This window comes from Lissotriton vulgaris, chromosome 3_2 (genome assembly GCF_964263255.1).
Source record: "Lissotriton vulgaris chromosome 3_2, aLisVul1.2, whole genome shotgun sequence".
NCBI lineage: Eukaryota > Metazoa > Chordata > Amphibia > Caudata > Salamandridae > Lissotriton > Lissotriton vulgaris.
Genome location: NC_141690.1, coordinates 292,022,988 through 292,163,969, shown reverse-complemented (window position 1 = coordinate 292,163,969; position 140,982 = coordinate 292,022,988). Strand labels below are relative to the sequence as shown.

At 48.8% G+C, this 140,982-nt stretch overlaps 1 protein-coding gene across 1 annotated transcript; it reads right to left on the bottom strand.

The window, feature by feature from the left end:
• Positions 1-52,502: 52,502 nt before the first annotated feature.
• On the bottom strand, positions 52,503-110,612 carry LOC147725731 (uncharacterized). The gene is made up of 2 exons (XM_086964419.1): positions 110,549-110,612; positions 52,503-58,003 (listed from the first exon to the last, which is right to left on the bottom strand). The coding sequence occupies exon 2, from the start codon at positions 57,522-57,524 to the stop codon at positions 55,830-55,832; it is 1,695 nt and encodes a 564-aa protein (XP_086820545.1). The 5' UTR covers positions 57,525-58,003; positions 110,549-110,612; the 3' UTR covers positions 52,503-55,829.
• Between the last annotated feature and the right edge of the window lie 30,370 nt (positions 110,613-140,982).

Below are 140,982 nucleotides of genomic sequence, written 5' to 3'. Positions count from 1 at the left end.
GGGGGGGGGTATAAAGACCGCTGGCCGAGGGTCCCCGTATACTCTTGGGCTCCGTCACCCTCCTTGGCTGCAGAGGGGGATATAGAGACTGCTGGCCGAGGGTCCCTGTAGTCTCCTAGACTCTGTCACCCTCCTTGGCTGCAGCAGGAGATATAGAGACCGCTGGCTGTGGGTCCCCATAGTCTCTCGGACCCCGTCACCCTCCTTGGCTGCAGCTGGGGATATAGAGACCGCTGGCCATGGGTCCCGTAGTCTCTTAGACTCCGTCACCCTCCTTGGCTGCAGCTGGGGATATAGAGACCGCTGGCCATGGGTCCCCGCAGTCACTTGGACTCCCTCACCCTCCTTGGCTGCAGCAGGGGATATAGAGACCATTTGCCATGGGTCCCCGTAGTCTCTCGGGCTCCGTCACCCTCCTTGGCTGCAGCAGGGGATATAGAGACCGCTGGCCGTGGGTCCCGTAGTCTCTTAGACTCCGTCACCCTCCTTGGCTGCAGCTGGGGATATAGAGACCGCTGGCCATATGTCCCCTTAGTCACTTAGACTCCGTCACCCTCCTTGGCTGCAGCGGGGATTATAGAGACCGTTGGCCATGGGTCCCTGTAGTCTCTCGGGCTCCGTCACCCTCCTTGGATGCAGCAGGGGATATAGAGACCGCTGGCCGTGGGTCCCCGTAGTCTCTCGGACCACGTCACCCTCCTTGGCTGCAGCTGGGTATATAGAGACTGCTGGCCATGGGTCCCGCAGTCACTTGGACTCCATCACCCTCCTTGGCTGCAGCGGGGATTATAGAGACCGTTGGCCATGGGTCCCTGTAGTCTCTCGGGCTCCGTCACCCTCCTTGGATGCAGCAGGGGATATAGAGACCGCTGGCCGTGGGTCCCCGTAGTCTCTCGGACCACGTCACCCTCCTTGGCTGCAGCTGGGTATATAGAGACTGCTGGCCATGGGTCCCCGCAGTCACTTGGACTCCATCACCCTCCTTGGCTGCAGAGGGGGATTTAGAGACCGCTGGCCGAGGGTCCCTGTAGTCTCCTAGACTCCGTCACCCTCCTTGGCTGCAGCAGGGGATATAGAGACCGCTGGCCGTGGGTCCCCGTAGTCTCTTAGACTCTGTCACCCTCCTTGGCTGCAGCTGGGGATATAGAGACCGCTGGCCATATGTCCCCTTAGTCACTTAGACTCCGTCACCCTCCTTGACTGCAGCGGGGATTATAGAGACCGTTGGCCATGGGTCCCCGTAGTCTCTCGGGCTCCGTCACCCTCCTTGGATGCAGCAGGGGATATAGAGACCGCTGGCCGTGGGTCCCCGTAGTCTCTCGGACCACGTTACCCTCCTTGGCTGCAGCTGGGGATATAGAGACTGCTGGCCATGGGTCCCCGCAGTCACTTGGACTCCATCACCCTCCTTGGCTGCAGAGGGGGATATAGAGACCGCTGGCCGAGGGTCCCTGTAGTCTCCTAGACTCCGTCACCCTCCTTGGCTGCAGCAGGGGATATAGAGACCGCTGGCCGTGGGTCCCCGTAGTCTCTCGGACCCAGTCACCCTCCTTGGCTGCAGCTGGGGATATAGAGACCGCTGGCCATGGGTCCCGTAGTCTCTTAGACTCCGTCACCCTCCTTGGCTGCAGATGGGGATATAGAGACCGCTGGCCATGGGTCCCCGCAGTCACTTGGACTCCGTCACCCTGCTTGGCTGCAGCGGGGGATATGGAGACCGTTGGCCATGGGTCCCCGTAGTCTCTCGGGCTCCGTCACCCTCCTTGGCTGCAGAGGGGGATATAGAGACCGCTGGCCGAGGGTCCTGTTGTCTCTCGGACCCGAGCGACTGCAGGGACTCCAACTACCAGGAGTCCCTGCCCGGCCAATAGTGCACACCTGGCCCGCTCTCCCTGCAAGCCCCGCCCCCAGCGCGTCACTCTTCCTATAACTTTAACATCATCTACCGCAGCGCGGGAGCGCGCGGAGCTAAGCCCGGGCAAAGGGCGGGCCATCTAAGGCCGTCCAAGGACGTATAAGGACGGGCCGGGCCCTTTCTCTTTCGTGTTGGACTCAAGGGCCTAGAGTATGTATTTTAGCTATTAGTGTTATTAGGTATTCAATCTACTTTCTTCATGAAGTAAACTGTATATATATTGTAACCCCACATGATGTCCTTACGATCAGGGAAGGGTAGGCAGGTAACGGTAAGGTCAAGTAGTGGTAAAGCCACTGGAACTTTAGATGATTTTATTATACGGGCCACGGGGATACTGGATAAAGAAATTACCCTCACAGAAAGGCGTCTGTCTTTAGACTTAGTTACGGGGAAACGTTCTTCCTTGGGAAGGATTGGCTCTGCAACCATCCCTGAAAAGAGTATAACCTCTGACCTGGAAGCCAGCCCAAACCTAGTAGTAATCCCAGATTCCCAATCAACATCTATGGATGGCGTAGTGGACTGTCCATCAGAAGTTCATGTTTTCACGAATACCACTGGGGATGGTACCCAGCACTGTAACCCGGCCGCATTAGGGTTGGTCCCCTCACAACCCCATGTCCTGGATTCTGACCCGGTAGTTAATAAACCTGGCAAACGTAAGAGAGGGGGGGGTCATACTAAGGGAAGTAGAATTAAACTGGCAAAGACATCTGCTTCAAGAGTCTTCGCTAAACCACCTAAACAAAGGGGAACTTTGTCTGGGGAGTTTGGTCATTGGATTCATTGTTGTCAAAATAATAACAATGAGGAGCTCCTGGTAAATGTAGAGAAGCTGGTAAAAAGCCTCTTGACTCCCCTCATAGAAAGAACACAAATTTTCAACCTAAAATTGGATCAACTAGAGCATCTAATATCAGTTAACACACACTCGCTGGAGACTCTGGCTGAAAATAGTAAACTGCATGAGCCCTAGGGGAATCGTGTTACAACAAAGAAGGGGGCCCAGAAAAATCAAAACCAAATCAAACAAACCCAGCCTACTGTATCTATGGTTTCCCAGGGAACCCCCGTACAAGCAGCTTTGACCAAACCTACATTGGCGGCTATTGTGGGATCCCAGCTAAAGACTGCTACAGCTATAGCATCAACATCAAGCTCAACTGTGTCCGTTCCAGCGGTCGCACTTGGAGGTAATCGAACTCCATTGAGCAGATCATTAGCCCCTAGTAAAACAGCCCCCCTAAGTAAACCAATTTGTGTGAATATACCCCCTGACTCGGCTCCTTATATGGTAATCCTGACAGGTGTTCCGGTAGTTGCAACAAATAAACATGAATCAAGTGAGGACCTATTAAACAAGGTAAAATTTTGGCTCAACAATAATAGGCCACTTCCCCCAGCTACTGCTACAAAAATACTAAGTGTGCGAAGGGTGCCCTGGGTTGGGCCAAGTAAGAAGGACCTAGAGGGGGATTGTATTCTTATCAATTTTAGGGATAATTGGGTCAAAGATATGATTTGTAATAAAGCAAGGTTTGCCAGAATGGGGGATATCCAATGTATAGGCCTAGAATATTTTTACCCCAATTTGTACCATGCTCCCCCTAACTTCTGTCACCCTGAGTCAAGAGTTCAGGGTAACAGCCATTTTGGTTGGACACAGAGTAACGCTGTACCTCGACCTCCCCGAAATCATCCTGGTATGTGGTACCAGGGTGATGGATGCCTTATGGGGCCGCCAAGTATCAGCAATTTTATGCAAGTACCCTATAATCAACCAAGAATAAGATTCCAGGGAGAGGAATATTTAGGGTGGATGCAAAACAAAAATATTCCCCTGAGAAACCGTTTTGACCCATTAGCGGGAATGGAGGGTTTAGACTGACCACCAGCCAGGAATAAGGAAAATGTTCTACTTATGTCATATCTGGCTATGGGGGAAATATGGGGGAAATGCAGAAGGATAACCCAGTGGTAGCTGTCCCTGACCGTGATGCTGAGATTACTAGCCCTCCGAACACTGAGGATGATGGTAACCCAGGATGTGAGACCAATTCATCTTCTCCTGGGCAAGACTGGGTAACTCCAACAGAACCTGTGGGGGACAATCTAGGGGAACCCAGGCTGTGCTTAATTTCGTGGAATATCGCGGGTCTTGCGGGTAGACTGGAGGACGAAGCCTGACTGGATTATGTGGGTGGCCAGGATATTCTGTGCCTACAGGAGACATGGAGCCGGACGGCTCGGGACATTGAGAGTTTTCAATCATTCAATGTTTTGGCGGTTCCATCACCAGCGGGGAGGGCTAGGGGTGGGATAATGACAGCACTATCCATTACATTGCAGAATTTGACAACTTCTAAGATAGTAGATACTCCCTGGTACTAGTTGGTCTTGTTGGAAAACCTGTTCCCTGAGCCTTTGTTGTTGATCAATTGGTACCACAATGTTTTTGATGGGAATGATGTATCGACAATTCAGAGTTTGGAGGAAGCAATATGTAAGGCGCGTAGCGAACAACCTCTACTGTTTGTTATTTGGGTTGGTGACTTCAATTGTTCATTGTGTAGATTTGGCGGTTCAAATGTGTGTGGTTTGGAGGATCTAAACGCACAGCCTTTAATGCATTTTAAACACACGCCCCAGGGGGACGCCTTAAATAATATCATCGTTCTAAATGACTTATGTATGGTGGAACCCTGGGCTGCCCCAATTTCATCACCAATACCAACCTTTCAGGGAACAAGAGGTGTGATGAGCACTATCGATTTTGGAATTGTGTCTAGCAGTTTTCTCCAATATGTTAATAGGCTTGAGGTAGTAGCAAACGCTGTAAGTGACCATAATCCTTTAATGCTGTCTTTGTGCATCCCTGTAAGTGGAAAACTGCCGGTTTGGGAGCACCCCATAAAATATAACAAGAATCAGGGCGTTACCTTGAAGTGGGGGAAAATAGATGCGGTTGGTCTAGAGGCAGAGATCTTTAATACCTGTAAAATTGAAATGTAATCGTGTCTACTCCCAGTATCTGATCCTGAAAAGGTTATTGAGAGTTTTGAAAAACTATGTGGGCATGTGGCTGAGCACCTTAAAAAACCAGCGGGGAAAGAAAGTCCAAAGGGTTTTAGATGGTTCGATTCCGTGTGCTCCGCCTCACATAAATCTCTAAGAGTGGCCCTACAACAAAAACCAAAGAACAGAGAATTGATAAGAACAAGTAGAAGGGCCTATAAGGAGGCTATCGCAAAGAGGAAGCAGGATTTAAAAAACCGTGCCTGGGAAGATCTAGAGAAGGCCTCTGAGTTAAAAGATAGCAGGCTCTTCTGGGAGGTATTAAACCACCCCCTATTTAAGAGTGATGCCAAGGAAACCATAGTGATGCAGGTCACTAGTGAATCATGGGAAACCCATTTTGGTAAAATTTTTAATCCAAAGGCCCTACTAACTTTGGAAATACTGGATAATACAGGAGATCTGGTGATTCCATCCACAGCTTTGGCCCTTAGCTCTTCGCTCACATTGGAAGAGGTTGAGGAGGCTTTAAGGAAAGGCATATCATTAAAAGCACCAGGCCCTGATGCTGTCCCTTTGGACTTTTTTAAGCACAACATTGAGGTATGGGCACCTTTGTTGTTAAATGTGTTTAAGGCTGCTGTTGTTGGTCGTATCCCTGTGTCCTGGAAGGAGGCAGTGGTGGTGCCGATCTTTTCGAAGGGCGATAGGTGTGATCCCCGATGCTATCACCCTATATCTCTAATAGATGCATCGTGCAAAATATTGGGAAGGGTCGTTTTAGCCAGACTAGAGACATGGGCAGATTCTGTTGGCCTAATTGTGAACTCCCAGTATGGTTTCAGGAGAGGAAAGGGCACAGTTGAGCAGTGTCTGAACCTGGCACTAATCATTGGCAAGTACAGGAAGGCAAGGAAGTCTGCAATACACCTTGCCTTCATGGAATTGTCAAGCGCCTTTGACACTGTTTGCAGAAGTAAGCTATGGCAGATGAATGACGACATGGGTTTTGAGGAACCCCTGGTTACACTGCTCCGCAGACAGCATGCAGCCACAACCGTGTCCATAAGGTTCGGACCTGGGGGTGAAATGACAAAATCCATTCCATCAACCGAGGGGGTGCGCCAAGGATGCATTTTGGCACCTTTTTTGTTTTTAGTATACACAAAAGGATTAGAAAAGTATTTGCTGGACCACTGTTGCGATTTTCCAAAGGTAAATGGGAAGAGCATTCCTATGCTCTCTTATGCAGATGATACTGTATTAATGACCCTTACAGGAAATAGTATGCAGGTGTGTTTAGATGCTTTTAATACCTTCATGCTGGACCTTGACCTGAAGGTTAATTTTACAAAATCCTTTGTAATGGGCTGTGGTCCAAAAGGGTCAAAAACCAGGAAATTTGTAGTGAATAACCTTACCATTGAAAAGGTGGACAATTTTAATTACCTTGGAAATCTGTTTAATAACAAACTAAGTTGGGCCCCATTAATGAAGGCCCGAGCTCAGAGTGCCAGCCGGTCCATAGAGGGCCTTTTCCGTTTTTGTAGTAAGCTGGGTCAAAAACCCGTAGCGCATTTTAAAACCCTCTATATATCAAAATGTTTATCTGTGGCCACTTATGGGGCAGGGGTATGGGGGACCGAAAACCCCGCTGTAATACAGGTGATGGAAAATAAATTCCTAAATCGGGTTTTATCAATCCCATCCGGCTCGTCAAATAGCTTCGCCCATAGTGAAATGGGAATGACCAATGTGACTGATATTGTTCGTCTGTCGCCCCCATTACTGTGGGGTAAAATATGGTTATCCGAAGAGCTGCAGCTCTCCAAAGAAATTCTTCAAGACTGTATGACCCTAGATAATGCAAAGCAGATCCCTTGGTTGTCATATGTCAGTAATATGTTGCACAAGATAGGTCTGGGTCATTGTAATTATAGTATGTGTAAAAGGGGGGGTCCCTGCAAGGGAAACGTGTTATGTACACCACACACGAAAAACAGAACTTATTTTTACTTTCTCAACTCTGTAGACAAAAATCAAAACTAATGAGAAAGGTATTGTCATTTATTTTCCAATACCCGGCATCAACCATTTAACAGTACATTCTCAATGCTTTTCAGAAGGCCCCAAAGTGGGGGGAAGGAGGGAGAGTGAAGGGAGGGGGTGTGCTCAGGGCAGTGTAAAGTTAAAGAAGAGTAAACATAATCAAAGTGAAAACAATCGTAAGCAATAATAACATATGAATCAGAGCAAATCTAATACAACAGCCTGAATACTTAAGGCATCCAATGTAGGAATATTACACAGAAGACCTTCAACGGTCACACATGAACCATTAGGAATGATTAAAGGACAAGTGCCGGAGGTCCACGTCAGAGAAAACGAGCCGTCGACGTTTCGACCCCTGGCCGTAGGCTAAGTTAGGTCCTTTAACGGGGTCTTCATCAGGACAGGTGTAGAGGAAGGAAGGGGCAAGGTTGGAAGGGGCGATAATATCTGTGAAATTAAAACAATTGGTCAGATCGCTATTTTTGAATCGTCATCCAATTAGACAAAGTTTAACTGCACTAAATAACAGAAAATTACCATGGGCTTAGGGCCTACTAGGCCTCCAAGTGTAGGAAATATAGAGCGAGACCAACCAAGAGTCTTGGTCAAACTCAAGTGATATAAATTCACTGGTACACAGAGGAAAAGGCTAACAGATTGTCACGCATGAGTGAGACCTCAAGGGATTGAAATTGTTAAAACAAGGTACCACTCACATAAATTATCTACCAATCAGCCGATTGGTGAAGTTCCCTGTTGTCAACCCACCCGGGGGAATGGGGTGCAAAGCAGTCTCCACGAACTGCGGATAAAATGGTAAAATTAGTTCAGGGGTTGTTTGTAATATTGACCTAAGTTTGTGCTCGTCGGGCCATGCAGTTACTTACTTAAAAAAGGGGAGGCAACCTTAAATGTCACTGTAGATCTATTCACTTGAAACTTTCTTCTTCATCAAGCTTTCGAGGTAAGTCGTTGCTAAGGATGAAAAAATGAATGCGAGTTGCAAAGGGCTGCATCACTATAATAAATTAGTGTGGAGGCACATTTGCGGGCATTCTTAACCACGTACGTACCACTAGTGATGGTCTGTCTGTGAGTCACATCAAATTAGCATCAAGGGTCGGGATTACCCAACCGTTCAATCAGTTTCAGAAACGTAGCCACCTTTACGGAGAAATTTAAAGGCGAGGATCACCACTCAAATACCAAACTAGTTTCTTCCTTAACGTATTAGGAAGGGTAGGTTCTAAACAAACTTACACAATGTTTTGAAGGGCGATTACCATCAGTAAAGCATCAGCGCCAAAACCGCATGATCGTTTCGCGGAGTTAGGGCCGGAGCCGTGATTGTCGAATTTCACGGGAAATGAGTCCTACGGAAATGAAAGAATCATCGGGTTTCAAGATCGGGAGAGTTCATGCCATGGTATTACGTGGTTTTAAAAAAAAACGCTCGTTAGGGGAAGACGTATGGTACTTACAGGTACTAGATAATACCGCAGCAATCTATGCTTGTCCAGGGCAAATCCGCAACCCAGCTATGCGGAGTTGGGGCGGAGTCTACTAGTCACTGACTCGTAGGAAATAGAAGAGTTACTTCAAAAACCGCATAATAGGGAGGGTGCAGTTTACAGAGGAAAACCGAGAGATGAAACAAGTCTTTCTTGGCATATGATAAATATGTACACATTGTAGTATTTACAAACGCTCGTGCACCTCTCAAACATGAGGGTGTAGGCGAGCGAAATCAGACTTGATATTGCAAAAACATTGTAATACTAGCTAAAGCACTTCTCTAACATGAGGGTATGGACAAGTTTTTTCGCACATATTCGAATCAGAAGTTAAGTTAGTGCAAAAATACGTAAGACATGATGTGGCAAAAACGTTATAAGACTAACTCATGCACTTCTCAACCATGAGAGTGTAGATGAGTTTGTTTCTACATATTTGGATATTAAACCTTCATCAATCAATAGTTCAACCAAACTACATCAAACATTGTATTGCAAAAACGTTATGAGACTGACTCAAACACTTTTCAACCATAAGAGTGTACATCAATCAATAGTTTAACCAAGTGCTGCCAACTGTGCCAGACTGCTATCCTGTTCATTCAGACCATTTTTTATGGAATCTAAAAGGGACATCCATTTGGATTCTCGTGTGTTGAGAGCTACCTGTAGGTTACCTCCTCTGGTGCCTAGAGATACTTTTTCAACCACCCACCATCTTAAATCAGACACCATATGTCCTGCCTTCTGCCAGTGGTCTACTAAAGGGGCACCTAATACCTTACAACAGAGCCTACTACAGTGGGAAGAAATACGGGATTTTATCTTCTGTTGAGTTTGCCCCACGTATATGTGATCACACGGGCATTTTATAATGTAGATCACACTGCTTGAGTTACAGTTCGTATAATGTCTCAAGGTGTAGGTACGTCTGCCATGGGTGAATAACTTGGTCTGGACAGTGGTTTCACAAGCAGTCCAGGTACCGCATCTAAAATGACCCACCAAAGGAGGTAAGTTCCATAATGTTGTTATTGTTGGATGACTCTCTGGTTCAAGGTAGGAATGAACCACCATGTCACGTATGTTTTTGGCCCTTTTGAATGAATGGAGCGGGAGATTTGTTTGTTTTATTTCATCTGCCACCAGATGCCAATTCTTATTGATAACCTGTTTGACCTCGTTACTCCGTGTAGAGAAGGTTGTGACACAAATTCAGTTGGGGTGGAGGGTTCAGGATTCAATAAGCTTTCGCGTGGATTGTACCAAGCCCTCTTTCTGGCACGTCTGACCATTCGTGTTGGGTACCCACGTGCAATGAGACGGTCGTTTAGGATCTCTGATTCCTTTATATAATTCGCTCGGGTGGAGCAGTTTCTCCTGATCCTCAGGAATTGCCCCACAGGCAAATTGTCTTTTAGACCTCTTGGGTGGTGGCTCCCATACTGTAGCAAGGAATTTCGCTCTGTAGCTTTTCTGAAGAGCGTTGTCTGGAGATGATCCTTATCCACATAAATGGAGATGTCTAGAAAAGGGATGGACTCATTACTGGATTCCATTGTAAATTGGATGTTAGGGTTTCTGGAATTAAGCCAATCATGGAATTCAGCTAATTGTTGTTTACTGCCCTTCCAAATACATAGAACATATCGATGTATCGGACCCAAACGGTCAAACTGGTGTGAAAAGGATTATTAATTGAGAATATCTTCATTTATGTGGATAAGGATCATCTCCAGACGACGCACATGTAAATGAACACTGCTCTCTCTCCATGCAAGATGTTACCATGCTGCCAGCAAGCTGACAAAGCACATAGGCAGAAACCAGCAACCAATGAAAGTGAAATCAAACCATCATTCATCTAAACAAACACTGACTTTTAGTGTCAGCTCACATAACTACGCATGTTAAACAGCATGTTAAAATAAATACTGCCGTCACTATTCAAGATATTAACCCTTTGGCAGCTCAAGCACAATCATTCCCCAATGACAGCAGTACATGGGAAATTCAAGAACTTATCACTCCACGTTTTCAAATAACACACGCGCACATCTTCAAAACATTTTCCCCAAGCATTTGAAAGAGATCCAACTCTCTCCTGCCTAACGCAACAATAACATGCACTGTACAAGCCATATCCACATGGTGCTATTCACAAGCCATATTTACAAGAAAGTCAACAAGTCCAAAAAATGACATGCTCCTCACAAGGAATACATTCACGGCGCAATTCACAAGGAACACAGCAAGTCAAAATGAGAACATGCACCTCACAAGCCATAATTATATGGCGCTATTTACAAGGCATATTTACAAGGAGCTATTTACAAGGAACTCCACAAGTCATATTACATTGAACACATTTCACATTGCACAGCATAAGCAGACGCAGCAAGCAATTTAATGGGCAATTTAAAAGCATTTTTCACACACATTTGTACAATTGGACCATCACAAAGATGTAATTGGCTCCCTCATGTAATGTCACCATTCAAGCCTGACAGTTCAAACACCAAGATGAAAAGCATTTATTCCACCCTGCATAAGTCAAATGCCATGATGTACTGCAATCTCCTTACACTGCAACTGTTCAATCCCATAGGCCAATTTTCGTGCCAAGTGCAAACCATCAAGATAAAAACCAATACAGCGCACACAGGCTTCGTAAGCAGCCGACTACGCCAGATGTAACTGGCGATTAGGGCACTCCCCCACAACTTATGGGAAACTATCCAAACACATGGCCAGGGCACACAGGCTTCGTAAACTGCAAGACTACGCCAGATGTAACTGGCGATTAGGGCACTCCCCCACAACTTATGGGAAACTATCCAAACACATGGCCAGGGCACACAGGCTTCGTAAGCAGCCGACTACGCCAGATGTAACGACTGGGTTCTCAGACTAGATGGGATCAGCTCCTGAGAGCCCCTCCAACCCAGCCGGAACGTAACCACCTCCCTCCTCAGGACCATCTATCCAGGCACCTGGGTACCTACCTGAGGATGGGGAACTCGCAATATACAAGCTCATATCATTAGAAACACCACTAAATCTATAGGGATTACTAGGAATACTCACTGATTACTAAGGACGTCCATGCCCTACACTACACTCATACCTCATAGTCTCGCGACCACATGGGTCCAGACTAATCTACCCTGGGGCAGTTCTGATTATCTACCATTACACACTGATTACCATCAGTGCTCACTCGACACACAATCCGGCGTGCCTTACACACTGAGCTGCAGCCTCAGTGCTCACTCTCTTTATCCGGTCCACAATCCGGCGGACCTAAACACCGTATCCCCCCGGTGCTCACTCACTTACAACATGATCCACAATCCGGCGGATCTACACACTGACCACAATCAGTGCTCTCACTAACGCCACTTACCAATGACAACCACTTTCCTATGAATACCTTTAGCTCTCTCTATGTTGGGAAGTCTCTCTCACTATCCACTAAAGGTTTGCTACTACAATAATATTATGGGATGGCCGAATTACTTAGTATATACTTTATCCCTCAGTTCCAGGGCTCCTCTCTCTCCCTAATTATTCAGTTATCACTTACCTGATCAGGGGTAGCATCTGTTCAAACAGTAATACCTGACTAGGTGACAAGGTTACCTCCACTGTGTGGGGACAAAAGATATACACACTGTATGCTAGAGTTATTCCCTGATTTAAGCGCTCCTACTCCCTTTTGATCCATCAGTTGCTACACAGCATCTGGTTAGAAGAAAGGTTAGCTCTATCTTAAGAACAACACATGCACACTGGTTCACTAAGAACTGGGGTATCTTTATTTCAATAATAGAATGCACATACACAAATCTGCGGGGTCTCTACAACTAACAGGAACTTTAACACACCGCTGAAAGAAAAGGATTAGACATACAGTATGAGGACAAGGTTATCTGCGGGGTCTCTTGATTAACACACCGCTGAAAGAAAAGGATTAGACATACAATAGCCTAGGGAATAAAGACAAGATTACGGTGTAAGTGTAAAGTGGACTAGTTTAGACTACCTCACCTATTAGAAGGAAGATTTCTCTCTGTCTCTGGTGGGATCAGGGCTCTCTCTGTCTCTCCCTCCGTCACCACAGCTCCTCGCCTCTGGCTCAATTGCTCCAGCTGACAGCCTCAGCTCCTCCATCTGCTTTAATGCATTCTGATAGCCTCTCTTCAGCTTCAGCAATCATCTGCCTTCTTTCTCCATTCCAGAAAACCAATAGAACTGCACTGTATTATGCAGCTCCAGCAGACATCCTACTCTCTACTCTTCAAGAACCAAACTGACCACTCCTCCTCTTCTGCAATTCGCTAATATGGATTCCTCTCCCCTCATGGACATTTCCAACAGAGGGCTGCCTCCCACCGAATTCCTGTGCTAGCTCCAGAGCTCTCTGCGCAACCGCAGTGGCCATCTGCATGTTACGTCTGGGCCCAAGAGACAAACACATTCTTCCGATAAGAACCAGTCCTGGCCGGTTTTCCCCTAGCAGTCAACAGCCTTAACTATAAACATTACCTTTCCCCTTGAAGCATCTCATCTCTGCAGGGATACTAAGCAAAATGGAGTCTCTCTAGTTCTGGGCCTTGTAGGCCTGAGAAGGATGAAATAACCCTTAGCTCTGTCAGAGTACCTACATAAACCATACCAATGTGTAATATAAAGTCAGGACCACAGGATCCAACCTCTACTATATGTAAAATAATGAAAGGCAAAGCCAATAGGCAATAGATGGATTAGAGTAAGGGATCTATCATTATATAAAGCAGCTATCCTCTTCTAGGTCTGGAAGAAAGGGCTTAAAAGAGCCAACACAAGCTAGGAATACATATAATAGATGTGAGCAAGTTTAAAGTCTTTATCACTCCGAAATAGAGCCAAAAAGCCTGTCAAGACATTCCACCCTTAGACTTTATCTTGCGAACATCTATAAACAACAACATCCAAGTAAACAAACATCAACATAATCTATCAAGAAAACCAAAAACCAAAAGGCTCTCTAAAATAAATGACAACTTAAGGAAATTCCACCTGAACTTGATGTAGGGAATACAAATCTAACAACTAAGTGAAAACAAATCAAAGCACCCTTGACCTAAATGCTGAAACATATCTAAGATTGATCTGACAACAACAGAAACCAACCAAAGCACCCTCGAACTAAATGTGCTTCAACTTCTAGTGATAACTAATAAAATCTATTGATGTAGGGACATGTTTGTAGAACGAAAACAGCAAGGGGCCTAAATGGGGCCTACCTACTTTGGACAACTTAAGAACTAAATGTTACTCAACTTCTAATGATAACTTAGGAAATCTAGTGGTGTAGGGCCATGTTTGTGGAACGAAAATAACAATGGGCCTAAATGAGGCCTACCAACTTTGGTCAACTTAAGAAAGAATTTGGTGAAATTTGACATATAAACATGACAAACGGTTCTCAAGGTCTGGGCAAACATTAATAATAGATGTAGGACATAACCTGACTAAAAGACACACCTCCCAGGACAAATTAAAGTCTAGGGTAACCACCCTTGGAACTAATCCCACTATTCTAATTAAGAGTTAATGAATCAAAGTGAAAGTGTAATAACAGGAAAATAAGGATAACCCCATTCCTACAAAATAGCTGGTGTAGCACTATGCATATCAAGCAATAAATCAAAGAAAATTATCTAAATGTGGTGTATATATAATCTAACTCAGGAAACAGTTTGTATCTAATCCTTCTGTATCGATCTGTGGAACACATTCGTGCACCACCATGTAAAATATTACAGTTCTTTCATTGGCAAAAAACTGTTTTGCAGAAAACAGGAAAACTATAAAATAGATGAAAGATAAACAAGTGTATCAATAATGAATAGCATAGCATACTAAAGGCAAAATATAGTACAGCATAAACATCAAAACCATGAGAAATGTTCAATTGGGGCCTGTTTGTGAATGTCCATCTGAAATAAAAAATATGGGGAAAAAATGACTTCTTCTGTTGGAAACATAATTATAACCAAATAAAGATGGGTTCTTCAGCATAATTTTTGGGGTTCAAGGCAGTCAATTGTGGCATCAGTGTAGGACACCACCCTTCATCTTCATCTGTATCCGGTGCCAAGGAAGCACTTCCTCCGATCTGGTCATAAATCACCAGCTTCCGCCGTTCATCCGCCACCAATCCGGTCTGGTCTGGTTCCATCTTTCAAAAACAACAAACTAACATAAAAAAATGAAAACAAAAAAGTAAAATAACAAAGGGAGTGGGAGGGGGGTGGGCCGACGCACACACCAAACACCACAACCCAACAACCTGAAACGAAAAAACAAGTATCATTAATCTAGCACAAATAAATTTTCCATGTAAAAAACACCCCAAGTGCTTTTTATTGTCGAAAGAAACCTCCTAATTAAGAAAGGTAAGTCTTCTAAATTCAAGGAATGATTTAAATCATATTCTTTTAAATTTGTTTGGGCAAAATCTAATTTTGCCATACACAGCCAGAAGGGCTGGGGCCTAGCAACTCCCGAATCCTCTGAGAGACAGCCCCTCCCTTCAGAAAGATGTTCGCGCTCAGAGTTTTGAATCCGCCCCAAAAAATAAGCATGAGCCGAGCTACAGTGCGATGTAATTTTGAATCACTGCCAAGTGCTGATCTCATTGTAGGAGTAAGGCTGCTGCCAACCATTCTGTTCAAGCATGTCTAATCTCTAGTCAGGGAAGCTCACCCAGGCCTACTGTATTTATCTAACTCCAAGGGCCAAGCGTCTGCCAATTATTCTGCATGTGCAAGGATCCCTTATCTCAAGTCCATGAAGCTGTCTGCGCCGACAGCAAGGAAGAGCGACTTGACCCCCCCCTTACATAAACATTTCTCTGCGGCTCATCAAGTTTTTTTTTTCCTCTACACTGCCTTCCCCTTCTTCGTGATGTCACCCACAGGGCGGTTCCTCCACCCTTTCAAAACTCTGAGAGATGAGAACAGCTGCCAAGTTACTGAAGAGAGGGTTTGGTCAAATTGCAAGCATCCTTAATCTACATGCAAAGGAAGCCTGAGTCAGTTGGAGGACCGTAGCCCTCCCTTTATACCAACAACCTTTCGCGGAAAAGAATTGGAGAATGGCCAATAATAACAAGACAGGCACTGCTCGGCGCTCCAAGAGGGAAAGGCCCTCCCTTTACAAAACAGCTTTCTCTGGGAGCCAGGCTAACTCAAGGTCGAAAAGCACATTCTTTGGAACTCAAAACATATCTGTTCCCAGGCCAGAGAGCTAACTATTAATCACTAACTAACCGAAGCAAAATTAAAACGTGATGAAAAGCATTCTAAAATCAATAATTAATAAGGACATATTTTTTGCAACTAAGTCACATGCTAGCATTTTAAAAATAAATCTATTAGAAAAACAGCTATTGGCTGAAAGGGAAAAATATTAGAACAACATTGCATTTAATTTTCCATATTGAAAATAACATGAGAAGTAAAACAAGGGATAACATGTAATTTTGCATTGCAGCATAATTTAGTGTGCAAGCTATTGTATTCAACCTATCAAAAAGGGCATTTATTTTTCAAATAGCCATATTTTCAAACTGAGTGGGTCAACTTTCATACGCTATTCTAAGGGGCAGCTTGCATTGGAGAAAAAAATAATAATCATGTATATTTTCTAGAACACATTTTTTTTTAAAAGCACACGGTTGCATTTCACTAATTAAAAGCACATATTACCGTGCACTGTTGGGTATGATTGATTACTCACAACCTGTGATCATTCCAAAACACCGGTTTGCACATTCCTTTCTAGGTGGAAAACCCTCTACGAAATAATTAATTAAAACAGCCCGTAGCGTGCACTCTAACTGGGCCATCTTTTTAATATTTCACTCATTTTAAACCATGCGTTCAAAAATAATTCTCCACACGTCTGTGGATGCATATTAAATAGCACATGTAAATGAACACTGCTCTCTCTCCATGCAAGATGTTACCATGCTGCCAGCAAGCTGACAAAGCACATAGGCAGAAACCAGCAACCAATGAAAGTGAAATCCAACCATCATTCATCTAAACAAACACTGACTTTTAGTGTCAGCTCACATAACTACGCATGTTAAACAGCATGTTAAAATAAATACTGCCATCACTATTCAAGATATTAACCCTTTGGCAGCTCAAGCACAATCATTCCCCAATGACAGCAGTACATGGGAAATTCAAGAACTTATCACTCCACGTTTTCAAATAACACACGCGCACATCTTCAAAACATTTTCCCCAAGCATTTGAAAGAGATCCAGCTCTCTCCTGCCTAACGCAACAATAACATGCACTGTACAAGCCATATCCACATGGCGCTATTCACAAGCCATATTTACAAGAAAGGCAACAAGTCCAAAAAATGACATGCTCCTCACAAGGAATACATTCACGGCGCAATTCACAAGGAACACAGCAAGTCAAAATGAGAACATGCACCTCACAAGCCATAATTATATGGCGCTATTTACAAGGCATATTTACAAGGAGCTATTTACAAGGAACTCCACAAGTCATATTACATTGAACACATTTCACATTGCACAGCATAAGCAGACGCAGCAAGCAATTTAATGGGCAATTTAAAAGCATTTTTCACACACATTTGTACAATTGGACCATCACAAAGATGTAATTGGCTCCCTCATGTAATGTCACCATTCAAGCCTGACAGTTCAAACACCAAGATGAAAAGCATTTTTTTGCTTGCTTTGAGTTTCTGCACCTGCAGTACAGAATGGACCAACTAGTTTCCTGTCTGTGACCAGGATCCTTCCACTGGTCGTCCGCTTCCTAAGAACTGAAACGGACCGCCCATCGAATATATGTTGGGAATCTACCAAATAACATAAAAAAGGATTGTATTCGACGCCTGTTTGCAAAATACTGCCCAAGGGATCTTCAAAGAGTGCAGTGTGGGATGAAGTGCTTTGCTTTCTTGGACCTCGGCGATGCGGAAAATGTACTACTTGCCATCAAGGAACTAAACTACACCATGTATGAAGGCCGGCGCTTGATTGTGAGCGAGATGAAGAGAAATTCTGCATCAAAAGATTTTTCATGCGTACCCGAAGAAATTCAAGGTGAGGAGTCCTCCTTTGACATTGAAAATAACAAAGAAGAGTGTTATTGGGGTCCCTCATCGGCACTTGACATGGATTGTGAAGATGACGCTTCTGATGAGCCGAATGGAAGTCCATGTTTGCAGTGCCAGGGGATTTCACAGAGTGAGGAGGAGGTCTGCCTGAAATCTATCCTCGTGCAGCAGTCGCGCAATCTCCAGCTGGAGGAGAAGAAGCTGCTTCTGGAAATAGAAAAACTGCAACTGGAAATCAAGAAGCTGACTCGGGAAGACTCCTTCTTTACCTGCCGGCATTGAGGGTCATGTCTACGTCTCTTAGCCATGGTCCATGGAAAGCCTGTTCGCGCGTTGCTCCCTAGCTTCACGCTGGCCTTGGGGCTCAGGGCTCTGTTCTCTTAGCCATGGTCCATGGAAAGCCTGTTTATACGTTTCTCCCTAGCTTCACCTGCCGGCCTTGAGGCTTAGGTCTCCGTTCTGTTAGCCATGGTCCATGGAAAGCATGTTCACGAGTTGCTCTCTAGCTTCACCTGCCGGACTTGAGGCTCAGGTCTCCATTCTCTTTGCTATGGTCCATGGAAAGCCTATTCACGAGTTGCTCCCTACCTTCCTCATTTGCTGTCACTAAGTGAGGCACATTTCGTCTCTCTTGTTGTTCTTGTCCTCTCCCAGTGTAAAGCATGTTTGCAGAGCGATGCAGCAGATTCTCAGTACGATGAGTCTTGTTTTAGTTCATCCCTGTACTCTCACACTGTATAGTAGAGCCACAGGTTAATTGCACCTTAAAACTTTTTTGTTTCAGTAACTAGAGCGCTTGTTTTTCATTTAATGGCACTCTTTTAATCTTAGCGCCTGGACGCCTGAGGGCAGCTGTAGCGCTTTACAAATCTTATTTTCATTTTCATTTCATTTCATTTATTCCACCCTGCATAAGTCAAATGCCATGATGTACTGCAATCTCCTTACACTGCAACTGTTCAAGCCCATAGGCCAATTTTCGTGCCAAGTGCAAACCATCAAGATAAAAACCAATACAGCGCACACAGGCTTCGTAAGCAGCCGACTACGCCAGATGTAACTGGCGATTAGGGCACTCCCCCACAACTTATGGGAAACTATCCAAACACATGGCCAGGGCACACAGGCTTCGTAAACTGCAAGACTACGCCAGATGTATCTGGCGATTAGGGCACTCCCCCACAACTTATGGGAAACTATCCAAACACATGGCCAGGGCACACAGGCTTCGTAAGCAGCCGACTACGCCAGATGTAACAACTGGGTTCTCAGACTAGATGGGATCAGCTCCTGAGAGCCCCTCCAACCCAGCCGGAACGTAACCACCTCCCTCCTCAGGACCATCTATCCAGGCACCTGGGTACCTACCTGAGGATGGGGAACTCGCAATATACAAGCTCATATCATTAGAAACACCACTAAATCTATAGGGATTACTAGGAATACTCACTGATTACTAAGGACGTCCATGCCTACACTACACTCATACCTCATAGTCTCGCGACCACATGGGTCCAGACTAATCTACCCTGGGGCAGTTCTGATTATCTACCATTACACACTGATCACCATCAGTGCTCACTCGACACACAATCCGGCGTGCCTTACACACTGAGCTGCAGCCTCAGTGCTCACTCTCTTTATCCGGTCCACAATCCGGCGGACCTAAACACCGTATCCCCCCGGTGCTCACTCACTTACAACATGATCCACAATCCGGCGGATCTACAAACTGACCACAATCAGTGCTCTCACTAACGCCACTTACCAATGACAACCACTTTCCTATGAATACCTTTAGCTCTCTCTATGTTGGGAAGTCTCTCTCACTATCCACTAAAGGTTTGCTACTACAATAATATTATGGGATGGCCGAATTACTTAGTATATACTTTATCCCTCAGTTCCAGGGCTCCTCTCTCTCCCTAATTATTCAGTTATCACTTACCTGATCAGGGGTAGCATCTGTTCAAACAGTAATACCTGACTAGGAGACAAGGTTACCTCCACTGTGTGGGGACAAAAGATATACACACTGTATGCTAAAGTTATTCCCTGATTTAAGCGCTCCTACTCCCTTTTGATCCATCAGTTGCTACACAGCATCTGGTTAGAAGAAAGGTTAGCTCTATCTTAAGAACAACACATGCACACTGGTTCACTAAGAACTGGGGTATCTTTATTACAATAATAGAATGCACATACACAAATCTGCGGGGTCTCTACAACTAACAGGAACTTTAACACACCGCTGAAAGAAAAGGATTAGACATACAGTATGAGGACAAGGTTATCTGCGGGGTCTCTTGATTAACACACCGCTGAAAGAAAAGGATTAGACATACAATAGCCTAGGGAATAAAGACAAGATTAAGGTGTAAGTGTAAAGTGGACTAGTTTAGACTACCTCACCTATTAGAAGGAAGATTTCTCTCTGTCTCTGGTGGGATCAGGGCTCTCTCTGTCTCTCCCTCCGTCACCACAGCTCCACGCCTCTGGCTCAATTGCTCCAGCTGACAGCCTCAGCTCCTCCATCTGCTTTAATGCATTCTGATAGCCTCTCTTCAGCTTCAGCAATCATCTGCCTTCTTTCTCCATTCCAGAAAGCCAATAGAACTGCACTGTATTCTGCAGCTCCAGCAGACATCCTACTCTCCACTCTTCAAGAACCAAACTGACCACGCCTCCTCTTCTGCACTTCGCTGATATGGAATCCTCTCCCCTCATGGAAATTTCCAACAGAGGGCTGCCTCCCACCGAATTCCTGTGCTAGCTCCAGAGCTCTTTGCGCAACCGCAGTGGCCATCTGCATGTTACGTCTGGGCCCAAGAGACAAACACATTCTTCCGATAAGAACCAGTCCTGGCCGGTTTTCCCCTAGCAGTCAACAGCCTTAACTATAAACATTACCTCTCCCCTTGAAGCATCTCATCTCTGCAGGGATAGGAAGCAAAATGGAGTCTCTCTAGTTCTGGGCCTTGTAGGCCTGAGAAGGATGAAATACCCCTTAGCTCTGTCAGAGTACCTACACAAACCATACCAATGTGTAATATAAAGTCAGGACCACAGGATCCACCCTCTACTATAGGCAAAATAATGAAAGGCAAAGCCAATAGGCAATAGATGGATTAGAGTAAGGGAACTATCATCATATAAAGCAGCTATCCTCTTCTAGGTCTGGAAGAAAGGGCTTAAAAGTGCCAACACAAGCTAGGAATACATATAATAGATGTGAGCAAGTTTAAAGTCTTTATCACTCCAAAAAAGAGCCAAAAAGCCTGTCAAGACAGTCATCTTTATGATAACCCTGAAAAAATCCAGGGGAACATAAAAGCCCAAATAAAAGCAAGTTATTGGAAATCTTTAAACTCACCATGCTTGGGAGAAGCAACAGTTTATGTCAAGCTGCACCAGTTCTATCTAACTTTTATAACTAATGCGCAATGGTGGTTTTATCTCACAAGGTTTAGGCTAGATATTGTTCATTTTCTGTTTGCCTTTCCTAAACAAGGGGGTTGGTGTGAGAGGCTGCCCCCTTGTCCTTGCAATAACAGAGCTAACCAAAGTACCATACATGTTGTCCTCTTCTGTTCTCTATATCAGGAGCCAAGGATTAGATTCATTAAGCCCATCCTGAAGGGGCAGCAACCATGTACTTATAAAGAAGGTCATGACTACCTGTTATCGCTATCTTCTGTTGAAGTTTGTTGTGCCATGTTAAACTTCATAAGAGTATCATTTCAGATTAGGAAACGCTATGAATAATTTAGCCATAGACCTGTATTTTGCCATGGGAATTCGTATATATGCTGTATGAATGCCTCCCAATTTACAATTATCATTGTGTGTAAGATTACTTGCTAATATATTGGGGGACAAATGTGGGTCCCACTATCAATTGTTCTCTTATATCCTGACAAATGACAAATGGTTATTTAAAAATAATTTTTAATCCCCTTTTTAAATGTATAATTATAGTGGTTCATTTTAATTGTGTATCATGTTTTTAACTTTGTACTTTTATGATTCGTTGTATGAATCGAATAAAGATTTTGAACCGAACCGAACCGACAATCGCAAGATAGACTTAGCGATAATGAATGAGCGCCAGCTGGCATTCATGGGCGGCGGTGGAGCCTGGAGGAGATTGCGTTAGCTGAAGCTCCCTTGAACAGACACCCTGGGGTTAAGAGTACACTCTAATGCACTGTGGGGAGGAAGATGTGTTTATATTATTGGGGGCTACCTTGAATGCCTACGAAAGGACATAGACTATGGGAGGGGTAAGATGGTGCGTATGTACCAGTTGGGGCTCGGCCACCCTGCCAAAAGTGCAGGGGTGGAGGCCGGCAGACCCGACGCACCCCCTGGGATGATTCCCCTTGTCTGGTTGCAGTTTTTGATTATGGGACAGTTATGGGGGGGTAGGGGGGAATACACAACCTGATTGGGGGGTTGGTGTGGGAGGGGGGAGGGTGGGGTGTGCTGTTCTTGTTTTATGCAATGTTGTTCCAAGACCTGACACATAGACGGAAAAGATATATAGATCACTGTCTGTGCTGCTGTTGGATATGGCCACTTGGAGCTAGCCTGATTGTGCACTGTACAATGCTAAGGGGAAATGTGACGATATGCTTAGAACTGCTGGTAGAATGTTACTCTTCTATACAAGATGTCTAGACCAGGTAACATTGACACACTGACCTGCATTACGTGGAATGTGCGCGGCCTAAATGACCGCAGAAAGACGAGACTAATACACTCCTATCTGACAAGACACAAGGTTGACATTTGTTTCTTGCAGGGGACGCACCTGACTGGCGCAGAGGCGGGGATACTTAAAAGCAGACGATGGGAGGTGGTGGTAGATGCTCGATATTCCAGTTACTCTAGAGGAGTGGCAATACTTATGCGTAGGGGACTGCACAGGCGCACAACTAACACTGTCATTGACAGGGAGGGCAGATACATCATTCTACAAGGGGACCTATGCAATTCACCACTGACCTTAGTCAACACGTATGGCCCGAACACTGACAGCCCGGAGTTCTTCCACCATATCTGGCATGAATTACACAAATTGGGGCACACCGCTATATTGTGGGTGGGGGACTTTAATGTAACACTCTCGACTACACTAGATAGGCAGGGGACCTCACGGGCGCACCACCCAAAAGCAGCAGAAGCAGTTAATGCGATCATAGAGGACCTGTGCCTGATTGAGTCCTGGAGATCCACTCACCCAATGACAAAGGAGGGGACGTGCGTTACATACCATAGAAATGCGTGGTCAAGGCTTGATTTCTGGTTGCGTGGAGAAGTGTGGCTCAATGGTTAGAGCGGCAGACCCTGATGCAGAGGTCTGGCCCAGGACCAGGGTTCAATTCCTGCCTCGGCCGGTCTTGGCGGGGTCTTGAGCTCTAAATTCCTCGGACCTGATTTCTCTCCTCGGTGCCTATTCTAATCATGGGTCCCATGCTGCAACTCTGGGCAATAGCTTGCTTAATCTCCACAACGGCCCCAACAGCGCTGGGATGCCTGGCTTCACCTTGGGGGTGCCCAGGAGTGGACATTTCACAGGGAAAAGCCAGGAAGGGTTCAAGAGCGGTATGAGTACAAGCGTCGGGAGACCCGGTCCGGGTAGCTGTGCGCTATACAAGTACAAAACATTTACATTTACATTTATTTGATTTCTGGTTGCTTTCCAGAGACATACATACATGGTTGATGGATGCCGAGGATGTTGCCCGTACCCTATCAGACCATGCACCCGCCCAGATACGGCTCTGCCTCCCTCCGGAGTATGCACACCCCTTCTCTTGGAAATTTCCATCAGGCGCCTTAAGAGACCAGGTGTTCCAAGAAGAGCTCCGTAACAGAATAGAGGGGTACTTTGCTATAAATGAGGGATCGGTCGATTCGCCAGGTGTTCCAAGGGAAGCCTTCAAGGCGGTAACGAGAGGAGACTGCATAGCAATTAAAACCGGGGTACTTAGGGATCTTCGCAATACGCTGGGCAGGTTAGAGCGCGAAATTGGGGAACTGGAACGACTGCAGATGCGTAATACGTCACCGGACATTGCGGCTGGAATACGATCCAAGCTTACAGAATTTCAGGAAGAGGCTGAGAGGGAGATGGCATATTTGCATAAATATGCGCAGGCGAGACGCTATGGGGAGAGCGGGAGGCCGGGTAAATCATTGGCAGGTCTGCTCCGTGCACCTAGGGGTGCCGCTTATATACCTGAAATTCACACAGAGGATGGAGAGGTGCTTAGAACTCCGCCTGCTATGCTGGAAGAGTTTGCGCAATATTACTCTGACCTGTACACTTCCAAGACTTCCCCCTCGCAGGCGGATATTACGGACTATCTAGACGATATAGGGTTAGCATGGTTAAATGATGGGGCTCGTAGATATATGGAGCTTCCGATAACGGTTGAGGACGTGAACCAAGTAATCAGTGGCATGCCAGGGGAGAAGGCCCCAGGGCAGATGGATTGACGGCAGCCTTCTATAAGGAATATGCAGACATTTTGGCCCCCGATTACTGTCAATGTACCTGGAGGCCATGAAGACGGGGATACTGCCACCCACTCTGCGTGAAGCTACGATCATCACTATTTTAAAGCCGGACAAAAACCCTACCAAGACAGACTCATACCACCCTTTATCGCTGATAAACTTAGATGCTAAGATTTATGCCAAGCTAATAGCGAACAGGCTCCAGCCCATGCTACCACAAATTGTTCTGACAGATCAATCCGGTTTTATACCGGGCCGCTCTACCGCTCATAATTTGCGCACTATATTTGACATATTACACTATTTGGAGCCACAGGTGCAGGCCACGGCTGTTCTACTAGACGCCACGAAGTCGCTCGACTCTTTAGAGTGGACGTTTTTATTTACCCTACTTGCACGACCCGGCCTAAGCCCCGTTTTTATTAGGCAGATACAGGACCTTTACACGAGCCTGATGGCACGAGTTCGGATAAACGGTCAAATCTCCCAACCTTTTAGCATAACTAGGGGCACAAGACAGGGATGCCTGCTGTCCCCCTTGCTATTTGCAGTCACCACGGAGCCGCTAGCAGCGAAACTCCGTCAACACCACAATGATCAAAGCATAGGGTTCCACACGAGGAGAATCCTTGTGTCAATGTATGCGGATGACGTGACGTTCTATCTGACCAACCCCCAAAGATAACTTTGATGTGTTAATGAGGGAATTTATAAGGTATGGGGGCTTAACGGGAATCCAAATCAATTGGAAGAAGTCCATGATGTTACCACTTACTGACGGCACTACACCCTTCACTTCGGGATTCCAAATTCAATGGGCGAGTGGAGAGGTGCGATACTTGGGCATATATATCAGCAGAACGATGCAGGGCCTATGGACCGCAAATTATGGCAGGGCGATAGACTGGCTAGAAGGTAAGGTCGCTAGGTGGAAGACTCTCCCGCTATCCTTAACGGGGCGCATCGCCTGGTAATCCTTCCCAAATTTCTTTTTCTGTTTGTCAACATTCCTATGCCGCTAAATGTACAGTTTTTTGCACGCTCTCGCTCTAATATTATTGAGTTGGTATGGGCGAGCAAACAACCCTGAGTTTCGTGGAAGACATTGACACTGCCTTTTTCACAGGGGGGCTTAGGAGCCCCAGACTTTTAATTGTATGCATATAGCGCGCAGGCGCAATTTCAGCATTACTGGCAACATCCCACGCCATTTCAGCCGCACGTTGCTATAGAAATTGACAGAACAGCGCCGCTCCCACTGAACACGGCTGTGTTCCAAGCCTACAAAAGACCACGACAAGAAATCGATACTCTTGAGACTGTACGTTGGGCCTGGAAAAATATTGCGCAACGAGCTCATCAGGACATCTTATATGCCCCATCTATGCTCTTGGGAGGAAACCCACTGCTTCGGCCCCTGGTAGACAAGGCCATTCCACTCAGGGCACAGGCACATAACTTAGATAAAGGCGTTGATCTATTCCCTGCTGGAGAGTTCCTGTCCATACAGCACATGTGTGGCTCGCAGGACCCTACTGCTTCAGATATGCTGCTCTATTATCAGCTGAGAACGGCATGTAAGTCCGCATATAAGGAGTTTCCTAGTGAGCCTCCTAGCTTACCTGCGTTGGAAAATATACTGTCGAACCCGTCGCCCCGAAAGCTTATCCCCGTATCTATAGTGTCACAGAGAGAGAGTCCCCGCTAATTGCCACTAGATCCAGGGAGGCATGGGAGGTGGAAGCTGCTTTGACTATAACTGAGGAACACTGGGCATTTTGCTGTAAGCAGTTAGAATATCTCTCCCATAACTACCTCCTCAGGCTTATACATTTTCACTATCTACATAGATTGTACTGCACACCGTCACAAATGCATCGGATGGGATTACAGGAGGACCCCAGATGTTGGAGATATAGTTCTCCTGATGCCACATCTACACACATGGCCTGGAGTTGTGAGAGGGCAGCCTGCTACTGGACGGATATATTTGAACACATAAGCCAGATAACCGGGGGAACAGTGACGGAGTCATTGAAGCTTGCTTTATTAGGTTATGTGCAGAGAATCGAGGTGACTCACCACAAACTTGTGGCAATGCTGTTGCTAATGGCGAAAAGACAGGTGGCAATACATTGGAGGAAACGGAGAGCGCCTAGAGTCGCGGACTGGATTAGAGAAGTTGCGTATTGCAGGGACCAGCTGACGATCTTTTGGGAGATGATGCCGGATAGATCTAGGCCATCTGACATATGGGCACCATTCATAGAGTGGCTGTGGGTGGGTGGAGCAGGTTACCAGGCTGACGAGGCTATACATGATTGATAAACTTTTGGATACAATGGTACATTGTAGATGGACTACAAGACAAAAGGTTCATACTTCAGTTTCGGCCACCCCCGCCCAGATATCTGTTAGTTGCAGCGCCATGAAACCGCTGGTGAACGTGCGCTTTATCAATAATTTTAAATTAAAATTCACTTATATGGGAGGGCAAGTCATGCTTGGAACCCACTAGGGAGTTGACGACTGACAGCGAGAAAGCCAGAGCGAGAAAGGCTTCAAACCCGTAAGGGAGACATGGTTCAGAGACTTGGGACAATGGGGGAGGGGGGTGAGGGAGGGGGGTATGAGTGTTGTTTGGGGGGTTTGTTATAATTATACACATTGCGCTTCACTTTTCTATGTGGTCAGAAAGCAAATCCGCTGCCTGCCCCCGAGCTTGTTGGCAATACAGCTGTGTGCAGTGAATTCTGAAAAGTTAGCCGCCGGCCTCCGGGTTGTAGGCAAATGGCAGTGTATATTGTAAATTATGCAATAAACTGTTTAAAACAAAAAAAAAAACTACTGACCGTGGGAATGAGAGTTAGATAGAACAAGCATTGGAAATGCAATAGGTCTCGCATTAGGAAAGTTTGAGCGATTGGTATTGTAAATGACACTTTTTTTATTTATGTGTTGGTTTTGAAAATAGCAAAATTAATAGCTTTGTCAGTTACAATGTCAATAGTTTTAACTTTCGCAAATGTGACACCTATAGCATTTGTAATGCAATGTGTGTTGTATTTACGTGACTTAGATGTATTGATATTACAAATAACAATGGCTTTTAATTTTGTAAATAATTAATACTTAAATAAAAGTTATTGTAATTTATAATGGCAATACCTTAAACGTTTGTAAATAACTTTTGTGAAGATTATGTTCAGTCTATTTTATTGTGATGAAAATCCAAGAACATTGCATTTGCACCTACACACACACACAGCCACACACACACACACACACACACACATATAGGTGTGGTGTTGGTGGATCTGGGGGATATGGTGGTGGTGGATGTGGTGGTGGATGCGGTTGTGGTGATGGATGTGGTGGTGGTGGTGGATGCGGTGGTGGTGGATGCGGTGGTGGTGGATGTGGTGGTGGATGCGGTGGTGGTGGTGGAAGTGGTGGTGGATGTGTTGGATGTGGTGGTGGTGGGTGTGGTGGTGGATGTTGTGGTGGAAGTGGTGGTGGGTGTGGTGGTGGAAGTGGTGGTGGGTGTGGTGGTGGAAGTGGTGGTGGGTGTGGTGGTGGATGTGGTGGTGGATGTGGTGGTGGTGGAAGTGGTGGTGGATGCGGTGGTGGATGTGGTGGTGGATGTAGTGGTGGTGGAAGTGGTGGTGGATGCGGTGGTGGATGTGGTGGTGGATGTAGTGGTGGTGGAAGTGGTGGTGGATGCGGTGGTGGATGTGGTGGTGGATGCGGTGGTGGATGTAGTGGTGGTGGAAGTGGTGGTAGATGCGGAGGTGGATGCGGTGGTGGATGTAGTGGTGGATGCGGTGGTGGATGTAGTGGTGGATGTAGTGGTGGACGTGTTAGATGCGGTGGTGGATGTAGTGGTGGATGTAGTGGTGGATGTAGTGGTGGACGTGTTAGATGTGGTGGTGGATGTGGTGGTGGATGTGGTGGTGGTGGTGGTGGTGGTGGTGGTGGATGTGGCGGTGGATGTGGCGGTGGATGTGGCGGTGGATGTGGCAGTGGATGTCATGGTGGATGTCATGGTGGATGTGGAGGTGATGGTGGATGTGATGGTGGATGTGGTGGTGGATGTGGTAGTGGTGGATGCAGTGGATGTGATGGTGGATGTGGTGGTGGATGTGGTGGTGGTGGATGCAGTGGATGTGGTGGTGGATGCGGTGGTGGTTGTGGATGCAGTGGTGGTGGTGGATGGGGTGGTGGTGGTGGATGGGGTGGTGGATGTAGTGGTGGTGGGTGTGGTGGGTGTGGTGGATGTGGTGGTGGTGGGTGTGGTGAAAGTGGCAGTGGATGTGGTGGTGGATGTGGTGGTGTATTTGGTGGTGGTGGATGCGGTGGTGGATGTGGTGGTGGTGGTGGATCTGGTGGTGGTGGATGCGGTGGTGGTGGTGGATGTGGTGGTGGTGGATGCGGTGGTGGTGGTGGTGGATGCGGTGGTGGTGGAAGTGGTGATGGATGTGTTGGATGTGGTGGTGGATGTGGTGGATGTGGTGGTGGGTGTGGATGTGGTGGTGGGTGTGGATGTGGTGGTGGGTGTGGATGTGGTGGTGGATGTGGTGGTGGAAGTGTTGGATGTGGTGGTGGATGTGGTGGTGGTGGGTGTGGTGGTGGATGTGGTGGTGGATGTGGTGGTGGTGGTGGATGTGGTGGTGGTGGATGCGGTGGATGTGGATGTGGTGGATGTGGTGGTGGCGGATGCGGTGTATGTGGATATGGTGGTGGATGTGGAGGTGGTGGTGGTGATGGTGGATGTGGTGGTGGATGTGGTGGTGGTGGATGTGGTGGTGGTGAATGCGGTGGTGGTGGATGCGGTGGTGGTGGATGCGGTGGATGTGGATGCGGTGGATGTGGATGTGGTGGTGGATGTGGCGGTGGATGTCATGGTAGATGTGCAGGTGATGGTGGATGTGGTGGTGGATGTGGTGGATGTGGTGGTGGTGGATGTGGTGGATGTGGTGGTGGTGGATGCGGTGGTGATGGTGGATGCAGTGGTGGTGGATGGGGTGGTGGTGGTGGTGGATGGGGTGGTGGATGTAGTGGTGGTGGGTGTGGCGGATGTGGTGGTGGTGGTGGGTGTGGTTAAAGTGTTGGTGGATGTGGTGGTGGATGTGGTGGTGTGTGTGGTGGTGTATGTGGTGGTGGTGGATGTGGTGGTGGTGGTGGATGTGGTGTTGGTGGATGCGGTGGTGGTGGTGGATGTGGTGGTGGTGGATGCGGTTGTGGATGTGGTGGTGGTGGAAGTGGTGGTGGATGTGTTAGATGTGGTGGATGTGGATGTGGTGGATGTTATGTTATGTTATGTTATGTTATTTTATTTTGTATAGCGCACAGATGCCGCAGCCAAGAGGCGTCCCGGCGCTTTGGAGATGAAAACACAACACAACAAAAAGACCAGATAGCACTAAGGTTAAGCAGAAGCTAAGCAGAGGAGAATAAATGAGTTTTTAATTGTTTCCTGAACTGAAACAAATCAGGGATGGAACGAAGTGAGGCAGGCAAAGAGTTCCATAATGTAGCCGCCATCACCGAAAATGAGCGGCCGCCCATTCTGGATTTTTAAAAGCGAGGAATGATGGCCAAGTTTGACCCTGCAGACCGAAGGGCTCTTGAGGGGACATAGTGGAGAATGGTCTGGGTGAGAATAGGAGGGGAGGCCAAGTTAAGAATTTTAAAGGTGAGGCACAGAGCCTTGAACTTGATTCTTTGGCCTACTGGGAGCCAGTGGAGGTCATGGATAGTGCTGCGAGCAGAAACAAATTTAGGGAGGCCGACCAGCATCCTGGCCGCCGCATTTTGTATCCTCTGAAGACGGACTAGCTCAGCTTGATTCACACCCAGATGTGGTGGTGGATGTGGCGGTGGATGTGGTGGTGGATGTCGCCCAGTTAGTTAAACTCTGTTTAAAGCCCTATATCCTCGCAAGCTCGATGCGTGCGCATCGAATAGCGAGACCTAAAAACATCATGGCCGCTGCCCTCATTAGCTGCGGTAACTAGAGACAATATTTTCAAAGTGGGTCTGTCTATTTTTGTGCAAGATTAGCAAATTGCTAATCGCAAAAAAGGAATCTGTAGGAATCGCATTTAATTTTGCGATTCCTACATGAATCCCGTTTTACGAGTCTGTAATAGCGATTCCTTATGAATCGCTATTTCAGACTCGCAAAACGGGTCTTTCATGAATCTGGCCGAAAGTCTCTACCAGAAAGAGCGTTACCAAAGGTGAGTATCTTGTTCGTCAACCTCTAGGAGTATGTAGTGGTCCGTAAGCTCACTACATCCTTGCCTTGATGTATTCACAAATGGGAAAGTTTTTCTTCTTTTTAAAAAGAAGCACTGGTTGTCCTAAGGAACATGGGCTGCTTTAAAAATAAGATGTTTTCCATTTGGAAATCCAACCCCAGGGATAGTGGTCTGTTATTTGCAGACCACCATGCCTGTGTTTAGTGGCTAAACACAAGACGATACTAATAGCAGCGTGCTTCATTAATATTAATTTGGCAGGTCATTCTGCAACCCCTTAACACTGGGGATTTTGCAAGGCAGCCTATTATTCAAGAAATTGCATCGCAAATTAAAGACTGACTGTATAAAAGTTGCTGCTCAATTTCCAACCACTTTTTTGTGACCAGTCTTTTCCAACTTCTAGCCCTATGCCACACAGCACCACAAATTTGGCATTTCCTTACGAGAATACGTGAATATCTGAGACTGAAATGATGTATGCATGATTGCAGTAAAAAAAATTGTGTTGAGCAAAGCTTTCGGGAAATACCAACATTGGTGGTGGTGTGTTGTTTCATGTCATGTTATATATAACATAAAATTTGTGTGACAGATAAATTGTCATCTGCGCATGAGTCTTTGTCTTGTTTGAATCTGATTTTAATAAACGGAGGATAGACTTTATAATACTGGAGTCATCTTTAAAAAATGAACAAAGGGGTTTTAAACTAGTTTATGAAGGAAAACATGTTTTTATAAAATATAATAATGTATATGCCCACACTCATCTATCCTAAAATGCGAGATTGAAAAGCGGAAGAAGATGTCTGAATTTTTGTTGAAGTGAGTCATCAACTAACAAAATAGAAAGTGACCTTTCAAATGAAGGTGATGTGTCGGTTTTAATTGCAAGTGGTTGAATCAGCCGTGGCAGTGTATGGAAAATGGGCTGTGGGGCAGTGAGTGAGCAGCACATGTATAACAAGACGGAGGGGGAAGGCGGAGAAGGGGAAGGGGGAGGAGAAATGCGACACGGCGGGCAGGGGAGGGGGCGGAGCGGGGAGAGGAAAGGGTGTGAAAGCAGCAGAGGTCTGGAGTGCGGCTGAGGGAACAGACGGCGATTTGGTGATGTGCACGCGCATTTTAGGTCAATGCGCGTGCGCATTGACCTAAAAGCCACGGGTACAGCACCAAATCGCCCAGTTAGTTTAACTCTGGTTAAAGCCCTATATCCTCGCAAGCTCGATGCGTGCGCATCGAATAGCGAGACCTAATAAAGCAAAGTGAAGAGACTGAGTCAGTCCAGAGGCACTAAAGGTTTTTTTATCTGAACAACGCAAATTCTAATAATGAAGTTTATGCATGTAAGTGACTGAGAAAGAAGGTGTAATTTAGAACATGAGATTCTGTACACAGATGAGTGGATGAAATATTAATATATGTTTATATTGTGATTTTCAGTTATCCCTGACAAAGAGCCAGAGAGGCCCAAAATGCATTGGGTGTCAATAAAGTGCTTTTTATGAACCTGGCTTTGGTACGTGTCCTTGAAGAGCGGTTCGGAGGGCTCATCTTGAACATGAAAAATTTGGGAAATGGCTTTTCCTTGCATGCGGATTTGAACAGTGATAAGTGAGAAAATTGATAATCAAAGGATTAAAAAGGAGCAAACAGAAGTGAAATGAAAAAAAGAGACAACATTAATTGCAAATGCAGTATTGGCTGTGCCATTGGTTTGGGGCCTAAAGTTGTTCCAATTATGATGTGGTTGAGGTAAACACGTGCTGTTTGAGCTGAGCACGTCGCCAGTGAGCACGCAATATTGAACTTTGAAGGACAAAATAAACAGACAAATGACAGGAAAACAGGTGTGCAACCCATACATATATGATGTTTTCAGGACAAAGCTAAGCCACAATAAATCCTCCACAGCGGCAGCAGTCCAGTCGGAATCGTGCTGCGTTCTCATGAAGTATAGCAGCAGGCACTCTCTCCCACAGGCGGCAGCTTGATCAAAAGTTATATATTTAATTGGCACCACTGCACACAACCCAAACGGTGCGAGCGCAACAGGGGAGGAACTTGCACTTGCTTGCTGCTACCATACTGCACATAACTGTACCAACCCGGCCCGCCTTTAAGGGCCCTGTCTCGGCTGTGCAGCAATTGGGCAAATCATGACGTGCACTGTTGATTCAAATCTACAGGTGAATGTATCTGGGCAGCTGAGCCAGCTCCCAAATGGTGAGCAGCGCAAACTGGCACCAACAGCTTTATTCAGAGTGTTATTTATTATACTACCAGCTGTTGGACTTGGCCCTTCTGGCAGGTTCACCCCTAAACTTTTTGCTTTAGTATGTGACTTGAAGGTAGTGATCTTTGGTTTCTGCGCACTTTCACTGTGTCCCAGTGGAAAGTGCGTGCGCACTCTCAGTGCGTGGAGTAAGGTTGGCCTGCCCTCCCTCCCATAGGAATGCATGGGAAATGTCTGTGTTCCTGGTAGTTCCTGATGCGTGAGGTGTGCAGGCTCGAGTTTGGTATGTGCGGACTCCAGTGATTGAATGCTGCGCAATGATATGTGCGGCGTGTATGTGTCTAGTGTGGAAGTGCCACTTCTAGACCTGGCTGTGCGTGTGCTGTAAAGGTGCTGCCATGTGATTGGCTGGAGCTGGCTGGGGTGCCAGGCTCCAAGAGTCATGATGGGTCTGCCTGGTGGTGATGGTTTAGATTAGCATGTGTGATGTGAGGGAGTGGTGCACCTGGGTCCTGAATAGGGCTGGGCTTTCCCCATACAATTCTGGCTCCGCCTCCTGTGGTGCGACTGATGACCCTAGCCCTGCCAGTGAATAGAGTGAGGGGCTGAGCACATCAAGGGTGCTCCAAAACCAGCTGCGACTGGTTTCTCCCCCACCCTGAACCCTGAGACAAAGGATTTTTTAGTATAAGAAGGGGCTGTGTCCCCTGACAAAAGGTTCTTGTTCCTGACTTGAATCTACCAGGGGCGTGCTGCTGGGGCCCAGGGGAAGGCTTGCCTCCCTGGGCCCTGCCCAGCCCCTGGATGCCTGGAGGACCCCTACTTCCTGAACCCTGACAAAGGGGGCTTTGCTGATGGTGGGGCCCAGGAGGGACCGCCGTGGGGGCTGTCTCCCTTCTGGACTGCCCTGTGTGCTGGCCTCTGGGCCCTGCTTTACCCCCCTGACCTCCAGGACCTGTTTCTTGGCTGTTGCCCCAGCCTCAGGACTTGATGCTGCCTGTGGGCACCCTGGGAGCGCGTGGCTTTTCTCCCCTGTTGCCGTGTGTGAGGGAATCCTGAGCGTAGGGATTCCCCCTGTGGCCCCTTTATCGCAGATGCCCACCCTGCATTATGCTCGTTATGGTATTTTTCTATTTATGGGTGCCCACCCCGTTTGTGAGTTCTTTTGCAAGTGCCCACCTCGCTTCTGCCTTTTATTTTAGCACCGAGCGTGCCCACCCCTCATTTGCCGGTCTGAATCACCGCCGCGGCCCTCGGACCTTAAAAAGGAAGCCAGGCACCGGCGTGCCTGACGTTGGGCGGGACTTCCTGTTTGCGAGGGAAGTTCCACCCGCTGCTATGCCGAGATCGGCTGCCCGGCCTGAAGGGAACTGCTGTCCCAGGAGCCACGAAGGCTCCACATCGAGTCCCGGTCCCGAGATTGGGGACCGGGTGAAGAGCGAAGCGGGCGCCTTGTGAAGGTGGGGCTCCCATGAAGAGAGAGAGCCCCATGTGCTACCGCCGCCCGACAAAGTAGAGACGGTGGGGGGGATACGGCCACATGTGTTCCACAAGCACCGGAGTGGTGCCCTTCTTTCCAGCGGCCCCAGATGGCAGCGGGCTGCTCCACAAATGTGTCTTTTGTTGCTACAGGGCCCGTGGGGCCCGTGTGCCCCAAAGCGATGGCGCCCCACCGATGGGGGCAATAATTATCTTCAAAGCCTGCATGGCCCTAGTGTCGGGCCTGATTATTTGCAGAGCCCCATGTGACTCTTAGGGGCCCAGTTCCCGTTGAAGCCCCCATGGGGCAAGTTCCGTTTTGGCCCCCCCCCTTAATACTGGATCCTGTGAGCTCCCCCGCGACCCGTGTCCCCCAGAGCCAGGCGTGGCTCCAACAGTGGTCCCAATGATTCCAAAAGACCCAGTGGGGGGCCAGAGGGGCCCGTGTTCTAGCACCTGAGGGCCCCCATTGTCCCAGAACCTCGAGGGCCCCCCATGTTGGGCGCAGTTTTGCGCCCCTGTGCGCCATTTGTATTCCTAGAGCCTAGAGGGCTCCAACAGGTGGCAGATGTTTTCTTAGAGCCTAGAAGGCTCCCAGTTTGCGCAGTTTTAGATCCTGGGGGGCTAGTGAGAGCCCCTGGCGCAATCTGCTTCCCAGCTGCCCAGCAAGTAGTGGGCAGCTGCACCGTTTAGGTTTCTTTCTTTCAGGGACATGTACTTTGGACTCAGGAGTGAGTCGCACTCCTTCATCCCTACCTTGGCCTTCCCCAGCTGCGCAGCACTTAGTGCCAGCTGCAGCGTTTAGGCCCTGTTCGGTCCCTGTCCTCAGCAGCCCAGTAAGTAGGTTTTGGCGCAGTGGCGCAACCTGGACTTTGGTGTAAGTTCTGTGCTAATGTGATTTATGCGAATTGTTCTTTGCTGCACCTCTGAATGTGTTTTGATGGATCATGTGCCTTGTTCCTTACACCTCTGAATGTATGTTTATGCATCATGTGTGAAGCTTCTGATTGCTAGTTCTACTGAATGCATATTCTTGACAGTGGTGCCTGTGGCCCTGTCCTGTACATAATCCCCTGTAAATTCTGCCCGTGCCTCTGGCACATTGTAAAGTGTGTGTTTACTATCTAATGTGTTTTGTAATACAAAGGCTATTTTTACATATACCTTGTGTGGAGTTCCTTTTGTGGGGGGCCTGGGATGTTGTTGCTGGTGGGGGCGCGTGCAAATACTTAACTTACATTGCCTCCGGGGTAAGCCTTACTGCTCGTGTCACGCTACCAAGGGGGTGAGCAGGGGTTATCTTGGCATGTAACTTCCTTGCCCTGACTAAGGAATGGTGGTCTCTGACTGACTTTGGAGCAAGCCCTGGCCGGCCAGGGATCCCATTTCTAACACCAGCCTTGACAGCTAAGGACAGGAGGCGCTATAATGTGTGATCATTATTTTTAACGCAGGGGCTTGCCTTAAAATGCGATAGGCTAACGCGTGATGCGTGGCACTTGGCAGGACTGCAGTGTTGGGTCTTCGCATTCTCTCTAGCTAAGAGGTTTCCATGGCAACAGAATGCGGGGGAGGGTTCCTTTTCTGAGGCCTAACTGGGCGCCAGGTTGATTACACAAGCCAAGTGCTGCCTATGGAATGCCTCGGTTTTACAATAGTGCATACACATTTGAAATTCTAGGATTCTTACGGATGGTTATAGTATAACGATACTTTGGTAAAATCTACATCACATTGATTGCGCTTCTACTTGAAAAAGTCAGGATTGAGAATTTCGTGTTGGCTGAGTCCTTTCTGGAGGCTGTGTTTTTCCCAAAATAAACCAATTTCAAAAGAAAAGAGGACTGTGTTCTTTGTGGAAACTTATTCATATCTGAAATTATCCATGTCATTTGGGTGAAAGAGCAAAAATTGGTTTTCGGCAACTGAATTGGACGATTTGGGACTCAGGAATATATTGACGTGTGAATAATTAAAACTTACAAGAATGGTATAATGTATTTTGTCTTATTAACCTTTATCCACTACTGTGTTGGGTGATGAGACTCCCTTGGGGAGTGCTTTTTTAGTTCCTTTACGCTTTAAGTTAATAATAAAATATCACTATTTATTTTTCAAGTGACACAGTGACTGGCACGTTTTGCTAAAGAGTCGTATCTACTCTTGTTTCTTTGCTAACTTTCATCAGCAGGTGCATAATACAGCAGTCCTTGGTTCCTCCTCCAGGCTTTTCCCCCAAGTCCAACAACACCTGAACTAGATTGGCAAAAGTAGAAGGAAGCGTTCGAAGCCTACTAGGATGCCCTGGAAGGAGATTCCTTTACCCATAAAACGAAATGTGCGATTCTTTGTCACTGTCTAGGTTCAGAAGGACAACATTTTTTAAATCACATTCCAAATGAAGTATTTCTTTCTCTTGAAGGAGCAGGTGAGGGGATGGAGTTATTGATGAGTATGCATCAGCTATCAAATCCTTGACACTGCGGCCACATCTGAGAAAGTCGAGACACAAAATGCAAAGCAAGGCACAGAGTAGCATGGAAATTCCAGGAGTTCGGACACATCAGGAAGAGGGCAGTGAAGAGCTAAGCACGCGGCCCATTATCCACTCAAATGCAATTCCACATTTACATTATTTCATTAACCACTATACTGCAATCATTTTGCTCATTAAAACGTCCCTGTGAATATGTTTGACACATCCTGTTCTTTCACAAGTAGTGCCACCTTTGTTTACACTGCTTCAGAGGTAGTGGCACTCTTTTCTTCTTGTGCCATTTGTAGGTGTCTTTTTTCATGTTCCATTCGTCGTTAGCCCACTGGTGAACAGCATAGTTAGAAAGTTAAGAAAAATGATGGGGACTAGAAATGTGTGCAGTATGTGTTGACCTCTGCTTAGGGAGGTGTTTATGTGACATTCATTCCTTGCACTCCTGTGTGATACTTCATATCCTTTGGAGGCAGTCAGGGTGCTGAGGGCACACTGCGGGGTCTCATCAAAGGGCGGACACGCTTTCAGATGCTTTTCATGCCTGACTATGCCACCCTGCCAACACTGCGGCCTGTCTGATTGTTTCAATACCCGCCCCTGACTCTTCAGTTCCTCGTAACACTGCCACGTCCCAAGCTAACTTTGACCAGACATCGTTTTATGTTGCCACTTTTTCAACCAACATCTGTGCACTTTTGTTTTGATTTATAATGTACGCATGACTGATGCTCTGCAGCTGTGACAGATTATGACTGTTGTAGTGCTTTGCTTCGTCTACTGTAAACCAATTTCCCTGCTTCATACAGGCCTACTGTTCCCTAATGACCTCTTTCTACTCCTGAAGCTACCTGTACACGTGCTGACATTGTAACTTAGAAATACACTTTTTTTTTAATTCGGAACAGACTTCCTCATATTTTCATTAAATATCACTGAACCCTAGCCTTGTTTGTGGCCATTCACCAGTGGCAGATGAAGCAACGGTGGATGTTGAAGCACCCAGGATAATCTGCTGCATGGTTAATTGCTTAAAAGATCCCAAAAGGCGAGACCTATTGGCTATGCCAATGCTTGTTTTTAAGCCAGCTGTACTTTACAAAGTAACAAATGCTAAAATATGCCCATATAAACAGTGTCTAAAATAGGAACATAAAAACATGATGTGTTAAAAAATTATGTAAATGTTAAAAAGCTAGATAAGTCCTCTAAATAGTAGACAAATTGCCAGGCCAACTGAGCACGCCGAAAGCCGTAGTACTCAGTGAGAGCAAAAGAGGAAAAATACAACAAAAACGATGTTTTCGAATTCCAATTTAGGTTGTTTTAGAAAAAGGATGAATTGTTCCCAGCACATGGAGAGACAGATGTTTATGCGTCCTGTGCGGGAGACGCAGCATCAGTGTTGCTTTCCTTCGCAGACGACGGTCCCCGTAACACCTTGTAGGAAGCTGGCTCTGTATATCCTATACCAAAGTGAGGTATAGTTTGCACAGAGTCCAGTGGAACCCCAAAGGTAGGCAGAGGCAAAAGTAGATAGACCTCACTCTCTAGTTGTGGTAGTGTGGCCGAGCAGTGAGGCTTTATCAGAGGGTAGTGTTAAGCATTTGTTGTACACACTCAGGCAGCAAATGATTGTCACACACTCAAAGACTGAACTCGGACCAATTGGTTTTGTATAAAAATATTCTTTTAGTTATTTTATTTCCTAGAACCAAGCAAACCTGGCACAGGTAAGTGGTTTATAATTTGCAGTAATAATACAGTTTGAATTGCAGTTGTATATATACTTTGGTTTGATTACAGTAGAACTACTAGTAATGCAATGCTTTGTAATATTGTACCCTTACTTTGTATTGGCTTTTCAAAAGAATGTCAAGTAGATTACTTTACAGATTTCTTTTCTTACACAGTGTAGTATACCTGGATACTGCACTGGGAGTTTTCCTGTAAACGGGTAAGTAAAATCATTTTTGTTATTTGGTTACAGTTTAAAGACTTTTATAGATTTTCCAGCTCCACACTTAGAAACTTTTCATAGAAAACAGTCAATGTTATCCTATGGGAGAAAATAGCGTAATCGGTTCAGGTATAAGTACTTTGTTGTGGGAGTAGGTTTCTGGGGTTAAACTTCGGGGACCCCCAGGGTGAAGGATGCAGGGTGCTGAGGCCAATGTTATCTAATCGGGATAGGAGCCTCCGGTTAGTGGCTGCTCACAAGCATGCCACAAGGTTGTGGGAGCAAAGCTCCTGGACTTTAGCTCAGGGCAAATGGGGGTACCAGCCAGCACCAAAGGTTCACCCTCAGCAGCACTAGGGCGGCTGGGTGTAGGATGCTGGTTTGTCGCCGGGGGCCCTGTTACTTTCAATGGGGAGTCTCCGGTTTGCAAACACACTGCAGGCTCGGGGAAGAAGGTCTTCCTGGTGCGACCACCACTTAGAGAGGTAAGTTGGGATACTGGGGGCTGGTTAGACACTGTCGGATGGGCCACCCAAGGCCGTGGGGCGTTGGGTGCAGGGGTGTCTTTTAGGGTCGGATCTGCTTAGCAGCTCCTGGTCGCAGTTGGGGGGACCTTCCAGTTTGAGGCTGCAGGTGTCGGCTGGAGGCTTGAGGCAGGTCAGGGATCACTGGATCTTGGGTCAGGATTGCCAGGGAGACCTCCTCGTGGTGCTGGGCTACTCGAACTCGGGTCATGGGCGTCAGGTGCAGAGTGGTGCGGACTCGCGGATTTCGCCAGAGCTCGAGTCTGTGGGGTAACAAATCTGGTGTTCATGGGAGACAAAGTCTTTTCTTTGGAAGGCAGAGCAAGCCCTCACGGTTCTTGAGGTTGCTGGCTGCAGGACACACCAGACTTTTGCTTCTGCAGGTTCGAGGTGGGGACAGGTCGGTAGGGCTGACGCCAAGTCAGTGGGCGTCCTCCTGTTCTTAGCTTCGGCATGGCTGTTCGGTCCTTCTTCCTCTTTTCTTTTGGTTGTTTCTTATCTGAGGGGGCAAGGTTCAGGGGTGCCCCTAAATACTGGATTCAGGGGTGTTACAGGTAAGTAAAAGGTTGGGACCAATGGGTCCCTTCCTTGGGGTGAGTGCACCCCCTATATCAGAATAAAGAGGGGTGGGCGGAATGTACCAATGTACAGATAGATACAACAGGGATGTTTGAGGATACCCTAGAAAATGTGAAGGAGATCCAAAGTGAGGCAACAATTGAGGAGTTAGTAATATGGCAGGAGAGCATGGCTAATCTGGACGAGGATGGGTGTTGGACGGACAAATGCTACCGGATGCATACCTCCTCCCTGTGGTCACTATGGCACATGGGCCCGCACATATTAACGCAAAGGGAATTTGCAGGCTGTTAGACTCCGTATGGTGAAATGACAATATCCCCAAAGTTGCAGTTCACCTAGTAAAGTACTGCATGGTTTGCTTAATGCATAATCCTGGAAATGGTGCTCCTACTCATGTTGGCAGTTTTGCACCCCCTCCTTCTTTTTCGAGGTTCTCCAGATGGATTACATCGAGATGGAACGGGTCAGCAACTTGAAATATGTATTGGTGGTTGTCTGTGCGTTCAGTAAATGGGTTGAGGCTAACCCTACTAAAGAGAATGCCGCCATGGTGACGGCAAAGGTACTCTTGAAAGAGTTCTTCCCGCGTTTTGGATAGCCCCTTCTGATCTGGAGTGATAACGGCAGCCACTTTAATGCCAAGGTTATCCAGTTGGTGTGTGATGGGTTGCACATTAGGCAGAAGTTCGACTGGGCAAACCACCCCCAGTCAGCAGGTTTAGTTGAGAATTACAACGGTACTCTCAAGATAAAAATGGCCAAGATCAGAGAGAACACAGGATTGAAGTGGCCCGATGCATTGGCCTTAGCATTAATGTCTGTGAGAGTCACAGTCCACTCTAGAACAGGATTGTCCCCTTATGAGGTAATGTTTGGCCGCCCGGCGAATGTCTGGGGCGTCCTACGACCGCATAAGTTTTCAGAGATAGATAACCCCTACTGATCGCTTACCTTTATGAATTGACCAAACATCTGCGTTCTATTCACCAACAGATTGCTGAGACACTGCAGCAGCATCCAGAGGCACCTGGTCACGACATTCGGCCCGGAGATTGGTTGCTGGTCAAGAATTTTCAGAGGAGCAGCTTGAAGCCGCGATGAAAGGGACCTCTTAAGATCCTCCTAGCCACTAGGAATGCAGTGAAAGTCGTCTGTCACAAAAACTGGATACACATCACCCATTGTAAGCGGGTGCCCCTTCCGCTGCCCTATAATCAGTGGGTCGCGGGCGGGATTGGGGACTGTGAGGGAGAGCAAGTACCACGGTTCCTCCCTTTCTCAGACACCAGGTTCACGTGAGCACCAACGGAGGAAGAGAGTATTGCAGTGCCGACTAAAGCGGTGCCACCTGATATTAAGAGCATCCAGGAGCCCCAGCCTGTTGGCCCACCTTTGATTGAGACACGTTCCTTAGAAACTCAATCTGCTAATCCACCGGAGTCTGCTCATTTGCCTTTTGGTTCCCTTGAGCCTAACCCCTTGTTTTTCGACCCTACTGTGCCTGGAGTGTTGAGATACATTTTACGTTCCCGTAAAGGGAACAGTGCACCAGAGGGTGCACTGTTCCCTTGGAGGGTGGAGAAGTGTGGCTCACTGGTTAGAGGAGGCATACGCTGAAGCTGAGGTCAGACCCGGGACCAGGGTTCGATTCCCGACGCAGCAGGGTCCTGAACCCAATTGTCCACGGACTCGATAATTCTTGCTTCGGTGCCCACTCTAAGCACGAGTTCACACTATGCAGCTCTGGGCAACAAGCTTGCTTAATCTCCACAACGGACCCCCACGGCGGGATACCTGGCTTTCACCTTGGGGATGCCCAGCATGGGTGATCTCACAGGGAAAAACCAGGACGGGTTCCCAAGGCAAACGCTGAGATGCCCAAGGGTGACATCGAACACTATATAAGAACACACATACATACATACATACACATACATACATAGGGTCAGTCAGGTTAGTAGGGGTGGACTGCACTGCTGAAGAATAGAGTGCATGTTCCATGCTTGTGGTACCAACACTAGTTTAGGGACAGAGGATTTGGGGCAATACTTGAACAGTCACCGAACAGGGCAAGTGGACAGTGTTTCCGAGTGCAACGTGTGATTCCGATCCAAGCTGGACGAACAGCTCCATCGCCGGTCCTCAAAAGTGCCAACGATTAATCAACAATATACTGCCTTGGTTTCCTTTTAATTTTTTTTTCATTACAGCTTGGCTCGAAGTGTAAGACTTCTGTTGTTTTTGTGTGAATATAGAAAAATACATGTATCCCTATGGGCGCCCCATTCAGGGAGGAGCAGCCCGAGCAAAATGGGTCAGTTTGACCCACTTGCACTGTTAAAAGCAAGGTTGTGTTGGTACTGATTATCTTGATCTCTTTGATACTGGTACTTGGGGTGACATACTACCTTGAGGAGAAATATCCTGCACGTGTTTTGATGGGCACCCGGGCATATCTTTGTTACTGTGACTCCTCAGAAGGAGGAACATAGAAAGTCTTATAAAGATAATGTCTTCTTTCAAACGTTGCATCAGGCGCCTTCTGCTTACAACACAACAAAGTGTTGGGTATGTAGACTACTGCCTTCTGTAACACATAAAAGTGAGAATTTGTTATCCATGCCCTTGTCATATGTTAATAGCTGTGTGGGATGGTTTACTTTACTGAGTATGGTAATTTTTTCCCTAGTCTGACACATTGGAACGAGTACTAGTTCTTATGGCTTGACATAGAATGTGTATTTCCAGCATAGGGTTTCCCCTGGTGCCCCCGCAGGCCGAGAGCCATTTGGCTGGTTGTTTCTGAGCTCTTGCATGCAGGCACACAAGGGAGTGAGAGGAGGGAATTGGTCTCAGGTAGAGAGAGATAATATCCTACAGTTCAATTAGTCGGGATATTACCAGTATTTCCAGGCCTGCAATGTTACTGAGGACAAACCAATACCCTTGTCAGTGGTGGACTTATGGCCCCTTTCTGTGTCCAGGGGGCAGGAGACAAAGAGGTGGGGGAGGGCAGATGCAATGCTACCTATAATTTGAGAGTAAAGAGAAGTCTACCCCTGATCCCGCCGTGTAATGTTTATTTTGTTTGTGTGCACCATGGTTATGTTTGGCTCCCTGAAGGGTGGTCGTGGAGGTGCTATTTTTCTTACCTTCTGCCACCCGTGTTTATAGCTCCTTCCAATTATCATAAGGATCATCGTTTGCCACGAAGAGAGGCCCGTGTACCCCGGATTAAGAGAATGATTAACACAGATGACATTTATCAGATAGACTCCACTTTGCAGCAGTTCAAGGATGAAGGGCATCGTACCCATTTGGGGCCCTATAGCCAATAGTCTAAATACTAGACGGCTTACGAGGGTGGCAGAAGGAGCCATTAATACGACTGCAGGGATACTGACCAACATCACAGTAGAAGTCCAGGCTACGAGACTTGTTGCTCTTCAAAATTGTATGGTTTTAGACGTTATACTGGCTGACTGGGGTGGGGCCTGCCGCGTCATCTGTAGTAGCTGTTGTGTAAACATCCCTGACCATGCCCCACTGTATACACTGCCATACAGAAGCTGCATAATATAGCATCAGAAATACACAAAGATAATGGCTCCTGGTCATTCACAGGATGGTTATGGGGTGGATTTGACACTTGGGGGTGGAAGATCCCTACTTTCCTCATTGCTAAAGCTGGTGTGATTCTGACTTGTTGCCTGTGTATACACTGTCTCCCTACTTGTTGTGCATCACTGTTCAAGCCGCATCCCAAGCCTCCGCGGAGAGATTCTTATGCCAGAGTAATGATGATGCAAGGTATCCAGGATCTATTAAACGTAGATGAAGGGATCTTTCAATACTGATTGCAGGTGTGCATATTATCTATTTCTCTCAGTTCTAGAATTGTTATTCGACTTGTGCTCCGTCACTCTGATTTTTATTTTCCTTTCAGAGTGACGGAGCACAAGTCGAATATTCGCACACACAACATGAAATCATCGATTGCTGCCCATTTCCATGAAGAACATCACAATATATCTCAATTAAAGTTTTGCATACTGGAATGCGTGGACAAGAAAGAAGGAAGAGATAACAATAAGTATCTATTACAACGTGAAAATGTTTGGATCCAAAGACTTTGTTCTAGTAAACCTAATGGTCTTAATGATCGTATTGAACTGGCATGCTATCTTTAATGAGCTATAATGAACTGGTATATATATCCTTGGAATGATTTGTGAATTCTATTACTGTTTATTACTTTGTCTTTATTGTTTCAAAATCATATAGCTTTATCGGTCACTACACACATACGACATTCTTTTTTTACCGTTTATTCACTTTCAATTTTTGGGATGATTTTTTCTATATTCGCTAGCCTAATCTGTATTTGTGGCTTTGAATTTGCTATTTAACACGTTATTTTTGTTACCATTATTCTTTGGACTATGGTGAATAGGGTTTGGTATTCGAGGAGCATCGGTCGGGTTACCGGCACTTAGTCTTTTCTTCCTTGCCATGATGACTCACGGATCACATGATCGGGCTATAAACCAATGACACCCAGTGGGCTAAGTAACACGGAAGCACGAGCGGCTTCCCGTTTTGTTTGGGGAACCTTACGAGTGAATTGAGATTACGGTTTTTGAATGAGAACTCTGGTTGAAAAGCAGGTTAGTCGGAGTAATTCGGAATACTTGGTTGCCGAATTATGCGATATTTGGTTATTCGATCGTTTACCTCTTTTCATTTTTATGTTCAATTCAGAAAAGGTGTTTGTTGGAAGACACCAATGGATTTCATGTAAGTGTTTAGATTGTGGATGTAGATTCACTCAGCATGAGTTCACTGCACTCATAATAACACTGCGCCGATGACATGTTTTTTACACTCCGTACACGTGTGACCAACACTTGGGCATCATGTTTTATTTGAATTATGTACAGTTATTACTATTTTTTGTTTCATAATACACTTCAATTTCTGATTTTCTAGTGCTACTTTCTGAAGAAGGGCCTCATCATGCACGAAATGCATAGGAGTTAACATAGCAATGTTATCAAATTATTGAAAGCGATACTAAGAGCAATGAACTATTGAATGAAACCAATTCATAAAAGAGGAATGAAATAAAGAATGATTGAGTAAAGAGGAAACTGAGTGGAATCCTCATTTTTTCTAAATAGAGGAGACATACTAGTGTGCCCATGGGGATGCAACTAATGGGTCATTAGAAGCACATCTTTATGTTATTACAGACGTCACTGGACGGAGGACGCCACCCAAGGAGCACCTTAAAATATTTGATTTAACTTTTTGGAACTTACTGAAACTTTCATTTGTAATAGGGCTGTGCACCTGAAACTAACTATTTTCAACATTTCAAATCTAACAGACCCTCCTTTTATTTCCATAATACACATGATTAAAATGCCCTATTTGCTATGTTCAAACCCCTATACTCGTAACGTTAGCATGCTTGGTGCCATCTTTATTAACGCCATGTTGTTTTGTAATAGAGACCGAGTGTCTTTCTCATAAATGCTTGCCTCTGCAGAAAGGCTTCCCTGTTACTCCTGCTTGTACTTCTCAAGGTTGAAGCTATGCCATATTAATGAATGTACTATTCATTTTTCCATACCTTTACCGTTAGATACACTCGTTCCCACAGCTTTACATGGTAGAGAGCTGCCGAACAGCCTTGGGACTGAGATAGCTTGTTCCCTGTCCAAGTGGCACTGCCCATCTTATGTGCCTTCTTTGTTCACTGTGGCCTGAGCATGGAAAATTACGGTTTGGGCGGGACCCTGGAGGTGTTAGAATTGTATAATTTGTGTTACCGTGGGGAGGGAGCTCAGGCCCCTTGGCAGTCATCTCAGGAGACTGGTCAGACTGGGCTCCGCTGCAGCATATTAACAAAAAACTAACTGGTTTGTATTCTCTACTGTCTGACCTACTCTTCATTTATTGGGAAGGCATAGAGGTGGTCATAAGTGACCCGAATTGGGCCATTCCTTCATTGGCAAGTCACTTGGATTCACCCTGAACACCAATTTCACCCTCAAGGAATAAACTGTTGAAAAACAATGATGGCCAGGTACCAGCTTTCTCTTCTGAAGTGTGGAAAAACCAACAACCTAGCAGGCATTTAGAACCAATGCACCCAGGATCTTGAACATCCCAGGTAGCAGGCCTTTAGAACCGAAGCACCCAGGATTCTGAACATCACAGGTAGCAGGCCTTGAAAACCGATGCACCAGGATCTTGAACATCCCACACCCATAAAGACTAGCCAAAGCGGCTCCAGTTTAGAAAAGAGTTGAAGACCTGCCTGCCTGTTTAGCTGGTCTTTAACCCTGTACAGTGCTTTGCTGCCTTTTGGCGATGCTCCCACTCTAGAAATACCACATACATGCAGACATACATATCAATAATGTATGTAAGAGACGATCCAGGTTAAGCCAAGAATTCGCCTATGTGAAAATACTGGAAAATTTGACAATTAAATTTGGCTCTAGTGGCCAAAGTGAGGGGAATGTTAGTATTTTGTGAAATATAGAGGACACTTCCAGAAGGAACTGCAAATAATCACAACCATTTGGTTTTGATCTTGGTGGTCGACAACTTCCATATGGTGCTGTCCAATTAACATATCGGTGCTTGTACATGGATAGAATAAGTTGCAACCACCCAGAGCATGGATTAGTGGGAATCAAGAGATCTTCCAAGCTTCCATAAAGTTTTCTTTCATTTTAACTCATTGCAGAATTAGTTTTCTAAAATGCCCCTGATCATCAATCCGCATTAGTAATTAGTATTGCTGATCTGGTTGATAATTATCATCCCTTTTTTTTTATAAAACCAACGGCAAGATATACCAATAGCTGGTCCCAAAATACCAGCTGCAAATCCCAAGCAGTATTTTTTGACCAGTAAATATTTTTAAGAACTGGTCTATTTGCCAATATGTTGGTTCTTAAAAACCCGAATTGTAATGGGTCGCAAACTGAACTGCCTCATGAATATTAAAGAAGTAGATTGCAGATTGCGCCTCGCTACGATTGGAGGCCATCATAGGGATGGTGACTTAGTTGGGTCAGTAGATCACCATATCTGTGATTGCTTTTAAATAAACCGGTTGCATTTAAAAAAAGGTTTGCTTTTTTAAGTTTGTGGATGAGTTGGCAGTGCTCCCTAGCACCACTGGCTATTCTTCTGTAGGGACACCTATAGCATTTCCAACTCCTTAAATGGTATTAGTAGATCTGAAAAACCATCCACAGCTGAGCGCCTGTCGCTGTAAAGATGCTCAGTAGAGCTTTCCCAGGACTCTATGACGCTAGAAGTACAACCGTGACGTGGATCTCGGTACCAAGAGGAATGACCGCTGTATGAACAGCAGCTCATGCCTGCATTGAATAATAGGGCTTTGATACCAGGGTGGAGGTTACAGCCTCTGGCAGCAGCTGTCTAAATCGGATTTGTCTTTAAAAGAAGAAACCTGTATACTGTGGCAAGAGTAAACTCCAGAAGGAGTAAGGCAGGGCTGTGACAGGTTTGCTGTGGAGTGGTAATTAGATGGCTCATCTCGTCAAGGTTGAATGTTTTGGGCAAGGGGCAGATCTTGTGATGCGTCATGGAAAAGGGGAAGAGACATGCAGGAAGAGAGGTGACGCCCATTGGGCTAAGTCCGCGCACATATAAGAACCGGTTCATTCATTCATTCATGATGGTTATAAAGCCCTAGAGAGTCAGGTGTTCGGGAAAGATGGTGGACTGAAGGCATCAAAGTGGGAGGTTACATTTGAGGGTAGAATGGAAGTCCAGCATTGTTCTTCTAGGGTTTGAATGACTTCCAAGACTGGTTATGTCTAAATAAAATATTCTTTAATGTCGACTGATTTCCTTACAGTGTGACAAGGAGTATTGTGAGAGGGTTGCCGCAGTGTTTGACATCTTGGAATAATTTCATGTTAGGTTAAAAGCGGCTTCTAAATTGTAACAGGCGGTGAAGGAAGTAATGTTCTGCCTACAGGTGCTACATGGTATTTTGAAGCGAATCATGGACCACTGCCTACGCCTAAAATATGCTTTTGACAACATCCACAAAGAGGAAGGGTGTATCCTTTGAGCCCTTCCCCGTTTCTAAATCGGTTCCCACCTCCTTTGGGTTGTCGGTAACCGGTCAGATATTTTCCATCCATACAGAGATTGGCCGTCCTTCACTGCTACGAAGACGCGGAGGGAGTCTAAGGTGGGCTGCCTGCTCAGAGTGATCTAAAACCGGTACGAGGTGCAACCGGGCCTTCAACGTACATTTCCATTCAAAAGGTTTTCGAGAGTAACAAATTTTCCATCATTAACATGCACCCGATACCGGACGGAATCGCAAATGGGAGAGGATGCCACAAACACGCCCCTTTCAATTTGCAAATCGTTATCTACTCAGAACCCTAATTTGCAATTTGGTAACATACTACCGAACGACAATTTAGGTTTGTACATACCCAAATGCTATTTTCCAGTCACCAAGGCTCAGATTATGGGAATCGGAGCCTTTGAGACCACACAATAGCTTCATACAGAACGGCCTCTAGTTATGCGTTAGATAGTCAGATGATGCATTTTACAATAAAACTGTGTCTTGTTTAAATTACTATGGAAAATATAGTTGAAATCTGTTTAAATATGTACTTTATAATAGGACTCTGGATCTGGGTGCATGCTTGTATTAAAGGTATTTAAAGTAGTATCAGAGAGTGCACATTCCTAAGTTGTTTGAACTAAAATTATTATATTTTAACTATGTCATTCTTTTAATATGATGTATTCCCTTTTGTTTGCTATCTTAAATATTGTTTCATGAAGGTTTATATGAACTTTTAAGTCTGCATAAATGTACATTTGATTTTGAATTGGTACCGTTCTTAGATTTGTTTTTTAAACAAAGAAAATTAATTGACAAAGTTTCCCACAGCTACAACCCTTCTTCCCTTGCGCCTGAGACATATCGACTTGTGTAAAGAGATAAATGCAAACTTTGTAGACTTGCAATTCCCTCAACTAGATCTTTTGAACCATATCATTTCTTTGTCGGGACAAATGAAGTTTTTAGCACATGCAGAGAAGGGCTCCTGGCTCCAGGGAGGGCCATTTGCTGAAGGACAGGATTAGAAGAATCAGACGTTTCACAGGTGGAAATGGCCTTTATTAGTGTTTCCTACTTCCATTAAGACCATTTCAAGATTCCTCAGTAACCGTTCACATTCACAGAATAAAAATAACTTAAGACAAAGTGGCTACCACAAAAATATTACACAACATACCACAACATTATCAAACAGTACATAGTTTTTGCAAGACAACCTCAATACAAACTAATAGCATGCTTTTTCTTTCTATCTGGTTTCCAAACAAAATGCTTCAACACAACAGGCTTTACTAATCCATCTAGGAAGCACTGTCCCCACTAAAACTAATCTGTTCACTGATCCCTTGACGACAAGGCTCCTGCAGGCGCTGTTCATGAAGAAGCATGTACATCTTTTGTTGATAGGCCTCTTGTCTGGTGTCCGTCTACCTGCCCGATGAAGACCCCAAAGTTGCTGTGCTCCATGCTACAGTCCTATGATCTGGATCTTGCACGTAAATTAGTAATTATGTATGGGATACAGTGTTCAAAGTAAAGATCAAAATATCTGAAGGCACCAAAGTGTTCTGTGACCATGTAGTGTCAACATCGCAGGCTGAATGGGATTACCGGCTGCCAGTTTGCCAGGTCCATGTACACATCACTAGTTCCGACCAGGATTTTACCATGCACACTTGAACTCCTGGTTTTTAAAAAGTAATTGAAAGGACTGCAGTGGGATAAACCTGACAACAAGCCACAGAAAGCACAAAAACCTGGGCAGGAAGAACCACTAACCCATGGACCACCAAAACCTGAGTAGTCTGCACTGCTAGGACTTTCGGCTACCGGGCACTCCTGAGTGGTATAAGGCATGACCGTTGCATGTTGAGGGGCCAGGGTGAGGCAAAGCGAGCTGTTCAAATGGGGCTATTAATTCTCTCCTTGAAGACCTCTCCTTTGAGGAGCCGAGGACTGCACTGTAAACTGTTCGATTCCTGCTTTCTGCTCAAAGCCATGGCCACACCCAAGCGGTGAGAGGCTGAGGATGTCTTCATGGAACTGCCTGTGGCCTGTCACTGTTGCTCACAGTGACTTCTCGGCATTTGTCATCGTTATCTGTACATATTCGGTCCTCTAATCCACGCTGACAGGAAGACTGCAAGCAGCGGAATCAGGTACCACGCCTCACACAAGCAGCAGACTCAGGTGCCACGCCTCACACGAGCAACAGGAATCAGATGCCACGCCTCACACAAGCAGCAGACTCAGGTTCCACGGCTCACACAAGCAGCAGAACCAGGTGCAACGCCTCACACAAGCAGCAGACTCGGGTGCCACGGCTCACAAAAGCTGCAGAACCAGGTGCTACGCCTCACACAGGCAGCAGAATCAGGTGCCATGCCTCACACAGGCAGCAGAATCGGGTGCCACGGCTTACACAAGCAGCAGAACCAGGTACCACGCCTCACACAAGCAGCAGAACCAGGTGCCATGCCTCACACAGGCAGCAGAATCAGGTGCCACGGCTTACACAAGCAGCAGAACCAGGTACCACGCCTCACACAAGCAGCAGAACCAGGTGCCATGCCTCACTCAAGCAGCAGAATCAGGTGCCACGGCTCACACAAGGAGCAGAATCAGGTGCCATGCCTCACACAAGCAGCAGAACCAGGTGCCATGCCTCACACAAGCAGCAGAACCAGGTGCAACGCCTCACACAAGCAGCAGAATCAGGTGCCACGGCTCACAAAAGCAGCAGACTCAGGTTCCACACCTCACACAAGCAGCAGAACCAGGTGCCATGCCTCACTCAAGCAGCAGAATCAGCTGCCACGGCTCACACAAGCAGCAGACTCAGGTTCCACACCTCACACAAGCAGCAGAACCAGGTGCCACACCTCACACAAGCAGCATAATCAGGTGCCACGGCTCACACAAGCACCAGAACCAGGTGCCACGGCTCACACAAGGAGCAGAATCAGGTGCCATGCCTCACACAAGCAGCAGAACCAGGTGCCATGCCTCACACAAGCAGCAGAACCAGGTGCAACGCCTCACACAAGCAGCAGAATCAGGTGCCACGGCTCACACAAGCAGCAGACTCAGGTTCCACACCTCACACAAGCAGCAGAACCAGGTGCCATGCCTCACTCAAGCAGCAGAATCAGGTGCCACGGCTCACACAAGGAGCAGAATCAGGTGCCATGCCTCACACAAGCAGCAGAACCAGGTGCCATGCCTCACTCAAGCAGCAGAATCAGGCGCCACGGCTCACACAAGGAGCAGAATCAGGTGCCATGCCTCACACAAGCAGCAGAATCAGGTGCCACGGCTCACACAAGCAGCAGACTCAGGTTCCACACCTCACACAAGCAGCAGAACCAGGTGCCATGCCTCACTCAAGCAGCAGAATCAGGTGCCACGGCTCACACAAGGAGCAGAATCAGGTGCCATGCCTCACACAAGCAGCAGAATCAGGTGCCACGGCTCACACAAGCAGCAGAACCAGGTGCCACGGCTCACACAAGCAGCAGAACCAGGTGCCATGCCTCACACAAGCAGCAGACTCAGGTTCCACACCTCACACAAGCAGCAGAACCAGGTGCCATGCCTCACTCAAGCAGCAGAATCAGGTGCCACGGCTCACACAAGCAGCAGAACCAGGTGCCATGCCTCACACAAGCAGCATAATCAGGTGCCACACCTCACACAAGCAGCAGAACCCCAGGTGCCATGCCTCACACAAGCAGCAGACTCAGGTTCCACACCTCACACAAGCAGCAGAACCAGGTGCCATGCCTCACTCAAGCAGCAGAATCAGGTGCCACGGCTCACACAAGCAGCAGAACCAGGTGCCATGCCTCACACAAGCAGCATAATCAGGTGCCACACCTCACACAAGCAGCAGAACCCCAGGTGCCATACCTCACACAAGCACCAGAATCAGGTGCCACACCTCACACAAGCAGCAGAACCAGGTGCCACACCTCACACAAGCACCAGAATCAGGTGCCACACCTCACACAAGCAGCAGACTCCGGTGCCACACCTCACACAAGCAGCAGAACCAGGTGCCATGCCTCACTCAAGCAGCAGAATCAGGTGCCACGGCTCACACAAGGAGCAGAATCAGGTGCCACACGTCACACAGTTCCACACTCCCAATACAACATCACTAGTTAGCAGCTAGGCACCTACAGATTCATTTTTCTTATTACAATCACCTTTTGCTGCCAGAAAGGGCTTGTAATATGAAAATAATTGGCAGCTTTTTAAAGACCAATTGTACTTTCCAATGCATTACAAGTGACAACATCTATTACAGACACACCACGAGAACTCTGTCTGTTATGTGCCTAAATAAATGTCTCCCATCATAATGTTATAGGGAAGATGGTCAGTCACCAGAATGCCTGCAGGAGACGGCCATTGGGGATGTTAGGGAGGGCTGGGTACAAGCAGCACCATGAAGGCATGCCTGTTTGGGCGGCACAAAGTGGCCTAAATCCTGGGAACAAACCTGCAGGTTATCTGGAAGAACCAAGCAGGATTAACAATTAAGGACCCTGAACTAAGCTAGTACCTTAGAAGCAAGGCAACCTCTAGCAGAAGTGGCAGAGAACAGAAAATAACGAGCAGCTAATAATGGATGTACTGAGGATTGGGCATTGAATATAGGTCATAAGCAAAGTACAAAACAAAATCAGCATCCAAGAATGAACGAACACAGGGTCAAGTGCAAAAAGGTGCTCTGAATCAAAAAATGAACTTAAGGATGAACCTGGATGAAAAGCCAGACAGACTGACCTGATCTTCAGGCGTAAAATAGAGCTCAGAAGCAAAACAAGAACTACAGATGATAAGGAGAGAACCGAGACTCTGACATGAGATGAGGTAAAGGCTCCAACTTTGAAAAGGAATGGATCAAACTAGACGCCAAGAATGAAGAAACATGGGCTGAGGCAAAAGGAGAGCTTGGAATCAAATGATAAGACGGCAAAAATAAGAGCATCTCGGCTCAGGCAGCACATGGCGCTCTGAAGCACAAGATGAAATTAGACAGTGAAACTAAAATATGACTTTATAATGCGCTTCACATGCAACATTAGAGAAATGCAATGAACCAAAAAAAGGGATCATTAGAGTCCGGATACTAAGAAGCAGTCACTTGGTACAAAAATATGTCTACCGATGAGCAGTGCAGTGTATTTAGAAGATTGCGAGCCTGTCTAATATTTTTCAGGATAGAGCTCCAAAGTCTAGTGGGAAACCACGTTGAGGACGGTGTAAAGTCCGACAGTGGAACATTAAGCAAGTCGGACAAACGGAGGCTGCAAGAATGGGTCAAGGATACTCAGGAGAATGCTCATGAACCTGGGGCCATTGCTGCTGCTTGCTAGCGATTGGCGCAGTCGGTCGCTGATGGGAACGGATCAATCGGTTCTTCCCAACCGGGAGAAAGGGGCTAGAGTGAATGAAGTTTACTATAAAAATGATCACTATTGGACTCCCCAGAGATCCCCAGGACATCAATCCCATTCAAGAGCTACAGATATTCCCCCGCCTAAACATCTACTGACAATGAATATTGTACAAAAGGAACGCATGCGATCACCCACATCCTACTTCAACAGATGGTGTTTGTGACTCCCTAATCCATGGCCTCCGAGCAGAGTGCCGGATCCACATTTACTTTAGATGAAGGAAAGGAATCCCGCTCTCTGATGCCATCATGAAGTGAAGCTCGCCAAATCCCTGGCTAAGGCACAGCTTTACCATTGTCAACTGCGTACATATGGGCTGCACAAATATATCAATGTAGATCTTGTCAGTTAACATTATTCCCTTTTTCCCATTTACCACGTAAGTCGGTCTCAATGCCCTTGATGCAAAGAGAACAACCATAGCCAGCCGAAGAGAGGCCGGCATTCCTAGGGAATGGAACATCCAGAACTAGGATGTAAGGAAGCTTGAAGTGAGGACAATCATATTGGTTCCATGAATAGAAGGTAAAAACCAGAAGGTTCTCACTCATGTCTAGCCAGTTAGACTCTCTACCACTACAACTAGAGGGAACTGAAGGAAAAGGAAGACGCTGTATCAGATCATGTCAGATTAACCCTGTTTCCCATGGTCATCGCGAAATCCCACAAACAAAGAAGGCTCACCATGCATGCAACTCTTATTCACAAATGTCCTCACTTCTCACAACTCTTAGATGTTATGTAGATAGTCAACCAAGAAACACACACACAGTGGCAGGATTCCTAGAATATGTCAGAGCATAAAAGGTAAAGTAGAGTAAACCACCTTGTGCACACCATGGCTTCCTGGACACCTGGGCATCTTGCACTCAAGAGGTGCTGTGCACAGCTCAGTGCCTAGTGACGGGCTCGGGCGAGCAGTAGGATGAGGCTGCAGTGCTGAGGATGCTTGGGCTCAGAAGATCCACAGTTCATGAGGCCTTTCCTCTCGGACGGGACCTTCATAATTGTGAATGTTGAGAAGTTCAGAAAAATGCTGTATGACCTTTTTTTTCATGAAGCTGGCGTCTTACATGTTGTATGTGTGTTGTAGTGTCGACCCCTGTTTTATGGTTTCTCAGGTATTGTGATATACTCTACAATACAGGTGAATTTATTCAGATTTATGTATGCTTCTTCCATGTCTCTGTTCTAACAGAACTGCCTTCTGTTTCAGGATTCTTCTTTTTTGTGTTCAAAGTGCTGAACTGGGGTCTAGCCAGGACGGACAACCCGAGGAAGCTCATCCCACATGTAATGGAAAGACGAGAAGTCTCTCGCTCTGGATTTCTGTTTGCAGTTAGCATTCATTCCTTTGCAAGAGTCATGAATGACATCAACAGTGGACCAAACTGTAGAAATAATGTTCTACAATCCTATTTTCTCAAGTTAATCACATTCTCTCTACACTAACATCATTTAAACAAAGAAAAGTTCTAGTGTGTCTTCTATTTCACATTTGCAAACAGTATATATTGGGGCTGAAAAAGAATCTTCAAATGTTTGTTGCCATTATTTCTACTTGCTGGTCCCACCTTCTCTCATTTTGTTTGTATTACCTTCTTTACACAATTTACTTTCTGCCACTAAGTTGTTGAGATCATTTTCAACAAGTCTGGTTCTCAAAACAGCTGCATTTTTCAATCTTCCCTAGATTTAGTTTTAACTATTCAAGTAGCTGGCAAAGAGGTGTCCCACCTACACAACAATTAATGTACATCTTTACAGCTGTGGCCATTGCACAACATTTCTTTTAGCCAAGCTTTGAAGTGTTTCGTTTCACCCAACAACTCTTACTACATTGTATACAATCTCTCTGCCATGAGTAGTTCATAGCTAATAAAAAGTGCAATAATGTCTAATATCGGCTAATAGACAAAGACATGTTTTTCACATTAACCTTGAAGGACTATAGTGAGCAGTTCATTTTTCAGACATAATTAGACTCTCATAATTACCTTTGTATTATATTTTTCCAACAATATAATCAACCTTGTTCTAGTTGCAATTCATTCCATTGTTAAGGTGAACTCTAATTGTGACTCGTTTTCGTCCCCTCATATTGTTTCTGACGTTTGTATTTCAGTTCATAATGTATGCAGTTTATTTTTAGACGTGAAATGCTCAGGACTGGTGCATTTGCATACAAGGGTACAGTAGGGTTTCCGGTTAGTAATCATCTTCATATTAATTCACATTTGTTTACAGCTTTTTGCATTTATGTAAAATGATAATGGAAGACAACTCCAGCACATCCTTCAGTTCAGACTCTTTCAAGCTGAGGGTCATTTGAGGTTTCCTTTAGATTCCTTAAACGTCAACGTGGGCCGCTCCATCCCCGTGGTACTGGGCATGCTGCGGTTACTGTCATTCCTGATCCAGTCTTCATTACGTCATCCCTTGTGCGCCGTCCCTCGGTGATGATGTCACTCAAACTCAAGTGATGACAGCAGTGGACTTCTTAGCTCGCGGCATGTCTTTGTTGGTGTCTGATCATGATCGTGGACTGGATGAACCCTTTTCCACAAACGCCACATGTGAATGGCTTTTCTCCTGTGTGTATTCGCTTGTGTATACCCAACTGCTGAGACTGGCTGAACTGTTTGCCACAATCACAACATGTGTGCGGCTTCTCACCAGTGTGTTGACGTTTGTGTACATTTAGAGCACCTTTGTCAATAAATCCCTTCCCGCATTCTGGACACGTGTGAGGTTTCTCTCCTGTGTGTATTCGCTTGTGTCTTGCCAGAGCTGACGATACAGTGAAACTCTTCCCACATTCAAGACAAGGATATGGCCTATCTCCAGTGTGTGTTCGCTTGTGTTTGACTAGGGTACCCGCGCGATTAAAGCCCTTCCCACACACATTACATGCATACGGTCTTTCTCCGGTGTGTGTTTTCATGTGCCTCATGAGTATTGATGTCTGAGTGAAAGTCTTTTCACAATAACTACATATGTATGGTTTTTCCCCCGTATGTAAACGTTGATGTAGGACAAGCGACTGTGACAGTCTGAACTTCTTTCCACATTCATCACAAGAAAAGGGTTTCTCACCCGTGTGCAACAGTTGGTGTGAAATAAGGGTTGCTGAATGACTGAACGTTTTCCCACACACACTGCATATATGCAGAATCTTCCCCTTGTGTGATGTTTGATGTTTCATAAATGCAGTTGAATGAATGAAGCCCTTCCCACACTCTAAACATTTGTATGGTTTCTCTCCTGTGTGTAGACGTTCATGTCTCATCAGTGCAGAGGACTGATGAAAACGTTTCCCACACTCGCTGCATGCATAAGGCTTTTCACTAGTATGTTTTCTTTGGTGTATACTTAACCCTTCTGGTTGACTAAACCTCTTTCCACACTCACAACAAATGTATGGTTTCTCCCTGGAGTGTATTTTTTGGTGGGAGAGTAAGGCAGTGGATTTACAGAAACTCTTTCCACATTCACTACATTTAAAAGGTTTCTCTCTTGTGTGTACAATGCGGTGTAGGCGAAGCGTATGTGGTTTACTGCAAATCATCCCACAGTCACTACACATGTATGTTTTGTCTTGCAAATTTAGCTGCTGCTGAGCTATCTCGCTAAAACAATTTACATGGACTTGCAGATGTTTACGGAGATGTGCTGTTCGACCAAATGTTTTCCCACATTCAATGCATACAAATGGTTTTTCTCCAGTGTGAACTGTGCGGTGCTTCATTAAATCCGATGACTGGATGAAACCCTTCCCACAGTCTTCACATTTAAATGGTCGCACGCCTGAGTGTGTGAACTGGTGTCTGAAGAGAGTGGATGTGTGGGTGAAACTCTCTCCACATTCTTCGCATTTATAGGGCCGTTCACCAGTGTGAGTTTGCTGATGCCTGATGAGGTCAGAAGACACGCTGCAACTCTTTCCACATTCATTACATGTGTAAGGTTTATCACCTATGTGCAGTTGTTGGTGCCGGATCAGATGTGCTGAGCGCAGGAAAGACTTGTCACATTCCGAACACTGAAATGGTTTCTCTCTCCTATGCATCTCCTGGTGCTTCAGAAGGGATGCCGAAGAGCTGAAAGAGTCCCCGCATCTGGTGCACACATACATGTTTCCACCTTTGCCTGTCAGCGGTGCCTGAACAGCGTCTAAAGCAGTTTCCTCATTCATTTTGTTAAGTTTATCTGTCCAACATCCACTTTCTTCACTTTGGCAAAAGGATTCCACAATCAAGAAATGTTCATCGTGGGTCTCGGTCTACTTGTTGGTTTGAATTTAGATATCAGATACTTTGTTAAACACACAAGGTGTCAATGTAGTATTGAAGTGCCAGGGACAACAAAGCAGCAAATTCTTCTCACCCTCACCGTTCATCACCAAAGTCCATCTATACTGGCTATATGGAGAGGAGTGAAAGGTTTTTAACCACTCAAGGTCACTGTTACAAACTACCCCTGGGCAGTTTCTTCATTTTTTAAAGCCTTCACCACTGTGCTCCAAATGGTTTTGAGAATTGAGGTTTTCCACTGTGCTTCTCCAAAATATAATTTTTCGTTTTGCTTCCTAAGAAAAACAACCACAATTTTTTTCTTCTTCATGTAGTCCTCAGGATCGGTCATTGTCTTCATATTTCTCCGCAGTTTGTTACACTGAAACACATATCAGATATGTTAATTAGTAAAACAGCTTTAGATCACATTCCTAATTTACCTATTACCAGTGTATTCCCATAACTAATGTCCCGCAATAAATTTCCACACCATGCTCTGATACGCATCACTATTTTCTTTTCAAGAACTCAGCATTGACTCAGACGCACTTCACTTAGGCCACCCCACAAAAAAATCGACTTGCTATTTCCACTCATGTTACATTAAGGAAGCTTTTGTACCAGCTTTTGTTGACGCCAATCTTTTCTCTAGAAGTTATGCAGATATTCTCCTGACCCTGCACTCACTATATTTATCGAAACTCTGCATTCAGTTATATTAGTCACTGTGCACTGACACAAGCACACTGCTCACCCTGCACTGACACAAGCACACTGCTCACCCCGCACGGACACAAGCACAGTGCTCACCCTGCACTGACACAAGAACACTGCTCACCCCGCACGGACACAAGCACACTGCTCACCCTGTACAAGCACACTGCTCACCCTGTACATACACAAGCACACTGCTCACCCTGCACTGACACAAGCACACTGCTCACCCCGCACGGACACAAGCACAGTGCTCACCCTGCACTGACACAAGAACACTGCTCACCGGCACGGACACAAGCACACTGCTCACCCTGTACAAGCACACTGCTCACCCTGTACATACACAAGCACACTGCTCACCCTGCACTGACTCAAGCACACTGCTCATCCTGCATGGACACAAGCATACTGCTCACCCTGCATAGACACAAGCACACTGCTCACCGACACAAGCACACTGCTCACTGGCACTGACACAAGCACACTGCTCACCGGCACTGACACAAGCACACTGCTCACCGGCACTGACACAAGCACACTGCTCACCGGCACTGACACAAGCACACTGCTCACCGGCACTGACACAAGCACACTGCTCACCCTGCACTGACACAAGCACACTGCTCACCGGCACTGACACAAGCACACTGCTCACTGGCACTGACACAAGCACACTGCTCACCCTGCACGGACACAAGAACACTGCTCACCCTGCATGGACACAAGCACACTGCTCACCGTTACTGACACAAGCACCCTGCTCAACCGCACGGACACAAGCACACTGCTCACCAGCACTGACACAAGCACACTGCTCACCGGCACTGACACAAGCACACTGCTCACCCTGCATGGACACAAGCACACTGCTCACCCTGCATGGACACAAGCATACTGCTGACCCTGCATACACACAAGCACACTGCTGACCCTGCACTGACACAAGCACACTGCTCACCCTGCACTGACACAAGCACACTGCTCACCCTGAACTGACACAAGCACACTGTTCACCGGCACTGACACAAGCACACTGCTCACCCTGCATAGACACAAGCACACTACTGACCCTGCACTGACACAAGCACACTGCTCACCGGCACTGACACAAGCACACTGCTCACCCTGCATAGACACAAGCACACTGCTCACCCTGCATAGACACAAGCACACTGCTCACCCTGCACTGACACAAGCACAATGCTCACCGGCACTGACACAAGCACACTGCTCACCGGCACTGACATAAGCACACTGCTCACCCTGCACGGACACAAGAACACTGCTCACCCTGCATGGACACAAGCACACTGCTCACCGTTACTGACACAAGCACACTGCTCAACCGCACTGACACAAGCACACTGCTCACCATGCACTGACACAAGCACACTGCTCACCCTGAACTGACACAAGCACACTGCTCACCGTTACTGACACAAGAACACTGCTCACCCTGCATGGACACAAGCACACTGCTCACCGGCACTGACAGAAGCACACTGCTCACCCTGAAGTGACACAAGCACACTGCTCACCCTGAAGTGACACAAGCACACTGCTCACCCTGCACTGACACAAGCACACTGCTCACCGGCACTGACACAAGCACACTGTCACCGGCACTGACACAAGCACACTGCTCACCCTGAAGTGACACAAGAACACTGCTCACCCTGCATGGACACAAGCACACTGCTCACCAGCACTGCCACAAGCACACTGCTGATCCTGCATGGACACAAGCACACTGCTCACCCTGCATGGACACAAGCACACTGCTCACCGTTACTGACACAAGCACACTGCTCACCCTGCACTGACACAAGCACACTGCTGACCCTGCATGGACACAAGCACACTGCTGACCCTGCATGGACACAAGCACACTGCTGACCCTGCATGGACACAAGCACACTGCTCACCCTGCACTGATACAAGCACACTGCTCACCCTGCACGGACACAAGCACACTGCTCACCCTGCACGGACGCAAGCACACTGCTCACCCTGCACGGACACAAGCACACTGCTAACCCTGCACAGACACAAGCACACTGCTCACCCTGCACAGACACAAGCACACTGCTCACCCTGCACTGACACAAGCACACTGCTCACCCTGCACTGACACAAGCACACTGCTCACCCTGCACTGACACAAGCACACTGCTCACCCTGCATTGACACAAGCACACTGCTCACCCTGCACTGACACAAGCACACTGCTCACCCTGCACTGACACAAGCACACTGCTCACCCTGCACTGACACAATCACACTGTTCACCGGCACTGACACAGGCACACTGATCACCGGCACTGACACAAACACACTGCTCACCGGCACTGACACAAGCACACTGCTCACCCTGCACTGACACAAGCACACTGCTCACCCTGCACTGACACAAGCACACTGCTCACCCTGCACAGACACAAGCACACTGCTGTTAGAGGGGGGAGGTCTCTGGGGGACAGAGGTAAGTACTCCTGGCCACCCTGGGACCGCTCTCCTCTTGGAACGTTACCGAGCACTAGAGTCAGGCCTCCCTGAGGGGAGGATTACACATTTATGGTCATGTACCCAGGGACACCAGCACACTACAAAGGGACACCACACTAATAGATTATAGACAACAAGTTCTTTATATAGGGCTTTGCATCAGGTCAGGAAGTTATACACTGGGGTTAGGAATTAGCTTTCTTTCTTCGATGGTCGGGCCTTTTGGGAGGAATAAGTGGGAGGTTTCGGGGGACCTCTCGAGGTACTCACAGTCTTTCCAGGGCAGTCTTTAACACGGCTCTCAATCCTCTAGCCACGGGGGGATGATGAAAGGTTCGCAGAGGCGGGAGATTGTATGTATGTTTGTATCGCATACTTTTATAGCGCAAGCTGTCACCCAGAGGGTATCCTGGCGCTTTGACTCTACCTGGCTATATGAGGTCACAGAATTTACACCGCCCTTGGGAAGAGATAAGACTTCAACCCTTTCTTGAAGGAGCTAAGTTCATTCAAACTCCTCAGGAACAGGGGAAGAGAGTTCCAGAGTTTTGCAGCAGTAAAACCAAAGGAGCGGCCGCCCATCCGTATCCTCTGAATTCTAGGGACTGCCACCAGACATGCAGAGGAAGACCGTAAAGGTCTAGCTGCCGAGTACCAGGAAAAGAGCTCTTGCAGTAAGACAGGCCCCTGTCCGTGAAGAGCCCTAAACACAATACATGACGCCTTAAAACAGATACCCTGGTGAATTGGTAGCCAGTGCAGATCTTTTAGCGCTAGAGAGGAGGAGGCCGAGTGCATCCGAGAGAGGGCAAGCTTAGCTGCCATATTCTGCAAGCGCTGCAACTTCCTGATCAAAGTGCCTGGGGCACCCAGAAGTGGTGTGTTGAGTAATCAAGCCTGCTAAGAATGATACTGCGCACCACCTCCGGTCTAGCCGGTGTCGGAAGCAAGGGAAGGATCTTACGCAATGTACGTGGTAACATCATACATGTCGCAATCATTTTTATTTACAAAGGCGTCAAGCTGAAGATTTGGGCCAAACATAACGCCCAGATTGCGAGCAGCATCCGCTGCCACAACTGTGCCCAAGAAGGAAACTGGCCAGAAACCCGTCGGCAAAGGGCGAGGGGTACGGTCCGTGGAGCAATACAACACCTCCGTTTTGGATCCATTGAACTGGAGGAATTGTGTTTCAACCAGTCCGCAGTGGCCGTCATGCAGCGATGGAAAGTTTCCTTAGAAATGGCATCTCTGCCTTCAAAGGAAAAAATTAGCTGCGTGTCGTCGGCATAATTGATGACCGAGATGCCAAAGGATTTGATCAGTCTAATCAAAGGATGGAGATATAGATTAAATAAGATGGGGCTGATTGCAGACCCCTGGAGCACCCCTTGTCCTACCCTTCTAGTACCAGATCTAAAAGGCGGCAAGGCCACCACCTGATGCCTGTTATGAAGATAGGAAGTTAGCCAGTCCCGGGCTCGACCAGTCTACTGATCAATGTGGCATGGTTGACCGTGTCGAACACGGCCGACATGTCGAGCAGCACTAAGAAGGCTGCCCGACCAGTGTCGACCCGCGAACGAAGATCGTCCAGGACAACCACCAGCGTGGATTCGGTGCCTTGGGCTGGCCGGAAGCCGAACTGAGCCACATTCAGGCAGGTGTTAGCCTCTATAAAACTGGACAGGGATTTGGTGACAAATTTCTCCATGATCTTAACGGGGAATGGGAGCAACGAAATTGGCCTATAATTCACTGGACAGGTGGGGTCCAATGTGGCCTTCTTCAAGAGGGGGGAGACCACAGCGAGTTTCCAGCTTTCAGGGACAGGGGCAGTGCTAAATGACTGGCAACAGATGGAATACAAAGGGGGAAAGAATTCCTCGCGGAACACTTTTCAGAACTTATGGGGCAGCGGGTCCATCTGAGAGCCTGAGGACACCCCATTGGCCAGAGTACAAAAGTCCTCATAAGAGGGAAAGATAAAACTGTCCAATGGCGAATACTCTCAAGCTTCCCCAGGAGCACCCGAAGTAGACAGACGCTGACTCTATCAGGGACTGAGGACCGGGAGTACAGGAATCCAACTGGGAACAGGGAGTCCCAGCCTCGGACAGGCCACTCAGAATGGTGGCGATCTTGTCCTCAAATGCTGAAGCCAAGGAATCACACAAAATCTGGGAGGCCGGGATGTTATTATTGGTCGCACACACCGGATGGGAAAGATCATTGACGATTTTGAACAAAGTCTGTGATTTATTAGCTGCTTAAACCAGCATATCCTCAAGATACTTGGCTTTAGCACACTTAATCTGAGCTTTAAAGCCTAAAAGTGACTGTTTGAACCGGGCTCTATCTAGCTCTGAGTAATGCTTCCTCCATGTTCTTTCCGCCTGTCTGCACAGCAGTTTCAACTGGAGAAGGTCTTTGGAATACCAAGGAGTAGCGTGCCTAGGCCTATCTTTCGCTTTCCGCAGGGGGACTATCTTATCCAGCGATTCTGTAATTATTTGACAGAGGCTCCGGTACCTCTCCTCTACCCCTTCCCCCAATCTAAACCCACCTGGTAGTAACGCTGGGAGGGTAGAGTTTTTCAGGAGTCTAGATCACTGCCTACTAAATTTAGTAGTACCTAAACCACTATCTTTAGAGGAAACAGCTGGAAGAAGTAGGGAGAAAAGGACGAGGGAGTGATCGGTCCAACCCTGGGTAATTATATCCCGGATCTTAACCGGGGTATCATCCGCAAAGACCAAGTCTAAGGTATGTCCCTTCAGGTGAGTTTGAGAGAGCACCAGTTGCTCGAGATGTATATTGCTGCAGGCCTGACAAAGATCATAATAGGCTGTGTCTGCGGGCCCGTTGGGCCAAAGATTGAAATCGCCCAGAACTATAAGCCTGGCATGGAAATTTGAAAGATTATAAATAAGGTCTATCAAATCAAGAGAGGCTAACACAGCACCACTGGGTGGTCTATAGCATAGCAGACCCGAGTATAAGGCTCCCTTCTGATTTTCTAGAGAGAATCCCATGAGTTCAAACCCCTGAACCTCTTTAACCTCAAGCTGGGATATATCCAGCGTTTCCACGCGTAAGGCTCTCAATCCTCAAGCTGCGCGTGCGTGGATCTCTCCCGGGGGTAATGTCTCAATGTCTGGGCTGCTCTTGTGTCTTAGTAGGGGCTCCGCGGGCCCGACGTGTGTTCCTCACCCCGAAGTTCCGGTAGAAATGCAGAGCCACTTACCCCTGTCTGATGGGCACTCCGGGGCCGGTTCCGCTCCCCCTCTGGTCACTTATGCCGTTTGGCCCCGCAGACGCAAATCGGGCCTTTCGGGCCTCGGTACACACGGGCTCGGCACTCTTTGTACTTTGGTGCGAGTCGCACCCGGAGTTCTGCTGCCTCTTAGCCTGCGCCTCAGTTTGTGTCACACCGCGGGCTCGGTGTGATCCTTCGAGCCGCAGGACACTCGCAATCTGCCCACCACGTACCACGAGGCATACAGTACTGGGTGTGAGGCGTATCCTGGTGCGCGATGGTCCTTCTAGCGCTTCCAGGTACACGGCGTCCAGCTCCAGCGGCGGGGCGCACTTGGGCAGGCGGTGGGTCCTCCGGCACCTCCCAGTACGGGGCGTACAGTGCTGGGTGCGAGGCGTACCCTGAAGCGCGGTGGTCCTTCTAGCGCTTCCAGCTACGCGGCGTCCTGCTCCAGAGGCACCACAAGGCTCGAGCCACGACCCAGTCAGCTGGGCTCGAGTCGGGGGCAACGATGCATCCTCACGGGGGACAAGAGCCGCGACTACGTCTGCAGGGCTCCAAGGGGACCAGTCAGCGTCCCGTAGGGTCCGGAGAGCCGCGACTAGTCAGCTGGGCTCGGTGGGTTCTTGGCGGGAGGGCGACATCCTTGTTGTATCCTTTACCCAGGATAGCTTGAATCCAAAGTGAGCAAGGGACCCACGTCTGTATTGTTTTTGGCATTTGTCACCCCGGGTGGTACGGGTATGCCCAGACGTGGGTCCCTTGCTCTCCAAGCTATCCTGGGTAAACAGAGGTGAAACCCCGAAACCGGTCCTAGGATGCTTGGTTCCAGTCCAGGGAGGACCTGGTTTGGCAGTTTCGGCTGGACTATTCCCATGAGGCACAGGGTCAAGACTGATTTGCATATGGCTGGGTTCAAACTGGAATGTCATGGTGAGCAAAAAAACGATGGATATAGGCCCAGGTCTCTGTACTGGGGTGAATGTATGACAATGTTCTGCATTGTGTCCATCAACTGTTGTTTTTGCGATTTAATAAGCTGGCCTGCACACAGGTGAGCTACTTAGACGTAGCTAGAGAGCTGCAGTAGCTCACAAGCCACTGGTTGGAGATCACTGCTCTACACTGACAAGCACACTGCTGATCCTCAGTTACACAAGCTCACTGCTCACCCTGCACCGACACACGCACTCTGCTCTTCGTCTCGCACCCAGGCACACTGCTCACCCTGCACTGGCACAAGCACATCGTCTCTCACACAGGCACTCTGCCCTCATAGAGATTATTTCCTAATCATGCACACACAATATACAACAAAACTCTACATTAGAGCACATTGCGTATCCTACATTCACAAATCATACCACTCATCCCACACTTACAGGCAGTTTATTCATTCTGCACTCACACACTGCTCAAACTCCATTGTATAACTATATTTTGAGCCCTCGCCAAGTGCTGCTTCGGACCTCAAATAGTACAACCCCAGGGCTCGAAAAATCCAAAAAATGGTTTTAGTCCTGCAGGAGTAGTACCTTAAAAAATGTCCTCGGCCTAACTGCAACCTACTTGACCTCAGTCTCTGCAAGCGGAGCAAATGTGACAAGAAACAAGATTTAAAGACATCTTTATTGCTCATTAACTTTGTTAAAAACAAAAACCATTACACCAATGACATTTATAATAGTACTACTGCATACTTATATAAACACATAAAATCATTAGTAGAATTTTTACACGGCTGGTCTAAAACATACTACTATACATCAATTATTTAAAATTTCGTTTAAAATTGAGATTTGGGGGTTCTTGTCTTCATGACTGTCTATTGCGATCTCCACTGAGTTTTTTTTTCAAAACCAGTTTTATTAGAGGTTCAAGCAAGTGCAGGCACAGCCCTCCACAGTCAGGAGGGGACTGTCATCAATAATCATAACAAAAGCAAAAGTAGGGCTTAGCATCAAACCTCTCCTATGAGGAATTTCTTATCAAAAAAGAAAGGGAACATACAGCCACCCACCACCCCCCAGCACGACCCCCAACTCCCAGCTACATCCCACCCCTTATCCCTCCCTAGCCCTGTGCACGTGATCACTAAGCATCCAGGTCAAAAGATGTACATAGATAGGGCCGGCCACCGGCCTAAGGCGTAGGGTCCACGTCGTGAGGTAATGCATCATCCATGTCCACAGGGGGATCGAGGGGGAGGCCCCTGTAGTCCGCCCACCTTTTCCAAATTTTAAAATGTTTGCGGGGGCATCCCCGAGCCTCGAAAACAGGCTGTTCCAATCCCATGGCAAAATCCAGGCCCGCCTTCCAGGCTCCCAGAGGAGGGGCGCGCTCACTTTACCAGGCCTGCGCCAGGTCCCTCTTTGCCACTACCAGTCCCAGCAGCAGCAGGTGGCGCTTGTAGATGTTGCCCCCAATATTTTCAAGCACATGTAGCAGGCCCAGCCGAGGCGTACGAGGTAGGTCCCATCCCAGCACCTCAGACAAGCAATCCCATACCCCGGCCCAAAACCGAGTCAGCCGCCCACAGGACCACACAGTATGAAAAAGGGTGCCCCTCTCCGAACCACACCGCAGACATTCAGGGTTTGCAATAAGGCCCGCCCGCCACAGTCGCTCCCTCGTAAAGTACGCGCGATGCAGATATTTGAATTGAATAAAGCGGAGGCGTACTGCAATGGCAGTCCCCCTAGGGGATTCCAGGGCTTCGCGCCAATCATCTTCGTCCAAGGGGCCAACATCGGCCTCCCACTGGGCCTTCAGTGCCGAGAGCGAGGGGGAGCAGTGCGTGACTAGGGAGCGGTAGATCTGGGAGACTTTTTTGGCACCCAAGTCGCCCATAAACAACTTCGCTTCTATGGGACTGAAGTCCGGGAGCTGCTCCAGCCCCACCAGGCTAGGAGCAAGGGCATGGCGGAATTGGAGGTATCGGAAGAACTGGGACCTGGGCATGCTGAATTCGGTGCTAAGCTCCTGAAAGGATTTAAGAGTGGTGCCGGAGAGGACCTGCCCTAAGGATGAAACCCCGATGGCGTCCCACCCATCAAAGCCCTGTAGCGACGCCAGCGCCGGCAGCAGGCCATTGCGCCACAGCGGGGTCTCCGCCGTCAGTTTACCCCACCACCCTGTACGGTGAAGGGCCCTCCGCCAAACGGCGAACACTAGCTGGGTAACACGCGGGAGCGCTCGCCTCTTCCTGGCCGAGTAGAGCAGAGTGTGGACGGAGGCGTCACCCATCAAAAGGTGTTCCAGGGCGTAGGCCGGATCACCACGGTCCCCATACCACCACTCATTGAGCACCAGGAGATGGGAGGCCTGATAGTAGGATAGCATGTCCGCGGTAGCCAGGCCGCCGCAGTAGGTAGAGAGGAAGCACGTCCGGAGCGCCACTCGAGAGGCACCTCCCGCCCACAGGAACCTTCCCAGCACCGAATCGACACTGCGGAACCACTGCGGGTCGATCGGATAGGGGTGATTCTGCAGCTGGTAGAGAAGACGGGGCAGAGCCACCATTTTGAAAATGGCCGATCGGCCATAGATGTTAAGGGGCATGCGAGTCCACGTTTTGACGTCCAACTGGACCCGGTCCCAGACCGGCTGGATATTCCGGCCCCATGCCTCCGTAGGTGAGGCGGAGAGGAAGACCCCCAAGTATTTCACACCTGTCACCGCCCTCCGAAGGGACGCTGCCCATGGAAGGTCCACTGCACCACCGCCCAACACCCAAAGAGTCGATTTGCGCGGGTTAAGATAGAGGCCCGACACCCGGCCGAAGCCCTGCATTAGCTCCAGGACCCGGGGGCCCGTGACCCGAAGGTCGGTCATAAAGAACAGCACGTCATCCGCGTATAGAGCAATGCGGTCAGTGTGGGTCGCACTCCAGATGAAGCCTTGATACAGCGCATCAGCGCGGACCCTGGCAGCCAGCGGTTCCATGGCCAGCGCAAACAAGTAGGGAGAAAGCGGACATCCCTGCCGCGTGCCCCGAGTAACCGGGAAGCGCGCCGAGATCGCCCCCGAGATCCGCACCGAGGCAGTGACCTCCGTGTATAACAGGCGGACGTAGGAGACAAAGACCGGGCCTAGGTTCAGCAGTGGTAGAAGCGTGAACAGGAAGGTCCAGCTGACTGAGTCGAAAGCGCTGTCAATGTCGGCCAGCAATAATGCAGCCTGGTCCTCCGACGCCCCGACAGCGTCAATCGCCGCCTGCGCCCGCCGTATGTTGTGCCGTGTCGCCCGGTGCGGCATAAAGCCGGCCTGATCAGGATGGACAAGGGCGGCGATGTGGGGAAGCAAGCGGTTAGCGAGTGCTTTGGCCAAGAGCTTGGCCTCAAAATTGATAAGAGAAATGGGGCGGTAGGAGTCGTGCCGGTCCGGAGGCCTCCCCGGCTTCTGGAACACAACGATCTCGGCATGTCGCCAATCCGGTGGGAGGCGGCCCTGCCCACGCGCCATCTCCAACGCACGCAAGTAATGTGGCCCGAGCTGTAGGTGGAACTTTCTATAGAACTCACTGGGGAAGCCGCTTGGTCCAGGGGCTTTGCCCACATTCAATTGACCCAGCGCGTCTCCAAGCTCCTCTGCCGTCAGGGGGAGGTCAAGAGCATCACGCACCTCATCAGACACTGTAGCCGGGGGGACCGAGGCAAGATATTCAGCGATGGCAGCGGGAGCGACCGCCTCCTGGGAGGCGTACTGACCCCTATAGTAACGCGCAAAGCTGGCTGCCAGCGTAGCCGGGTCCGTGATGGCAACACCCGCATCGTCCACCAGGCCTGGGAGCGTAAGGGGCTGCAGGGTTTGCTGACACAGCCGGTGAAGCATGGTACAAGACTTGTCGCCCCACTGATAAACCCGGCTACGGGTGGCCAGCCACGCTTGTCGAGCCTCGTTCAGTAGAACCGAGGAGTACGTCTGTTGCGCCTGCAGGAGTTGCCTCAGTGTGAGGTCATCCGCCAGAGTTCTGTGGCGGGCCTCCAAATCCTCCACCCGATCCGCCGCTGCGGCAATACCCTCCAACCGTGCCCGCCGAGCCGATGCGCACCAAGCCAGGTCGACCCCTCGCAGTGTGGGTTTCATGGCCTCCCAGACTGTCACCGCATCCACCCCCACCCCCAAGTTATCCTGCCAGTACTGGGCGATAGCGCCGCGAATATGCTGGGAGTAGTCAGGCCGCTGCAGATGCCACGTGGACATCCGCCAGCGGAATGGTTGGCGCGGTTGATGCAGGTCTATCCGGACTGCGACTGGGGAATGGTCGGAAAGCCCGCGAGGCCGTATAACCGCCCCCTTCACCCTGGCAAGGTAGGCCCGTGGAACGAAGATGTAGTCTAGGCGCGAAAGGGAGCCATGAACCGCCGATACGAATGTGTACTCGCGGCGCTCCGCATGCAAATGCCTCCACACATCAGTCCAGCTCAGCGCATCCAACATAGCGCCCAGCCGCGTAGGATGGGGGGCAGGCACCACCCCTTGCCTCCGCTGCCGGTCCATAGCCACATTCACAACATCATTCCAATCGCCGCCAATCACCGCCAAGGAGTCAGGGAGGTCAGCCCATAGAGCGAGTATACGTTCAGCTAATGCCCATTGCAGAGGGGGGGGAGCATACACACACCCAAACACCACCGGTTCCACACCCACTCTCCCTTGGATGAATACAAAGCGCCCCTGAGGGTCAAGCCACTGGCGCTCGTGCGTATACGCCAGGCGCCTATGAACAAGGATAGCCACCCCTCTAGAACCCCTGGCAAACCCAGCATGGAATACCTGGTGAAAACCAAAACGCTGGAGACTGAGGGCCTTCGTACCAAGCATGTGTGTTTCCTGGAGCATAAGCACATCCACAAGATCCCTCTTGGCCCAGCGCAGGACCGCCCCCCGCTTGATCTTATCCAAGAGCCCCCGGACATTCCAGCTAAGAATATGCATAGTGGCGCTATGAGGCACCAATCGAATTGCATCAGCCATCATCTCGACATAACAAACCCCACACACCCCGGCCCGGGGCCCTGGTCCCAACCCACATAGCAGTACTCAGAAAGATCACGTGCACCCCAAGAAACAGTACCCCACTACCCTCGCCCCCCACACAATCAACCCCCCCAACACCCCAACAAGCCATCCCGGACCCCCCACCCCCACCCCAATACCTCAAAAAACAATGAAGTACCTGTCGCGGCATACTGTAGTTTAGGCGCCAAACGGAGCACCAAAAGGTAGGTATGCCAATGGATCCCACTCAACCCTTAAGGACTAACCTAGCACACACCCCAAAACAAGAACCTCCCCAACCCCAACAGCAGGAGGCAGCCCACGAAACATGCCCCCCCCCACCCCCCCCCTAGCTAGCATCAGAAATAGCAATACAAATATAGTGCAAATGTCCACCAGAGTCCCAGTGAGGCCCGTAGTGGCCAAGCAATACTGCACCAGACCCGGCCCGGGCCGTTGAGCTGCAGTCCGCCGTCACAGCAGGTGGTCCCAAACGAGAGGCAGAAATCAAGGGTCAGCCATGGGGAGTCACGGCCCCCCGCCGGAGTGATCCGTCTCAGGCTGAGTGTCGCCCAAGAGAGGGTCTCGAGACAAGGATCGCCGCCTCGACCGGGACTTGCGGTGCCGCTTCCCTTTGACACGCAGGTCGTCCCGCTCCTGGGAAGAGCTACGGGAGGCGCCGGAGTGGAGCCCCGGCTGAACATGTGGGCGAAGCCGGACTGCCTCATCGGTCCACGCAAAGACGGCCTCCGGGGTATCGAAGAAGTGTGTCTTCGAGTTGAAGATGACCCGAAGGCGGGCCGGATACAACAGGGAGTACTGAAGTTTCAGACCCCGGAGCCGGGCCTTGGCCGCCAGAAAGGAGTGTCGCTGCTGTTGGACCAACTTAGTATAGTCAGGGAAAATCATGATTTTGCAGTTGTCGAACAGTAGGGTGTCCTTGAGCCTCGCCTCCCGAAGGATGACATCCCTGTCGTGATAGTTCAGGATCCGGGCTATGATCGGGCGAGGCCTCTCTCCAGTCGGGGGCTTCTGAATCAGGGCCCGATGGGCCCGTTCCACCACGAAGCAGCTCGATAGAACGTCCGGAGGCAACCAACTCTCCAGCCACCGGGAGAGGAAAACGTCCATGGGCCCCTTTTCGCAGTCCTCCGGAAAGCCCACAAAGCGGAGGTTATTGCGCCGCGCCCGTCCTTCTGCGTCCTCCACCCGGAGCGCCAGGCCCCGTTGCGTCTGTTCCAAATCGGCGACCCTCTTCTTTAGGGCATCGACATCACCCTCCACCGTCGTGACCCGGGTTTCGGCCTCAGTGATGCGGGCCACCGCGTTGCGGAGGTACTGGCGCAGCAACATTACGTCGGCGCCCACCGCTCCGATCTTCGCATCTAACATGTCTCTGGATTGTGTGATGGCCGTGAGCAGTGTAGCATTGTCCGGGCCTGTCGGTTGACTCCCCCCGGACGCTCCAGCACCGTTCCCCGGGCCAGTGAATTTGTCGATGGGCCCCTTCGTGGCCATATTGAGGCCGCCTCGGCCCCGCGTCATGGCCCCCGATGAGACGGGCCGGAGGAAGGGCTCCGCCGCGGGGCACCTCGCCGAGGCAGGCAGCCGGAGGGACGGACTTGGATGCGGGCCGTCCCGCGTCGCCGGGAAGGAATGCAGACCCCGGGGTGATGGAAGTCTCCCCCCGCCTCCGCGGCGCCAGGTCCACCGAGCCCGAGCCCCACACCGGAACCTCCGTGCCGGGCACGCCCCGGCCTCGCCAGCGGCAAGACAGGGCAATCAGGATACGCTGTGGGTCCCCTCCACTGGCGCGCTGGAACCTTCTCCTTGCAGGGCACGGTCACGAGCCCCTGGCTCCGACTCCGGTGACTCCGCCCCAACAGGCCGCGCTGAGATGGCTGAGGCCCCGTCGGCCACTAGCGGGCGGATGGAAAATCGAGGCCCCGGCTCGCCACGCGGCAAGTAGGCCCAGAATGGACGGCCCTCGATGGTCGCGCCAGCGGGCGCCTGGAGCTCCAAGAAGCACACCACTGGGATCCTCAGGACTCCAGCAAACTCCCACACTAGCTGAGACGGGGGAAGAGGAGGTAAGGCCAGGATAAATCAGCGGATAAGGAACGGGCTGGCAGGAGCTCTACAGAGCCGCGTCCGCCATCTTCGCCCTCGAAGCCACGCCCCCCGCTCATTAACTTTGTAAGAAATAAAATGCCTTTAAATCTTGTTATCTTGTCAAATTTGCTTTGTTTTCACAGACAGAGGACAAAAGTTAGTTTGTTTTCCTACTCGCCAGAAAGGGCGAGTAGGACCTAAAAAATAGCTTGACCTTGTTAAATTTAGCTCACATATGCGCGCGGTCGTGTGGATTTTTCGAGACCTGAACCCTAATGACATGTTCTATGACATTATTGATAACATCACTGCTGACCACTTAAATGGCATCATTGATGACATCACTGTGCATGCCTGGTGTGGAGCTGGTCAGTTTCAGTGTTTTATTAATGTTTAAACTGGCATTATCATCTAACTAGAATATAACTTTAACATTAGTTTTTTTCTATATACACATATTCCCTAATGGCAGTCACCACTGGCTATGCTCTTTTTGCCTAGTCTGTGCATCGAAAAGTTTCGGGGTGATCCGTCGAGTGAGGGCCGAGAAAAAAGGAAGGTCCCAAAACGCATAATCCCAATACATTATCCTGTGGCAGCGATATCGCAAAAACTGAACGGAAATTACACCAAATTCTGCAGTAAGCTAGATGTTAGTCTGCAGATTTAAGATTTTTTAGATTAGGTGTATATCAGTTACGTACTTTTTGAGAAACCGACCCATAGATCCACTCACACACCTACTTACAGACCAATACAGCCACTCACAATGGTTATAGGTTACAGTTGGGAAATAAAAATTCTAAAAACGCTGACGTTCTAGTTAGGAAATAGAATTTAAAAACCTTAGAAATTCACAGAAAAAACAGAGGTTTCAGGGACGTTATAGTTATGCTCAGATTTCACTCGTACAAAACTATTGAAATCCAGCAGTTATAGTTACCTGAGCCAACTATAACTTATGTTCTAGCAATGTTCTGTGTATGACCTCACATATTACATCGCTCATGACATGGTCAGTGACAACACTGATGACATCTCAAATTACAACACTGATGACCTCATACACAGAACCACTCACACTCCCATACAACCTCTCATACAGCCACTCACATACCCACACCACTCACACACCCATATAGCCACTCACTCACCCAGAGAGCTAACAGAGCAACTCACTCACCGATACAGCCACTCACACATCCATTCACTCATTCACAAAACCTCTTACATATCCATTCACACAGATACAAGCACTCACCCACGGATACAGCCACTCAAACAGATACTTACTGTGCAAAACAGCCACTCACACGCCCACTCATTAAACATACACACACTAAAACAGCCATTCCCTTACCCATACATCAACCTACACACCCAGTCACTCACCCGTACAGCCATTAACGAAGCCATTCAGTCACCCAAGCATCCACTCACACACACACCTACCCAAACAGCCACTCACACACCCTCTCACAATCCAGTCACTCACACGTTCACTCACTCACCCACTCATACAGCTGCTCACACACCCATGCAGCCACTCAGACACCCACTCCCACACTGATACAGTCACAGTGCCACTCAGATGACATTATAAACAGTATCACTCAATAGTAATACAAAAAGAAGAGTAATTTAACTTATGCAGTAGCTTAGTATATATCTTTAAATCTCAGAAACGTTTACAAAACACACTCACTGTATGATGTCATGAGAGAAGTCATCATTGATGTCACTGACCATGTCACAAGTGATGTAATATGTGAGGTCATAAGCAGTGTATTGTGGGGGAGTATGCTATAGTTAGCTCAGGTAACTAGAACAGCTGAATTCCAATGGTTTTGTACAAACGAAATCTGAGCCTAACTAGCAAGTCCCTGTAAACTTAGCTTTTTTCAGTGAACTCTTCAGTGAATTTCGAAGGTTTTTTTTTAAAATTCTATTTCAGTGAATAGAACAATATATATTGCTGAAAACCACAGTTAAAAACCGAGTTGTGAAATTTGTCAGGTATGGTTACAGCGCAAGTTATGGCATGTGTTACATGCACTAATAACCATAACTGGAACATTTAAACGGGTTTCTGCATTTGAGAGAGAACTCCATCTCAGATTTTAACTGTGCTTTTTTTTTTTAAAGATGTTCTTAATTTGCAACCCAATCAATTGAATTCCAAAACTTTATTCGATCTTTATAAAAACAATCATAAAAGCACATAAAATACATCACAACATTACCAACCGTTTACAATATAAAATATTTGCAATCATTATCGGAAGGAGACAAGTTTATACATCAAAACAACAGGTCTTATCAGTTACTTAATTGTTTATAAGGACCATACTTTTCCTGGCGGACACAGATTTCAGAATAAAAACAGCTGTGAAAAAACACACATCCGGATCATCAAGTGCAAATAAAAGCCTCATAGCAGTTTTGGTAGTGGACACAGAATATTTTTTAAAGAGTGGCTTAAGATAGACAATACAGAGGTACAGGTACAATGGACAAATAAGTAGAAAGTGCTCTGTGCTCTGCTTCGAAATTCCATCACATGGGCAGCAAATAGATGGGTGCTTTCTTATCGATGGTAAAGCCACCAAGTTATGTACAATGCCAAGTCTTAACCTGGTAAGAACATACTGGTGGGATTGCTTAGTAACCACCTTCAGATATTTAGAAAAGCCAGAGCTATTCAGATTGTTAGAATAGTAAAATTTGTGTGTGGTGAGCTGGCTGGTGACATCACCACGCAATTTAGCTTTAACCCCCATGTAGGTATTTTTAAGTTCCTTTTTAGAGATGTCAGTAGCACTAGCGGGGTCTACATAGACATTCAGATCAAATATGTCTCTGAATGAAGTTATAACATAATTAAGCCATGGGATCAAATTACAATTATCTAGGCGTAGGCAATTGTTAATAATTCTCCTGGTGAAGCCAGTTTCTCCTTAGCCCAGATCGATCTCCAGGCCATTAGAGGTCTTAAACCAATAAGGTCCGTCAAGAAGGCCAACCCAACTTCCTGGTGAGCCAACCCAATGGGGGGCAGATGTTGGAAGACAAAGAAGCCTCTTTAGGAACCTATTTTCTTCCACTTGTTGATCCCCGTGACGGCAATGACCCCATACGCCTGAACCATATAGTGCAACTGGGGCACATCTGTGGCGATAGACGTGCAGCATATCAATTATACGTCTACTTCCTAATTTGGAGGCAAATTTAAAAACACCAAAAGCACTTTTGCCCATCTTGGCCTTATCATTAGATACTTCCTGTGCCCACGTGCCATTACTATGGAAAGTGATGCCAAGATAGCAGAATTTATCGACCACTTGGATTTTCTGGTCTTCAATCTGAAATGTTCGTAATATCCTAACCTTTTTCCCACACGCCATAATGAATGTTTTAGAATTGTTAATCTTTAATTTCTTCCCCCTAATAAAATCTGAAAATCTGTCCATTAGTCTCTGGAGACCAATAGGGGTTCTGGAAAGGAGAACCGTATCGTCTGCATAAAGCAGCACAGGGGTCGCGTGGCCCTCAACTAGCGAAGCATCAGAATTAACAGATTTAAGCTCGAGATCTATGGCATTGATGAAAAGGGAAAAAGGGAGTGGGGCAAGAACACATCCTTGTCTGATACCTGATTTGACCTTAATGTCATTAGTGCATTCCCCAGCTTGACCAAATCGAATCCGGGCTGATAATTTGGTGTACAATCTGGCCAGAAAATTAATGATTGCAATTGGGGCCCCCAGATCTAATAATGTAGACCACAATAACTCATGGTCCACCAGGTCGAATGCGCTAGATAGATCCGCAAAGCAAAGAAACAACGATGCTTGCTTAGCCCGTGTATATTTACCTATAATCAGTTCCAGGTTAATACACTGTTCAATAGTACCGAGGCCCTTGCGGAACCCATACTGGAAATCTGCTAGAATACCATTGGCCTCGGCCCACTCCTCCAGATGTACCAAAAGTACCCTACTCATTATTTTCAGGGAGGAGTCTAGAAGGGAGATAGGTCGATAATTCTTGGCCTCGCATCTATCTCCCTTCTTATATATGGGGATAATTATAGACTCACCCCAAGTGGAGGGGTTGCTTTCCATCATTGTCGCGTTAAAAACTTTAGTCAGAAAGGGGGTCCATAGCGTTATATCAGCCTTATACAAATCGACGGGCACTCCATCTGGCCCCGGTGCCTTCCCTTGCTATTACCTCTGTGACTGTAATATCTAGGGGTAAATTTTGACTACAAACTTCAGGCCCAGGATATATGGTGGCATCTCCCCCTGGATTAAAAATGCCGGTAAAATGCAAAACCCAGTTTTCCTCGCTAACCTGGGCGGTTAAAACAGGGTATTTCTCCTTCTTAAGGAATGGGCTATTCACGGTATCCCAAAAGAGCTTACTGTCGGAAAGCTCTGCCGCCTTAGAAAGATTGTCCCAAGCTTCCTCACGTAGCTCTTGTTTCCTACGTTTCAAATGATTTTTATAGTTTGCCCTGAGAACTGTAATAGCTCCCTTGTCCCTGATATTACTTGTTAGCGCTTTCTTTAATTCTTGTAGGGACTTGGTGCAGGCTCCACTAAACCACCCTATGTTGTCTCTCTTTCTATCGGCCTTAGCTATTGTTACTATCTTTTTGGTTCACTCGTTCATTTCTCAAAACCAGCAAGAATGCATGCGGCGCCTGCGTTGACATCTAAACAACTCTGCAGCTCCTGTATGTTAGCCGCCACAATTTTAATCAGCAGCCTCTCTGAATTGTTATTGCACCACTTAATCCTAAAACCATTTGGCCTACAAGGGGCTATTTCAGCAACAATCCTTCGAGGAGCTTGGTCCTTCAATCCCCAAATGGAAATGGACATGGTCGCTGAGGGCCAAGTCTAAAATCATCGGGACATCACAGAAAATGCTGATATTCTCGGTAATCAACACATGATCAATGACAGTGGCTGAGTTCCTACCAGTAAAAGTCGGGACAGGGTTACCCTCACTATCTTTTGCAGGCTGGTATATTAACAAATCAAATTTAAGCAAAAGTGAGTTAAGCGACTCTCCATGCACAGTGTGTATAAAACGGGCACAATCCTCCCCTCTAGCCCCATCAAATCCACAGACATTCGTGAAAGAGAAGGGGCACAAAGAAATATTAAAATCCCCCCCCCCCCCCCCAAATGATATCAAAAGTGCCTAGATTGGCACCACATAAATTATCCAAGGCATGCTCTAGTTCATTAACTACTAGAGAGCTGGAAGGGTCAAACACATTATTGTAATGGTTGATCAGTAAAACATTACGACCCCCGGTATGTTGCAGCCAAAGTACTTGTGAGTGGAACTCAATTTTTATATAAGATTTGACTTGCACCGGGGAATTTACAGAAAGTAATATCAAGAGTCCCCCTTTGGCCCTGCCCATGGTTGCACTCTGAGCAGGGAGGTTATAAGAGACATACCCATAGAAGATTATCGGTTCCGTAGACCACGTCTCTTGCAAACAGAGAATATCAAAAGTATTAACAAGCTCCCGCCAGCCAAGGGATTCTTCCTTTTTGCGCCAACCAGCAATGTTCCAACTTGCAAGTTTATACCCACTACCTTGAAGTCCCAAGCCCGAACCTAGATCCTCTTCCTGGGGCAGACAAGAGCGCACTGCTATTGTTGTAAAATCCAGGCTCTGGGTTTGTGTATCACATAATTGCAAAGCAGAGGTCTGCTGGAGAATATCCCCTGGAAAAGCTATCGCCTTTGGCAGACACTCTATTGGATCCTGCCCTATTTGATCAGTAAGCCCCCCTTGGGAATACTTTTTACCCTTCAGGATTTCCACCCTCGGCTGATGTCTGCTAACATGGCGCAGTCAGTCTACTGCGTCAAGGCAACTAAATCGGTTGAAGTTGCAAAAAGGATCGAGGGTAGGCATGGGACCAAATCTACCAGTGTATCTCCTACCTCTACCTCTACGGTCAACTCTTGTCCAATCATCATTACTTCTCCCATGGGCCATAGCGCAAGGGGGATAAAAAAAGGACAGCGGCAATGTCTGGATTGTAGAGTCAAATGACCTATTAAAACCCGCACATATATGAGAGACAGTTCGGGGATCCCTAAAGTTTATCGTTATACAGTCCCCGTTTATTGTTTTTACTGTCTTGCCCAATCATATAGTCTAAGTTTGAAACCGTGAATCCAAACCAAGTATCTTAACTGGGTACCGCAAAGTCAGGGTAAGCTTTCTGACCCATGCTGTCCAGGTACAGATCTGTGAACCCACAATAACAAATACATGGGTTGGAGAAGCTTGACCTGGGTTTGCAGTATCTGGGCATGAAGACTGAAATAAATTCTCTATGTTTTTGGGAACTAGAGATCCATGACACCTCCCGGACCTGGCGCCGTGGGGTAGGTGATACGGCTGACTACACGGGCGACTAAAACCAAACACTGGATGTCTGAACCCGATGTACAACCCGCCGGGTACTGTTGTTGCCTAGATTCTCTAACCATTAGGTAGATGACGCGCAACACTGTATAGCACACGGATCATTTTTCCTTTGTAGATAATATAAGTGTTCATAATTTAAACACTAGATACTCAGGTAGATCACGCTGACGTAGACAGATGCTCCTTCAAGATAATCTTTTTATTTAGGTCCTGAAGAATCGCCAGTCACTGTACACAGACGAGAAACATGTCGACCGAGCAGAGCACACACTAAACTGAGACTCGGAATAGGAAACATTATATTCCAGCGAGTACCGGTTAGTAATTAATTTTTAATTAGAGCAGGGGACCCCCAGAATAAACTTGATCCTGGCACTCTTAGCTTTATTTTAATTCACATACCACGTGTACGCTATTCTGGCCCCACACCCTCACTTCACCTGACGGCAGTTGGATAGAAGATCTCCGCCAAAGTGCCCCTCTTTGAGGTGTCGCCCGTTGCGTATTGCACCGCCGACCCAACGAGGAGCAGCCCAGATGATGAAGCATGACACCTGCAAGGGTGTGTGAGGGCATTACATCCAACAAAATGAATGCCCAATTGTTGGACCCAACGAGACCCTACAACATGCACTAACACCGGCGGGACACGTACATTCCTTAGTTTGAGGAACAGCTCAGCTTCTTTTGTATTACATCCATGACACCTAACATGGCAGCTGAGGTGTGCAGCACTTGTCTCGGTACCACACACCCAGGCATCATTTTAGGCATTGAGGATCTGCGGTTCCTCGACCCAGTCAATCAATCAATCATTCTATCAAACCAGACTTGTAAGGTGCAGCTAATCACCCATGAGGGTCTCCAGGCACTAAGAACTCTTCTGCTAAGAGAGGCCCCAATGAGCACCCAGGTCTTGGATCCTTTCCTGAACTCTAGCAAAGAGGATGAGGTCCAGAGGTGAAGAGAGAGGCTGTTCCAGGACTCAGCAGCGAGGTAGGAGAAGGAGCGTCCTCCACTGTTGCTTTGGGGGATGTGGGGGTTGTGAGTAAGGGAGAGGGATGCAGAGCGCAGATGCCTGGAGGGTTGGTGGGAGTTCAGGCTGTGGTTGATGTATGCTGGTCCTAGGTCTTGTCTTGTAGGGTTTTGTAGGTGTGGAACAGCATCTTGAGTCGACATCTCTTCTGAATGGGAAGCCAGTGGAGTTTCCTTGAGGTGGGGGTGATGTGGGTCTGCTTTGGGAGGTCGAGGAGGAGTCTGGCTGCTGAGTTCTGTATGGTCTGCAGTCTTTTCAGGAGGTGTGAGGTTACCTCTCCTCAAAACAAAGAAAAAGGCCTTCCAAGACAGAATCAACGCCAACGCACACAACAGAAAAAATTATTCGCCATCGTCAAGGAGTTTACCAGGCCCAACAGCGAGACCACAGACATCCCACCCTCCCAAGACTTCTGCAACAAACTCAGCATATTCTTGCACCACAAGATCAGGCAGATCTATATCGGGTTCGACAGCCAAGACCCTTCCACTATGCCACTGCGCACAACCACTCCACACCCCAACAGATCGTACTCAACTGGACTCCACTCACCATAAATGACACACACAAGACCATAAAGAGCATCCACTCAGGAGCCTCATCAGATCCTTGCCTGTACCACATCTTACAAAGAGCAGCCGCCTCGCAGCCATCGCCAGAAGCCACGGATTCAAGTCTCCTACGCCGACGACATGCAGCTGATCCTCTCCTTCACCATCGAACCCATAGCCACCAGAATCTATTTTATAGAGGAATAAAAGCTGTTGCTACCTGGATGACAGACAGCTGCCTTAATCTCAACTCGTACAAGACCGAAGTTCTCATTCAGGGACCCACCCCCTCAGCCTGAGACGACTCCTGGTGATCCGCTGCACCAGGAACCTGAGTTGTCCCACAGGGGATGTTGTTCCAAAAGATCAGTAATCCCGTTTTGCCTGTATTGAATTTTAGGCAGTTGTTTTTTATTCACCCAGTCGGCGAAGCTCATCATGCATCCGCAGAAGTTAGCCTTCGTGGCAGAGGGGTCTTCTAATAGCAAGAGGATGAGCTAGGTGTCGGCATTGGACATGATGGTCAGTCTGTGTGTTCTGTCAATGTTGGCCAGGGGGGTTATGCAGGTGTTGAACAGTGTAAGGCTGAGGGAGGAGCTTTGGAGGCTGCTGCAGACGTTCTTAGGTTCATAGGTGGAAGGTGGTAAGCAGATTCTCTGGGTTGTTCCTTAGAGGAACGATGTGATCCATTTGAAGGTGTTTCTTGGATTCCAGTATAGTGAAGCCTCCTAATAAGGGTGTGGTGGGACACGCTGCTGAAAGGTCGAGGAGGATCAGGGCTGCTGTTTCTACCCGGTCAAGGAGTATTCATTAGTGATTTAGGTGTCTCTCTCCCCAAAATTAAAGATAGTTCGAAAAAGTTTCAAGATACCTGGTGAATCAAACTAAATCTGAAATCCTTGAGTGGAAAATTAACTCTGGAAACCCAATGGTGAAAGAAAAAATAAAATATCTGGGTATAGGCCTCATAAAGGATATAGAAGGAATAGCTAGAATGAATTTTGACAAAGTTCATAAAGAGGTTAGGAAGCTTCTTAAAGCTTGGGAAGTCTACAGCTGTCTTTTATGGGGAGATTGAACATTATTAAAATTAATATATTACCGAAGTTTACATATTGGTTTAGCTCCATTCCGTTGGACAAGGGGAGTTAAGTAGTTTCATCTGGGCCGCTAAGGGGGTAAGGATTAGCTGGATGAAACTAAGAAGGAGTAAGGCACAGGGATGAATTGCAAGTCCTGACATCCGTGAATACTGCAGAGCCTTCCAATTTAAAAATATTAGGAAGCTACTGGTTAGCTGAGAGTCATGGCCATTATATATGAAAGCCTTAGTAGATCCAGCAGGAAATCACTTTCTTTACAAGTTTGGCCATCCCAAATACTTCAAGTAAATTAAAGTAAAGACTCCAAGGTCAGCCGCAAAAACCTGGCACGGAATAAGAACAACCTTAAATATCCCATAATACAGCAAGTTCGTGCCAATCTGGGACTCCCCAGGAACACCGGAATGTCTAAAGGACAAGTTAGTGATCACCATGAGGGAAGGAAACATCAATAATTGGGGACAGCTAATAGAAAACAACATGATCATCGACTGAGAGAACCTTAACGAAAAGACCCAGGGTGCACTAGCAACATTAAAATACTACCAACTCATTAGTTGGTTAAGGCACCAAAAGGAAGATCGAACTGGGAATGATAACATTGAGCAAAAGCTACTAAACATAAAGACCTTCAAAAAGGGAATATTATTTTGGTACTGGGCCCTTATACAAGCTGGCGAAGGCGAATACAAAGCTCCGAGTGAGATCTGGGGGAAAGCCCTGCCAGAGCAAGATATCCTCCATCAATGGCAAACATCAATGGCAACTTGTTGGCGCGTAGTAAACTCCGCACCCTTGAGGAAAAACCAGCTGTTTGCTGCTCATAGGTCATACTGGACACCGAAAAGGCTGACTAAGATCAACAGTAATAAGGTAAAATGTTGCCCCAAATGTGGGGAGGAAAGAGCAGACGACCTGCATATGTTCCGGTATTGTGCACAGTTGGAGGAATTCTGGAGACAGACGGGCAAGACTCTATCCAAGCTGTTGGAATAGCCTGTGGAGGTAAGCTTGGAAACAGTTATTTTTGGAATTAATCAACATAACCCTAACTGCCCCAAAATGAGTAAAGATGAGGAGAATATTCTCTTCATATTAGTATTGCTAGCCAGATAAGAGAAATGTATAAAATGGGTGAAAGATGTACCACCAACACATAGCGAATGGTTGGCTTCCATACAGAGGGTGTATAAGCTGGACAAAAAAGGGAAAACTAGTAAAAGGTCTAGATTCTGGAATATTAGGGAACACTGCAACTAAACGAACAACATAATGTCCAATTAAGGCAATGGCAATAAAGATTTCAAGCTGGGTCTTGAATCGAGTAGTTATAATGACTAGCTCCCCCAACCGCCAATCTTGCGCCTGGAAGTGGACAAAAAGGGGCCCGACGGATAGGGCAATGGTCAGTCTCCATGCATATAATGCAATAACCCAGGAGATCCGCCTTAGTGGGAATAGATGGGTTAAGGGGCCCCTGACTCCTCCAACTCCTAAAACTTTGCTCGATGAGGACAAATAAAATAAATAAATTAATTAATATGAAAGAAAAAAATTATGCTTCTCTTCACGGTGGACAATTATTTTGACTGAAAATTCTCGAGCTTCTTGATTCAGAGTAGCCAGACGCCTAATGTGACATTAACTCCCTTAAACATGTGTGCTACGAATGAAACTACTCTGACTAGAACTATCTACTATGCGCAGACGTGAAGTCACAACACTGCGGCTGAATTTCCAGAGGTGAAGTACGCTGCTTAGAACGTTGCAAGCGCATGTCACTGCCTCCCTGGAACTCTCGCAAGATCTCGGCGGGGTAAAACACTAGACCCGCAACTCTGGCTGGATGCTGCTGCTATCTTCCTAATCCGTGGATGTGGCCTGTAGCACCTGATAGGTCAATTACAGCATCTTGCAGCTGCAGAACGACTTTGCCCTGCCCAATATAGCACAAATGTTCTGCAGGGAGGTTTGGGTGAGCCTGACACCCTGCGACCAACCCCGATGCGCACGACTAAAGGCCCTACGCAACGTGTGGTTGGCAGCACGTGGGGTGGGGGGGGGGTCAATACCGGCCCTACGTTAAAAAAAAAAAAAATCCTCAGAGCAAACCAAAGGTTACAGGGAGGTTATAGGTAGGAATTCGCTTTTAAGAAACCCTTACAGCCCGATTCATCATTCTCCCGTTTTGCGAGCCCCTAATAGCGATTCATAGCGAATCGCTATTAAGGACTCGCAGAACGGGATTCATGTAGAAATAGCATAAAGAAATGCGATTCCTACATATTCCTTATTTGCGATTAGCAAATTGCGAATCGCAAATAAGGAATAACTCCCCATGCATTCCTATGGGCCAAAAGACCCATAGGAATGAATGGGGAGTATTCCTTATTTGCGATTAGCAATTTGCTAATCGCAAATAAGATAGCGATTTGAAGGGTGCCAGGGGTGTCCAAAGGACACCCTGTAGCACCCCTCAAATGAAATTTTACACAGGTGTTGTACACACACATGTCCAAAGGACATGTGTGTGTGTAACATGCAACTCAGAAAAATGCATTTAAATGCATTTTTCTGAGTTTTCGCAATTTACCACGAGGTCTGACCTCGCGGTAAATTGCGGCCAGAAATAGCGAATTCGCAAAAAAAAATTGGATGATGAATTGCATTTAAGGAATCTCAAATAGAGATTCCTTAAATGTAATTCCTCGCAAAATTGCGAGATCGCAATTAGCGATTTTTGCATTTGGGATGATGAATCCCAAATGCAAAAATCGCACTTGCAAAGGGCCAGATTCTCAGAATCTGGCCCTTTGCGAGCCGATTTGGGCTTCATGAATAAGGCTGTTAGAAATTAATGGAAAAAAACAAAGGTTACAATGACGTTATATTTAGGTTCTGAATTTACACGCACAAAACAATAGAATTTCAGCTGCTATAGTTAGTTATTTCAAGTAACTAGAACTCTTGACCTAAGGTAACTTTAACTCAGACCCACGCCATTCACAGCTTATTACCCCGCATATTACATAATTTGTGACAACTTCTATGGCATCATTGATATTATCACTGCAACTTTTACAATTAAATTATTGATTTGAAAACTGTGCGTGGCGAGGACGCGAATTACAGTTGCCACAGGGCACAAGTTACAGTTACTTGAAATAAATAACTATAGCAGATGAATTTCTAAGGTTTTGTGCGTCTAAATACAGAACCTAACTAGAACATTCACATAACCTTTGATTTTTTCAGTGAATACACACACACATATATATATACATATATATATATTACCTACTGGCGGTCGCCAGTAGGTATATATAGTTAGGATTTTTTCTCTATGGGATTTATGAAAATTCTATGTCTAATAACTTTGGCGTTTGTGGACGGAATTGGCTGAAATTTTCAGGAAAATGGAACATTTTGTTTCTGAGCAGCCCCTGACAATTTGGGGGGGTTTCATCAAGGGGGGGGGGCGAGAAAAAAGGGGGGTCCCAAAACGCGTTTTTCCCATGTTAATTTCCATAGGGCGGTTGGCCTCACTTTTAGCTCGAACGGCTGAATGGATTTGCACGAAACTTGGCAAAATTGTAGGGACTGTTAGCCCGATGTGCCTTTGCTAGGTCTCAATATATGTGCTCCAGTGGATTTTGAGTAATTTAGGTTCAAAAAAATATATATATCTGGGCGGAGCCTAACCACACATCTGATCTGATTGGCTGTCAGCACTTCATCCAAGAAGTGTTGGCAGCCATCTTGGGACCAATATACATGATAGCACCTCATTAAAAAGCATTGTAGTTAATAGAGGGTTTTAGGACTTTAGTTACATTATAAATCATTTGTTGATGGTACCATACTCGTTTTAGGAATTGTGGTGGGTTCTAAGGTGATTTTACCATGTGAAAAAGCCTTCTGCTGTGATATCATGAATATTGTTTGAAAGAAAACTAATATCTCATGATTTTCCCACAGTGGTTTGGAAGGGGATCTATAAGCTAAACTGAAATCATATTTTCTGTAAATTCACATTATCTTTCTCAGTCATGTGAAAATGAAGTCTGACATTCTCAGTAAAACATGTACTTCCAACAAGGACAGAGACTGTCAGTTGATTCCTTTGTGCTCTACTGCAGCCTCCTAAAGTGTTCTAAAGAACAACTAGAGCGCTAACAGTCCTACGTATTACAAAGGTATAGCACACCTGGAGCCATCGTGATGGGAATAAAGTGGTAACTCTTAAAACATTTAATTTAAAAAGGAACAAAATGAGGGGGTATATTATGCAATAGAAGGTGTTTTTAGTGATGCAGATAGAAAAATTAAGGCACATTTTGAGTGACTTTTCAAATCCTCTTCTATTTCATTAAAAAATTCTGACATGCAGTCTCCCAAAATGGCCACCAGAGACAAAAGAGCCCAAATGTAGCCCAAATATCACCCAGATGTAGCCCAAGTATAGCCCAATGACAGAATGTCCCAGAGTGTTCTAAAGAACAACTAGAGCGCTAACAGTCCTACTTATTACAAAGGTATGGCACACCTGAAGCCATCTTGATTGGAATAAAGTGGTAACTCTTAAAACATTTAATTTAAAAAGGAACAAAATGAGGGGGTATATTTTGCCATATGAATTATGATTAGTGCTGCAGAAAGAAAAATTAGGGGACATTTTGAGTGACTTCTCAAACCCTCTTCAATTTCATTAAAAAATTCTGACATACAGTCTCCCAAGATGGCCACCAGAGACAAAAGAGCCTAAATGTAGCCCAAATATCACCCAGATGTACCCCAAGTATAGCCCGATGACAGAATGTCCCAGAGTGTTCTAAAGAACAACTAGAGCGCTAACAGTCTTACTTATGACAAAAGTATGGCACACCAGAAGCCATCTTGATTGGAATGAAGTGGTAAGTCTGAAAACACTCAATTTGAAAAGGAACAACATGAGGGGGTTAATTTTGCCATAGAAAGTATGATTAGTGCTTCAGAAAGAAAAATTAGGGATCATTTTGAGTGACTTCTCAAATCCTCTTCTATTTCATTAAAAAAATTCTGACATGCAGACTGAAACATGCACTTTGAATACCAGCAGCAGACGTCCCTGGTGAGCAGTAGCCTTACTACAGTGATCTAATGTGCAACTAGAGTGCTAACATTCAGAATTTATGGCAAATGTGTGATACATCTGAATGCCTTCTTGATGGAACCAAAGTAAACAAGCATTGAAAATGCAATAGATCTCGCCCTCGTTTAAGTTAAAGCCATTCTGTTTGTAATGAGGTGGCTTTTTAGCTTTGCTTTTATTAGTGTTTTTTCAACTTTCATGTAAATAACATGCATCTGTATGCATATAAGTATATGTATGCATGCATTTATGTTTGTATTTATATAGATATACAGATGATATATGTTTATATATGTATGTATATATATATATTCACTGAAAAAACCATAGGTTATAGACCATATATAGTTAGGAATTAGCATTTACAAAACCATTGAAATTCACTGAAAAAACCATAGGTTATAGACCATATATAGTTAGGAATTAGCATTTACAAAACCTTATTTTACTCACACAAAACCATTGAAATTCGCATATATAGTTAGTTGCACTAACTATATATCGCGCACCCGCAATCCACTGCTGATCATGTCACATATTACATTATTCATGACATGGTCAGTGACATCACTGATGACATCACTGATGACATCTCAAATGACCTCACTGATGACATCACTGATGATAACATTCAGTGACTGTATGTTTCTGTAAAGTTAAAATATGTCTTACATATTGAAGAATGAGTGGATGTATAAGTGTCTGGTTGAAGGATTTAGTAGGTGCATGACTGACTGTATGAGTGAGTGATTAAATGTGTCTTACTGAGTGCATGGGTTAGTGACTAAACTGTCTTAATGTGTGCACCATAATGTCTGTTGTTCTGTAAACTGCTGCATGTGTTGATCAGTAGCTATATGAGTAACTATATGGGTTATTGATTGGTTGCCCAAGTATTTGTATGGGAGACTGAGTGTGTGTGTGGGTGGCTGGGAGGTGTATGACTCTGTGCATAGATGTGTGAGCAGTTGATTCACTAGATGTATGGGTTCAAAAGTGCATGTGGAAACAGCTGTATGGGCGGTTGACTGTGTGCATGAGTGTATTGGTGAGTGAATGGATATCTCAGTGCTACATGTCAAAGTAAGTACATATGTAAAACACAGTACATGTGAGAGTTGACATATATAAATAACTGTGCATAAGAGCCAGTGAATGTGTGAGTGGCTGTATGGATCATTGTGAACTTGTATCAGGGATTGTATAAGAGAGTAAATATGTGTTAGTATATGTTTGAATAAGTAAGGTGTGTATAACTGTATAGTTGAGGAAATGGAGGTGTGATTGATTCTTTGCATGACTGACTAGGTGTGTGTGTAACTCCATGGATGAGTGACAGTCTGTGAGTGTCTGTTTACACTGAGTGTATCTAAGGTTATATTAGAGTCTGAAGAGGTTCACCGTATTATCACATGAATGATGTCATCAGTGATGTGATCAGTAATGTCAAATGAGATGTCATCAGTGATGTCATCAGTGATGTCATTTGAGATGTCATCAGTGATGTCATCAGTGATGTCATTTGAGATGCCATCAGTGATGTCATCAGTGATGTCACTGACCATGTCATGAATGATGTAATATGTGACATGATCAGCAGTGGATTGCGGGTGCGCGATATATAGTTAGTGCAACTAACTATATATGCGAATTTCAATGGTTTTGTGTGAGTAAAATAAGGTTTTGTAAATGCTAATTCCTAACTATATATGGACTATAACCTATGGTTTTTTCAGTGAATATATATATATATATATATATATATATATATATATATATTATATATATGTGTATGTTTATTTCACTGTACATAGATGTTGAGTTAAGAAGAGTAAATTAGGGTAAGTCTGACACTATCACTTTGCAGCAAGAGAAGTTTGAGTAATTAGAAAAGTTTCAATGACTGGACACGGTCCGTATTGGCCAGCCCCTATGGCTGACCATCATGGGTAAATTCACAACCACTGGCACATATACCTGTAATTCAAAGCGCTATGGTAGCCAAGTGGTAGGCAGGAAGACCTTGTATGCTTCTTAGGGGTTTACTCTGCAGATCACTGTATATTATAAAGGAAAACTTTTAATTCAGTGATGTTGATTTCAGGCATGAGTAGACCAGACTTTCATCCTTCAGATGTTGATTAAAGGGCTACCATTCAGTTGGATGAAAACAGCTCCGGGTGGTGTCCTCGTCGCGCTATAGACATAAACTGGTATGGTATTTTATTGCTATTGCAGTTATATAGTGCTTACTGGTCCCAACGAGGAGTTGGAGGTCTTTAGTCTCTGAAGATATGTATAAAAGTGCAGACACCTCGCTCGATAGCTCCGGTGTCTGCTCTGTACCTCAGGGGCTGGTCTCCTCTGGAGGTGTTGTTATGTTATGTTATGTTAGTTGGAGTTTTATTGAGCGCTCAGCTACTCGAACCGCGTGTCCCGGCGCTATCGGACCCCACACAACACGACCATCGCAGTAGAAGAGGATTACTTGCAGAACAGCCACGTCTTAAGCTCTTTTCTAAAAGACAGTAAATTCTAGCTTCTTCTTAGTGACAGTGGCAGTGCATTCCAGGCCCGGGGTGCAAGATATTTGAAAGAGCGACCCCCGATGTGAGCACGCCTAACTGCCGGGACAGTGGCCAGTGACAGGGAGGCAGAGCGTAAGGCTCTTGGCGGACAGTGAAATCCCATCCACTTCCTTAACTACCAGGCACCTGAACCATGGAGTGCCTTGAATGCCATGGTCGGAACCTTGAATTCGATACATTTCCGCATCGGTAGCCAGTGGAGAGATTTCAACAGACCCGTAGCATGAGACCTCCTGCCGAGGCCAAAGATTGCTTGAGCAGCAGAGTTCTGCACCACCTGCAAACGCGATAGGAGGTACTCAGGGAGGCCGAGATAGAGCACGTTGGCATAGTCAAGCCTGGATCCTACCAGGGCTTTCACCATGCTTTTACTGTGGGCAATGGATAGGAGAGGGAGAAATCTCCAGAGCATTTTTAATATCCTGAAGCATTGACCCACCAGGCCCAGAATCTGAGGTTTGAGGGTCAGACCGTTGTCCATCTTAACTCCGAGATTCTTAGCCGTACCCGTGTCGGTAGAGGGAGGGTACATAGCCGCCGGCCACCAGGACTTCCAACAGGGGTCCGGTGGACACCCAAAGAAGAGGACCTCCGATTTGTCTGAGTTACATTTCAGCTGGTTTTGTTGAAACCAGCCAAACACCGCACCCAGCCAACTCTTAATGAGATCTCCGTCGAAGTCCCTGTTCTTACTGCAGGTGAACAGAAACTGGGTGTCATCGGCGTAAGAGACAATCTGGGCACCATAAGACTCAGCCAGCGCCGCCAGAGGGGACATATAGATATTAGAGATGGTGGGGCTTAAAATCGACCCCTGTGGGACTCCCACCTCCAAAGGCGGCACTGCAGCCGAGTACGGAGGGGCCCAGACTGTCTGTTGTCGGTTAGAAAGAAAAGACTCGAACCATCTGAACATCGTTCCCCTCACACCGATCTCAAAGAGTCTTGCCAAGAGACGGTCATGAGGAACGGTGTCAAACGCCACCGACAGATCTAACAGCACCAGCAGTGCTTTCCCTCCGTTATCCTGGACCTGCTTGATTGCTTCAGACACCTCCAGCAGTGCCGTCTCAGTGCTCATGTTTGCCCGAAAACCGGACTGGGTGTAATGGAGGACGCTGTGAGACTCCACAAAGTCCGCCAGAACTACACATGTTTCTCCGTCACCTTAGCCAGAACCGGGAGCAGCAACATGGGTAGATAGTTAGCATGAATGCTAGGGTCTAATGACGGTTTCTTTAAAAGACGGAGGACCAAGGCTTGCTTCCAAGCTGGTGGCCCGACCCCTGTCTCAAGGGAGTGATTCAAAATTGGGTTAACCATGGGGTTAACAACGTGTGCCATTTTGGCCAGGTACTTGGCGGGACAGGGGTCCAGTGGTGACCCAGATCTCATTCTAGATAGGCTTTCCAGCGAGGCTTGCGGTTCAATAAGAGGAAAATTATGCAGAAAGTGGCTGTGGTAGACAGGTAGGCAGCACACCTGCATTGCAAACTGGAGTGCAATCTAATGTCTGGGAGCAGCTTCTCGGTTGACGCCCAGGCTGACACTACAAGCCTCGCCTTCCTCGATTACTCGCCATCCCATCCTACTCGCCATCCCACCGGAGCAGTGTTGAGGCACTGTGGCGGCATACCAGTCAAATGTGCAGGTTTCCCCGACCCTCTCCCTTTTAGGTCTCCCCCCCCCCACCCCCCCCAGCACAGCAATGCCGAGAGCTTGTTTTTTTTGCATCCATTTCGCGGGGAAGCCGTGTTTTGTTCAGCGTTCTCTGCACCTTTCTCATTTTTTTTATGGACGAAAGTGAAAGCCTACCGTGCTTGTTTACATTAGCCTCGCTCCTCAAATGCTGTTCCTGTGTTGCCATCTCTCTAGGGACACTGAGCTTGAAAACACTCGACTTGCTAGCTGCAATGCTACATCCGCTATGCTTTGCCTCTAGACACGTTCATCCCTCGCAGACTGTGCTGACTCTGCCCCTCCTGATTCTGAAACTGACCAACGCAGTCACCACGCAGTTTCTGCTCTCTGTCTTATGATGTCTGCCCTGCCACCATTTACTTCGGACCCTCACTCTCACACACCCTCACCCAGCCTCACCCTCACACCCACAACCCTCTCACCCTCACCCCCTCAAACCCCCACACACCCTCAACCCCACACACCCTCAACCCCCCTCACCCTCACACCCCCTCACCCTCACCCTCTCACCCACCTCCTCACACCCCCTCACCCTCACACCCCCTCATCCTGACCCTCACACACCCTCATCCTCACACACCCTGACCCTCACACACCCTCATCCTCACACACCCTCATCCTCACACACCCTCACCCTCACTCACCCTCTCACCCACCTCCTCACCCTCACACCCCCCTCACTCACCCTCACCCTCCCACCCCCTCACCATGCTTTGCCTCTAGACAGGTTGATCCCTCGCAGACTGTGCTGACTCTGCAACTCCTGATTCTGAAACCGACTAACGCAGTCACCACGCAGTCTCTTCTCTCTGTCTTATGATGTCTGCCATGCCACCATTTATTTCAGACCCTCACCCTCACACCTCCTCAACCTCACACCCCCTCACCCTCACACACCTCCTCACCCTCACACCCCCTCACCCTCACCCACCCTCTCACCCTCACCCACCCTCACCCCCTCACCCTCACATACCCTCTCACCCTCACAACCCCTCATCCTCACCCTCACACACCCTCATGCTTTGCCTCTAGACACGTTGATCCCTTGCAGACTGTGCGGACTCTGCCCCTCCTGATTCTGAAACTGACCAAAGCAGTCACCACGCAGTCTCTTCTCTCTGTCTTATGATGTCTGCCCTGCCATCATTTACTTCGGACCCTCACATCTCCTCACCCTCACACACCCTCACCCTCACCCCCTCACCCCCTCACAACCCTCTCACCTTCACTCACCCTCACCCCTCCTCACCCCCACACACATCCTCACCCTCACACCCCCACACACCCTCTCATCCCCACACCCTCACCTCCCCACACCCTCACCTCCCCACACCCCCTCACCCTCACCCCCTCACAACCCTCTCATCCTCACTCACCCTCTCACCCCCACACCCTCACCCTCACACCCACCCTAACCCACCTGCACTCACCCTCACATCCTCACAACCCTCCCACCCTCACCCCCCACACCCTTCACCCTCACACCCCCCTCACCCTCACACCCTTACCCTCACACACCTCCTCACACCCCATCACTCTCACATCCCATCACCCTCACACCCCATCACCCTCACACCCCATCACCCTCACACCCCATCACCCTCACACCCCATCACCCTCACACACCCTCATCCTCACACATCCTCACCCTCACACATCCTCACCCCCTCACCGCACAACCCTCACCCTCACACACCCTCACCCCCACACCCCCTCACCCTCACACCCCATCACCCTCCCTCATCCTCACACACCCTCACACACCTCCTCACCCTCACACCTCCTCACCCTCACACCCCCTCACTCTCACATCCCATCACCCTCACACCCCCTCATCCTCACCCTCACACACCCTCTCACCCTTCTCAACCTCACACCCCCACACACCCTCACCCTCACAGCCCCTCACCCTCACTCCCTCACACACATCCTCACACCTCCTCACCCTCACACACCCTCACTCATCCTCACCCCCCCACACAAACTCACACCCCCTCACCCTCACCCCCCACACAAACTCACTCCCCCTCACCCTCACACCCCCTCACTCTTACACCCAATCACCCTCACAACCCTCTCACCCTCACCCCCACACCCCACACCCTTCACTCTCACACACCCCTCACCCTCACACACCTCCTCACCCTCACACCCTCACACACCTCCTCACCCTCACACACCTCCTCACCCTCACACACCTCCTCACCCTCACACACCTCCTCACCCTCACACCCCATCACCCTCACACCCCTCATCCTCTCCCTCACACGCCCTCACACATCCTCACCCCCACACATCCTCACACATCCCGACCCTCCTCACCCGCACAACCCTCTCACCATCTCACCCCCACACACCCTCACCCCCACATCCCCTCACCCTCACACCCCATCACCCTCCCTCATCCTCACACACCCTCACCACCCTCTCACCCTCACACCTCCTCACCCTCACACCTCCTCACCCTCACACCCCCTCACTCTCATATCCCATCACCTTCACACCCCCTCATCCTCACCCTCACAACCTTCACCCTCACACCCCACACACCCTCACCCTCACAGCCCCTCACACACCTCCTCACCCTCACACCTCCTCATCCTCACACACCCTCACTCACCCTCACCCCCCCACACAACCTCACACACCCCCTCACTTACACCCCATCATCGTCACATCCTCACAACCCTCTCACGGTCACCCTCACACACACCTCCTCACCCTCACACACCTCCTCACCCTCACACCCCATCACCCTCACACCCCATCACCCTCACATCCCATCACCCTCACCCTCATCCTCACACACCCTCACAACCTTCTCACCCTCACACCCCCACACACCCTCACCCTCACAGCCCCTCACCCTCACCCACCTCCTCACCCTCACACACCCTCACTCACCCTCACACCTTCACTCACCCTCACACCTTCACTCACCCTCACACCCCTCTCACCCTCACCCCCCCACACAACCTCACACCCCCTCACCCTCACACCCCCTCACACCCCCCCTCACTCTAACACGCCATCACCCTCACATCCTCACAACCCTCTCCCCCACACCCTTCACCCTCACACCCCCCTCACCCTCACACCCCCCTCACCCTCACAACCTTACCCTCACACACCTCCTCACCCTCACACACCTCCTCACCCTCACACCCCATCACCCTCACACCCCATCACCCTCACACCCCCTCATCCTCACATACCCTCACCCTCACATACCCTCACCCTCACACATCCTCACCCTCACACATCCTCACCCCCCTCACCCGCACAACCCTCTCATCCTCTCACCCCCACACACCCTCACCCTCACACCCCATCACCCTCCCTCATCCTCACACACCCTCACCCTCACAACCCTCTCACCCTCACACACCTCCTCACCCTCACACCTCCTCACCCTCACACCCCTCACTCTCACATCCCATCACCTTCACACCCCCTCATCCTCACCCTCACACACACTCTCACCCTCACAACCTTCTCACCCTCACTCACACTCACACTCCCCAAACACCCTCTCCCTCACAGCCCCTCATCCTCACACACCCTCACACCTTCACTCACCCTCACACCTTCACTCACCCTCACAACCCTCACCCCCCCACACAACCTCACACACACCCTCACTCTTACACCCCATCACCCTCACACCCCCGCACTCTCACACCCCATCACCCTCACACCCTCATCCTCATACACCCTCACCCCCCTCTCACCCTCACACCCCTCTCACCCTCACACCCCTACAACCCTCTCACCCCCTCACTGCCCCACACACCCTCACCCGCACACCCCCTCACCCTCAAACCCCCGCACCCTCATAACCTCCTCAACCTCACACCCCCGTCCCCCTCACACCCCCTCACCCCATCATGCTTTGCTTCTAGAACGTTGATCCCTCGCAGACTGTGCTGACTGCCCCTCCTGATTCTGAAACTGACCAACGCAGTCTCTTCTCGCTGTCTTATGATGTCTGCCCTGCCAGCATTTACTTCGGACCCTCACCCTCCCACCTCCTCACCCTCACACACCCTCACCCCCTCACCCTCACAACCCTCCCACACCTCCCTCCCACACCCCATCACCCTCACACCCCCTCACCCACCCTCACCCCCCTCACCCCCCACACACCCTCACCCTCACACACCCTCACCCTCACACACCCTCACCCTCATACACCCTCACCCTCACACACCCTCACCCTCACACACCCTCTCAACCTCACACCCCTTCACCCTCAGAACCCCTCATCCTCACCCTCACACACCCTCACCCTCACACCCCCTCATGCTTTGCCTCCAGACACGTTGATCCCTCACAGACTGTGCTGACTCTGCCCCTCCTGATTCTGAAACTGAACCACGCTGTCTCTTCTCTGTCTTATGATGTCTGCCCTAACACCATTTACTTCAGACCCTCACCCCCCACACACCCTCAACCCCCCTCACCCTCACGCTCACAACCCCTCACCCTCACACCCCCTCATCCTCACACACCCTCACCCTCACTCACCCTCTACCCTTACACAACCTCTGACTCTCACACCCCCACCCCCTCACCCTCCCTCACATCCTCACACCCTCACCATCACACCCCCACTCACCCTCACACCCTCACCCACCCTCTCACCCACCCCCACACCCCCTTTCACCCTCTCACCCTCACCCACACACCCCTCACCGCCTCACCCTCACACACCCTCACTCCCATCACCCTCACTCCCATCACCCTCACTCCCATCACCCTCACCATCACTCCCATCACCATCACCCTCACCCTCACACCCCCTCATGCTTTGCCTCTAGACATGCTGATCCCTCGCACACTGTGCTGACTCTGCCCCTCCTGATTCTGAAACTGACCAACGCAGTCACCACATCACTCGGGGACATCACCACATCACTCGGGGACATCACCACATCACTCCGGGGCACCACCACATCACTCGGGGGCACCACCACATCACTCGGGGGCACCACCACATCACTCGGGGGCACCACCACATCATTCGGGGACACCACCACATCACTCAGGGACACCACCACATCACTAAGGGGCACCACCACATCACTCGGGGACACCACCACATCACTCTGGGACACCACCACATCACTCAGCCCAACCACATCATCACTCAGCCCAACCACATCATCACTCAGCCCAACCACATCATCACTCAGCACCACAACAGCACTGTATTTGCTTGCTACCAACAAGCATTGCCATAGCCATAGCATTTGCACAGACAAATGGTGGTGCGCGATGTGCACGCGGGGTAGGGGTATCGGCAGCCTTTGAAGTCTGAGGCACAGATAAATGGTGGTGTGTTATGTGGCTGGCGATGGCGTGCACGCGCATAGATCACATGAACTGTACGTGATCTGCAGTTTGGTAGAAGTTTTTGAACTGCTTACTATAATCTCGCCTATCTATACCTGCGGGATAGAATAGTCGAGACCTAAAAACCAGTCATTACTATCCATATGAACAGGCTATTCCCTGAACCCTGGAAGTTGGTCACACCACTCTTCGAGAGAGTAAGTCAAAAGACAAGTGTAGTGCAACCTGGAGTGACATTTAGCGGTCTCTCCAGTAAGGTGTGATCCCCTCGGACCCTATCCTTGCCCAACAACTGAAGGTAAGCATGTACCCGCGCAGCGGGAGATTTGCTCCTTTATGACAGATCTCACTCAGTAGGGCAGCATGGCCCCATTCACCTTGGACGCCGTCAACCTCATCTCCAGTATCCGGAAAGCTCCACTACATGACCCCACTAACCAGCGTCATCCGGTCCCATGGAATCAATATCACACCCTACCCTGACGACACCCAGCCCGTACTCACCCACTATATGACCCCACTCACCGGCATCATCCGATCCCATGAAATCAATATCGCACCCTACGCCGACGACACCCCCCAGCCCGTACTCTCCCACTACATGACCGCACTCACCAGCATCACCCGGTCCCATGGACTCAATATCACACCCTACGCCGACGACACCCAGCCCGTACAATCCCACTACATGACCCCACTCACCAGCATCATCCGGTCCCCTGGACTCAATATCACACCCTACTCCGACGACCCCCAGCCCGTACTCTCCCACTATATGACCGCACTCACCAGCATCAACCGGTCCCATGGACTCAATATCACACCCTACGCCGACGACACCCAGCCCGTACTCTCCCACTACATGAGCCCACTCACCAGCGTCATCCGGTCCCATGGACTCAATATCACACCCTACGCTGACGACACCAGCCCATACTCTCCCACTACATGACCCCACTCACCGCGTCATCTGGTCCCATGGAATCAATATCACACCCTACGCCGACGACCCCCAGCCCATACTCTCCCACCACATGACCCCACTCACCAGTATCATCCAGCCCCTTGGAATCAATGTCACACCCTACGCCGACGACCCCCAGCCCATTCTCTTCCACCACAAGATACCAAACACCCGGATCAATTTCTCCATCTGCATGACTGAATTCGGCAGATGGATGAAAAACAACTGCCTCAAACTCAACACGGAGAAGACAGAAGTAGTAATCTTCAGCAAAGACACCTGCTCTGGGATTCCACCTGGAGGCCTGACAAACTCGGACCCACCCTCCTGCCAGCAACCCAAGTTTCAAGTTTAACATTTGTATAGCGCACTACTCACCCAGAGGGACTCAAGGCGCTAGAGAGAGGGGGGTACTTTACTTATCGAATATCCACGTTTTAAGTTGTTTTCTGAAGAGGAGGTGGTTCTGTGTAAGGCGGAGGTGGGTGGGGAGAGAATTCCAGGTTTTGGCCGCCAAGTAGGAGAAGGGTCTTCCCCCCCATGGTGGATCTATGGATGCGCGGAATTGCGGCAAGGGCTTGATTGGACGATCGTAGTTGGCGGGTGGGGGTGTAAAAGGACAGGCGCGTGTTGAGGCATTCGGATCCTAGGTCGTAGAGGGCTTTGTGTGCGTGGGTGAGGAGACAGAACGTTATTCTCTTGTTGATGGGGAGGCAGTGGAGGTCTTTCAGGTGACCGGAAATGTGAGCTTGGCGGGGGTTGTCTAGTATGAGTCTGGTTGAGGCGTTTTGGATGCGTTGGAGTTTTTTCTGTAGTTTGGCTGTGGTTCCGGCGTAAAAGGGTGTTTCCGTAGTCAGTCGGCTTGTGACCAGTGCGTGGGTGACCGTCTTTCTTGTTTCGGTGGGGATCCAACAGAAGATTTTTTTGAGCATGCGTAGGATGTTGAAGCATGATGATGAGACGGCGTTGACTTGTCTGGTCATCGAGAGGGAGGAGTCCAGGTGAAGCCCAGGTTACGTGCGTGGTCCGTAGATATGGGTGCTGTTCCCAGGGCCGGTGGCCACCATGAGTCGTCCCAGGCAGAGGGGGATGAACCTAAGATGAGGACTTCCGTTTTGTCCGAGTTCAGTTTTAAACGGCTGTTCTTCATCCACTCGGCTACATCTTTCATTCCTTCGTGTAAGTTGGTTTTGGCGGTGTTTGGGTCTTTGGTGAGGGAGAGGATCAGCTGGGTGTCGTCTGCGTAGGAGATGATATTGAGGTTGTGTTGGCGCGCGATGGATGCGAGGGGAATCATGTGTACGTTGAAGAGGGTGGGACTGAGTGATGATCCTTGTGGTACGCCGCAGATGACTTCGCTGGCCTCGGATCTCAAAGGGGGGAGGTGGACTCTCTGGGTTCTTCCGGCGAGGAACGAGATGATCCAGTCCAACGCTTTTCCTTGTATTCCGACATTTCTGAGGCGTTGTATAAGGGTGCTATGACAGACTGTGTCGAAGGCTGCGGAGAGGTCAAGTAGGATGAGGGAAACTGTTTCTCTGTTGTCCAGCAGTGTTCGAATGTCGTCTGTTGCTGCGATGAGGGCGGTCTCGGTGCTTTGTTTGGCTCGGAAGCCGGACTGTGAGGTGTAGTATGGTGAGACGCAGTCTAGTGGTTGAGGGGTGGAGACAGAGGGAGGAGCAGGAACGGGAGGAGCCGGGGAATAGGAAGCAAGGGGACAGTTAGAGTAGGGACAGGGACGAGGATGGATGTGCAGTAATAAAGCTCTCCTAAACCATAAAGAAGTGTCGGTCGTTATTGCCACTACGACGCGACAACTGGCGACGAGGGTGGGATGTGCTTGAACCCCACTGACCCTCACGAGAGAGCCCTGTCCCCAGCGTGCCTCGAGGAGCAGGCGACGCTGACCAGAAAGACGAAATTGCGACCTGCCACGTGAGGCCAGTAGCAGGTGACCCTGTCCCCCCCCCCAGCAGTTGGGAGGGACTCAAGAGGGAGCCGAGGCACCAAGCGTCGCAACGCCCGAGGCAGAAGTGACCCCTTCGCGCTAAAACGCGACTTGCGCAAGAGAGCGCGGTGTCCAGCCAGCGCTGCAGGAGCAGAAGCCAGGAGCCTACCCTGACTCTGCCAGACCCCAAGAGAGAAGAGAAAGTGCCCTCGCGTGGAGGACGGCGCCCCACGGAGACCGCCTGCCAAGCGGTGCTGACCGAGCGCTGTTCGCGCCAAAACGGAAGAAAAGCTCACCCCCGATGCGTGAGACATCGCCTACCTGACGCGCGGTAAACAGGGAGCTCGCCTGGATCGCGTCTGATTGCTCCAGTGCCTGAGGAGCGTCTGAAGAGGTGCGGAGGGCGAGCTGCATGAAGAGGCTGGCTGCCGGTGAGTGCTCCGTGAGACCGAGTGAGCTGAAGAATGCATGGAACCCAAATCTCGTGGTGAATGAGAGTTCCAGTGGGGCGGCCATCTTAGGGTCAGGCAACTGAGAAGACATCCCTGTGCAATTTTGAAGCGGCCATCTTTAAGTCAGGCGAGCAGTGGGAATAAGCATTGGTAAAGGACAAACAAACAAACATTGGCAAAGACCAAACAATCATTGGAAAGGGCAAGAGACATACAAACAAGCATTGGCGAATGCAAGGGAAGAGTAAACAAACATTGGCAACTGTAAGTGAAGCAAGCATTGGTGACTGTAACAAAACAAACATTGACGCATGCAAACAAGCATTGGCGAATGCAAGTGAAGAATAACAAAGCGCTGAAAAGACGACAAACAAGCCCATGCAAATGCAAGAAGCAATCTAAGAAGACAAACATTGATACATGCAAATCAACAAGCATTGGTACATGCAAAGACAAAGTACTGGCTAAGAGTAAACAAGCACTGGTACATGCAAATAAACAAGCAGTGATACATGCAACTAGACAAACATCGATACGTGCAAATCAACAAGCACTGGTACGTACAAAGGAACAAGCACTGATCCATGCACAAAGACACAAGCATTGATACACGCAGATCAACAAGCATTGGATAAATCGCAGCCAAGAAAGAAAACAAGTATCGCTGAAAACCAAACAAGCACTGGCGAACATAACAGAATCAAGCATTAGCAAAGACCGAGCGAGCACTGGCGAAGGCCAAACAAGCATTGCTAACGTCCCAGCGCATGACTAGACCGCAGGCTTCGACTACATACAGATCAATTACGAAGACGAGAAGACAAGTGAACAGCCGGTGCTCTGCGAACATGATCCATCAAAATCCTCCTCTTATGGCGGGGGAAGAAATCGCACAACAGTTCAATCCCTGCTTTGAAGCACCACCCCCAGGGATGCAGACGGACACCTGGAGTCTGTGTCTCCAACGGAACCAATGGCTGGCCACATTGAGTGATTTCCTGGATGCCAATGGAGAACAAAGAGAGAGGAAATGCCTAACGCTGCTCCTCCATTTGGTGGGTCCAGAGGGCCGATGCCCAATCGAAACATTTTCCGAAGAAGACACAGGCATCTATAAAAGACTCCAAGAGAAACTATGTGCCCGTCTCTCCGCACAAACGGAAGTGGATCGAGAGCGCATCACTTTCAACACAGCTCGGCAGGAACCAGGTGAACCACTGCCAACCTTCATCACTCGGTTAAAAAACCTGGTACAAGGCTGCCACTTCAACACCTTCACGAATGAGGACGCAGTCCGACTCCGGATAATTGAAGGCTGTGCAAACCCCGACACGAAACTCAAGATCTTGCGAGGAAAGTGGTCACTGGAAGAAATCATCAGGAAGGCTGAAATTGGACTGCACGTCAAGGTAAGAGACAAATCAAAGGCCCGAATCTGAAAGCAAATTATCAAGACGCCCGGACAGATAACCCTCAGAACACAAACAGAACTGACAGGAGAGAGAGGGAAGACAGACCAGCAAAAAGACAACGGGAAAGACACAGTGACAAAGAAAATAACACGGATTACTCAGAGTCAGATTTCTCAGCAGCCGACTACTCAAGGTCAACCAAGGACTGCTCGGAGTCAGATGACCCAGAGTCAACCATCCAAAAGACAATTCCAAAAAGTTATTCACCCCTCAGGAGTTCCTCAAAGAGTCATTCAAAGGAGGAAGAAAGAGCATCAAGTGGGACAGATCGCACTCCTGGTCAAGAAGGCATCCCGCACAGCAAGTGGGAGAGAAAGACTAACCAGAGAAGAAGGGGTCGCACTGGCCAACACCGAAAGTCGGCGCAGGGACATCAGTCGACAAGCAGTGAAGACGAGTCCAAGGAAACATCTGGCCGGAGAACACACAAACCCCAAGTCAGAGGTGCTGGAACATCAAGCAATTGGGAAGGAGAACCAGATCACACAAGACGGACTGGTCCATGCCATGATTCATGCCTTTATGGGCCCCAAAGCATCCATGGGCCCCGCGACAACGAAGGAACAGAGCGTAGATGGGTAACATCAGACGTAAAGGACGAAGAGGCAAAAGCTTGGGATCAAGCACAAGGAACAAGCACGGAATCTTCAAACAATCTCCCAAATGAGACAGCGTTGAAGATATTCCAACAAAGACACATGGAGAAGCTTTTCGAAAACAATTCCGAAGGGGAAAGCAGCTCGTCACGGACTACCCGGCTCCGAAGACCACCTAGTAGGACATTCCCAAATGAACACTCACAGAGGGAACTGACGGAGCACCCCTCTGATTCAGAAAGCACGTCGGTCCGGTCTTTTGATTCGGCAGAGTCATGGCCCTGACAACGACCACGTGCAACATTTTTAAAGAAACATTCTCAGAGGGAAGTGAGGGAGAACTCCTATGATTCAGACAACACGTCGGTCCGATCTTTTGAGTCAGCAGAGCCATGGTCCCGACAACGACCACGTGCAACATTCTCAAAGAAACATTCTCAGAGGGAAGTGAGGGAGAACTCCTCTGATTCAGACAGCATGTCGGTCCGATCCTTTGAGTCGACAGAGTCGTGGTCCCGACACCGGCCATGGCGCCAAGCACCTGAACACATCAGCGAACCAAGGGACACTCTTCAAGCACCTGAACACATCAGCGAACCAAGGGACACTCTTCACGTCGAGAGCGACGTGTCCCACACCAATGTCAATGCACACTTGATCACTCCACCAGACAACCCGTCGCATCGAGCACATGTGCATCGTGACACTAATACCACACCGTCACCCCGGGTAGGGGCAGCCAGGTTGACTCGAAGGCCCTGGTCCTGGTCCTACAAAACGGAATCCGGCATCGTGGCCAAAAGCACCCAAATAAAAACGGACCAACCAGTCAATCCGCAAAGGAAGCCAGACGTGTCAGGAGAACTAAGTCATCATCGAAGGAGAACAAGACACACTAACATTCAACCGACCCCAGAGTCTGCCTGTTCCAGGCGCGAGCAGGTGGGGGAGACACAACCCGAGACAGCAAATCAATCTCCAAGTCATACCAAGCTGACCTCCACCGTTCATACCTCACCGGCCGGCATCCCAGACTCGAAACAGGAAGACAGTATTGTTTTTGACCTGACGAAGTAAAGGCAGGAAAGATAAAGGCGGTGAATGAATTACTGAACCAAGCCAAGACAGTCTCATCAGATAGCACCATACTGTCTGGCATACATAATCCTGAACTGGAGGACAGTGTTGCCTTCAACCGGACAAGACAAACGGAAGCAGAAGTGGATACGGGCGCTCGGAAGAGGACCAGAACACTATCCACCCATGAAAGAGATCGAGCACCTAAACCAACAGTAGTTACACCATGGGAAAGAGACATGCCGACTGCGGAATGTGAGAGCAGACAGTCCACACGCAACGTGATCAAGAATGCCCTGATTAAGACAACAGAAAAATTGACCAAAGTCAAGCCCACCTCGGATTCGACACTACTGAGGCTCGAAGAGCAGGCTGTTCGCCAACCTGTGTGGCGGATTGAAGAACTGCGAACACTAAGGACATTAAGCTCATTTTGTTAAGAAAGGGGGAGATGTAGTATGGTGAGACGCAGTCTAGTGGTTGAGGGGTGGAGACAGAGGGAGGAGCAGGAACGGGAGGAGCCGGGGAATAGGAAGCAAGGGGACAGTTAGAGTAGGGACAGGGACGAGGATGGATGTGCAGTAATAAAGCTCTCCTAAACCATAAAGAAGTGTCGGTCGTTATTGCCACTACGACGCGACATGAGGGGTCAAGGGATTTGATGGATTCGAGGAAGGCGGCGAGATGATTGTTAATGGCTTTCTCAATGACTTTGGCAGGGAATGGGAGGAGCGAGATGGGGCGGTAGTTCTTAAGTTCAGTGGGGTCTGCTGTGGGTTTCTTCAGAAGGGCGCTGAGTTCGGCATGTTTCCATCTTTCCGGGAAGGTAGCGGAGTTGAGGGAGCAGTTGATGACGTCTTGGAGATGGGGAGCGATAATGGAGTCTGCTTTGTTGAAAATGAGGTGGGGACATGGGTCGTTTAGCGATCCTGAGTGGATGGAGTTCATCAGGCGGATGGTGTCTTCAGTGGTGATTGGGTTCCAGGCGCAAAGGTTGTGAGAGGGGGGTTTTAGTTCGAAGGTGGGTGGAGTGGACTGGTCTCCGGACTGGTTTTCAAAGCTGTTATGTATGTCAGCGATTTTGTTGTGGAAGAATGAGGCTAGGGAGTCGCAGAGGTCTTGGGAGGGAGTGATGTCGTTGGTGCCGGCGGTGGGGTTGGTAAATTCTTTGACGATGTTGAATAGTTCCTTTCTGTTGTGGGTGTTGTTGTCAAGTCGATCCTTGAATGCTGATTTCTTGGTGGATCGGAACAGTTGGTGGTGTTTGCGGGTGGCGTTCTTGAAGGTGGCCAGGTTGTCAGTGGTTGGGTTTTTTCTCCAGGCTCACTCGAGGGTGCGACAGAACGTCTTGGATTTCTTAAGGTCATCGTTGAACCAGGGGGCTTTTTTCCTAACTTGCTTGATTTGATGTTTTTTCAAGGGTGCTAATTTGTCAGCGCTGTGGGTGATCCATTGTGTGAGGTTGGTGGCTGCAAGGTTTGGGTCCGATGATAGTGCAGGAGGGTTTTGGTGAAGCGATGTGAGGAGTTGGTCGGTGGTAATTTTGTTCCAGTTTCGGCGGGTAATTCGTTGTGGGTGGTTGTGGGTCATAGTCTTTTTGTAGTTGAAGTGAACGCAACTGTGGTCCGTCCAATGGAGAGCTGTGGTGTGATTGAAGGAGATGTGCTTGCTGGAGGTGAAGATTGGGCCGAGCGAGTGCCCGGCATAGTGGGTGGGGGTGTTAACAAGTTGTTTGAGTCAGAGATTGGCGAGGTTGTCCAGAAGGGTGGTGGTGTTGCTGTCGTTTTTTTTCAGGTGGAAGTTGAGGTCTCCCAGTAGAATGTAGTCCTCGGAGGGGAGGGCATGTGGGCTGATGAAGTCGGTGATGTCTTCGCTGAATTGTGTGCGGGGTCCTGGTGGCCTGTAGATGAGGGTGCCTCTGAGTGTCGTCTTGGGGTCGGTGTGGATCTGGAAGTGAAGGTGTTCGGTGGTAGCGAGGTTATCGTCGGAACTGGTCGTGATGCGGATGTTGATCTTATGGACAATGGCGATGCCTTCTCCTGTTTGGTTGGTGCGGTCCTTTCGGATTATCTTGTAGCCGTCCGGGATGGCTATGGCGATGTCGGGTGCTGATGAGGCGTTCATCCAGGTTTCTGTAAGGAAGGCGACGTCCGGCAATGTGGTGTTGAGTAGGTTCCAAAGTTCAATGGCGTGTCTGTGGACCGAGCGGGTGTTGAGCAGGATGCACTTGAGGTGGTTAGTGTCGGAGCTCCGTTTGGAGTTTGTGGATTTGGTGTGGGTCTTGATGCAGTCGAACTTGCAAGAGTGGCAGGTGAAGGGTCCATGGGTGTGTCTTGGGGCGGCTTGGTGGCAGTTTGGTGGTCGACCGGGGTTAAGGGCTGAGAGGGTTGCAGCGTCGTACGTTATGCGGGAGGAGTGGATTTTGTGGGGGCCAGGGGGTCTGGCGCTGGGCGAGGTCCTGGCGCGGACGGGCGTAGATGGGCTTACCTTTGGCGCAACTTCGGCGCGCATGTGGCGCATCCGCTGCGCGTGAACGCCGCGCGTCTGTTGCATTGACATATGCAGATAGTGGAGGGGGGCAGAGCGAGGGAGGAGCAGCTGGGAGCGGGGTGGAGAGGCTGGCTACGAGGCACAACAACAAAATGGCAGCGAAAGCAAAACCGAAACAGGACGAGATTGGGGGCAGAAAGTTGGATGTCGCTATGGGCAGTGGCACCGGCACAATCAGGCAATAATTGGTAATTTAAAAATCAGGCAATGCGAGCTCTCCAATAATAAATGAATTTGCACAGATTAAAATGCGAGCAGCAGCAGTGAGCAATAGCAGGCAACAATTCTTGACAAGTAAAGCGAACAAAGCGCTACGATACCCAGGCACCAATTCTTAGCAGGCAGTGCAAGCAAAGCGCTTAGATATCCAGGCAGGGAGAGTGGGGAGCGACCGCTTCTCAGAGAGACAGAACCTCAGAATAGTAATCAACAACCAACTTACCATGACCATGGATCAGTCGCCATCGTCTGCTTCCACACAATCAAGATGCTCATAAAGATCTTCAAATGCCCTCATCACCAGCAGGCAGGTCTACACAACAAATTCCAAGCTGGAATCAATGGTCAACTGACAGAAGACTCCAGACCATACAAAAGTCTCTGGCCAGACTCACCCTCAACTTCCCACCCTGCACCTCAAAGACGTCCGCTGGCTCCCAATCCACAAACAAGCACTCTTCAAACTCCTCATGCACACATAGAAAGCCTTCCACCTCATTGGGCCCACGTACCTCAACAACACATCAACTTGCACAAACTTACCAGGCATCTCCGGTCAGCCGGACTCCTGCTCTCACACAACCTCCTGCATATGCAGGAGCAGATCCGGACGTCGGGCCTTCGGCCTCGCTCCTAAATCCTGGAAAGACCTGTCCCTGCACATCAGAGCCTCAGTTCATGATCTCTGCAAGAAACTGAAGACCTGCCTCTTTACCTAGTCTCGACCCTGTCTCGGCACATACAGCTCCTGCATCAGCACCAGGACACACTCCCAGGTGAGTCACGCGGTCTACAAATACATATAAAATAATATGTAACTGGCTGGGATAAATAATATAATACAACACAATCTAATACATAAGAGGACTACAATCACGCAATATTTACTCATTTGAAGTAAGATGAACAAGCATTGGCATAGCCAATAGGTCTCGCCTTTGGGACCTTTTAAGTATTTAGTTATCCAGCACAATATCCTTGGTGCAACACCATCAACTGTTGCATGGCTAAACACTTATAATGTCCCAAAGGCGAGACCTATTGGCTATGCCAATGCTTGCACTGCAACTGTGGGGGATGTGGTGGTGCCATCCAAGTACAAACACTGCAACTGCGCAGAGAGTTGGCGTGCCGTCCAAGTAAAAGCACTGCCAACCAATGGCATGAACACAAAGTAGCACAATTACAAGTCTGTGGTGTCCACCAGCGCTCTCCAGTTAAGGGTAATCTCAGAGTTGTGATCATACTCTGCCTTCCAAATGGTGATTTACCAAATGGATTGACCTGGATAGAAAGAACATGTTCTTCCCCATCCTATCATTCAACTTATGAAGAATCAAACTAGACAAGCACGTGCCTGAAGATGGAGGTCGGACAATCAAACTGTAGCAAAATAAATCACACCAAGCCCCAAGTAACCCTAAACAAACACATTCTCCATTGCAGGTACAAACATTACACCTCCGCTTGGCTCCACAAACTCTCGCCTTACCAACACCTCTCATTAAAGTCAACTTTCCACCAATTGTGAATTTGTAGGCACTTTCTTCAACCAGAAAACACAACTCCCCCAAAGACCACCATTTTACGACGTTTTATAATTAAAGGTATCTCTCGCCAGATGTTTTAACTGAGCTAAAAGTGACGAGCTACCAAGCTCCTGGTGAAGCTGAAATTCCAAGGGCAATGTAGATAGAATGTTCCAGGAAGGAATGATTTCCAGATGCAAACGTATTTTTTTTTACTGAACAGAGATTCTAGGCCTCGGTTATAGTCACTTACTTTTATATGAATATAAAAGGCATAAGGGTTTCATTCTGTACCAGGCAGAATAAAATGGGGAGCAAGGAGCTAGTTTCCACTGGGTTCGTTTCTATGGCTAGGTGTGGGTTTTTTCAAAAAAGTTTTAATGGTTAAAAAAAAATAGCCAAAGGATTTATGTTATTCAAATAGCATTTATAAAGCACTTTAAGACGAGCAGCACACTACCAGGGAGCCCAAAATGAGTGGTCAGTCTATTCGCGATTGTGGTAAGTTCGGCACGCGCGCTCCATGCATTCGCTCCACTTTCCTTGTGGTACATTATTGACACAGATGTGATCATTAGAGGCGGCTCTATGGGAAGCAAATGCGTGCTGGAATAAAAAGATAGTTATGGTTTCCAAAAACAGCTTACGATGGATAGGCATGAGATTTAACAGTAATTTATATCCATAAGGGGAAGGCAGAAGGTAGAAAAGTATATGGGATAGAAGTAAACGTTTCAATGAGGGTCAATTTTTCATGAAGGATTTTAATGATTATAGCAGGTGGAGACTCTTTGCATGCAATTTGTGCATGTACATCTGCTGAAAGAAACAGTTGTAAATTCTGCTCCTAAGGAATGCAGCTTACACAATCTTTCTAGAGGCACTTAAGAGGTGACACAGATACTTCCCACAGAGAAGAGAAGCCCAGTGCATGTTGACAGCCCTTTGCTGTCAAGCAGTGCAACATAGAAGCACATTCCTTAACCGTAATTATAATGAGAACCTTTTACATACCTACTACAGTAGTCTAGTCAATACAATTATTGTTACAGTTTATGCAAATCATATGCACTATACATAAACTACACATATAATATATAAAACATATGTAAACATCCACCAACTTGAATATATTGCACGTGCACGTTTATGACCCTTTAAATACCTAGTTAGGAAGGTGCAGTTCCCTGTGTCCACCTGAAGAGCACTCCCACAGAACATACACAATGCACAGAAGACTGGATGTTTTAGAGGTCACCTTCCAGCATCCATCTTACCTTTATGGGTAAGAAATAAACTACAAAGTTGTAGGCAACAGCTATCCAACATTACACGATAGTTGCTTTTCTCTACAAGTTCCCTGTGTTTGTCTTTTCGATATTGTACACTCTGACCCCTAGTAAAAAATAGTGCAAACTTTAGTTGTTGCCAATTAAAACCTAAACATGTGGCCTAGGTTCTGGCTGGTTGGGTGGGTCCTCAGAAGGGGGCCCCCAGCTCCTTCCCGAAATGTGTAACCTAGCTCATCTGGTTAGTGGAGTGACTGCCTGGTTGAAGGCAGTCTATCAAATATGGGGAGTGCAGGTTTTATGGGCCTAGTAGAGGATGTGATCTGCTGGTCTGGACTCTTCCATGCTCTCTTGCATGATAAGACTTTTCTTTACACTTGAAGTTTGTGTAAGTATTGTTGCAAAGAAGGACCGGAGCCTCTAAGTGAGACACAGATGCCGGTAGTCAGCTGAGCGATACCAAAGGGGATGATGGACGGAGTGTTAAACATTGCAAGCACTCACCCCCAGTCAACTGATTTGGGTTTAATCCATCGCCGTTCTTTAGCCCACTCAGCCACCCCAGTTCAGACATGGCTATATGCAAATCAGTCTGACCCTGTGCCTCATGGGAACAGTCCAGTCCGAACTGCCAAAGCCATGTCTTCCCTGGACCGGAATCAAGCACCCTGTGACTGGTTTCGGGTTCATAACCTCCATCAGCCAGGCTATCTTAAATCAAGTGGCAAAGTGAGCAAGGGACCCACGTCTGGGCATACCCTGCCAACTTAGGGTGAAAATGCAGCACAAAAAGATGATGGACGGAATGTTGAACATTGTCAAACATTCACCCCCAGTCACAGATCTAGGTTTAATCCATTGTTATTTTGCTCACCACGCCACCCCAGTTCAGACATGGCCAATGTGTGTGACCCCCACATGTCTTCAGTGTATCCCGTCTCTCACAGGGTAAGGTATGCCAGTGTGACCCTCACATGTCGTCAGTGTACCCCGTCTCTCAGAGGGTAAGGTATTCCAGTGTGCCCTCCACATGTCGTCAGTGTACCCCGTCTCTCTGAGGGTAAGGTATGCCAGTGTGACCCCCACATGTCTTCATGGTACCCCGTCTCTCAGAGGCTTAAGGTATTCCAGTGTGCCCTCCACATGTCGTCAGTGTACCCCGTCTCTCAGAGGGTAAGGTATGCCAGTGTGACCCCCACATGTCGTCAGTGTACCCCGTCTCTCAGAGGGTAAGGTATGCCAGTGTGACCCCCACATGTCTTCATGGTACCCCGTCTCTCAGAGGGTAAGGTATGCCAGTGTGACCCCCACATGTCGTCAGTGTACCCCGTCTCTCAGAGGGTAAGGTATGCCGGTGTGACCCCCACATGTCATCAGTGTACCCCGTCTCTCAGAGGGTAAGGTATGCCAGTGTGACCCCCACATGTCTTCATGGTACCCCGTCTCTCAGAGGGTAAGGTATGCCAGTGTGACCCCCACATGTCTTCATGGTACCCCGTCTCTCAGAGGGTAAGGTATGCCAGTGTGACCCCCACATGTCGTCAGTGTACCCCGTCTCTCAGAGGGTAAGGTATGCCGGTGTGACCCCCACATGTCATCAGTGTACCCCGTCTCTCAGAGGGTAAGGTATGCCGGTGTGACCCCCACATGTCATCAGTGTACCCCGTCTCTCTGAGGGTAAGGTATGCCAGTGTGACCCCCACATGTCTTCATGGTACCCCGTCTCTCAGAGGGTAAGGTATGCCAGTGTGACCCCCACATGTCTTCATGGTACCCCGTCTCTCAGAGGGTAAGGTATGCCGGTGTGACCCCGGCCCCACATGTCTTCATGGTACCCCGTCTTTCTGGGGCCCCATACCTCAGAGGCCCAGGTTATATATCTAGTGCTGGTTGCCATGTGACTTCAAGTGGCCCCCGGTCTCTGTGGCCCCCCCGACTCTGAGCAGTGCAGCCCCCCCCCCCCCTTCCCGGACCCGCAGGGGGCGCTGCTCTAGGGCAGGGTGTGCGCTTTGGATTCTGGGACCTGTAGTCCTCTTTTATGATGCCATCACTAAGACTACAAGTCCCAGAGTTCAGTGTACCCCCCACCCCTGGACCTGGGAGCCTTGGAGGGGGGCTGCTTCTTGCCCCCCCTCATCCTGACCTGCCCCTGGCTCCAGCCCCCCTCTGTACCCTCATCCCTCTCTCCATCGCACCGGCAGCCGCGGGTCCATCCCCCGGGGGGTGCCGCCCCTCACATGACCCCTCCTCCCCTCCTCCCTGACCCCCCGGCCCCCTCCCCTCCCCTCCCCTCCTCACCTGCGCTCCCCCGGGCCCCGGCTGCAGCGCGGGGAGAGGCTCGGACCGGCGCAGACCTCACAATGGGGAATAACCCTGACAGCTCCTCCGACCGGAACTGACGTCAGGACCGGCAGAGACTGCCAGAAACAAGCCCCGCCCACACAAGGACGAAGAGGGGTTACACAAGACCCGGAAAGGAAGGGCAGGGGGGCCTGAGAGGCTCCCTGGCACGGCTACACACACGTCATGGGGTCCATGCTTCACATGCAGGCATGACCTTCAGCTGCCAAAGGTCTGACACTGAAGAGCAACACTTTAGCACAAGAGCAACCAAGAAAGGGAGCGCCTCAAAAGACATAAAACACAGAAATTACAACCGTTTGAGCAAAGAAAAGCTCTAACAGATATTTTGAAACTAATGAAACCCCCTGAAATGGAAGGTCATTGCATTCTACATTTATCTCCTTCCCTTTTCTCCTCCCTTGTTCTTTACCTACCCACTGGCATCAGCCCTGTTTTCTTTTGTCCTAGGTTCTATGGCCCTCATTTATGAAAAGTGACGCATCGCTGCGTGAAAACAGCGATGCGTCACTTTTCACTACGCCCTCCTTGCGACACCAAAGATGCGTCATATTTACAGTATGACCCATCATGGCGCAAGAAGTTACAGATACGTCCGTATTTCTGACATATCTGTAAGCGCAAAAGTTACGCATTGTTGGAGTGTGTCACAAAAGTGACGCAACTCCAGCAATGCGTTCTTTCACATGGGGCAAGCCCCATGTGAAAGGGCATGCGTCAGTCTTACGCCTGCTGTGAGGCAGGAGTACGAAATTGAAGCATTTGTGTCCTAGAAGTGGCGAAGTGAAATCTTATAGATTTCACTGTGTCACTTCTATGACACTTTCTTGCGTCAGAACGCCCCCCTTGCATACATTATACCTGGCGTAGGTATAATGTAGCGCAGGGGTTTACAAAGTGACGCATCTACCTAGATGCGTCACATTGTAAATATGGTGCAACAAGGTACCTTTTTTACGCTGATGGTGCGTCACAAAAAGTGACGCACCGGTGACGTAAAAGTGACGCACGGCCTCATAAATGAGGCCCTATGTTCTTATGGAATGTTTCCTCTTTTGATCCCACACAGTGATTGGCAGTTGCATCTGGACTTCATCTCGAGTGGATGCTGTAGCCGTGCTGCAAATAAATCAACTTGGAACCTACATAAGGATGTCTTCTTCATTTAATAGGTCACTGTGGTGGGGGGAACTCTTGGAGTGTCGCGTGGCCTAGCGTGGGCTGGAGCGCGCACGGACAGACACTCAGGCCACACAGGTTGCCGGATGGGAAGCGACGTCTCCAAGCGGCCGCCCTTCATTTATTGGATCCCCGCAGGCCACGCCTGGCCTGCGGATGTAGGGATGCGTGGAAGAGAAAAGTCTAGACCTGCCACCATTACATCCCTATCCAACTTGGTTCTTTTATTGCAAACAGTTTGTTCAATACAGCAAATGATTCAAGAATGTCTCTTTGTCACATATGCAAAACACACAGTACTTGCGTTAGTTCTGGCCAACGAGTCTTGGGCATCCTCAGCACGCATAGTCTCTCAGCCGCTGGCTCAGGTGGGGATTTGGCCTCAGGCTGTATCGCTGCGAACCGGTACGCCCTCCTGTGCAGTTCTGGCCAGGGCTCTCAGAGTCAGCCTCGCGTGAAGTGTAACCGGATGGTTCGGGGCTCCCTCTGGCTGGGCTGCTCTCAGACTCTTTTACTTCTTTACCGACCACTGCCGTGGCTCCAGGGCTTGGCGTTTGGTTCGAGGTCTCCCGGCGTTATTCTGGCGGGACCTCCTTGAACCATGATGTGTTCTTTGATACTTCTTCCGTTCCCTTTTGGGCAGTTACCATTGTGCCATGACTCGCAGTGATAGTCCAAGTACCAGGTTCATAACGTGTTTGGAATTTTCCTCCTGTGCGCCAGTTGCGTAGGAGGACAGTCATTCCTTGGCTGAGCCTTCTTGGGGTGGCTCGCCGTCGGATGCTTGCTTCCTGATTTTGTCGTCGTCTCCGTTCTTGTGCTCCGTCCGCGTCTAGCAAGGGTGGTGACCATCCCGGGCAGGTGGGGAGCAAGTCTCGGCCGGGGCCATTGAGCATCAGGGCCCACGGGCTCCGCTGGGTCATACAGTGAGGGGTACTCCGAAACTCTCAGGAACTCGTGGAGCTTGTGTTCTGGGTCCTCTTGCTCCACCACGGTGATGCGAAACACTTTGTTTAGCGTGCGCATAAAAGTTCTACGTCTCCGTTGGCTTGGGGCCACTGTGGTGTGATGCGAAGATGCGATATGCCTCGTTCTTGGAGGAAGGTAGCAAACTCCACCGCTTGAAATGGGGGACCATTATCGCTGCGCACCTCTTGAGGGAAACCAAACATGGCAAATACCTTTTCTAACACTGGTCTAACGTGGTTGAATGCTATTGACATGATGGGCTTGACTACGGGATACTTGGAGTAGGCGTCTATGATGACAAGTGTGTGTTTCCCCCCTCGGAAGCAACCGAAATCCGTGCTTACTTTGGTCCACGGTACGGTGCAGGCTTCTTCGGTGATGACCGGGAGAGGCTTCTCCGGGCCACTCGTCAGCTGGCACAACAAGCATTTTCTGACGTACTCTTCCACCATGTCCTCCAGTTCTGGCTTCCTCAGTATGTGCTTAATATCACATAATCACCTCAACTTGCACCCCTTTTAGTATTAAATCTTTTTATTTGCGAAAAAAGAAACTAAAACAAAAAAGAAAGGGCTCTTACATACAGCTGGGATATATCAAAGTATTTTACAGATAACAATGCATCCAATGCATAGCAATAACCGCTGAGCTCCATCCTAACCAAAAGTCACAATGTCTTGCAGTCCTTGGGAGCCACAAGCTCAACTAGCAGAGTTTCCAGCGCGCATTGAGCCACTAAAGGAAAAAAAAACAATGAACTGTAACTCATCCCCTTAACCCAATCCCCAGACCCCCACCCCCCTCCCACCCTCCGGATCCTTCTTCCAACACCACACTCATCCCCCATACGTTCATCCTGATTCGTCATTCACCTGTGACAGGCGGAGCAACCTTAAATACCTAGGACAGGTCACTTCTCGGAATTCGGTGGCTAGCAGGGATAGAAAGGGCTGCCACAGCTTGAGGAAATATAAATTTTTGGTCATGTTATGTTCCCTAGCGCGTACCCCACCGACTCCATGTACCAGCTTAAAGTGCATGTAATTTCCCTCCTGTGTCAGCTATGAAGACGCAAATACATTTGCGTCCAACGTTAACTTGTCCTCTTTCAGATCCACCCTGAATGGATTAAATGGTCCGTTCCTAAGTATGCTATGCCACCGTCTTTTTGTAGTGTACTTTACATGTTTTCCTGCTCTGGCAGAGTAGGCCCTGAATTTCTGCCATCGAGCCTCTTTTCTGGCTTCTGACTCTGACAGCCTCTGCCCAGGCTGCCTCTGTACCCGTGAACTCTGACTTACTTCCAGCGCGGCCCCTCGCGCTCAGCTCAGCCTGCTTTCTGCCAAGACTGACTATAACCTTCGAGTTATCTGTTCCGCTCCTCGAAAATGCATTCCTGCCTACCAGCTTCAGTAAACATCCTCCCCAGCTGCAGAGCCAAAGGGCCGACCCGTCTCAGTGCAAGTAATTCATAGCTTCTGTTACCATGCTTCCATGGAAGGCCCCGTGCCCCACGCTTCTCATGCAGACACTTAGGCGCTTATACACGCATCCACAGTTAGCATAGAATAGCTTCTGCCCTAGAGACCTTTCCGTCCAGATAATATGGTTCCTAAACATCAGATATCAGATATGATAGAAGTACAAGTTGATCTGACATGCCAGACTTCTGTCTCTTTCCGTCAGTGTAAATGTCAAGTCCCCTGCACCCCTCCAGTTTCACCTCTATCACACGTCATGCAGCTGCGCGCGCATCCAAGCTTCCGATTTCTGCTGACATTGCCACATTTCTGCTTGATGCCACCCACCTGCGTCACCTATCAGTGACGTTTCTAGCACACACCTCCAGTTCACGCCTCTTGATTACGTACTAGTACCACGTGTATACTGTTATCTTGTCTTCTCTCAACTGTTACGCCTCCTGCACTGTTGCTTATGATATGAATTAAGTATATAAGCTATGTATTGTCAATAAAATGTAGCGCGCTCTATCCCTTCTGACACCCCTGTGGTGGTCAGAATCAGATATCCTGGTCATGACCATTCCTTTTTAAGGAATAAAACCCCTAAGAACTCTCACACCACGGACTCTGGTTTTTTCTTTCCGATCTGAGTTATTATTGATTAAGTACTTACCTGCATAGAAATTAAGAGAGTAAATTAATTATTTACGTCAAGCTCCGCATATTTCGCCCCTTCCCCTGTTTTCACCGAAGAGAGTTTTTCCATACCAAGGATAGACCAGAGTCGCCACAGCCAGTTCTGAAGGGTGGGGACTTGCGTGGAACGCCACAGGGCTAACAGGGCCTGTACAGCAGAACCCAGCGCTATCGCTATCAACTGGCCTCTACGGGCTCTTAGAGGATAGGTTAGAGCATTAGGGAGCCCTAATAGAATATAGGCCGGAAATCGCGGGATCTCCGTCTCAAAGTGGGCATCAACTTCATCCAGAATCAATTTCCAATAACCCTGTATATGACTGCAATCCCACAAAAGGTGTGTCAGAGTGCCCCTTTCCCCGCAGCCGCGCCAGCATAGTGCGTCCCCCATTTGACCCATCTCGTGCAAGCGCTCTGGCGTGTAATACCAATAGGTTACTAATTTGGTAAATGTGTCAGTCAACCCCATGTGATAGGCCGAGTGTCTGGCGCGGTTGTAAATGTACTCCCATTCCTTCTTGCGCAGAGTCCGCCCCAGTTCCCTCTCCCATCTAGCTCGTCCTGCATTATAAACACGCGAGTATCTGTCCAGGAGCAGCCAATATATGTTTGAAATGAGTCGCTTATCTGTGGTGCACGAAAGAAGCCAGTATTCATATTTACTGAGCTTGCGTGTAGCGTCTCTACGGATCTGGGGTTGAAGCGCCCAATGTCGGACCTGTAGATACCTAAGGCGCTCGGCCTCCGGGAGTCCATAGGTCTTCCGGAATTCCTCTAAAGGCATCGCTCCCTCACCTGAATACATGTGAAAGAGGCATCGGCATCCTGCTGGGCGCCACCGTGCAAAGGCCTGGACATCCCTACCCGGGCCAAAGTCAGGGTTCTCTAACAGGGGTGTGAGGGGAGACGGGAAGGTCGTCAGGTCGTGTAGGATGCATGTTCGATCCCACACCTCTAGCGGTACCCTCGTGACGAAGGAGGCGTATAGGTTAGGGGGCCGGTGTTGTCGCCGCAGGAAAGGCACCTCCTGGAGTGGACGCCCCGCAACTGCTTGGTCCTGGAACAATCAATGGCGCTCCGATTCCCATTTGCTCCATTCCACTAGGGTCCTGAGTTGGGTCGCCTGGTAATAGAGACGCAAATCCGGCAGGCCCAGCCCACCACTCTCCGGGGAAAGTATCGCTAGCCTCAGCTTGAGCCAGGCCCGGACTGGCCGCTGAGGGCACCGGGCAATTCCCCGGTGGGCCGCATGGTTGGGTGCCGGTTTTGGGCCCCTGGGGCCGTTTTTGTTACAGGGCCGTTATGCTGCAAAAACGGCCCTGTAACAAAAACGGCCGAAAACCGGCCCTGTCACAGAGCGCAGTTGCACATCTCCCCCCTCCCCTCTCCTCCCGGAGGGGGGGAGGAGGGCTGGCCGAGCACTTTGCCAGGGCCGGTTCTGGTTCCCAGTCCGGCCCTGGCTTGAGCCTTGGCCGTTTCCCGTTCCACACAAACTGAGCCAGCTCCGATTGCGTGCGGCGAATCCATCCCTCCGGGGGACGGAGCGGGATAGCCCGAAAAACGTATAAAACCTGCGGGAGGATTGTCATCTTTACAGCTGCCACTCGGCCCAGCCAAGATAGTGGGAGGTGCCGCCACCGCCCGACTTCCGCGCGTTTAGTGCGACTAAGGTTAGCGTAGTTGAGACGCACCGTTTCTGGTAGCGTGGCCGCCAATTGTATGCCCAGGTAGGGGACTGCACCGTCCGCCCATTGGAAGGGGAATTGTGCTTCTAGGGAGGCCCGTGTGTGTGCCTCCAAGGAAAGGTCAAGGGCTACTGATTTCGTCATGTTTACCTTAAAGCCGGAGGCCTTCGCAAACGCATCCAGGATGGCCGCCCCGGCCGGCAGGGATGCCGCAGGGGAAGCAAAGGAAATCAAGACGTCATCAGCGTATAAGCTGATCGTGTGGATATAAGCCCCGAATTCAATCCCCTTAATGGTCGGATGCGTTCGCATGGCCTGCGCCAGGGGTTCCATATACAGCGCGAAGAGCAGGGGCGAGAGCGGACACCCCTGCCGAGTTCCACGTTCGATGGGGAATACGGGCGATGAGCAGCCATTCACCCGAACCGACGCTGTGGGGAAGGTATAGCAGTTCAGAACCCACGTACGAAATTTCGCGCCTTCTCCGCATTTTCTGCTGCCGCGATTGCAATGAACTCGCCCCATATGACTGCCTTGAGTGCTGCCCAATGTGTTGCATGTGAAGTGTCCGTCGGTGTGTTGTGTACCAGGTATTCAGCTATAGCTTCCTTGATCTTGGCCACAACCCCCTGTCTGTGCAGCAGCGTGTCCCTCAGTCTCCAGCAACGGGTGCTGCGCCCCACCGGTGGAAAGGTAAACAACGCTGTGAGTGGTGCATGATCGGAAAGCGCTGCTGCTCCTATCTCAACGCTTGACGCCAGCGCGCTAAATGAAGTGGATGTTAGAAAATAATCTAGGTGCACATAGGTTTTGTGGGCGTTGGAGTAATATGTGCAGTCCCGGTCACCCGGGTGGAGGGAGCGCCACAAGTCTGTCATACCCAGTTCTGACAATCTGTTCCGTCCCCCCTCCGATAAAGTGCCTGCCTGCGTGGATCGCTGCGCTGACCTGTCAAGTAGGTTGTCAAAAACTAAATTGAGGTCCTCCCCAACCAGAACGTGTCTCCTGCCCCTCATTTGGGGCATAAACCGCAATCACCGTGAAGGTGCGAGCTCCCAGTGAGAATCTGCAGGATAGGAGTCGCCCGTTAACCTCTGTCCCCCGGTGTAACAGCTTCCCCTTAAATCGCTTTGACACCAGGATTGCCACCCCAGCAGTCTTTGTGGTCGTGGATGAGAAAAGTTGTGTCGGAAAGTGACGGGATTTAAGCCTATGACAATCCTTAGTTAGCAAATGCGTTTCCTGGAGGAGACAGATATCTGCTTTTGAATTCTCCAGCAGGGACAGCACCGCCCGCCGCTTAACCGGATTGTTAAGCCCACGCACATTCAGCGTGAGCACACTCAACTCAGTCGCAGGCATAAGGAGTCATACCCCACACGCGTCTCTGTGAAAACTTCCGGTGGCCGAAACATCAGCCATGCCCTGTCTCGCAGCTGCCCCGGCCACCCAGGATCCCCAGATCTTCGCAATTCGCTGCGCCCTTTCATTCCAACATTCACTCGGATCCGGAGTTCCCCCCCATACCAACAACACCCCCTCCCCACAATGAACAAAACCCTTGACAGCCCTCCACCCCCGCAATCCCAAGATGCCAACATTGATAGTCCTTCATCCAGAGATGAATGGGATATGTCTCTCCCAGCCCAGAAACCCCCTGTTCCCGACTGGCCAAAGAAGCAAAACAGTATCTCCCCACCCCTCCATCGACAAGGAGACCACCCTCCCTCCCCTTTCCCCAACTTGAAGAATACCAAAAATAGTCCTGTCCAACGTCCACAGTTTTAGAGGAGGAGGTTGGGTCACCTCCAGGGGAATGTGTCGGAGTCCAATACCTCCGCCCCCGCCGCCGACTCAATCGGCCCTAATCCCCACTTTCTCATCAAAAGCCCTCGTATCACCTCATTATTTATTTATTTATTTATTTATTTAAAACATTTATATAGCGCAGCTATCACCTTACAGGTATCCTGGCGCTGAGATAGCTCCTAAGAGAGATGCACTGGGAGAACAACAGTTGAATAAGCAGCGGCTAATAATTTGGAAACAGCCAAGTTTTAACCCGTTTCCTAAAAGGGAGCACTTCACTTGTTTGACGGACATCCCAAGGCAAGCTGTTCCAGAGTTTCGCTGCAGCAACCCTGAAAGATCTTCCTCCTGTCCTGACTTTTTTAAATCTTGGTACTTTGACAAGACAGGCCGTTGTAGATCGGAGAGCTCTGGTTGGAATGTACCAGTCAAACATCGATTGCAGGGGCCGGGCCCGACTCCATGCAAAGCTTTAAAAACAAGACAGAGAGATTTAAAAGCAACTCGCTGTTTCAGAGGGAGCCAATGAAGCTCGGCCAAAGCTGCAGTGGCCGGGGATCTCCTAGGCCAGCCCAGGGCTAGTTTGGCAGCAGCAGTTTGAACTCTTTGGAGTCTGTCTAGCAGCACAGACGGGGCCTCAAGCAAAAGCGCCTTGCAATAGTCAAGGCGACTAAGAATGGTGCACCTGACTATTAAGGCCTGGGCCTGTGAGGGAAGGAGTGGTAAGATTTTGCGAAGTGATCGAATAAGGACGGAGCAGGTGGACACTGTATTCGCAACCTGGGCTTCCATGCTGAGTTTGTTGTCCATCATAACCCCCAGATTGCGAACAGTGGTGACCGGCTGTGGCTTTTCCAAGGTTTCAGGGGGCCAAAACTCCGCCGGGAACGGGCGCGGAATCCGACTTCCGGCACAGAACAGAACCTCGGTTTTAGAGGCGTTGAACTGTAGGGAATTTTTGTGTAGCCAGCCAGCCGTATCTCGCAGACAGTCATGAAACGACTCCAAAGGAATCGCTTCCTCGCCCTCCAAAGAGAGGATGAGCTGAGTGTCATCGGCATAGTTAATTGCCTTTAGTCTGTGGGATTTTATTAACGTAATCAGTGGTTTTAGATAGACGTTAAATAAAATCGGGCTGATGGACGAGCCCTGAGGCACCCCATGGATCACCGGAGAGAAGGCAGATTGAAACGGGGGAGGGACACAGCCTGCTTCCTATTCCGCAGGAAAGAGTGAAACCAATGCAGGGCAGTGCCGCCCACCCTGGCCTCTCTTAGTCTCTCCAATAGAATTACGTGATTGACCGTATTGAATGCGGCAGACAGGTCCAACAGGATCAAGGCTACTGCTTGGCCCGTCTGCACGCATGCGAAGGTCCTCCATGGCAGTAAGTAAAGCTGTTTCAGTGCCATGGGCTGGACGAAAGCCGAATTGTATTTCGTCCAGAAAATAATTCTGCTCCAGATGTAAGGAGAGACAAGAGCTCACCCAGCGCTCGGCAATTTTTGCCGGGAAAGGTAACAGGGAGATAGGTCGATAGTTCTGTAGACACTCAGGGTTCAGAGAGGGTTTTTCAACAGTGGCCTAATGAGAGCCTGCTTCCAAGGGGCAGGGACTAGGCCACTGCTTAGGGACTGATTGCAAATCCTGCGGAGAGTGGGAAAGAGTTCCTCCCCGGAAGCCTTCCAGTTTTTTGCAGGAATAGGGTCAAGAGGAGAGCCCGAAGAGATCCCTTGAGCCAGTCTGTCAAATTCTACCTCAGTCATAGAGGGAAACTCCCACAAGTGGTCCATAAACTGGCACCCTGGGCTCGCCACTCCATAATCAATGAAGACGCCCTCAGGGCCAGTGGAGCCGGCCAGAGTGGGGGAGATGCTCAAGTTTATTTTTTTAAAAAAATATTTTTGTTGAGATATTTTACAGTTATGCACAGGGCACGGCAATATTAATTGAGAAGAAAAAAAAATGCATGAGATTAATAAAAAACAACAAATAAAGCAACAACAGGCATAATAAAGAAAGCAACCTCGAGTTAAGGCAAAGGAGTAAGGTAATATGATCCAGAATATTATTCCACGTTGTATAGCCTAAAGCTAATCAAACTAAATTACCCTTCTCTAATGTTTCCATAAAGTCAAAAAAATCTCTCGCATTATTACCAACATACCAATTTGTAACTCATATGTGATCCTTATTTACCCAAATTTTAGACAAAACTCAACTTTAGGCTATTAGATCATCTTTCCACCGAGTGATAGGGTCCCATATTATCTTGCCCAGCTTCCTCCCCCTTTTTCCCTTCCTTGCATAGATCTCTTTCTCTACATTGTATGTTGTTAATAACTTAGCCAGCCATTTATGCAAGGTAGGAGGTATAGGGTCAGTCCATGCCGAGGCTATGCATAATCTCATAACAGATATTGCAACAAATAGAAATTCCCTCCCACAAAATGGTCGTGCGTCCTCCAAATTAACTCCTAGTAATATAGTTCCGGGGGTTAACACAATTTCAGTTCCTAAAATATTATTTATGAAACGTTCAATATCTCTTTTTAGTAAACCTAAGTGAGGACATGTTGCAAATACATGTTGTAAATCGGCATCAGAGCTTCCGCACCTATAGCACTTAATACCCACTGTACCTCCCCATTGTGCTATTTTAGCGGGTGTATAATATAAGTGATATATCGTTTTGTAATGTTGTGCCTGCAATGGTGCTGAACATAACAAAGAGTAACCGTTTTCTAGAGAAATACCAAAACTTTCACAGCTAATATTAAGATTATCCTTCCATTTTTCGCTCCATTTTTGAAGGTCATCCTGTTTGGATTTTATCAGTTCAGCGTAGAGCCTTTTAATTGTGCAATCTTCCCCACTTTGAATTACTTCCATAATTGGATTGCGCCTGAAACCCAGAGCGCCTCCTTTTTTATTCAAGAGAAAACTCCTGACTTGTAAGTATTTAAAGAATTGACTAGTTTCTAGGTTAAATCTAGCTTGTAAATCTGAGAATTGAAGAATCCCCTGGTCCCCCTTTACATCCCCTATAGTTCTAATTTCCCTGTTTTCCCACTCTGCAAATATCAACCCAGAAAAAATATCTTGTGGAAGATTTGGGTTATGCGAGAATCTGGTGTACACATTATATTTCCCCACACCTATTTTTTTAGAGAAAATGTTCCAAATTTCATATGCTGCTATGAGCGTCTTAAACTTTGTCCTCTTGTAATAGCTAGCCTCTGTAAATTTCAACAAAACATCCTTCACTTCCATTCCCAGGGTTAATCCGTAAATTGCTAATGTTCCAAATTTGCTCCACTCTTCTAATTCTTCCCCTCCCAGCATACCAATCATATTTTGTAGAGCTGCCGCCCAGTAATAAGATTTTAAGTCTGGAACTCCCCAGCCTCCCCTTTCTCTCGGGAGCGTCATAAATCTAAGGGCTCTTCTCATTTTCCCCTTCGACCAGATGAATCTATTTATTATACCCTCTAGTTTTTTAAATATTTTAGCATCAAATAATAGAGGTATTGCTCTGAATAAATATAAAAATTTTGGGAGTATCAGCATTTTTATTATATTTGTCCGCCCCACTATTGACATATGTAAGTTGTCCCACCTGTCCAGATCTTTCTCTACTTTCTTAATCAAGGGGGTAATATTCTTTTCTACTAACACATCCAGGTCTGCCAAGATGATAACCCCTAAATACATGCCTTCCTGCGTCACTCGAATGTCTATACACGGAGTAAACACATTTTTAATTATCTGTGTTTTAGATGTATTTAATTTATACCCCGATATCTTTCCAAATTTCATCGCCTCGAGTTCCAGGTGTTCTATAGATTCCGAGGGATTTGGAGAGATTACAGCAATGTCATCTGCATAAGCTAAAATTTTACATTGCCCAATAAGTGTTGTTAGTGGTACAATCAACTCAGATGTCTCTATTCTTCGTATTAATGGATCCATGTATATAGCAAACAATAGCGGTGAGCAAGGACACCCCTGTCTTGTACCTCTTTTTATTTGGAATTGACCCGTGTTTCCACCAGTCACCCGTAAAGTTGCAACCGGTTTTAAGTAAAGAGTTTTTAAGGCTTTAATAAAACCTTGTTTAATGCCTGTTCTTTCCAGAGCGTACCAAAGATAGCCCCAGGAGACCCGATCAAATGCTTTTTCTGCATCAAGTAACATCACTGCCATCGGGTCTCCTGTGACTGAAGTAACATCGAATAAAGTTATTACTTTTCGTATATGGTGAGTAGTTCCTCTCCCTGGTATAAAACCATGTTGGCAGCTACTGACTATTTTATCGATAACTCTTGCAAGCCTTGATGCCAATGTCTTGGAGAAGACTTTTACGTCCGCATTGAGTAAAGTAATGGGTCTACAAGATCCTGGATCTTCCGGATTTTTCCCTTTTTTTAATATTACTACCACCTCAGCACTCCCCCAAGACTTAGGCGCTGATTTACCCAGCTGTGCCAATTGCATAACCTTCATTATCTCTTCTACCAGGAGGTCCCAAAATACTTTGTAAAACTCTATGGGAATTTGATCAGGGCCTGCTGCCTTACCAGAAGGCAGATTCCATATTGCCTCCTTGATTTCTTCTGTCTGCAAGACTCCCTCTAATCTATCTGCTTCATCCTCCTCGATTGTATCTATAGGGATCTCTTGGAGATACTCCTTCATTTCCTCATTATCTCTTTGAGAGTCTCGACCCTCTAGTTCATCGTCATACAACTTCTCATAAAATGCCCTAAATACTTCCCTTATTTCGTTCAACTCTGAGTGGAGCGTGCCCGATGTATCCCTGATTTCTCTAACTATACCCACAGCTTCTTGTTGCCTAGTCCGAGTAGCCAAGATTCTGCCTACTGACTCGCTTAACTCGTAACACTTCTCTCTTTTAGTATTGTAGATTTTCGCTGCTTTACTAGCAATTTCGGCCTCTGCCTCACCTTTTACTTTCACTAGTTCTGTCAAAGAATTTTCAGCGTCCCCCACCCATCAAAACACAGTTTTCTAAGTTCTCCTCTGCCTTAAGGACCTTCTCAGCTAACTCTAAATTCCTCAGCTGTATTTGTTTCCTTTTATAAGAGTTATAACTCTTTGTTTCCCCCCGTACTCCAGCTTTAAAAGTATCCCAGACCACTCCCATTTCTGCTGTGTCCCTATTAAAAATAAAAAAATCAATAATCCATTTATTCATATGTTCTATATATTTGTCATCTTTCAATAGCTCTCTTTCGAAGGTCCAATTTGTATATTGTCTAGTGTTTGTTTTTGTTGTCATTGTAAGTACTAAGGGATTATGATCACTAAAGATTCGTGGCAGTCTTTCAATCTTAGAATTCGAGATAATGATGCTTGAAACGAAAAAATAATCTAATCTTGCACATGTTCGGTGCGGAGCAGAATAAAATGTAAAGCCTTTGTTATCAAATCTGTTTTTCCCCCATACATCTGAGAGAGCGTTGTTTAAAACTAAGCTATGTAGTGCCTGATTGACTTTCTTTTTCCGGCCTTTATATTTCCCAAAGGAGCCCAGTCCTAATCCATCAGCTCCATTTATATTAAGGTCACCTCCCAGTATAATTTTTGGTGCCCATGTTGCTAGCTCGACATCCAAAAATTGAAAAATCTCGGGGTCATCCTCTGTTGAGCCATAAACAGTTACAAGCGTTGTCCACTCTCCATCTATAAAACACTCAACCACTGCCCATCTTCCCCATTTGTCCTGTGCTTTCTTCCTGATCAAAATATTATTGTTTCTAGCTAAAATAGCTACCCCTCTTTTTTTGACCCCTTGGCTTGAGTGTACTAGTAGATGAAATCCTAAATGACTCAGAAAGTGTGCTTGTATTAACGTAATATGGGTTTCCTGTATAAATGCAAAATCCACATTCATTTGTTTCAAAGCTACCGCAATTTTTGCTCTTTTTTGGGGATCATTTAGACCGCATACGTTCCATGTTACAAACTTAACACCCATGGTACACAATATCACATATATTTTCCCTCCTACAATCTCTTCCGTGCTCTAGCCACATAATTATCCAGGATATTATCAAAAACTCCATTGACGTTTTTTCTTATATTGCCTCCTTTAAATTTTCGCCACCCCGCCTGTTCCCCCTTTCCTAAAAATGCCCTTTTTAAGCTCCGTCTCTCTATTGTGTATCCTGCCGTGCCCTGTTCCCCCCCTGAGTCCCACCCCACTCCCCCTTCTCCCCCCCCCCCCCTTCCCTTACTGGCAAATAGTTCAATCCTGACCTATATGTGACAGCCGCACCCCCCCAGGGGAGTTTCCCCCAGCCACTCCCCCTTGGTACAACATTTTAAAAGATTTATTCATATTTTTCGAGAAAAGGCTCAGTTATTTCTTTGTTATAGAAGCTACTTGTTTTAAGCTTTCTATACGATCGGTTTGTATATTCCGATCTCTGTGTGTTCTCTCTTCTCGAAGAAAAGTCAAATACTCTTGTGCAACTATTTCAGAGAAGAAAACTCTGAACTGGCCGTTAAAGCCTACTTTGAGGCGAGAAGGAAACAGCAAATAGACTTCACAGCCTATATTCTGGAATGGTACTATAAGTTGCCGCATACGCCACCTTCTTTCCACTGTTGTGTGGCAAAAGTCTGGACGGGCAAAAAAAGTTATGTCCTTGTAAGTTCGTTTCTTCATGGGTTTAGCCTTCATAATTACTTCCTCTCTTAGTAGATAGTTTCCCACATACACAAGAATTGCCCTTGCTCTTAGGCCCGTACTACCTTTTTTCTGTATGAGAGGAAATCGGTGCGCACGTTGCACCTCTTTGTCCCAGTCCCATGTATCCATCTCTGGGAAGGCACCTTTCAGCAAATCTAAAACAAAGGCTCTTATATCTCCTCCTTCCTTGCCCTCCTCCACTCCAAGTAATCTTATATTGTTTCTCCTCTGCCGATTTTCAAAGTCTTCCAGTTTCCAGAGTATGTCAGACTCTGTTTTCTCCTGCATCTGCCTAAATTCTTGCATCTTTACCATCTCCTCTTCGATTTTGCCGGTCCTCTGTTCAACCTCCGTTAATCTGCCTGCAGCTTCAGCACACATTTCCTGCACTTTGTGGAGAGATCTCTGTATTTTCTTATTAGCCCGCTTGGCTCTTTGGCTCTCCAAGTGGGCTTCCCCTTGTATCTGTTGCATTGTGGAAAGTAAAAGATCGAATTTATCCTTGTGCGGCTCTTCACGCTTTGGATAATGATCCTTTATCTGGTCCTCTTGGTACACCTTCTGCGCCTCCTGCAAATTACCGCCTCTTGCCCCATCTTGTAAGCTATGCCCTATATCTGTACCTGCCTTTTCCCGATCCGGCATTTTAGATATTCCCTTTTGAGACAGAATTCCTGCCTTGCTATTTCTTACGCGGGGCCTTCCCCTAGTCATGTGAGTTTTAGTTTTGATTTTGGGTTTCAAATTGGGTTTCAAATTTCTTTCTTTCACAGCACTGATCTGCACCTTCTCTAGCCGCGGGGAGCCAGTCTCAGAGTCCTGGGATTCACTGAGTGAAAAATTCTCTGACTCTACAGAAGAAGTAATCGATGATCCGTCTCTTCATACTCCTCTTCTTCCTCTTCTTCTTCTTCTTCCTCCTCCACCAGCTCATTATCGTCACTGTCGTCGCTGTAAAGTGACCTTTTAGAAGGGGATTTTTTAGGAGAAGGTCGTCTTGGCTTATTTAGCATATTTGCGTTTTTTACCTGTTTTGTCCTACAAAAATCTGGTACTGTGGCGGAGCTAGACGGTTTGAGAGTTTTAATTTCAGCTTTACCCTTACCCTTATCCTTATCCTTAGGAATTGCTCCCTTGTTTGACTCTGCTATCTTTTTAACTCCAGTAGCTACAGTTATAGGTATTGTAGTTTGCACTTTTTCTGTGCTCTTGATATTCAGCCCGTTTTCTGTACTAATGATAGTCTAAATGGGTGCACGTTGATGACCGTTTTTGTCATCTCCAGTTTCATTTACACGTTCCATTGCGCTTTTACATGAACCATCTGCCACTATTTGTACTTCCCCCTCCTCTGTAGTTTCTTGTTGCATGCTTCGATGTTCAACATGCCCTACATTTGAAGTTTGCCTTTCCCCTTGCAGAGCACCCTGCTGCGTGTACAGACCCACATTCACAACCACATCCACTGCTTGAGGCAATATAGCTGTCTCGTGTTTATTTTTGCTTTTGCTCATACCTATTACTTCTTGTGAGCCCACATTGTCCACGTTATCACCGCTGCCTCTGTTATCCCATGCGCTAGCTTCCATATTGTACATTTCTGCATCCAGCCCAGCACGAGTATTGTGTTCCTCCTCACCTCCAGCATTTTTCGCTTGTCCAGCTCCCCCAGCTCCTCCTCCTTCTCCATGCCGCTTCTCCTCCTCCTCCTCCGTGTCCTTGGCTCCGCCTCCATTGCACCCGCCTACTAAAGAGCCTTGAGACATGCATTCTGTAACCTCGGATAGAGGTGGAGGAGCATGCTGAGTCAATGCCACTCCTGGCTCCATTCCCGCTGCCTCAATTCCTCCGACTCCTGCAACTTCCACAAGCGCCGCCGAGCGCCCCGCAATCTCCAATGCCTCTGCCGTCATCTCTTCCGTTCTGGTATTCCTCGGCAAATCCATCGAGCCAGCGCCGTCCACTACGGCGGATACACTCCGCACAGCCTTCCGCGACAATCCCATCTCGGATCCTGACTCGATGCACTCCGTTGCCATAGACACAGGGATCGCGTCCATCTCCTTTCTCCGCGAGCCTCTCACCGCCGGTGAAGAAGAAGGTGAAACCCCGCGTGCCTGAAAGGATTCAAAGATCAGGGGCTGGCGCAGGATCGCCTCTCTCAAAGACTCTGCTGCCACATCCACTGCCCCCAGTACAGGTAACTCCTTATGGCGCTCTTCTCTCTTCTTCTGACTCGCCAGTAAGCGCTCTTCTTCGCGCTTTTTTGCCGCTTCTTTGCAAGCCTGCGCTCTTTGTCGTGCCTTGGTTCTCAAGTTTGCTGCAGGGATGTCAGGCTCGCTAGATGTCTCCACTTCTTCTTCCCCCCGAATACTCTTAACAATCTTCAGCACTTTAGGGGCCATGACACGCTTGAGAGCCTCCCAGCACAGAGTAATCCCCGTAATCCTCGTAATCCTTGTCTTGGCTTTAGACAGGGCCGACTCCCAGACGCTGCCCCGCACTCTCAGATCTCTCAGCTTGCAGCTTTCAACTTGCAACGCCAGCGCCTCCACCTCCACCTCGACAACTGACCAAGTGAGAGAAATCACCAAATTATGGAGTCCCTCCAGCATCTCATCTTCCAATGTAGCATATTACAACCAAAGAACAGCTCTGAGCCATACCCATGAGCATTAGACATTAGACAAGCCGTAAGCTCAGGAGAGTGGCTTGAGGGCTGCTACCCCCTACGGACTGCCGGCAGCCATCTTGCCTTTCCCAAGAACACTTTTGTGTTACTTTGCTCAAGTTTTGAATAATAATTTCAATTTTTTCTTTGAAAAACAGCGCAAGATTGTCACAAAGGGATTGAGTGGGAGGGATTGATTTTTTTGCGCAGTCAGGGTGGGTAAGGTTACCTCATCGTTGGTTATCCGCTATCGGAGGTTGCCAGTCCCAGCGCTACGGTTTCTACCGCAGCACGTCGCCGTTGCTGTTTCCACTGCCCAGGGTCGTCCGTGCCATTTGCTCCCCCTCCAGGCGGATCGTCATCCTCCGTCGGTTCCTCGAGGCCTAACAATTTGCATGCGTCCCTGAAAGACCGCAACTGGTGAACCTTGTTGTCCAGCTTAAACACCAGGCGAAAGGGGTGACCCCAGCTATATGGGATGTCGCGCCGTCGCAGTTCTGCCGTGATCGGTCGGAATGACCGTTGTTTCTCCAGGGTGATGGAGGCGAGGTCCTGATATAGAGTCGGCGAGTGGGCACCATATGAGATGGTTTCCATCTGGCGCGCTTTGCTAAGGATCTCCTCCTTCATGCGGAAGTCCTGCACGCAGACCAAGATGTCGGCCGGTTGGGATGAGGCCGCCCTGGGCGGGCCCGTCCTATGGGCCCTGTCCAACCGAAGCGTTGAGTCCGCCGGTCGGCCCAGGATGTGGTTGAAGAGGCCCTGGGTGAAATGGAAGAGGTCGTCTGTGTCGGGAGCCTGCTTCACTCCCCGAATCCTGATGTTGTGCCGTCGGGAGCGGTTCTCCAGGTCCTCGGCGTGAGACTGGAGGTCCACCTGTTGGTTGTGACTATTTCTCGCCTGTCGCATTTGGTCTCTACGTCCGCCACTCTTTCTCCTATGGCGTCAGTGTCGCGTCGGACTTCCCGTATTTCCTCCTGTAGTTCCCTCTTCAACACATGGATGTCCTCTCGCAGGCCAGCGAAGAGGGATTCTAGAAAGGTCTTTGTGATAGTCTCCTCAATGTCCGCCTTTCCCGAGGGTGGAGAGTCCGTGGCCTTCTTTTCCGCCCCGGCCCGTTGGCTGGATGTGGCGGTGTCCGTCCGCTTCCCCATTGTGCTGGGGGTGAATAGATCCTTAATAGTCCTGTCCTTCCGTATTCTCCCCGAGGACATGTCACTCAGGGCCCGGACACCACCAGTGCTGCTTGACAACGTGGGTTCCGGCAATGAGGGTGCAAGAAAGTTCGACGGGTCGGTCCGTTATTCAGGGGAGCTCACCTAGGGCAGCGCCAGGAGCCTGCCTGTCCCCGCTTCGGTGCCGAGGAGACCCCACTCTGTCACTGCCCAAACCCCAGGGTGTCCGCAGCTGGACCAGTCCGGACACTGGCCTCTATTTGCCCACCGAGCGCCTCCGTGTTCTGCTCGCAGTCTTGGGGCCTAGCAGGGCTTCTAGGATGCCACACAAGGGGCAGCTCCGCGTTCGCGAAGGCGACCCGCGTGTGGCTCAAAATGGCAGACGCAAGCACCAGTGCGAATCAGGCGCCTCTGTTCGATTCCCCTGTGGGCTCTACCTCGGCGCTTCCAAAACCCTCTGGGCCTGGTCGACGCGCCGACTCTCTCAGCCGCCACTCGGGTACGATTCTTCCCCGCTGCTCCTCACCTCAGTCCCTGGGGCTCGGGTTCTGTGTTCTGTCCGCCGTACTTTGCGATCGGGCCCACTTCGCCTGGCCGCCCGCTCGTCCGCCGTCAGAGATCTCTGCCTCTGCCGCTACCACCGCAACTGTGCGTTCGTGGGTCCGCAGTAGCCCCCGGGCAGTGTCGTCCCAGGGGCCTCGCGCTGTCAACGCGCAGGCCGGACCCGCTGCCCCGGCGTCGGATCTCGCGTAGTCTGCTGCCGGCTGAGGCGCCGCCTAATCGGACTGCCTCGCTGGGGCCCAAGGTCACGCCCTGCGGCTCCTCTCCGCTAGGCCCAACCCAGCCTCGCTCACAGAGGCACTTCTCCCTCTGTTCCGGGCGGCCCCAGCGTAGTTCGGTTCTCTCCTCCGGGTGCAGACCTCTCCCAGCGGTAAGCGCTCTCCGATGGGGCCCACTGATGGGGGATTGAAGCGCTGCAACGGTGCTATAAAGACGGCCGGCGGCGGGAGCTCTCGGAGACACGTCCACTCACACCGCCATCTTGGCCACGCCCCCTTGCACCCCTTTTAACAGTACCAGCCCGGGGGCTCATTAAAATTTATTTTACTTACCCCACGGGCCAGGCACTTTTTAACCATTCACTCACTTAAATTGCTCCACCACATACTCACACACAACCCTCACACGCACCACGCATAGTCTTTGTAATCAGTGCTCCCGCGTGTTCGTAGCACGCCGCATCACGTAGAGGGGTGCGAAGACCCCAATGATGAAGCATGACACTGATGGAGCCTAATAACTAAAATTCTTTATAAATGATGACTCAATCCACTATCACACTTACCAATCAATACCAGGCCCATAAACATAGAGAGTGAGGTGAATGGATACTATATGTTGTAATTGAACTCTTTTCAAAAAACAAAACCAGCTTGTCATTTTAAAAAGTTTATTAAAACATATTTAAGAAAACTTAGGTTTGGAACTTTATTAAGCAAGCATTAGAAAAAGTCATAAGTAAGTTTTATTCAGCATTTTATAAAGAGAACTTAATTCAAGATAATATTATTAATTAGCAGAAATAAGTGAAAAGGAAGAGCATTTCCAAAACCTAACTATCTCTCTGTCGCTACCCTCATCGCCTGAAAACAAAGTCTTAAAAGTTACATTTCTTACGTGTAATCATCGGACAGCAGAACACGTCCTTCTGGAATCAAGAGCGTAAGCCAAAAGTTTGCAGCTAACGCCTATTCTTATACTCTAAAATAAGCTGAGCTAACTATTTTTCACATTCCAACAGCTGAATTCTGGCTCTCCATTGGCTGAATCACCTCACGCCACAGTAAACTGTGACATCTTCCACCACGAGACCAAGCTTTACACAAAGTCATTGTTCATGCACAGAATCCTGGCGACAGTTCCTTAATCCGCTACATTTTGTAGCAAAAATGTTCAAGCAATATGAAATCTTGTCACGTCTCTTCCTTTTAGCCTTGAGCCAGACCGTTCTAAACTTTCGTGGCACATCCAAACCCACTCCACAGAGTTGTCTTTAGCAGTTCATTTTTTAAAACTTTCATAATAAAAGGCTTTTCTTCCACTTCAGAATAAAGTTGTCTCATGTGGGTTTGCATCAGCAGGCCTTTTCTGCGCTGCTTCTGATTGCGTCACTGCGCCACTTTCAGCCTGCGTCACTTTTTCAGAAAACTATTATTTAAACAAACACAAAAGAATAATTAATTCAGGTAAAGCAAACCCTTCTGTTACCCACCCTTTCCCTGCTAGTAATTAACCCATTAATAAATGACAACTAGCAGAAGCAAACAAATAAAGCAACACATATAATAACTACCATTCTTCATGTAATCCAGCTTTATGTTTCTGAAAGAGTAAAAAGATGATTAAATGATACACAGACAGACAAACACAACATAGGACATACATGTAAGCACATATAAAAGCACATGCCATGAATGATCAGCTGCATATTAATAGTGACAAAGACAATAGGACAAACATAACAAACAGGACAATATTAATAATGTGTTACAAAAACAATTGCAACAAGAGCACATTTAATTAGTTTCCCGCGTGTTCATGTGTGGTGCAAACTTAATCTAGGTTGGATTAATAAAACAAATCATGCAAACACTCATTAATATATTAATTCAAATTATGAGAGTATGACATCACAAGCTTGAATAAAATATTTCTAAAGCTCGCTCTATCAACACCAAGGGTCCTTTTGGTGTGTGAGGGGTATTTTAAAAACACTATGTGCTCCCCACCACAGTAGGGAACACTTCGCCCTTACAGGTGGATTCTTGTTGTTTATTCGTAGCATCTGGGAGAACGATTCCACCCTCCTTCTCTCTCTCCTCCCTTTGTTATTTATAAACTTTCTAAAAGTAGCATTTGCAAACACAGGATATTAAAATACACTTTACTAAAAGAAGTATTTTATTATTCTGAGTTCAGGCATACTAAACTTAACTTTCTACCAGTTTCCCTGAGCCTGCTGGGATTATAGAGTGTAATAATTCCAGCAGCCCATTCTGGCCTATGAGAAGAGGTAGCCTTACAATAGTGAGAAACGAAAATGGCTGTAATTCACTATTAGGACTTGCCACACACATCAGGGCTTGTCCTACCTTATGCTTACAATGCACCCTGCCCTAGGGCCTACCATAGGGGTGACTCACATGAAGTAAAGGGAAGGTTTTGAGGCTGCAAGTGTGTGCACTTGCCCATCCAGCATGACAGTACCAGACTGCACGCAGGTTCTGCACTGGCAGACCTTAGACATATTTTAAAAGGCTGCTTCTTTGGGTGGCGCAACAAGCGCTGTAGGCCCACTAGCAGTATTAGCATTCACATGCCCTGGCACTCCTGGTGCACTTTACTGGGGACTGACAGTAAATCCAATGAACCAATCAGGGAAATCAATTAATGTATACTTTATAGTAGGGAGAGCATATGCACTTTAGCACTGGTCAGCAGTGGTAAAGTGCCCAGAGTCATTAAACTAACAAAAACAGGTCAGAGAGAATATTGGAGGAAGGCAAAAAGTTCAGGGATGACCCTGCCAAGAGGGCCAAGTCCAATACAACCCCCTTCCAGCCACAACGCAGGGTAGACCAATCACTACCCGTTGGACAGGCCTCATAGCATGCCCGACTCCTCCCCGCATGGCGGGTCCCGGACTACTGCTAACCCTGTTCCCAGGACAAGAACCACACCTGCGGCCCTCCGGGTCAACCCCCAGCTCTTCCCCGATGGAACCCAGACTCGTAACCACAACCTTCTCGGCTGGCCAGGCCCTGTGCCGAACCACCGTTCCCGGCCCGCCGCCATTTTGGACCCTCCACGGCCAGGCCTCGTGGCCTCGCGTCGACCTACGCCTCAGGCCTAGCCAGGCCCGACATCGAGGCACCACCATCCACCCAGGGGGTAAAGAGACCACTTGGCGAGTCAATGGAAGAAGGAGTGTCGATGGCTCCCCTCCGCCTGGTTTCGATCGCACCCAGCCTCCCTGGGCGCTGGCTCCACCCCCCTGCTGGGTGTCTGGACTCCCTCATCCCGGACCCCCCGACCTCCAAGTGCGAGGGTCCGGACATCAAAGGGCGCCAGACCTATAACTGGGGTAGCTCCAGAGCAGGAAGGCAGTTGTATCCCTGGAGTCGAGAAACACCTAGACAAACTCATCCTGGGAGGCCTGCTGGCACTGCCGCGGCTCCTCTTCGTGAACTATCTTTGAAGGCCTGCTGGCGCTGCCGCGGCTCATCCTCGTGAACCATCTTTGAAGGCCTGCTGGCGCTGCCACGGCTCATCCTCGTGAACCATCTTTGAAGGCCTGCTGGCGCTGCCGCGGCTCATCCTCGTGAACCATCTTTGAAGGCCTGCTGGCGCTGCCGCGGCTCATCCTCGTGAACCATCTTTGAAGGCCTGCTGGCGCTGTCACGGCTCATCCTTGTGAACCATCTTTGAAGGCCTGCTGGCGCTGCCGCGGCTCATCCTCGTGAACCTTCTTTGAAGGCCTGCTGGCGCTGCCGCGGCTCATCTTCGGAAACCATCCTTGAAGGCCTGCTGGCGCTGCCGCGGCCCCTATTTGCGAACCCTCCAGCTCGAGGATTGAGAGCTATACATCAACTACCCCTGTACCGGACCGGTACCAAGACTGTCCCGCTATCCCCTTTCCCTCAGAGACTAGAATTGAATGGATCACCGTATCCTGCTTCTGCTGTATCGTCACGTTTGACCTGCTTCAGAATACCGATAAAAGTGTACAGAACCTATCGTTGTGTGGCATCCGTCTGTGGTGGGGTAGTTGCTCGTCCGTACGATCTAAGGAGAGGGCCCTCGCCAGGAGGCCTCTCGCCCTTGCTCGGCCGACCCTCCGGGTCCCCGTCTAACATTGGTGGCCAGCGGCGCGATCCGAGCCGACGCATAATCGTACGGAGAGTAACTCGCCCCACTACACACCGCAACAATGTCGACGAAAGAGACCGGAACAACAGCAAAATTCCAGATGGAACGGCTGGAAGAATACAGCCACAAAGAATTGAAACAATTCTGCATAGACTTGGGCATCGCTACCACAGGACTAAGCACCAAAGACGACCTCAAGCACGCCTTGGAGTCTTGGGTGGAGACGGGAGCGTCCCCCACCAAAACGAAAGCATCGAGACCACAGAAACAATTTCAACACCCGAAGAAGAAAGAAGAGCGGGCCTCTCTTCCGAGGAGGCCCGAGAATGGGAGAGGAGCCGGCTCCACGAGTTGGAACTGGCTCAACTCTGCTTAGATGGGGAACTGAAACTAGCGGAAAAAAAGATAGCCCTCGAACACTTACGGCTACGGGAAGAATGAGAAGAAAAAAAAGCCAGAGGGAGCTGGAAGAGAAGAAATTAGCGTACAAACACGAGCGCAATTTAAAAGAGCTAGAGATTCGAAGACAAAACAAGGACCTCAGCGTCCCCGAGAACCAGAGCTCCGCTCCCCCTACGGACACCAAGGTCCACATTCCCAAAGACGTCGTCCGAGAGTACTACCGGAACGACGATATCCAGCAATGGTTCAAGCCCTACGAGGTAGCCATGATCTCCCACCGTATCCCGCGAAAGGACTGGGGAGCCGGGTTGTGGGGGAGATTCGTCAACGAAGGAAGAGATGCCCTGCTACAACTCCCCGACGCAGAGATGACCTCCTACGAGCACATGAAAGCCGCCCTTCTCACTCGCTATGGGCTCACTCCTGAGATATACCAGCAGCGATTCCGAGAATGTAAAAGAATCCCCGGTACCACCTGGGTGGAATATGTGAACTATTTTAGCCGGGCCTTAGAGGAGTGGATCAAAGGCAGCCAGGTCACCACCTACGAGCAATTGGTCGATCTCATTGTGTGGGAACACCTCTCCAATAATTGTTTCGTGGAACTAAGGCAGCATCTCCTCGACAGCAAGCTGACCGAACCCCGGAAACTAGCCATCGAAGCGGATCGATGGGAGAGCACCCGGGTCCCCCAGAATTGGCCGGGCGAACAAAACAGAGCCTCCCCGGGGTCCCACCGTCCGCGAGGGGGAGGAGGAGGCCAGGGTCGGGGCAGGGACACCGCCACGGTGCCCCCCACTAGCAACCCCCCGTCTCCGGCCGGAAGAGGAAGCCCTCCGATGCGACCGGGATTCCGCTCCAACATTGTCTGCCACAAATGCCAGCGGCCCGGCCATTACGCCAATGACCCCAACTGTCCGAGAAACCAGTCAGTCCATGCCCCGGGTCCAATGAACCGCCAGATCACCGCCATCGCCCTCGGAGAAGAGCAAGGCGAAGAAGAAGCCGAAGAGTGCGAACAATACCAGACAGAGTGGGAACCTGCAGCCATGTCCCTGGTATGTCTAGGAGAAAGGGACATGGTCCCGCGGGCCCCCATCCCAGCCTACACGCAGAAGTACAGCCAGTGGGTCACCATTAATGGACACCGGGCTGAAGCCCTCCGCGACACGGGGGCCAGTGTCACTGCAGTCTGTTGCCATCTGGTGACCCCCGATCAAATCTTGCCCAACGTGCTTTGTCCAGTACGGTCTGCGGACAACTCCGAAAGCCTGTGCCAGATGGCCCGCGTCCCCTTCGAGTGGGGGGGAGTGTGGGGCATGCTAAATGTGACCGTCCGAGACGATGCCCCCGTGGACTGCCTCCTGGGGAACGATCTCGAGAGCTCCCCCTGGGCAGCCGTTGAATGAAGAGAGCACCTGGGGATACTTGGTCTTCCTGAATGGGTCTGTTCAACGACCCGATCCATGGCCGCCCGCGCCATCCCATCCACCGAAGAACCCGAGTGGCCCGAACCTCCACCGCCTGTCATCACGGAAGAGACCACCCCGGAACCCGGTCCACCGGGGCCTGACAACGAAGAACCTGACCCACTCCGAGACCTCCCGGAGCTGGCCCAGTGGCGCCAAGAAGGTGGCCCCACTCAGGAACAGTTCCGCCAAGAACAAAGAACGTGTCCCTCCCTCAAGGGGCTCCGACAGCAAGCCATAGCCCAGAGCGCAGGGGATGCCTCGGGGGCCCACTGGATCTATTGGGACAATGAGCTCCTCTACAGTGAGCAGAAGATTGCCGAACTGGGGGCCAGCCGGGTGCTGGTGGTCCCCCTCCGATTCAGAGACTTCCTCTTGAACCTGGCAGGACAAGACTTACAGCCGCCTGGTGACCCATTTCTACTGGCCTAAGATGCGGAACGATGTGATAAACCACTGCCGGGCCTGCCCCACCTGCCAGGCCAGCGGGAAGAGCGGCCGGAAACTCAAGTCCCCCTGCAACCCTTTCCCATTGTCACCACTCCCTTTGAGAGGGTGGGGATCGACATTGTGGGGCCCATGGAGCCCCGGACAGCACAAGGTCACCGGTTCATACTCGTCCTGGTGGACCATGCCACCCGCTATCCCGAGGCCATCCCTCTCCGGACCGTGACCGTGACAGCGCCCGTGATGGGCCGAGCCCTAATGGGGATCTTCTCGCGGGTAGGCTTCCCCCGAGAGGTCGTCAGTGATCGGGGCACGAACTTCATCTCCAGATACATGAAATCCCTATGGCAACAGTGTGGGGTCACCTACAAATTTACGACCCCCTACCACCCGCAAGGAAACGGACTAGTGGAACGATTCAATCGCACCCTCAAGGGTATGATCATGGGCCTGGAAGAGCCCCTACGCCGCCAATGGGACGTGCTGCTACCCTGCCTCCTGTTTGCCTACCGGGCGGTCCCACAGAAGTCCCTGGGGTTCAGCCCCTTCGAGCTCCTGTATGGGCACCCTGTCCGTGGTCCCCTAAGCTTGGTCAAAGAAGGATGGGAGGTGACCGCCCAAAAGGCTCCACCCGATGTGTACAGGTACCTCTTGACCCTCCGGAATCAGACTCGGAGGTTCTGGGAACTCGCCAAGGCCAACCTCGAAGCCAGCCAAGAGGACATGAAACGCTGGTATGATCAAAACGCCTCGTCCATTGAGTTCGAGCCGGGACGACAGGTCTGGGTCATGTCCCCGGTCGAACCTTGCGCCCTCCAGGACAAATGGACCGGACCCTTCAAGGTGGTGGAACGCAAGGGCCCCGTCACCTACCTGGTGGACCTGGAGTCCCCCAGGAACCCCCTCCGGGTCCTCCATGCCAACAGACTTAAGCCGCACTTTGTGCGATCAGAACTTAGCCTCCTGATGGCTACCGACAGTGGGGCTGAAGAGGACTCCGAGCCCCTCCCCGACCTCCTGAAAACTCTAGCACAAGACGGCTCCATGGAAGGGGTCAACCTCTCTTCCACCCTGACCCCAGCACAACGCCACAGCTGCCAAGACTTGTTGCAACAATTCGCCAATCTATTCTCCCTCACGCCTGGGGTCACCCCCTGGTGCCTCCACGATGTCGACACCGGGGATAGTCCCCCTATCCGGCACAGGGCCTACAGAGTTCCCGATCGGGTACGCGCCTGCATCCAATCGGAGGTCTCCAAGATCCTGGCCCTAGGAGTGATCGAGCCCTCCGACAGCCCATGGGCCAGCCCGGTCGTGCTGGTCCCCAAGGCCGCCGCCCCTGGCGTCGCCCCAGAACTCCGATTTTGTGTTGACTACCGGGGCTTGAACGCCGTCACCCGAAAAGACGCTCACCCCATCCCCCGAGCTGATGAGTTGATCGACCGTCTGGGGGCTGCCCGCTACCTGAGCATCTTTGACTTGACCGCGGGCTATTGGCAGATCGGCCTCACCCCAGGCGCCCAGGAGCGATCTGCCTTCTCCACCCCGGATGGCCACTACCACTTCAAAGTGATGCCCTTCGGAATGAAAAACGCCCCCGCCACCTTCCAGAGGCTCGTGAACAAAGTATTGGCGGGGCTGGAGGAGTTCAGCGCCGCCTATCTGGACGATATTGCCGTGTACAGTCTCCACTGGGCAGAACACCTCCACCACCTCCGGGAAGTCCTGACCACCCTCCGGCGGGCAGGACTAACAATCAAGGCCAGCAAGTGCCAAATCGGCCAAGGGTCCGTGACCTACCTGGGGCACCAGGTAGGAAGTGGCCAGGTGGCCCCTCTCCAACTCAAGATCGCAGCCATCCGGGCTTGGGAGCCCCCGGTCACCCAAACAGAGGTCCGAGCCTTCCTGGGGCTCACCGGATACTACCGGCGCTTCGTGAAGGACTATGGCAGCATTGTGGGGCCCCTCACAGAACTCACGTCCAAGAAGAACCCCCCAAAAGTACACTGGACAACTGAGTGTCAGGCTGCCTTTGAGAACCTCAAGTCCGCAATGTGCACCGCCCCAGTGCTCCAAGCCCCCGACTACAGCCGGGAATTTATAGTACAGACCGATGCCTCCGATCACGGCGTTGGGGCCGTCCTCTCCCAAATCAACACAGAGGGAGTTGACCAGCCAGTGGCCTTCATCAGCCGACGCCTGCTGGCCCGAGAACAGCGCTGGAGCACCATAGAGCGAGAGGCCTTCGCCGTGGTGTGGGCCCTCAAGAAGCTCCGGCCCTATCTCATCGGTACCCACTTCCGGGTGCAAACAGACCACCGACCTCTGCAATGGCTGATGCAAATGCGGGGAGAGAATCCGAAGCTGTTGCGTTGGTCCATCTATCAGCAAGGGATGGAGTTCACTGTGGAGCATCGCCCAGGCCAAGACCACGCCAACGCAGACGGCCTGTCCCGCTTCTTCCGCCTCGGCGAGAAGATTACCCAAGAGGATGGGTGACTCTCCCTGCCTTCAGCTGGGGGGGACGCATGTTGGACAGGCCTCATAGCATGCCCGACTCCTCCCCGCATGGCGGGTCCTGGACTACTGCTACCCCTGTTCCCAGGACAAGAACCACACCTGCGCCCCTCCGGGTCAACCCCCAGCTCTTCCCCGACGGAACCCAGACTCGTAACCACAACCTTCTCGGCTGGCCGGGCCCTGTGCCGAACCACCGTTCCCGGCCCCACCGCCATTTTGGACCCTCCACGGCCAGGCCTTGTGGCCTCGGGTCGACCTCCGCCTCAGGCCCAGCCAGGCCCCGACATCGAGGCACCACCATCCACCCAGGGGGTAGAGAGACCACTTGGCGAGTCAATGGAAGAAGGAGTGTCGATGGCTCCCCTCCGCCTGGTTTCGATCGCCCCCAGCCTCCCTGGGCGCTGGCTCCACCCCCCTGCTGGGTGTCTGGACTCCCTCATCCTGGACCCCCCGACCTCCAAGTGCGAGGGTCCGGACATCAAAGGGCGCCAGACCTATAACTGGGGTAGCTCCAGAGCACGAAGGCAGTTGTATCCTGGAGTCGAGAAACACCTAGACAAACTCATCCTGGGAGGCCTGCTGGCGCTGCCGCGGCTCATCCTCGTGAACCATCTTTGAAGGCCTGCTGGCGCTGCCGCGGCTCATCCTCGTGAACCATCTTTGAAGGCCTGCTGGCGCTGCCGCGGCTCATCCTCGTGAACCATCTTTGAAGGCCTGCTGGCGCTGCCGCGGCTCATCCTCGTGAACCATCTCTGAAGGCCTGCTGGCGCTGCCGTGGCTCATCTTCGGAAACCATCCTTGAAGGCCTGCTGGCGCTGCCGCGGCCCCTATTTGCGAACCCTCCAGCTCGAGGATTGAGAGCTATACACCAACTACCCCTGTACCGGACCGGTACTGAGACTGTCCCGCTACCCCCTTTCCCTCAGAGACTAGAATTGAAAGGATCACCGTATCCTGCTCCTGCTGTATCGTCAAGTTTAACCTGCTTCAGAATACCGATAAAAGTGTACAGAACCTATCTTTGTGTGGCATCCGTCTGTGGGGGGGTAGTTGCTCGTCCGTACGATTTAAGGAGAGGGCCCTCGCCAGGAGGCCTCTCCCCCTTGCTCGGCCGACCCTCCGTGTCCCCGTCTAACACTACCGTGATGGGATTCCCTGCTTAGGGCGATAGAACATGGACCTGGCACGCAACAGCAGGGGCATATTCCAGTTCTACGCCAATCTGAACCCATTTCAAATCCTCTGTCCATACTCTCAGGTCCACCAAGCCAATCCATGGGGAACCCTTCTCTACACCTGTGGACACCACCTGTGTAGCACCTAACCTTAACCTGCTCCCAGGTGTGTCCCAACAGACAGTCATCAAATCACCGTGGCCACTGACAGTAGTCAAGGATGAGATCCAGGCCTTATGCCTCTCAGGGCTCTCAAACCTCTAGCCGACTTCTGCTCCCGGGTCTGCCGCCTCTAACTGGTGAGCCACACCACTCCACATCCTTGCACTGACCCAACCAGCCCCAGACCTATACCCGGCGGCTGGACCAAAGACTGGGGTTGGCTCTCCCACACTCAGTACTCTTCCTTGGGGCTCTGTACGCTCTCACCTGGAGTGGTACCCCCTTCCAGAATTGTCAGGGCACCTGGGGCAGGTGAACTGCACAATTCGCCCTTCAGTTCAGGGGTGCTATCCTGCAACTGGGGTACCAGGTCAGGGGGGACATCCTGCACCTAGTCCTTAAACCTAGGGTCTAAACCCTTAAACTGCACCGGGCTCAGAGGCAAGGACTCCCTCCCTCTGCACCCCCTTCCAGAAGGATGTACCCTCCCACCTGGAGTGGCACACCAAAAAGACAGACTGGTAGGGACACTGATTACAGTGGTCCCACCCTCCAGGTCAGAAAGCCTCTGAACCTTGCTTCCCAACTCAGGGACCCAACCCTGCAGTTGAACACTCACCTGGCGCACCAGGACTTCCTTGGGAGCACGCATGCCCCCTCTGAGGGTAACACATACTTCCTGTGTTGTGTGACAGTCTGCCTGGCACCGATCTCCCGTCCCCTGTCCATCTGACAGTGCGCGAAGATCCCCCAGGACAGAAGTGGTGTCTCCATGGTTACTTCCTGGGGACACAGCCCTTCTAGCAGGCCCCTGACCCACTGGTTCTTCCACTGGGGACTCTTTCCCCCTCTCACCCCTCCATCTGGACCTCTGCACCCTCCCAACTGGAGCGGTACTGCAA

Excerpts from the sequence above, each read along its gene's own strand:
- LOC147725731 (XM_086964419.1), bottom strand. The coding sequence starts at position 57,524 with ATGAATGAGGAAACTGCTTTAGACGCTGTTCAGGCACCGCTGACAGGC.